This window comes from Ceratotherium simum, chromosome Y, assembly GCF_057802395.1.
Source record: "Ceratotherium simum simum isolate JZ-2026a chromosome Y, ASM5780239v1, whole genome shotgun sequence".
Lineage (NCBI taxonomy): Eukaryota > Metazoa > Chordata > Mammalia > Perissodactyla > Rhinocerotidae > Ceratotherium > Ceratotherium simum.
The window spans coordinates 1008439-1124348 of NC_141941.1; the positions used below are offsets into that span (position 1 = coordinate 1008439).

A 115910-nucleotide genomic window follows, 5' to 3' on the forward strand; every position below is an offset into this window, starting at 1 on the left:
ACAATGTTATGACCTCAATAAAATAATTTTTACAAGTCCAGTGAGGCCAAAGTGTCCTGTTATTAGTAGCTTTCAACTTAAAAGAAGAAATGACGTCCCTGCTAGATGGTACAGTCCTATTTGCTGCTCCATCCCTGGAAATTCTGTTACAAGTTTTAACGTTTAATTTATAACAGTAATCTTTTCGAATTCTGTAACATAGTTACGTGTGGAGTTCAATTTTAAAAACACCCTAACTGCCCCCCCACGCAAAATCATCTTGCTACATAGTCAGTGTTTTTATACATTGTATCTAAAACCTATAAAGATTGTACCCACTTAACAAATTTTGCCTCTATGATCTCCTATGAATGCACGGATTTGACAGGATTTTTTTGTCGTCAGCAAGAGGTTTAAGGTTTTTAAAGAGCTTTGTTGAGGTATAATAGACGTAGGATTAACTGCGCGTGGTTAAAATGTGACGTGTGACGAGTTTGGGCTCATGTAGACACCCGGGAAACCATCACCACAGTCGGGATGGTGAACACCTCCATCACCCAGTGAATTTGGGGCGCCCCTGTGGAGCCCCCACATTCCCCCATCCCCAGGCAACCTTATCATTTTTTAAGCATCAGCTAACTTATCAAAAGTCATGTGTTCCGCATCCACACTTGCCAGAAGAAAAAACTATTTTTTTGCATTTTTATGAGTTATTTTCTCTTTTGCCACACGCAGCATAACTAATCATGAAGACAACGAGAGTTGCTGTTGGTACAATGACTAGGAATCTGCTGATCACATTGCAAGGGTTTTTTTTCCGTTTTTGGACACGAATCGTGTGGTATTTCCAGGTGTCTTTGTAAATTCTGATGATACTGGGTCTCACCTGCGAGAATATTATCAGAAATAGCACAGAGGTGTATCGTCTCCACAGGGCTTCGCACACCTAGTAACATGTATTTTAAATAATTAATAGTTGTTACAGTCATTATAGTAATTTAAATAATTAATAGTTAGAATCATTATAATGTTAAATAATTAATAATTATTAGAATTGTCACGATAATGTTAAATAAATAATAATTATTAGAATCATTATAATAATTTTAAATAATTAATACTTGTTAGAATCATTCTAGTAATTTTAAATAAATAAAAATTATTGGAATTATAATAATTTCAAATAATTAAGAAATATCAGAATCATTATAGTAATTTTAAATAACTAATAATTATTGGAATCATCTTAATAACTTTAAATAATAAGAATCATTATAAAAATTTTAAATAATCAGTATTGAAATTGTTATAATACGTTTAAATAATTAAAAATTATTATTAGAATCATTATACTAATTTTAAATAATTAATCATTATTAGAATCATTAAAATAATTTTAAATAATTAATCCTTATTGGAATCATTTTAATAATTTTTAAAAATTAATAAATATGAGAATCATGCTAATTTGGAATAATTAATAATTATGGGAATCATTTCAATAATTTTAAATAATTAATAATTATAGGAATCATTATAAAAATGTTAAATAATCATTATTGAAATTGTTATAATACTTTTAAATAATTAAAAATTATTAGAATCATTATGTTAATTTTCAATAATTAATAACTACTAGAATTATTATACTAATTTTTTTTTTTTTTTTTTTAATTTTTTGTTTATTGCAGTAACATTGGTTTATAACATTGTAAAAATTTCAGGTGTACATCATTGTACTTCTATTTCTGCATAGATTACATCATGTTCACCACCAAAATACTAATTACAACCCATCATTGGGTATACTAATTTTCAATAATTAATAACAATTAGAATCATTATACTAATTTTCAATAATTAACTACTAGAATCATTACACTAATTTTCCATAATGAACCATTTTGAGCATCATTATGCTAATTTTACATAAGTAATTCTAAGGTCCCGCACTTTCCCCTTTGTTTCTAGAAAGCAGATGAAAACAAAGTTGAAGCTGGATGATGGGGCAACACTTCCCTCCTTATGTCACTGCGGGCTCTCCCTGCGCGGCCTCTGACCTGGGGACAATTCTACGTTTCTGTGGTGTCATCTCTTCTAAGAATGTCGCAGCCGCCGTGGTTCCCCAAAATGCGTCACTTCACGAACGCCCTTTTGAGAAAAGTGCACCCTGAAAATTTATAGCCAACACCCCATTAGGGTGTCAACGCTTTTGCTGCCAGTGGGGAGACTGGGTCAGCTTTTCACTTTAAACGGGTCTGCAAAGGACGCCAACGTGAAGGTCAAGTCTGCACGATGTCCTGTGCCGGGACCTTAGATGAATTCTTACTAGTTGGGCTGCGGTCTTACCACCGAGGGTGCTTTCGTCACATCGACCGTCCCTGCCGTCCCAGACCTCTGTCCCTCTCGTCGTGTCCAAGGCATCAGCGAATTTTGTCAAGGGGACCCCTTCTCCTTGTCTCCATCCCAACCAACTGGTTCCAAGCCGCCATCGTGTCTTGTTTGTCCAACGGTGATGGACGGGTCTCAAGTCTTGTTTTTCCTCCAACCATGGCAGCCAGAGGGAATTTTGGGGACAGGAAACTGCGTTAGGGGACCCCTGTGCAGACTCTCGGTCATGCTCAGAATGACCACAGCCCGCAACTTCCACCGTGGTCCACGCTCTGGAGTTCTCAGTCTCATCTCCACCCCTCTGTTCTAGAACCCTCCAGATGTCACGCCCTGGGGTCATCCCTGCCTCTGTGCTTCTGCACCCAATGTCTCCTCTCCTCCAGAATCTTCCACGGGCTCCCTCACGTCACCAGCGTTGCCGGTCACACGTCCCGTCCCCGGCCCAACCTTCTCACAGCGTCCTAACGGAGCCACCGCCGTGCACCTGTGCTCCTTCTCATCCTCCGTTCCTGCCAGGTTCGTCTTATCTGAGCATTGCCACCCAACACGACAATTTTCCCCATTTTCATCACGCTTCACACCGTAATGTCAACCCCCTGAGAACAAGGGCTGTGTCACCCTTTTCTGCTTTTCTCCTCGATCGCCATTGCCTCGGACAACACCAGACACGGCGTAGATCTGCCGCCAATACGTGTGGAATTTATGAATAAACACGCTGACGGAGGGATGCAGGGCCCCGTCCTTCCTGCCCAACGCTGACCCAGCTCCACGGCCACCTGCGTGGAGGTCTGGCTTCCTGACTCTTGGGATCTCGCTGGAGAGGCCGCCATATGGAATCTGGAGTCATGAGGAGCTTGCCTTTCCAGCACAAAGCAAAGAGAGACCCCCCGGCACTCCCGGTCCCCTAGAAACCGCCCACTTTGTTCTGCATCCGAGAGTGAAAGAGGCACCCGCTCTCAAAATACACAGCTGGAGTCTAATGAATGCACGATGGCTGGGAATCACACGAAACGGTAACCTCGTGGACCCCGCAGTCCTCTGGTGCCCTCGGCCGAGCAATTCCAGAGCATACACATCACAAGAAGCGTATTTGTCGCCGTGAAGTCCCCCTCACTTGACGTCCGGAATCTCTCTCGTCTACACTGCGTGATACAGGCTGCAGGGGGGGGTGTTCTCACGGAAGAAGGAAGGTCGGGCTCCCACGCTGAGAAGGAGCCTTCCCATCCAAGGAGTAGCTGTGTGGGCCCGTCTTTAGCAAAGGATGCTCTGAAGGGCCTGCCTGCCGGCTCAGCGGAGCCTTGAGGACGTGCACTGGGGCGGGAATCGTTGATCACGTCTCGGAGAACCTGACAAGGAACCACCCACCACTGGGTGGAGAGGAGGGTGATCCGGCGTTGAGACGGGGGCAGGAAAGATCCAGAACGTGGGACAGAGGACCGAGACCCCAGTTACCCAGAGTGGGCAGAGAGATGCTGCTGCAGAAAGAGGAAGCCGAGATGTCGATAAAACGAGGATGACGGAGGGCCGACGGGGTTAGAACTCTTCCTGTGCGTCAAGACGATAACGCCGGCCCGGTCACGCGTCGGGGAGGAAGACGCGGCCGACAGAAGACGGGGCGTTTCTGGAGATGCTGACGTCGCGAGGAATCCTTTAAAAGGGAGAGAGACGGGGGACAGTCTGCACAGTCCAGAGAGAAGGGACAGCCTTATCAGGGCCTTGATTCCGCCAGCCGCCCCCAGGACGGGGAACCTCGGTTCTGGGCTGTCATCCAACAGAGGCGACCGCCACTGTGCACCCCGGAGCACCGGCCAGGCGAGACCAGGCTGGAAGGGTCCGAGAGAGATGCACGGAGCTGGCCGGCCGGTGGGTTGATTTTTTCTCCATCTTTGGGGCGCTTGGTTTGCATGACCCCGTGACGGCGCGTGTTAGTGAGGGAGAGAAGAACACTGCCAGCTGGGTGTCTCCCTCAGAGGTAGGGGAAGAGCGGGATTAGAATGAGTGCTGCCAGGGCCACGGGAAGAGCCGGACGTGGTTTTGGGGGGAGCCGTCCTCTTGCACTGCTTTGTGGAAGGAGAAGGACGTAGGACAGGGTGGACGTGGTCCGGGCGTCCGTTCTTCTCTGCTGTCTTATCTCTCCGGGAACTGCTTCCGTTTGGGCTTTTTCAGCATGAAAGGCGCCGAGGGCGAGTGAGGGACGCCTACGTGCCCGCGCTGGGTCCCCCGGGGCCGGGTGGGGACAAAGGCTCTGCTGGGCAGGTCTGCACGGGGTGCTGGGCAAGCCGCCTTTCCCCAGAAAGGCTGTGGGGTGTCTCCTGGGAAGGACAGAATCGACGCCTCGTTAACTGCATCCTGAGCCAGACGTGGCCGTGCCGTGCGGCCACGGGCGAGCCCCCCAACTCTCCCTCAGTCCCACATTTACACCTCAGATCTTTACATCTCTGACCTCAAATCGTGGCCGCGAAGGCGAGAGGGGAAAAGCAAGAGAAGGGGCCGCTGGTGCCCAACATAAACTTGCATTTTAAACACAGAAAACTTCCACTTTTGCTGGAAAACATCAGGTTCGCTCTGCGGCCGAGGGCTGGTATCTGGGTGGAGGCAAACGGCAGGCCAGACAGAGTTGCCTCATACCCCAAAGTGGCTGCTGCAGGCTGGCGTCTTCGTCACACGACCCTTCTTCTTGTCACTGGGGGCCTCACCCCTCCTGCCCCTCGGCCACCACTTACAAGAGGATCAGCTTAAAATCGTCGTGATGGCAGCTCTGGGGGTCTGAGTGGGTCCCTGCATATGCATCTCGGCAACCGGCATGTAGACCGGGGATGGCCGGGCACGGTGGGCCGGGGAAAGACAACAGGGCAGGAGCCTGGAAAATGTGTTTAATTCCCGTTTGCTGAAAGTTGTGGACGTAGATGTGGGTTAATTTTATGAGTCATTTGAAGGGGGGTTCAAGCAGGATTTAAAAGGGGATCTGATGTCGCCAGGTGACCCCCAAATTCTGAGGGGAATTTGCTGACTCGATAGGGCCCCAGGGGCCACCCCCGGGCCCCTCAGCATTTTGAGGGGGCTGGTTCCCCCGGGGGGAGGCTCCTGTGCAGCCGGACTCTGAGCTCTGACCTGCGGTGTCCCCTTTCCCGTGTAGGGCCAGCTGTGGGGCCAGGGCCCAGCGGCCCTGCTGGATGTCGTCAGCCTCCTGCTGCTCCTGAGCGCGGCGTGCTGCAGGGACCCCCACGCGGGTAGGTGTGGGCACGAGCTCTGATGTCGGGGTCTGCAGCGTGGGGGGACGGCCACCCCTGATGCCCGATGGGGACACGAGGTCCCCGGACCCAGAGCACGTCCCGCGGTCTCCCTGCAAGGGTCAGGGGTCCCCTCGCAAATCAGGTGGACGCGTCTCTCCTCCGGCAGAAGCGGGGACCCAGAGGGGTGGTCCCGCAGCTCGAGTCCCAGACCCCAGACCCAGCGGGGGTGTCACACCTTCTGCCCGTATGGGAGGAAAGTTGTGGAAAGCAACATTTCCCGCCAACCTGGAAAACCTCCCCGGGAAGGTGCCAGAGAAGGAAAACCTTATTAGCAGGATGACCCCCTAAAGGGGCTGCACGGGAGGAAAGAAATCCCCCCTCCTGACAGGGCTGAGGGGCACCGCTCATCCCCGTGGGTGGGTTTTCCGTCTGGAGCCTGAAGCCCGAGGGAGTGAGACCCCTGTCCTCCGCGGGGACCGGGGCTTGTTTGATGACCACCCTTCAGAGAGACGCTCCGGGGTCCTGCACTGTGACCCTGGCCAGAGGCGGATTTAGGGGTTTACGTGCATTTGAAAAGGGCAGAGAGAGAAGTTTCGGAAGCAAAGGTGGAGAGTGGGATTCTCTTCTGTTTTTTTTTTTTTTTTTTTCTTCTAACGGGGAGAATTAACCTCATTTTTAAATCAGCTCACAATGACCCACTTTGCATTCCCGCCTGCACTGTGCACGGGGTTCCGATTTCTCCACTTCCTCCCCCAAAATTATTGTCTGGACCTTTAAGTTCAGATTGTAGCCGACCTCACGGGGGTGCAGGGGCACCTGCTGGTGGCTGAGATGTTTCATTTTCCTAACGACTGGGGTGCGGAGCGTCTTTTCAGGTGCTGGTAAACGGCACTGAATCGTTCCCGTTAAAAAAATGTTAATTTTGCGTTATGGGGATTTGGCCTCGGTAAAGAAATAGTCGGGGTGGGGGGGGGTCCCCCGACTCTGGCTAAGTGTTCGTTTTTTAATTACAGCACCGGAGAATATGTCTCCCGTTATAAACATGAAGCTCGATGCGAGGAAAAAAATGTTGACCTGGAATTACAGGAGAAACGTGACTGAGGAAGAATGCAGAATAGACACCCCGCCCAACCTTGCCACCAGTACCAGCCCACAGGTGAGTGCTCGTGGCTCGTGCCTCGGGGCTCTGCTCCTTGTGAATTTCCGTGTAAAACGCCTCTTGAGTAGCCGCCTTGCCCTAGATTCCCACTCGCATCACTGTTATTGGGGAGGAAAAAGGATGTCCTCTATCTTCTCAGGTTCAGTGACGGGGGCCTGCAAATTAAAGTGAGAAAAGACAGACAAACAAGAGGGAAGCAAAAAGTTTATTAACACGTGTCTCATGCACGTCCACGAGTGTTGAGCATCTCAAAGGGATGGTTGAAATGTGAGCTTACATAACATCTTAACAAGAGAACAACGAATTTGTACAGAAGTGACAAGACAAAGGAAAAAGACTTTGAGTTTTTAGGGGTGGCCAATCGTGGGATGATAAATATATGAGGGTTCCATTATTAACGGAAGACGAGGGTTAATTTTAGCAAGATTTGCTGTGTGGATTCCCCTGGTGCCGTCTCCAGGTTGAGACTTCTGGCATTGTCTCTGGACATTAACTCCTGGACAGGGGGACACTTTACAAGTCTACGTCCTGCCTTCAGGCAGGTGGAGGAGGGCAGAGACGTTTTCTTGTGTAGGTTTTTCTCAATTGCCTTCAGCTCAAATCATCCTTATGCCAGAGCGGTAGATTTTGCAGTGACATATTCTGCGCCCTTCACACCTTACGTATAAGAAAACGTGAACAGAATGATGTTTTATGGCCCAAAAAGAGAGGTGGCAGGAAGGAGGACCTCCACGTAGGGGGTCATGGAGACCCGTCTGGGGGCGTCGTTATCATCTACACTTTGAAAATTTTAAAATTATGAAAAAAATAGGAGTATGTTCTTTATCTGCTTGAAACCTTAATATCCACGTCTTAGAGAATAATGGGTTTCAGGAGGTCCCACTGGTCGCCTGCAAAGCTGGCTCCTTTCTGTTCTTGGAGTGAGGGGTGTCCGTGTCCACTCGGGAGCCCCTTTTCCTTCCTAAGTCCACTGGACAGGAACGGGTAAATGAAATGATTCCAGTATGGCACCAATGTGGCCCCAGATGGGCGCCCGTCATCCCTGGTCAGCTGTGAGTGGACACAGGAAGAGGATCCAATATGGCCCCAATATGTCCCCAAATGGACACCCGTCATCCCTCGTCAGCTGTGAGTGGACATATCCAGTGATTCCAATATGGCACATATATGGCCCCAATGGACGCCCTTCATCCCTGGTCAGCTGTGAGTGGACACAGAAAGAAATTCCAATATGGCCCAATGTGGCCCCAAATGGACGCCCTTCATCCCTCGTCAGCTGTGAGTGGACACAGGAAGAGGATCCAATATGGCACCAATGTGGCCCCCAATGGAGGCCCTTCATGCCTGGTCAGCCGTGAGTGGACATATGAAGTGATTCCAATATGGCCCAATGTGGCCCCCAATGGACGCCCTTCGTGCCTGGTCAGCTGTGAGTGGACACAGGGAGAGATTCCAATATGGCCCCAGTGCCTCCCTTCTGTCCCAAGTCCACTGGACAGAAATGGGCCAAAGCAGCCATCCAATATGGCGCTGTTTTGATGCTTGGGAACACTTTAGAATCTTTTTGTGCAGTTTCCTGTCAAAAATGATGCTTTTGGAATTTTTGCTGGAAATACGTTAGATGCAGAAATGGACTAGAAATTTGATAGTCTTCAGCCTTTTCCTGAGAATCCTGGGTCCCTCTGCCTTTTTCAGGCTGATTCTGTCTCCCCGTAAATTGTCGTCGCTTCCTTTGTGTCTTCGTAATTTCTGGGTATTTTTCAGCTCTCTCTTGCTATTGAACTTGCGTTTTTTTTTTCAATTTTATCTTCCTTGGCTGTCGGTGCAGGAATTTCTGATCTTTGCGTCTAGCGGTTTCCCGTAATCTCTCTAAATTTGAACATTTGCGGGGATCACCTCTCCGGCACAGAATTTACATATTTTTGAAAGCTTTTTTTTTGGCGGGTGTGACATCTTTTCAGATTATCAATATTTTCCTCATTGACCTCATTGATGTGTTATCATATTATTGCATTTTCTTACAGCGTTCTACCATCACTGAAACAAAGTCTAGACAATCTTAGTAGATTTTTAAAAAATAACGTTGAATTTGGTTCATGGGTACGACTTCTTGGGTTTTACTATCTTTTTAAGCAGAATTGTCCCTTTTTCTGGAAGCCATCTCGACGGTCTGACCTCGGCGTTCTGCTGGCGACGTAAAATCGAGTCCATTAGCATTTTCTGTGGACGACGGCGCGTGGCTGTGTGTTTTCTTCTGTTTCCCGAATCTCCGGTCGTGGGTGCATTTCCTTCCTCCTGCTCTGGGATTGATTTTGAGGGTTTTCTCCTAGAAAAAAAAAATAAGCCAGTTCTTTGGAAAAGGAGGGTCTCTAATTTGTTTAATTGAATGACTGGCCGAGTAGTCCCTCCTTGGGGCTTCCCAGTAAAAGGATGTAACAGCCGAGCCTCCTTCTGGGGCCCTGATTCCCGCCTTCTCCGCAGACTTAATTAGGGGAAACACTCACTCTGTTGTTTAAGTTGCTGGCCTTCCTTTCCTCTCCCGAGTGGCAGACTTTTGGGGACCCAGAAAGCGCGGCTGTGACGTTTTCGCTTGGGGTGTGATTTGGGTTTTCCGTGAGCCCGGATTCGGGAGGGGTACCCGCCAACGCAGAGGGAAGCCAGCTTCGAGGTGCCCGGGTTTTCTTCATCCTCAAGGCTGTCATTTTTGTCCCTTTGTCACCAGCCCCCGTGGAGGGTCGGCTGGGGACGAGGACAGAGGCGCCGGGTGCCCTGTCCTGCCACCGCGGACTTGAGCCTCGTGGGGAGTCCATCTCCCTGTCCTCCCGGGAGCCCGGCCGGCCTCTTGCTTTGGGGTCGTCCCCAGCGTCCCCTAAGCCACAGCTCCTGCGGGTTGTCACCTTGAGTGACATCTGAGCGTCGTTTTATTAATCGATGCATCGCACCCACTTGTCTCATTGGCGACACCCCCCCGTGCATCATTTTTCCTCCTTTTGTGCCTTCTCTGTGTCGACTGATGAAGAATTCCGGGCGCGTTTTCTCTGTGTCTCCGGCTACGGGATTCTTCCTTTTCTTTGTGGGTTTTTCCCGTGGATTTGGCCCACGCACGACGTTTTCCGAGGCTGCTCAGATTTCCACCAGTTTGTGACTTGAGGAAATCTGAAACCGTACACTTAGTGTCACCAGGGCGCTCCCCCCGACCGGTCACGGGGGGAGTGGATGCCACGTGGACCCCCGTGCGCGCGGCCGCCCTCCGCCCCGTCATCTGGGACCTCAGAGGCGGGATGTGCTCGTGCTGGTTTCGTTTTTTCACATAATATGGTTTTTTCTTGCGCGTCCTCAATTGTGTTTCCGTGTGTGGGGTCCGTAGGGGGCGCTTAGCTCGGGGCTGGGCTGGTGGCTGTCGATGTCTGTTTCTCTAATTCCTCATTTTGTCCCAATCCAAGTAGGGTTTTCGGGAAAGATGCTAAGGGGAAATATAATTACAAGTAAAATCTCCCGTGGAGGCGTGAGCAGGCGTGAAGCTCGGACACGGCTACGCCCCGGAGGGACCTTGAGGCCGTGATGCTCAGGGAGGGAACCAGACACAAGAGGACGCACAGCGTGTGACCCCGTTTACGTGAAACGTCCAGAACAGGCGAATCCACAGGCAGAAAGTGGATTATGGGTGCCCGGGGCTGGGGAGTGACCGCTGGTGGATGCGGGGTCTGCATTCGGGGGGATGGACTGTGCTGGAAATGGAGGTAATAATTGCACAATATTTTGAATGTGCCCAATGCGCCTGACTCGTGCCCTTAAAAAAGGGTAGAAGGGTAAATCTTACATTATGTATATTTGACCGCAACACAAAAAAAGAGAAATTGAAAAAAATTTTTCTAAAACCCTAAAACAGAGAGCGCAATAAATAAATACGTGTTCGCATAAACAAATAGAACAAAGTCTCCTGCCGACCCAGAAACGTCCCCACGAAGGCAGAAGGGAAGGAGCACGTTTTATCATCGACAGGCAGGAAGCTAGAACGTGATGGGCGTCACAGGCAGCCGCTGTGAGACGCAGAGGCGGGAGGAATCGCCCTTTCTGTAGGGCCGGGCAGACGCAGCCCGTCACACACGTTCACTGTCTTGATCCCGAGGGAAAAGGAAGCTGCTCCCATCTTTTCGACGAGCGGGAGGTTCACTCTTGGAGCAAAACCCCCCCAGAGACGGGAGGCAGGACCCCCTTCCTGACGCTCCGGGGCCCCAGGAATCACGTTCCTGGGCTGCCAAACTGGTGGGACGCCCTTCAGCTTTTAAGGAGATTTGCACACATTTCAGGGAGACCAGGGAGCTACACAATTGTACGTTTTCTGAAGGGATGCTAAGGCGGGGGGGCACCAGGAAAACACTAATTTCTTCAGTTTAGATTTGTGTTCACCTTTTTGACGCCCCGTTGGGACGTTTCTCGAGCCCTCGCTACCTAAGAAGGGTCATTTCTCCTCATTTTGTCCCCAACACGCCCGGCTGCACTTAAACCTCTTTTGCCACATTTTCCCCCTAAAAACTGCGCCCCCGGGGCTGCCTCCTGTGGGGTGTTTCAAAGCCGTTACTCGGCCTGACTTTTCCGCAGATCACAGATTTCCCCTGCCTGGCTGTTTTCAGGAATCCTTTGTTATCCGTAAAATTGGTAATTTTCCCGAAATTCGCCTTTTTCGCACCATCTCTCCTTCCTGGTTGGAAAACTTACGTTTTCTTTCCTTTTAGGATCTCAAAGCAACTTTTTTTTTTTTTCTTCTGGAGAAAATCCTTTTCAGGGGAACGTGTTTCCATAGAAACGGAAGTGGAGCGCGTCCTACTTGTGTCTCCAGGAAAACCCTCGGTTCCTTCCGGAGGCGCAATCGGTTCCGGGACCCCCTGTTTGGGGCCCGTTTGCTCTAGTTTGAAGGACGGGGGACGCCCCAGCCCGGTGTGTGCGGGACGGAGCTGAGCGCCCGCGACGTTCCCGCTGTGGCCCCGGTTCTTCCACCTGGGCCGGAGCCTCCTCGGATCTCACGTGTCCCTCGCCGTCCCCGTCCCGGAACGTCCCCGACGACACTTGCCGGGGAACCGTCATTAAAAACACCCCGAAAGGCCACCCGACAAACGTGCGAGAGGAAGGGAACACTTTTATTAGCAAACGAGCAAGAAACCTGCGTGACTCAACCAAACGCCCAGCCCAGCGAGGACACACGAGGCTGTTTATGCAGAACTGGCTGGAGCAGGGGCTCGGCCACCGTCCCTTGCATCTGGCAGAGCCTCGGAGGCAGGCAGAGGACTGGGAAGGCTCCATACACTCTTGTGTGATGTGAAAGGGCCCTGCAAACTAAACAGACCGAAGACAGATGAACGGGAGAAACGGCATCCACGTTTTATATGACGTTAAAAATCTTACGGGGCCTACGGTGGGGGCTTCCTGGAGAGAAGAGAACCCCCCCCAAAGAGGCAGTTGGGACTGAGAGTTTATGTGCCCTTTTGAGTAAAGAGCAAGAAATCGTGGAGACCTGGGAAGACAGAGGAAAGACGGGGCTTGGTTTCCAAGAGCAGCAAGTTGTGGGAAATTAAAGGTGTGAGGGCAAGCGTGAGCAGATAAGGGTGATCTCACCAGGTTTATCCGTGCGGTTCCGTCTGGACGCCGACTCTCCGGCCTCTTCGTGGTCATAACACGGCCCCAGAGGGGGGACCCGGGGCCGGGGTCGTTTCCCGGGAGGTTCTGCGCTCAGTCAGAGGAGGGAAGGAGGACGACATGGGGGAAATTGCGGGGTTATAATCGAGTCCTGGCGCCGGTGGGCCGACGGCCACGGGGGTTATCCTGAGCCTGGGGATGGTGGTAGAGACGGGGGTCTGGTTCCCGGAAGCCGGCTTGTGTGTAGGCTGCCCCTCTGGGCTGGTCCGTGGAGACGGCGGGTCGGTTTTCGGGGCAGACACTCCCGGGTCCCGGGGGAAGCACCCCTCAGCTGTGGGCCCGGCCGGAGGCCTGTGCATTTGTTCGTCGCACACGTCGTGGAGACTCGACCTGCGCAGCCCGGAGGTGAGGGGTCGAGGGTGAGCTCTGCGGTGGGGACAGTGAGCGAATGAAGATGCTCCATTCGGCTCGTCCCTCGTGGTGCAGATGGGGCTGCTGTCGACCGAATGTTTGTGTCCCCCAAATTCAGATGTCAGAACTGAACCCCCAGTATGATGGTGGGGGTTGGGGGGGACCTTTGGGAGGTGATCAGGTCATGAGCCCTCCTGTGTTCTGTGCCAGGGGCCTGCAAATTAAACTGGTGCCAGGGGCCTGCAAATTAAACTGGCAAAAGACAGATTAATGGGGTCAGTACCTTTATAAAGGAGACCCCGGGATGTTCCCTCGCCCCGTCCCCCACGTGACGACACCGTCTATGAACCGGGAAGCGGGTCGTCTCCAGACACAGAATGAACTGGAACCTTGATCTCGGACGTCCAGCCTCCAGGACTGAGAGAAATAAATGCCTGTTGTCCGTAACCCCCTGAAATGACTAAATAGGCGCATTCTGCCCTTCTCTCCGGCTGCGCCTTCTGGGCCCCTCCCCTTCGGGGCCCTGCCCCCTCGCTCCTGTGCCACTTTCCCGGGTATTTCAGAGTGGTCAGCCGGAAGAGGCAGAACCAGGCCCAGCCGTCCAGCCCAGGGCTCCTTCTCCAACGCCGACGTTCACACGCCTCCCATGGGGGTCTCAGTAAAAGCAGGTGCCGGTTCAGAGGGTCTGGGCTGCCAAAGAGAAATTGGCAAGAAAGTCTTTATTTGAGACAATTGCAATAGGGCAGAGGCTTGAACTCGGGCCTGAATTCAACAGGGGCAGCTGGGGCCTTACAGCCAGCGGGGAGGGTGAAGGAGTCGGGTGCAAAACCCCGGAGAGGACTGCGTTAGGTATTGCATGGAAGGAAAATGTTTTTCCTCTACACTGTTATGTTCAGTGATAGAGCCCTGCAAATTAAACTGACCAGAGACAGATTAACCAGAGAAAAGGGATATAATTTGTGTTTGATGTTAAATTTTGCACATACAGGGAGGACTTCCTGGAGAAATAAAGACCCAAAGAAGCAGCTAGGACCACTTTGGGTACTTAAACACGATTTTGGGGGACTTATTGACCATTTGTAACAAAGCAAGATATGTTTGTAGAGAAGTGAGAAGACAAAAGAAAGGAAGTTTAGGGTTTTAGGGGCTGCCAGCTGGGGGAAGGTGAACATTCAGGGAAACCAACGGAAGATAAGGGTTTGTTATAAGGATTCCTCGAGGTGCTGGTTCCAGGCTGATGACTCTAGAATTTTCTCCGGTGATAAGATTCATTCTGCCCTTCCTGGTACACGAGAGCAGAGAGGGGGCGTCTTCATAAAGGGAAATTTCTGCCCCAGTTTTGGGCAGATATGAGGAGGGCACTGGGCTCGTGCGCATGTCTGCTGTTTCCCCATCCCCTCCCCGCCCCAGTGTCCTCTTTTGGGGTCACGTCATCTGATCCCAAGTAGAATCGAGGTGGGCGGACTCTCCATAAGCGGATCAGGAGGATCCTTTGCCAAAACTGGGTTCTCCAGCCCCAGGGCGAGCGGAGAGCTCGGAGGAGCGCAGGATGAGTTTGATCAAGGTGGGGTCCTCGCCAGCGACCCCCTCGGGGGGCTGTCACGGGGTTGAATGGGGTCCGAGGGAGCCCCACACGCAGGTGATTTGTTCTTGATTGTGCGTCTGCCAGGTCAGCGAGGACGGCACCCACTTCTGCGAGTTCCCCAACTCCGTGCTGCACCGGGGGGCCAACCTGACCCTGAACGTGACCTCCGAGGGGGTCGCGTTCCTGGAGGTCCTGGCCTTCGAGAACCCAGGTGAGGTCCCCTCCCCTGCCCACCTCGAGCGCCGTCGGCGTCGCCGGGGTCCCGGGGGCCGTGGCCCAGGGGGTGAGCGCGGGGGTCGTCTCCCCAGGCAGGGAAGGTTCCGGGGCCATGAACTTCTCCTGCCTCATCTACGACCTGTGCTTCCTGAACTGCAGCTGGACGCCCGGCCCGGCCGCCCCGGCCGACGTCCACTACCGCCTGTACTGGTGGGCCTCCAGGTGAGCCCGCGGGGCCTCCCTCACCTGTCGGGATCCTCACGGCACAGGGGCAGCTGGTCCCACGGGCCAGGGACGTCTCCGCGGGGACCCAGGGCGTCTCTGAAATGTCCCCAAAATCCAGAAAGAAGGGGCCCCTCGTCCAGCTCCCGGGAGGACGGTTGGAATCCAGCCGCCTCCCAACCCCAAACCCTCCTCCGTCCTAAAAAGACGAGGGAATCACCAGCGTTTTCTCGAGAGCACGCGTGGGATGGGCTGTCCCCACCCGGCTCCACAAAAGGCGGGATTCCTCCCCATTTTCGCCGTCTCGGGGAACGCCGGTTTTGTGCTGATTCGACGATAAAATTCCCTCCTTTCTCTGCTCCGTTTCCAGAGGGTTTTCTGGTTACGGGGAGGTTTTGTTTTCGATGAGGCCTCCCCAGTGGGGGACGCGCCCCGGGCTTCACCCCCTCTGGACGTTACAGGCACGACGGAGAGGCGGAATGCGCCCACTACGTGGTTGACGCCACGGGTACACGCGTGGGCTGCCACTTGGATGACCTCGGGGAACCCGTGCAGAGAGATTATTTCTTCTTGGTGAACGGGACCAGCAACGAAACGGCCATCCGCTTCCTGGACTTCACGCCGTTTAACGCCGTCCGGATGGGTAAGAGGGTTGCGCACCGGGCTCAGGAATGTAAGGGAAGAGAAAACTTTTCCCCTACCCTCTTGGGTTCTGTGACTGGGGCTTGTGAATTAAACTCACAGAGGCTTAATGGACAGCAGAAAAGTGCACAAATTTAATCTTCATTTTTAAGCTTTATATGCCTGGGGGTTTCCTCCATAGAAAAGAAATGAAAACTCTCAAAGAAGAGCTTTGACTTAGGGACTTATACACCATTTGAGCAAAGAGCAAAAAAATTGTGAAGTGACTAGATTAAAGAAAGGGGGTTTGAGCTTGTAGAGACGCTGAATACAGGGGAAACTCATGGAAGATAAGGGTTATTTTATGCAGATTCGTCTTGGTGCTGACTCCCCATCCTCTTCACGGCCAGAGAAGTGGTTCAGAGAAATCCTCATTTTTCAGAAGTTCCTGCTTTTAGTCAGAAAATGGAAGATCGAGGAAGGTTTCCTTCTGCACCTGTGGATTCTCAATCGCCTCCAACGTGAAATAACCCGCACGCCAAAGTGTCACATTTGGGGGTGACCTTTGATCCCCGGCAGGAACACAAGACGGTGCCTCGGTGCGACGCTGGGGGCATTTTAAACAGTAAAATCACCGAAAATAAAAGCACAAAAGTGGGGAAAAAACGACCCTCGACAGACCAGGTCAGGGCGCTTGTTTGCGGACTGAGAGCTGAAACCAGGAGCAGAAATGGCCTCGCTCAACCTCAGCCGGCGACGCGGACGTCGGGCGACACGATTTTGGCCGTTCTGCACACGTTTGCGAACGCCCTCGACGCTCCACCATCCGGGGGCTGCAAACCCGCCTTAGGAAGGAGGCGAACTTGCACATAGGGGGTCTGCGCACGACGGAGGTGGCTGCGCGTCCTGGGAGCGCAGGCATGTCTCCCGGCTGACCTGTGTCCGGCCCCGGGGCAGGGGACGGGCCAGCTGCCCGGACAGGGGTTTTGTTCACGGCGGGACCCTTCATCCTCCGGGGACCCTCCGTCCCGATCCTGGGTGACCGTGTCTCACAACCTCGTTGGCATCCCGGGGTCCACCGGCGGGGTTTCCGGAAGCCGTCCTTCTGGCAGAAGGACATTAGGATCTAGGCTGACCGCCTGGGCCGGGCACTTGGGTGACTTCAGGATGACGAGATGTGACCGCGTCTTGTGGGGTCCCCGTAGATCCGGGCTGAAGCCCCCCGCATTGCAGGGTGTCCCCGAGGAGGGGAGGGATGGAGGACCAGGATGTTCCCATCCGCTGGCACGTCTGCCTCGGGCACCAGGAATTCTGCACCACGGGGTCCGCGGGCGGGTCCCCGGCCGGCCGGGGTCCCGCGCCCCATGGAGGGGACGTCCCCCAGGGCACGCTCGGCCGGCCTGAGGCCCCGCTTCCCGGGCCGGTGGCTTTTCCTCCTTCACGCACAAAAGGAAACTGACTTTACCGCCCAGACGCATCCCTCGAGGGGTCCCCCCATCGCCTCCCCCGAGGGGCAGGTGTCTTTGTCACTCGCCGCAGCGTCTGCGTCTTTTTTCTTAGAAAAGTACAACCCGCCGGCGAACGTGACCATCGACTTCAACGGGTCGCATCACGTTGTGCGGTGGGACGACCCCAGGACGAGATTTGGGGTCCCGAGTCACATGCTGTGCTACCAACTGGACTTCCAGAGACAGGTGAGCGCCCCACGCGCCCCACGACGTCCCCCGGTCCCTATTGCCTTTCCCGGGTCTGTTCCTCGGGGTGGGACGGGGGACGCCGTGCTGCCGAGCCCGCGGCCCCGGGAATCACACCTGCGTTTGACGCTAAGGGTTTCGCGGTTTCAGCTCTGATGTTTGGGTTTTTGATCCACTTGGGGATAATGTTCGTATTTGGGGTGCGGTAGGGATCCCGCGTGATCCTTTCCCACGTGGAAATCGGGTTTTCCCGGCTCCACTTGTGGAAAAGCCCGTTCTTCCCCCGCTGGGACGTCTCGGCGTCCTCGTCGGGAATTACTAGAGCATGAACGTCGGGTTCATTTCCGGGCTTTCCGTCCCACACCGTTGGCTCAGTGTCCGTCTCGACACCGTGTCCACGCTGTCTCGATGACCACAGCTTCCCAGCAGGTTTTGAAACCGGAACGCGAGACGCGTGCGGCTCTTTTCCGCTGTTTCCAGACCGATTTGGGCGTTCGGGGGGCCGCGCGACTCAGTAGGGGTTTTTGCATTCACTTGTGCAATTCTGCAAAAACAAGGAAAAAGCAAAGGTCATTGGGATTTTGGTGGAAATTGATCGAATCTGTGCATCAAGTTGCCGATTTTTGCCGTCTTAGTGTCTGAAGGCTTCTGATCGCCGAGCACGGGGTGTCTTTCCAATTTCTTAAGGTTTTTACGTCTCTTTCAGCTACATTTTCTCGTTTTCAGGGGACAAACTCTGCGCTTCTTTTGGTAAACGTGTTCCTAAGAATTTTAGTCTTTTTGCTGCTGTTGCCGTCGGGCTCGTTTTCGGAATTTCGTGTTTAGGTCGCCATGGCCGGCCCCCCGTTAGTTTTTTTTCCTTTTTCCCTTTGAAATGGACTTTCTTTTTGAGAGCAATTTAGGGTCACAGCAAAGTGGAGGGGAAGGGGCGGAGACTCCCATACACGCCCGTCGTCCACATCCCCACCAGATGGCACATTTGTCACAAGGGACGAAGGTGCATTCGCACGTCATTGTCACCCAGACTCCACAGTCTCCATTGGGGTGCACTCCTGGTGATGGACGTTTTGCGGGTTCAGACAAATGTCTAAGGATGTGTATCCCCCCCATAGGATCCTGCAGCATCGTTTCACAGCCCTAAAATCTCTCCCTCTCCCAACCGCTGGAAACCACCGATCTTTTACATTTTTTACCGTCTCCGTTATTCACCTTTTCCAAAACGCCACAGAGTTGGAGTCATATAGGTTGCAGCCCCTTTTATTATTTTTTGAAATAAAATCCGAAAATGGGCAATCCCGGAAGTCCACTGGACCCTTCCCCGAATTTCCCACCCACCCACGTCCTCCCCACCCGTGTCTCCCCAGCCCTCACCCCGGTCAGGGTGACGGAACCTCGAGACCCTCAGATCTGGACTCGTCCCCCATCCCACCAGCCCCATGACGTCTCCGTTTCCCGGTGGCCTAGGACGTCGACCCACCCCCAAGCCCGAGCGAGGGGCGGATGTGAAAAAGGACCTCACGCCCTCATCCTTGTCCTCGTCACAGACTGTCCCCTGTGGCGGTCACCCCCGAGACCCAGCTGCGGGGATTCTGCCCCGGGCACCCCAGACCCCAGGGCCTTTGCATGTACCGCTGACTCTCCCTCCATCCCCAAGGGGTGGGTCCTTCTCCGTCTCCGGGCCCATTCTGACCCTGGTAGCCAAAATCCCACCCGCCCCACCAATCTCTCCATCGTATCTGTGTCGTCTTCTTCCCGACATTATCTGACATCATCGCTACCCGGAACGTTCCTGCCCATAGACTTTAACTCCTTGGCTTTAATTCCTCCCTCCAGGAGGCGTGCTCCCGCAGAGACGGACCCCGTCGTCAAACCTCTGCCCACAATAGGGCCCCGCAGAGAGCGGGGTCTCGATAACCACGTGCAGAGCGCACGGATGTTCACAATATCCGTGCCCGGCCCCCCAGCAGCCGGGACCCCGAGACGCAGCCCGTCCTTCCCACGGGACCCACCCCAAGCCCTGGGACCTGCGGCCCTAAAGCCCTGTGCGGATGGTCCACTTTCCTCCCACCACGTCTCTCAAGCCCCGGCTCCCGCCTGGCCCCTGGACCCACGCCCCCACGGCCATTGAGTACAATGGGGGGTTCTGGGAGGCTCGGCAGGTGACCCCGCGCCAGCCCGGGTGTGGACACTCAGAGACAGGGGCCCCTTAAAGCTGGAATTAGGTCCTGTTCCTCCACGGAAAACCCTTCCAGGGGTGCGTTCGGGGCTTAGGTTCAAGTCTGGGCCCTGGGTGTGGCCTCCGAGACCCTAAAAGGTGCAAGTCTGTCCCCCGGTGTCCCCCTCCCCAGGGTTCACGTGGGGGACCTCAGATAGGGGACGACACAGGTGAGGACACAGCTGATCCCACACAGGTAACCACACAGGGGACCTCAGACAGGGGACCACACAGGTGAGGACACAGCTGATCCCACACATACGGGTGACCTCAGAGGACACAGCTGATCCCACACAGGTAACCACACACAGGTGACCTCAGACAGGGGACCACACAGGTGAGCACACAGCTGATCCCACACAGGTAACCGCACAGGGGACCTCAGACAGGGGACGACACAGGTGAGGACACAGCTGATCCCACACATACGGGTGACCTCAGAGGACACAGCTGATCCCACACAGGGAACTGCACAGGTGACCTCAGACAGGGGACAACACAGGTGAGCACACAGCTGATCCCACACATACGGGTGACCTCAGAGGACACAGCTGATCCCACACAGGTAACCACACACAGGTGACCTCAGACAGGGGACGACACAAGTGAGGACACAGCTGATCCCACACAGGTAACCGCACAGGTCACCTCAGACAGGGGACGACACAGGTGAGCACACAGCTGATCCCACACATACGGGTGACCTCAGAGGACACAGCTGATCCCACACAGGTAACCACACACAGGGGACCTCAGACAGGGGACCACACAGGTGAGGACACAGCTGATCCCACACATACGGGTGACCTCAGAGGACACGGCTGATCCCACACAGGTAACCGCACACAGGGGACCTCAGACAGGGGACCACACAGGTGAGCACACAGCTGATCCCACACAGGTAACCACACAGGGGACCTCAGACAGGGGACCACACAGGTGAGGACACAGCTGATCCCACACATACGGGTGACCTCAGAGGACACAGCTGATCCCACACAGGTAACCACACACAGGTGACCTCAGACAGGGGACCACACAGGTGAGCACACAGCTGATCCCACACAGGTAACCGCACAGGGGACCTCAGACAGGGGACGACACAGGTGAGGACACAGCTGATCCCACACAGGTAACCGCACAGGGGACCTCAGACAGGGGACGACACACGTGAGCACACAGCTGATCCCACACATACGGGTGACCTCAGAGGACACAGCTGATCCCACACAGGTAACCGCACAGGGGACCTCAGACAGGGGACGACACAGGTGAGGACACAGCTGATCCCACACAGGGAACTGCACAGGTGACCTCAGACAGGGGACAACACAGGTGAGCACACAGCTGATCCCACACAGGTAACCGCACAGGTCACCTCAGACAGGGGACGACACAGGTGAGCACACAGCTGATCCCACACATACGGGTGACCTCAGAGGACACAGCTGATCCCACACAGGTAACCACACACAGGTGACCTCAGACAGGGGACCACACAGGTGAGCACACAGCTGATCCCACACAGGTAACCACACACAGGTGACCTCAGACAGGGGACCACACAGGTGAGCACACAGCTGATCCCACACAGGTAACCACACAGGGGACCTCAGACAGGGGACCACACAGGTGAGCACACAGCTGATCCCACACAGGTGACCACACGGGTGCCCTCAGACAGGGGACGACACAGGTGAGCACACAGCTGATCCCACACAGGTGACCACACAGGTGACCTCAGACAGGGGACGACACAGGTGAACACACCTTGGTGATGACTGAGGGTCTCTGAGACGTTTCCTCCTCACTAGACACTGGAAAGCTCACGGATGAGAACACGACGCTCCTGTTCCCTCTCTGTTCTCCTTCACTCACTAGCGTCCCCAGAGCACGTCCTCCAGCCAGAGGTGACTTCACAGGCAGGGAATTTCATGTTGGGGGGGAAAATCTTTTCCTCTACCCTCTTAGGTTGTGTGCCTGAGGGTATGCAAACTAAATCAACGAAAGACAGATTAACAGGGGAGAAAGAACCAAGTTTATTCATATGCATATGGGAGTTCACAAAGATGTGACTCCTTAAGTAGCTAGAGACTCATCTAACCAATTTAATAGGGGAAAGGGAAGAGAATAAATAAGACTTCTATGGGAAGAACAAATGGGTTTCTTTAGGAAAGATAAATGGGTTTCTAGGAGAACTAACAGGAGATAAATTTGTGACGATGTTTTTTAATGCAGGTCCAGGTGATCTTTTCTGGTTTCTTTCGTGGCCACGAGACTCCCCTGGAGCTGGAGTTTATGGTATTTTTGCTCTCAGCCAGCTTGCTGGGAGTGAGGTCTCCCTGAAGAGGGAATTTTTGGCTCTCCTCAGTCCCGGAAGTTTTCTGCTTTTAGGCAGAAAAGGGAAGCTTTGAGAAGCTTGTTTCTGCACCTGTGGAATCCCAGATATCTTCGGCTTAAAATAATCTCCATACTAACTTTGGGGTTTCCATTGGGTTCCCACATTTGCATATAATGCTGAAAACACAGCCCCTCACCGTGTTTCCTTTGCTGTTTCTTTACAGGGCAGCTCCCACAGGAGAGACCCCGTGAGTATCTCTGTCTTTCTCTGTGTGCGGGGCCCACAGACGCCCCAAGTGCAGCCCTGACCACGTAGCTGCTTAGATTTGGGATCGAGAAGCTGTGGTTTCTCGAAAGCCTCTGACTCGGGTCAGGTAGTCGGTCATCGTGCAGCCCGTGGTCCGAGCGACGTCCTTCTTCCAAATGCAGCCCCGTGGGAGGTGAATAGCGCCCCCGAAATTTCTGTCCCTTGGAGCCTCAGAACGGGACCTTATCAGGAAACAGGGTCTTTGCAGATGTGATTGAGTGAAGGATGGAGATGAGGGCGTCCTGGAGGAGGGTGGCCCTAAATCCAGAGACAGTGTCCTCATCAGAGACACAGGAGGACACACTGACACCTGTCAGGTGTTCTGACCCATCACCTGGGCGCCTGAGGGTCCCGCCTGCATTCAGAGGATGCTGAGGCCGCAGGTGGGATGCTGCCCCGTGGACCACGCTCGCCGTGGACCTGACAAGTGGAAAGAGGGTCTGGTGCAGCCCGGGCGTCGTGCGACCCGCATATGTGGCTCCTCACGGCCCGGGTGGGGGGCCGTCCCCGGTGGCCGGGGGACCTCTGCCGTGGCCCTGGGTTCCGTCTTCCGGGGCCGGCCCTGCAGCTCCCCGAGCCGGTCCCCATGTCCCCCTTCCCGGTCACTGCGGCCTCACACATCCCGGGCCCCCAGGGTGCACGGAGAGGTGGCCCTCACCCAGGAGGACACCTCGGACCTGTCCAGGAGGCCCCTGTGGTCACACAGGGCGGGAGCAGAAGGCAGCCGTCTGGTGCCCGATCAGGGGGTCCGGGGGTGTCAGATTCGGGGTCCGGCTGGGTCACCGCAAACCATGCCCCTCGGTCACTTCTGTATAAAATCAGGATAACGCAACCTGCTTACGAAGGGCGTGGGGGACGCTGGACACTGACCGAGACGCGGACGCGGCCCGGAGAGCCGTGACCCACGGGCGTGGAGCAGGGTCCACGTCCAGACGCAAAGCCCCTCGTGGTCCCCACTCCGGGCGTGAGAGACAGGCCAAAGGGGCAGGACCGAGGCCCCCGCCCGCCCGCTGGGTGTCCGGCCTCTGCGGAGCACGGACTCTGGGGCTCGGACCTGAAGTGACCGTCAGGCCCCCCGCCTGTTCCCCGCTCCCGGCTCAGCGTCTGTCACAGGGGCCGGTCCCAGAGGCCCCTCTCTTCTCTCCGAGGTGTTCCAGCTGGGAAGCGATGACAACCGGTACGTGCTGCCCGGCTCGGCGGTGACGGCGGGGGACACCCTCCGGGCGCGGGTGAAACACAAGTACGGGCACGTCTGGAGTGCATGGAGCCCGACGCTGGCTTTCAGTGAGCGCCCGGGGCGCCCCACTGCTGTCCCCACCGGCGGGTCCTCTGCCCACCCTCCTGGGGCCGGGAGGGGCTGTCCCCCGGTGACAAGTCTGCAGATGCAACAGTTCCCGTCCCCACAGAGGCGGTCCTGGCTGGAAAAGCCCGGGGGGCCCCTCATGCAGCCCCCCAACACGTCTGCCCCGTAGAAGTAGCAGAAAACCCACAAGGTTGGGACCCACCGGGGCCTCCATCCAGGGGTCCCTCGGGATCCATTCCGGGGCTGAGCTCTAAGTATGCGCCTGCTGGATGCTTAAAAGCCACACGGGCTGCGCCCCCACACACACCTGAGAGGAGCTGCTGTATCCCCGTGCGAGCCGGTTTCCCTCCAGGCAGCGGGTCCGCGGCTCGCAGAAGTGGTCCAAACCACAAGCTACACGAGTCGAGTCAGAGTTCCCAAGAGAAAGCCTCCTCTGCAATAATCAGAATGGAAAAACCTCTCTGACTCCCTTGACATTTCACAGTTACGCATTCATTGCCTTGGCTATGCAGTGTGGGGTTGAAAGTCAATATCCATTGAGAGGGACGGCATTGCATGGTGTGAGCTGTGTCCTCGTGGAAATGTATTTGTGGGGTCTTCTGTGGTGGCGGGACGAGGAGACAGGGACAGGAAGAGAGTGGGTGCAGGACCCCAGGAAGGATAGATTCCTCCCTGCCGATGCTCCCACCTCCGTCGGGTCCCTGTGTCTGGAAGTTCTCTCCTCCTCCGCCCCAGCTCTGCCTCCCCCTCCAGGGCCCTTGATAACGGGGCGGGTGTGGGGCTGATGTGTCCGTAACCGACCTCTCCGTCCGTCCTGACCCCCGGCCCCTCATCCCCAGCAGGCTCCCCAGAGCAGGATCCCACCGGCGCCCTCGTGGCCCTGGTGGGGCTGGTGGTGGGGACGGCAGCTTTGCTCGCCGTGGTCCTGATGTTCCTCTGTAGAAGGTAAGCCCCCAGAGCCCGGAGGCGGCGCAGGAGGCGAGACAGCAGTGGGAGCACGGCGCGTGACCCCGTTCCTAGGGGACGGCCGGAAAGGGAAGATCCGGGGCCGGGGAGCAGAATCAAGGCTGCCTGGGGCTGGGGGAGGAGATGGGGGACCACTCGTGGGGACAGGGTGTCACAGCCGCCATGTGCGGCCCCACAGCCGCACGGGTCCTCCGTCTGAAGAAGGTCGGAAGGACCGTCAGCTTCCCTGCCTGCCTTCCCGACGATACGCTTTTATTACTTTGTGCCTGGAACAAGGCTCTTTAAAATGAGGATTTTTGCAAGAAGATGCAAAGCCAGGAGTGTGTGCAGAGCGTCCGCCGGCGTCCGGACGGCGGGCTCTGAGGTCCCAGCCGGGCACGGCGCCCGGCAGCCCAGCGTCGTCCAGAGGATGCCCCGGGGTGCACGATTTGGGGTTCTCCCCCTGTGCACACCTGGGGGATTGTCCCTGGTCCCCCTGAAGCGCCTGGTTCAACGGGGACGTGATGGAGGCGTGCGCTGTGCTCGCATCCGCCACACGGGGGTGGCAGTCAGCGCCTCTGAGGCTCTCCCGGGCGGTTTCTCGGCGTGTGAGGCCCAGAGGGTGGCGGCCGGTCCAGGAGGTGGACGCGGGGTTGGTGCCCGTCAAACCCGGCTGCACACCCAGGGCTGTGTCCGCGCTGCCGGGCGGCCTCGTCACACACGTGCGTGATCTGGATGGCGGCAGATAAACGTCTGCCCAATTCCAGCAGCGTGTCGGAGCAAGGGGGTCCCCGAGACCCCGGCACAGAGCTGCGGGCGTGTGGATGGGGTGGGGGCGTCCGGCCTCCACTAGGGAATTCCCCCGGCCATTTGCTACGGAAAGACCAAAATCAGAGGGCTGGAGGGTCCTGCGAGTTTGGAGAGTCTGGGGGTGTTTCGAGAGTTTTCGGTGCTTAAAATTTCATGGGGGACTCGTGCACAGATTTGGGGCTCCCGGTGAGTCTCGGAGAAGTCCTGGGGTGCCTGAAGAGACCTGGGGCGTTGGGGGCCACCTGTAGGCATCTGGAGGGTGGGGGTGTCGGGAGGGTCCTGGGGCCCCTCCAGCCGCCCACCTGCTCCTGAGCCGAGAGCTGAGGCCTTGGGGAAGCCACAGGGCTGAGCACGGGGCATCCGGGTGCAGATCGGGGTGCGTCTGCGCACGGCCGGCGGTACCCGGGCCCCACACCAGCCCGGCCGCGCCGAGGAACACGGGTTTCCCCAGGAAGGGAAGGTGCCGGCTGCTCTGGACGGGCCGTCCAGGGTGCCAGCCCGCCGGCCCTTCCTACTCTCTCTTCTCTCCAGGTTCTCCCTGAGGCAGAAGCTGTTGCCCCCCATCCCACAGGTGAGGGTGGAAGGAGCCAGCACCCTGCTGCCCGACCTGGAGGTGAGCGCGCCCCAGCTTGGGCTCGGAGAACATGCAGCCCGGGGGTCTTTGCAGGAGTCCGTGGGCCGGGGCCCCCTCAGCTCCCCGACATCCGGCCGGCCCACCCAGGGCTGGACCCCGGTGTGCAGGCGAGGGGCGACGGGTGGGCTCGCTCTTGGGGGAGGGAGAGGGGACCACGGCCGGCCAGCTGTCTGCACCGCAGGCATCCGTCCGTCTGGGCACGCAGAAACCCGAAATACGCAGCCTGGGAAAGAATGGACTCTCGGAGTGAAGGACGGGCAGGGTGTGAGCTTCCTCTGGGCTGGGCAGCCCTGGGGGGTCCCTGGGTTTTGGGGTCTCCCTCTTAGGGGTCATCCTGGAAACCCTGATGGCCTCATCTAAGATCCTTAACTGGTTACATCTGCAAAGACCCTGTTTGCAAATAAGGTTGCCTCCTGGGGTTCCGGTGGGCGTGAATTTTTTGGGGGGCCGCCTGCCCATCATTGGTTGAGGGACCCTCCCTTCCCCTTCTGAGCCCCCACATGCTCCCGTGTGATGAAACAGGGACACCCCCAAATAGGAGCTCCAGTTCGGGGCTGGAAGCCGTTCCCTCGGCTCCCCTGGGCTCCCATGGAGGCCTGTCTGCCCCGGCAGCAGAGTTCAGGGTTCGTGGATAAAATTAGGGGGTGGTGACAGTTTGTGGGGGGTGCTTATGTCTCCATGTCCCACGGGGAGGCATTGCTGAGTGAACAGATGTAAGCAGACATGAGCCGGCCTTCCCGGGGTCCCCTCCAAAGCCCACACTTTACACCGGACAGGCGACCCCCAAATTCCTCCCAGGTCCCCCCTTTTCAAACGTGGGGTCCTGGAAATGCCATTTCCATGAGACCCAAGAGCAACCGGCAGGTGGATATTATTTTCCACCCTAATACCTCCCAGGTGGACGCTCCACCCCTCAGCCCTAGTCTCAATCTCAGGCTGGCCGGGGTCACCCCCTATTAAATCTGGGGGTGCCTCCCCAAGTTATGAAGCCACCACCCACCTGGGTCTTGGCAGCCACCACTGTCCAGGCTGGAGGAAGCTGCCATCGTCCAAGTGAGAATTCTCCACTCCGTTGTTCCTCAGGGTCACCTCTGAGTCCTGGGGGCTGGGGTGACCTCTGAGGGTCCTGGAGGGGTCAGAGGTGGACGGACGGGTGGGCATTGGAATCACACACAATGCGTCCTTTTGTGTCTGGTTCTGTCACTGTGCATCCTGTGTTCAAGGTCCATCCACATTGTAGCCATGCCAGTGCTTCTCTCCTGTTCATGGCTGCGTAATATTCCACTGCACAGATGGACCACATCTATTTATCCGTTCATCCACGGATGGGCATCCGGGTTGCTTCCACCTTCCAGCTGATGAGAATCATGTTATTCTTCACAGCGTCTTTCTCTATGGGAGAACCCGGGACTCGAGCGGGTGGTCTCGACTCAGCTCTGTCTTGTCTCTCTTAGATCGCCTGGGATGGGGGCGACCTGCCACCGGGCTCACAGGACCCCGAGGACGTCCTCATGGTGGAGGAAATTCGGTTGTTTGCGAGTGGACAAGCGGAAGTTGTGGGTTCAGCACGGCCCCCCGACGACGCGGAAAATGTCAGTTGTATGCGGCCCGTGACAGGTTTCTGATGACACCTGCAGCACCGCCGTCAACCTCCCGCCCCACGGCTTTTCTGTCCACTCGCCTCTGAGTCCACTGGGCCCCGTGGACCACGCTGAGCGCTGCACTCACTCCTCTCCCTGGGGACGCGACCAGAAACGGGGCGAGGGCGTCCGTGCCGGGTCCCCCCAGATTCCTCCCTCGCGGCACAAAGCTGGAAACGGAGCGACAGTTGATCGCAGGTCCCTGTTGTGCAGTTAGCAAACCTCACCGTGATGAAATATGGAGGCAGCCGGCCTCCAGAACAGTCCCGGACTGGGTTCCCTTTGGGGGGCAGGTGTGCCCCCCAAATTCCTGAAGGACGCCCCCCAAGCCGAAAACACAAGGTCGGAGGGTGTGCGAGGAAAAGGAGGACGCGGATTCCCGGTGGATAATTTGCACGTGTAATTTGCGCCTGTTGAGGTTCCTTGATTAATTTTCTCATTGTTTTTTTTCTTTTCTCCTTTTTTTCCGAGATATAATTGACATGTGACATGATATTAGTTTCATGTACAGCACGACGATTCGATCTTTGTCGATGTTGCACGTCGACCAGCACCGTGAGTCCAGTTAACCTCCGTCCCCACACACAGTTGCAAATTATCGTCTCCTGATGAGCACTTTTAAGGTCTACGCCCTTAGCAACTTGCAAAGGTGCGACACGGTGTTACGAACGGCAGCCACCACGCTGGTGCCTGGCGGCCCCGGGACTTGCTTTGTTTTGTAACCGGAAGTTTGTCCGTTTTGCCCGTCTTCACGCATTTTGGCCAGCCCGCAGCCCCCTGCCTCTGGCAACCGTCTGTTCTCTGTATCCACGAGTCTTCTTTTTATAGATTATTTTGTTGAGGTCACACTGGTTTATGACATTGTGTCATTTCAGGTGTGTGTTATTATATATCAGCTTCTGAATAGACTGCACCGTGCTCACCACCAATAGTCTAGTCTTTCTCCGTCATCGTGCATATGTGTCCCCTCTGGCTCTCCCATTGCCTTTATTTTTATTATTTTTATTTTTATCTTTGTTGGGTGAGGAGATTGTCCCTGAGGTAACATGTGTGCCATTGCATTTAAACGAGCTGTTTGCACGGCAGGGTCGGGGGGACGGGAGGCGGGCGTCCCCATCGGTGTGAAAAGTCGAGCAGAGCTTGGTGTCTGGATGGAGGCACCGCCCCACCTCCACGGGAGCCACGCCGTCCCGTGGCCGTTTCTCTGAGGGGCCGGACGCAGGACCCGCCATCAGCAACACGAGACACAGCAAAGAAAGCACAACGTGTAGACGGAGGAGCGTCGTGCACCAGCCGGACGTGAAACACCCCAGCTCCCTCCCGAAGGCTCCGTGTGGCCACGTGCACGCTGGCGGCCGAGAGCTGACCCGCCACACCCGAGCCGGCAGGCGGCAAAGGTGCAGACACCCCGCCCTTCGCGGAGCACCGCGTCTAATACCGAAGATAAGGGCAGAAGCAGCTGAATGCACCTTCACAGACTTGTTTTAAAACCAGGGTGTAGGCGAAGCGGGAGCTGTGGGAGGCGACGGAGGTTTGTCGCTGCACGCGGGGAGACAGACGCACGGCGGCCTCTCTGCAAAGTGGAGCAGTTACAGGGCAGCACGCGGGGTGAGTTCCGTGCGGGTGAAGGGGCGTGTGCGTGCACACGTGTGCCTACACGCCTAGACGTGGAATCCGGCACCGGGACGTCGGGGTGGTTATCTTCAAACTGTAGGACTTTGTCCCCCTTTTTTAGGTTTGTGTTTGATGCAAAAAAAAATGCCCCATTTTTACAGTGAAGATAAAGTGGTTAAGTTGGAAGAAAAACCAAGTGTGGGAGCCTGGGCTTCTGCAATATGGAGGGCTTTGCAGGAATTCTGTCACCTGGCAAGTGGCGGGGACGGGAAGGAGAGTGACCTGTGTGGGGTGCCGCCTCCTCGGCTCTGTTAGGGTTTGGGCGCCGGGTGGGCTCTGGGGGGGAACGGGAGGGAGCCCCCCTGCCCAGTCCACACACTTGTCCCAATGGGGCCCTGGAAGCTTCTGGAATGGCTTCCTTTCTGCACCCACTGGCCCCTACTTCCAGCCCTCCATCTGGCCGTCTACACTGGCGTCACCTTCCCGGAGCTGCAGCCTCTGCCGCCTCGAGTCCAGCTGACCGCCCACTGCCCCAGGTGGTCTGGGCTGGGGACCCCAGCCCGACACCAGCCCCAGAGGGCGTTTGGACAGGGGTCTGCTCCCCGTCTTACCCAGAGTGAGCCGTCTGGAAGCCCCAACCACAAAACACTTCTCCATGAAGCTGTAGTTACCACACAGCATTTAGTGACCACCCCATAAATGAGGGCACAGCCATGCGATGGAATATTATGCAGCTATAAAAAATGCACACGATTTATACTGTTCTCTGAGGTGAGAGATGGAGACCTGTGTCTGGGGTTATTGGAATCCACTGCAGATTCTGTTGAGGCTTCAGATAATCCTGGGGGTAGTCTCCACGTTTTCCCCAGAACTTTTCCCATGGAAGGAACACTCAGAACTTCCATCTCTCTTTCTCTGTCTCTCTTGGTAAAATATGTATATCATGACATTTACCATTAGTGGCATTTAGCACATTCACAATGCTGTGCAACCACCCCCTCTATCTGGTTCCAGCGCATTCTCATCACCCCAAAAGGAGACCCCATCCCCATGACCAGTCACTCTCCATCCCCCTCCCCCAGGACTTGACAACCAGTAATCCACTTCCTGTCTCAAGGAATTTACCTATTTTGGACGTTTCATATAACTGGAATCACACACTATGTGGCCTTTCGTGTCTGGCTTCTCTCAGTGAGCGTCACAGGATCGAGGTCCATCCACCTTGTAGCCATGTCAGAGCTGCTTCCCTTTTCATGGCTGAGTAATATTCCACTGTGTGGATGGACCACGTTCTGTTTATCCGTTCACCCATCTGTGGATGTTCGGATGGTTTCCACCTTCTCTCTCTGTCTCCATCTCTTGCTGTTTCTCTCTGTCTGTCTCTCTTTGTGTCTTTCTCTGTCTGTCTGTCTGTCTATGCCTCAAACAGAGCTTTAAGGATGAACAAAGAAATGGAGGAAAAGGATGACAAACAGCCCCCTGAGGTGGCCGACGTCAGCCACCCCCACGGCCCCAGACAAGTGACCGGGATGTCAGCTCATCTTTCGGCCGTCGGCCGCCCGGTCTGATTAGGGGGAACTGCCTCATCCGTGCAGAAGTCAGAACTGTGAAGGAAGATGCATTGCACAAGAGGTAGTGGCTGCTGATAAGGAAGATTTTAGTTTCAAAATGTCCATGTTTTCGGTTTGGGGCAGAAGCGAGATAAAGACGAGCTGAGAGTCAGCATCTTTCAAGGGAACGTGAAAAAGACAACGTTCCGCCCTGAGGGAGACGCCTTCGGTCGCCGCGGCCGGCGGAGCCCGTGAACCGAGACCCACCGTGTCGCAACCCTGACAGGCCGCCTGGTCAAGGCGCCCACAGCGATAACGGGGAAGGGGCCGGCGGGGCGTCGAGATTACGGGGAGGAGGCTGTGGGGACCTCTGTGCAGACAAGATAGGCTTCTCTTCAAAACAGCAGGTCCACAGGCTCCATGGGGGAGCCAGACCCGGGGAGCCTCTGATTTACAGGGATGGATTTCAATAAAAAATCAGAGAGCGGGAAGTCGGCCTGAGGCCGTGTCAGCTGCGGCAGGTTCCAGAACGGACGGGTCAACTGTGTGCACTGGGGGCATGGGGACTCCGGGGCCTGGCCGAGTCCTGCTTCCTGGGACTGGGGTCAGGTACCCAGGGCAGGAGGCTGCAGGCCAGAGGGGGCAGTGGGGAGAAATGGGAGAAGAAAAAGGGAGAGTTGTTATTATACGAGGTTCCTGGGGCGGCAGAAACAAATGACCCCAAACAGGGGGCTTAAACCACAGGAATGTATCCTCTCTCGTCCTGGAGCCCAGACATCTAAGACGAAGGGGTCGCAGGGCTGCGCTCCCCCTGGAGACTCCAGAGGAGGGTCCTTCCTGCCTCTTCCAGCTTCTGGGGCTCCAGGCGTCCCTGGGCTGGTGGCCACCTCCCTCCATCTCTGCCTCCGTCTCCACGTGGCTTCTCCTCTGCGTCTGTGTCTCCTCTTCTGTCTCTGATGAGGACACTGTCATTGGATTTAGGGCCACCCTCATCTAGGAGGAGCTCATCTCCATCCTTCTGCAGCTCACTGGGCTGGGGACGTGAATCCCCTCTGCCGTTTCCAGTCAGTGTGCTGGGGTGAACGGTGCCCCCAGTTCACGTCCATTGCAGCCTCAGAGTGGGACCTTATATGGAAACAGGGTCTTTGCAGAAGAGCACAGACCTGCGTCCCCGCAGCCTGAGGCCGCCCTGGGCCGACGGGTCCGCTGGTTTCCTGGAGGAAGCGGGGGGCTGGGAATCTTACAGCCAGAAGTGTCCTCCCCAGGGCCCCTGCAGGTGAGGGGGGCGGGCGGAGGGCGAGGCCAGATATGTTTTCACAGGGAAAGTTCACCAGGGAAGCCCTTCATCTCGGGGGAATCCCGCAGGCGATAATGGGGTCACGGGGACCAGGCCCGCCTGACCCTCCTGCCAGGAAGACCTCCGGGATTGCAGGGGTGGCATGACCTCAGAGCCCATGGGGTATCTGGGACCACACATGGAAAGGCAGGGCTGTGGGTCCTTCCTAGCCCCCAGGGCGGAGGCTGGAGTAGCTGGGACTTGCAGGATCGACTCGCTTGTCTCTGAGCTCCACAGATGTCACTGGCTGGGGCACATTTAAAGGGTACAGTGGGTGGGGAGCCTGACTGCATCCTGTTTAATCCATCCCAGGAAGTGCAGGGAGGATGTGCTGGGACCTCTGCAAACTGCAGTTGGGAAGGGTCATAGACACTGGTCAGTTCGGTAATGGCCCCCAACATATCCACACCCTAATCCCCAGGACTCGGGAGTGTGTGACCTGACATGGCAGAGGGGACTTTGCAGATGGATTAATTAAGGATCTCCAGATGGGGTCCTCCTGGATTAGGGTGGCCCCATCTGCCTAGGAGCCCACCCCTGAGAGCCATGCTGCCCCTGATCAAGGGTTTCGCTGTGAGGGGAAGGGTCTTGCCGGCCTCATCCTCCTCGCAGAGCTGGCCGTGTCCCCGAGAGAGCATGCCCTGTCCCAGGGGATTCTGGGTGCATGTGCAACATGGTGGAGGGAAATTCTGGGTCCGTCCCTCTGCCTGTCGTAAAGAGCATTCTCTGAAAAGTGAGGGGCCGAGGACCCCCATCTCTGCCCTCTGCCAAAACCCTTACGGATCAGCTGCGTCTCCCGGGGTGCGGCCCCACATCTGTGAATTAAGGACCAGTGAGAGGATTCAAGGAAATAAACACCCGGGAATAGGGGGCTCTCGCTGTGGGCTGGAAGTTAATAAGGGTCATGAATGGGGGCTTCACACAGCCCTTGGAGACAGGAGAGGCCACAGGAGCAAGTGGGGACAGGAACCCTACAGGGGACCTGGGAGGGTCCCAGAACCCAGCCAGGCAGAAAGCTCACGGGGGAGGACAGGGGTCTCCAGGGAAGACAGCACTGGGCATCTTTTGGAGAAGAAAGGAATCTCAGAGGCCAGAATCCCCGAGGGCATCGGGGTGCCCACCTCGAGCCCCGAGCCGGGGAGATGGGTTACGAGGGCCGGCTCTGAGGACGTGGTCTGTGCTCCCAGGACCGGGGTCTTAGGGGCCAGACCCTGCCTCCTCCCTCTGGGTAAAGGAGTGAAGGGCAGAGGGGAGGACCCTGCCCTCCTCCTGCAAGGGGGCCGAGGTGCCCCGGGTCAGGGAGTGGGGACCGATATCCACTGCAGGAAGCTGATGGGGGGCACTGGAGACCCCCAGAGAGGGTTGGGGTCAGGACCCTGTCCCCTCATCCATCACAGGGGACCCCCTCTCAGAGGCAGCTGCCCCCAAAACCCCCACACCCACCTCCGGACAGGAGGCGAGGTGGGAGGCAGAGGGGAGACGCCCCCAGGAGCCTCCCAGGCCGGACCACCGATGCAAATCTTCCTTCGACAAGATTCCTGGCAACCGTGACGCTGGACCGGACGTTACATTTCTGAGCTGAGATGAGGCAGCAACTTGGAAACATCTTGGCTCTGGGTGACCAGGCTCCCCAAGAAAGATGGAAAAGACTTGACAGTTGCCCACGGGGACCTGGGGCCACGGGGCTCCGTTCTGGCTCTCTCCTTAGAGATGATGATCACATGCGAAGCATCTCAGAGGCCCAGACGCTCCACGGCTGGGGTCACGGTGTGGACCGCCACCTCTGGACGCCACTGTCCGTCTCTGAACCCCACAGCAGCCCAGAGGCAACAGGGATGTGCAGAAGGGCTGGTGGCTTCTCTGGGGTCACTTGGCTACTGGGTGACCGAGAAGGGACCCAACCCATGGTCCCCGGCCATTCCACCTGCGTCTAACACTCTTCACTGGAGTTGGGAAAAAAATATCAGAACCAACCATGTTTGGATGACCTCCATCTATGCTGCAAATAATGTTTATTCTGTCGCTTCTGGGTTTCTCAATTTTAGGCGTTTACTGTTGATTCCGCTGTGGAAGATGTGGGTTCAGTTTCTTTCAACGCCGCCCACCACGTCCTGAAAAGTCCATCCCAAGGTGCACTCATGGCCTCCATCCTCCAACATAGTGCCGCCATATTGGTGGGTGGTTCAGTCTTGAGGATGTACCCAACGATTACCACGTAAACACTACTCACTGCTGCCAATTGGCTAAATTTCCTCCCGCCATGTTCAGACCCATTTGGCGGTCTACACTTTTCATCCTCTTGGAGAAATTTCTCGTAGTTTTTTGGATCTGCTCCAGAGCAGATCTGAGTCCAGAGCCATCTGGACCAGTTGCTGTCCGTGCCTGGGGTGGACAGCTGTCTCCCTGGGAACTGCTACCCATGTCCCCTCACTTCTCTATTGGGTGGATCCGTGGTCCTGTGTCTTCTTTTTTCTTGGTTTATAGTTTTTCACCCTTCGGGATCCTCCTGACAAAGGATGCTTGGTAGGTCAACATTTTGAGACCGTGCTCACCTGACCACGTCTGTGCTCAGGCAGAAAGTTTGTCCTGGCATAGAATTGTAAGGCATAAATCTTATTTATATTTTTTCCCAGATTTTTTTAAGGCCTTGTGTTGTAACATCCAAGGTTGATTTTCTCTCTGGAAGGTTCTAGAATCTTCTGCTTGTCCCTCACGTTCTGGAGGAGCGTGCTGACATGGCCTTCCTTCATCACGACGCCCAGTTCTCCATGACCCCCTCCATGGGGAACTCATGTCCTCCGGCACTGAGAAATGTTCTGAACTAATCAGCGAAGATTCCTCCATCTATCTTCTCTTTAGTTTTTTCTGCAACCCCTCTTACTTGAACATAGGGTGGGCCGGTCCTGTTCTATCATTTTCTTACTATCTGCATTTTCTGGGATGTTTTTCTTTTTTGATACTTTGTAGTTTTTCTCACCTTTATCTTTCAAAACATCAGTGGATTTTATTTGTAACATTTATTTGCAACATTGTCACAACCAAATTCTTGACTTCTTTTTGTTTTCTTAATATGCCTTTTCCCCCTCTGGTCCTGTTGTGCTTTTGTGAGTGTTAACAATTTTTGAAAAGCTTTCAACCCTGTGACTCGTGTCTTTCCTGTAACTTGATTCCCACCCTCCACCCCCATTTCTTTGTCTGTTTTGGGTTCAATTTTCCGACAGCTCGTAAATTTTGGTTGTTGGCTCTTGTTCAAGGACGAGGGACTGAACAGGTGGCGGGGAAGCTTGGACCGAGCGGGTGGGGCCTGGAGGCACATTCTGCAGAGAGGGCTTTCCCGTCTGCAGAGAGGGAGGCATTCTGGAAGTCAGTGGAGGAAGGGGGTCCCCGCATTTCCATGCAAATGTGCCTTAATCGCCTCCACTCCCCGAGACCCTGTCCAGAGACCCTCCAGAGACCAAACCTCAAGCCTCCTTTGGGGTTACAGGTGACACCAGCCGGGCTATGGGCGTGGGGTGGACCCGGGGGTATAGCCTTTGGGAAGCAGACGTGTGACCCATGGTCTGTAGATTGTCCCTCCCTCCTCCCCACCTCTGGATGCCCGGGGGCCTCTGAATTCCAGCCACTTATGCTGCAAACACTGGGGTACATCTCACCTGACCCCACGGCCAGTGAGGGCTCAGCTTTCTCTGGTCTGCTAGTCCATTACCGACCGTCCTTCGGTCTTCCAGCCCCCACGATGCTTTTCTGTTGTGGCCTCTTTTTGTTCTGGTCTTTTAGAGAAAAAAAGAAAGAAAGAAAGAGAGGGAAGCCAGACCCCCTCCCATTTGGTGGTGCCGGGGAGCCAGAGGAGGCCGTGTCTGCACCCCGCATCTTGATCTGACTCACCTCTCCACTTCTGGCCTCACCTCTCTTATCAGAGTCCTGAGTGGCGGGAGGAGCCGGGTGTGTTGTAATGGGGGGCAACCTCTCGGGTCATCTTGGTCTCCTTATCTCTCACAGCCCCCACTTCTGCCTGAGGAGCTGGTTCCTCCGATGGCATCTCTAGTTCCTCTTTGTCCCCTGAGGTCCCCTGCCCCTGCCTTCTGCCTCTCGCCCGTGCTCCGTGCTCTCCACACCTGGAGCTGTGCACCTGCCCTGTGGGGCATCACCCAGAGCTGGTTGGAATGCCCCCCCAGGCCTGTGCATCAGAATCCGCATCTCAACTCCACCTCCAGAGCATCGGGGTGCACGCTGCCGTGGAGAAGGGGCCAGCTCAGGCTCAGCTGGACGATGGTGGGCAGTCCTGTGGGTGGGGTCCACTCTGGACTCCTCATCATCCCTGATCCCATCCGTCCCCCACGTCCACCTAGACCACCCACAGCGCTGCTGTGGGTCCCAGACCGAGGGGTCTTTGCATTTCCAACACCACACATTTCGGAATTGCCTGAATTCTTGAGATGTGGAGGAGGGAGGTGGAGAAAGGGTCTGGTCCTTCCTTTGGGGGGAGAGCTGCTTTCGTCTCCAAGTGGGACTGGTCGGCCACCTAGATTCATGATCTGAGGACAGTGGGCGAATGTAGGAGTGTCCTGGGGCAGCCATAACAAAGGACCCCCAACCAGGGGCTTAAACCACAGGAATTCACCCTCCCCCAGTGCTGGAGACCAGACGTCTGAGATGAAGGGGTCACAAGGCTGCGCTCCCTCCACAGGCTCCAGGGGAGGGTCCTTCCTGCCTCTTCCAGCTTCTGGGGCTCCAGGCGTCCCTGGGCTGGTGGCCGCCTCCCTCCATCTCTGCCTCCGTCTCCACGTGGCTGCGTTCTCCTTGTGGGTCTCTAGGTCCCCCTGATCATCTTCTTATAAGAACCCTGGTCCTGCTGGACCCGTCAACCACCCACTTCCAGTGCGAGTCTGTCTTCTCTCAATCAAGGACGCCTTTGATGTCCCTGTTTCCGGATAAATTTGCCTGCTGAGATCGCAGGTGGACATACATCTGGGGGGATGAGGGGAGACACAATTCAACCCATAAAGGAGCCAGCCTCGGGGGAGAAGGCTGCAGGGAAGGGGGGGTGGGGCTTGAACTTGGGAGCGATGACCAGACGGACCGCAGAGGTGGCCGCTGTACATGAGGACCAGGGATGGCCAGGAGGGTCTGAGCGAGGGGACGTGATGGATTTCAGCTGCAAAGGAAACCAGGGGGCCCTTGGCACATGCCACACGAAGATGGGCCTTGACCCCGTAAGCCCTGAGCAGCTACGGAATTGGGGACACAGGGTCACCTTCCTGCCCGGGAGGGCGGCAGGGGTCTTTCCGTTGGGACCGCAGGAGGAAGACGGCCCGGGGGCCATTCACACTCCTGGGGTTAATTCACCGCCTCAGGAAATTGCCCAAGCAGGGTGAATGGTGAGCAGCGCTTAGGACGATGACAAAGAGGAACGGGCAGAGAAAAATGAGAATAGAAAAGCACACTTTTGAGAAAAAGCACGCTGGTTCCAGGGAGAGCCCGCAGCTGTTCCCGTTCTGCTGACCCCAAAGTTTAAGCCACAGACAGAAACAGACGGAGGGAGGGGGGGCGGGGGTCTCTGGCCGGGTCACATGCCCCACCCTCATTGGGTGGGATTTTCAGGGGTGGGGCCCCACCCGGAGACTATAAAAAAGCTGAATCAATCGGGAGAAAGGAAGCTTCGGTTTCTCTTTGGGGAGCCGTCCTCCAGCACAGCTGAGAAAATACGGGGGAAGGGGGAGCCCGGAGGAAGGACTTCCAGGACGGCTGGGCGAGCGCCAGGAGGGGGCTGCCTCCGTCCCCTGGACTTTGCTCTGCGTCCCAGGTAAGACCCCGCTCCGTCTCAGGGCAGGACGAGGGAGAGAAGGCAGGCGGCAGGGGCTGCAGCCCCGGGGGACCCCCAGCATCTGAATACGGCGGGTTCCCCTGAGATACGGGGTTCGTGGGCAACGCACCCCAGATTCAGCATGAGGATGCTGCGTATCTCGCTAAGAATTGTGACAGTGATGTAATCAGTGTTACAGGCTGAAATGGGAACGGGCTGCTGTGTTCAGTTAAAGAGATGTAGCAAGAAAATGTATTTTTGACACTTTTTCACCTTTTTTGAAGTGGCCACTGGAAAATGTAAACATGCAAATGAGGCTATAGGGCTGTTTCTGTTGGGGGGCGCTGGACCAGGCTGGGCAGTGGGCTTGTTCCTGACGTCCAGTGCAGCCTGCCTGGGAGCTGCTTGGGGGCTGGGTCCCCAGGGTCCGTGGTCCTCAAAGCCCTCGTGGGACTCAGTTGGCCATGAAGGGCTTGTGAAACAGACATCCTGCATGGCACCACGATTCACGGTCGCCAAGAGGTGGACACAGCCATCGGTGGATGAACGGACAGACAGAACATGGTCCCCCACGCAGTGGAATATTACTCAGCCATGAACAGGAGTGAAGCACTGACACGGCTACAACCTGGATGGACCTTGAACACGTGATGCTCAGTGAGAGAAACAAACACGAAAGGCCACAGAGTGTGTGATCCCATTTATATGAAATGTCCAGAATAGGGAAATTAGTGTTTGCCAGGGGCTGGGGGACGGAGATGGGGAGTCGCTGCTGATGGTGACAAGGTCTCCTTTTGGGGTGATGAGAATGTGCCAGAACCAGATAGAGGCGATGGTTGCACAACCCTGTGGATGTGCTAAATGCCGCCGAATCGTGCCTTTTAAAAGGGTGAGTTTTATGGGATGTGAATTTCACCTCGACAAAAATATTAATAAATAAACATTTAAAAACGCAGCTCCCTGGGCCTCCCCTCAAGATTGCTGCCCGGACTGAGGTCCTAAGCGATGATGTTGATGGGGGTGCCGAGGACTGCATTTGGGGCAGCCCCGTGACAGGGCACTCACCCCCTGGCTCCCCCAGGGTGGGGGCTCCAGACCCCTGACATTCACCTGGTCATGAGCGCCCACCCCGTCTGAGTCTCTGGCAGGACTTTTGATTCTTCGTGACCCGCTAGCCGCAGCATCCTCCACTGTCACTGGCGGAGAGACGGGCTCACGTCCCCTCCCCCGAGGCAGCAGGGTCCTGAGCCCCGTTCCCCCTTATCTGGCCCCTTATGCGCTGACCCCAGTCCCATGCTCACGTCTGGGGGCTGAGTTTTCTCCAGGCCGGCCCCTTCCCTTCATAATTTGGGGAACAGCCAGCTACGACGACGTGGTTAGTGCAATTTGGCTCTTTAAGGGATGTGAACATCTTCGAGAGGGGAAAGATGCCTTATGGGGTCAGCGTCACTACGCTGGACCCCCTCTGTGTATGTGGGGGCTTGACTCACCGGAGCAGACAGGAACCGATGCCCACTGCCCCCGGGACACAGTGGGGCTGCTGGACCTGTCTTCATTAAGTAAGGTGAGTCCCAGGCCATCTTGTCATGTATTTGTTTAAAATTCTGATCTTTTCCTCATCATGCATTTATCACTTTGAACTTTTGTAAATGTTGCGCTAAAATGTTATTTATCGTGACGATGGGTTGGGGGCACCCCCTTCAACTTTGTGCCCAATGCCTCGCTCTCCTCACCCTAGTCCCTGCATTACAAATGGATTATGAGATATCTGTCCCTGGATGGGTCCCGAGGGACAGGCAATTCTGGGTCTTCCCCATCCCCGTCTCCTGGACGGGGGTCTCTCGGCCTGCCCCCGGGCTCAGCGGGAAGCACTGTGCGTATCAGCATCTTCTGCCAGATTTGTGCAAAAGTTGGCACCTGTTGGAGACCATTCTCGGTCCCAGTGTTGAGACGCAAAATCTGGGAGCCTCAGGACTGGGTGGGGAGAGCAGGTGAGACCCCCGATGGAGTCCGGGTTGGGTCCCACGATGGGGGACAGGAAGGCCCAGAACGAGGTGGGGAGAGTCCGTGGCCCCGATCTTCCATCCCAGCCAAGTTTCTCCAGGTGGAGTGGCCTGGAGGGGGTGCATTTTGTGCACAGAGAGCCTGACCCCTGGTGAAGGGGGTGGCCCCCATGGCAGGCGAGGGTCTGAGGCTCTGCTGTGGGGTCGTCTACTTGTGTGGCAGCCACCAGTCGGCCCCCACGGCGCTCGCGACATTTACAAAAGAAGCATCAGGGTGGGGAGGAATGAGGGTCCACCAGGAGACCCTGATGCTGACGGCCGGGGTGGGTGCAGAAGACCGGCCAGCTGGGTGAGGGTCCGGGAGGGCCAGCCTGCATGGGGGCTTCATGGGGACCCTGGGAAACACTCCCGGCTGGGACGCTGGCACAGCCCAGCGTTCAGTTCCTGTAACTCGGTCCGTTCAGGAAATTTGGTCTGCGTCGATTTCAGACTTTTAATTAAACTTCCTTCCACGGCTTTGTGATCAAAGTGTTTCCTGGCACTCGGGTGGCGTGTGCTTTCCCGGTCTCTGGATGAGGCTGGAGCCAAGAGCGTGTTCAAACCCCGGGGCGGGGGCTGACATATACACACAGATGCACACACGTGCACACACACACAGGCAGGCACATGCACACAGACGTGCACAAGACACGTGCGCACGCACACACGTATTTGCACACACAGGCATATAAACACACAGGCATGCACACGTGTACACACATGGATATGCACACACGTACACACACGCATCTGTACATGTGTGCACACACAACCGCATGCACACATGCACACGCACGGGAGACTTTCCTCCTAGACGTCCTGGAATGTTGTTCCCTAAGGGCTCAACAGCCTCCCCGCCTCTCTCCTCCACCCCAGAACCACACCCCGAGGTAATGCTCTCTTCTCTTCCAGCACACGCCCTCCCTCCCCAGGGACCTGCCTTCTCCATGGCTTTCCTCTGGCTGGCCGTGTTTCTGATGCCCGTCTCCTGCCTGCTGCACACGGACCAGGGTAGGCACCCGGGGAAAGCCACGTGCGTGAGGTTTGCGGGTCTGTCGGGTGTTGTTTTTCAGATACACTGTTTACTGTGAGATGGCTGTAGATTCACACGCAGCCGTAACATGTAATTCAGGGAAGAGGATCATCTTGCAAAACTGATACAATGTCACAGCCGGAATCTTGAGGTTGATACTCTCAAGATGCCGGGTCTTTGGATGTAGCTTGGGCGCCAGGACCGATCGCTTGCCTTCACCCAGGATTATTATTCCGGTAGGAAATTGTGTTCCACCTGTATCATCCTATTCCTGGGTGGGGTCGTTGGAAAGCCCATGGTTATGAGCTGAATTGCGTCCCCACCAAATTCATATGTTGATGTCCTAACCTTCAGAACCTAGAGATGTGAGTTACTTGGAAATAGGGTCTTTGCAGATCTGATTAAGTTCAAACAAGTTGCTTTCTTGTTTTTAAGCCCATGCAAAATCCCATTAGAACCACAGAGCGCCAAGCTCTCTCTGTGCCAGGAAATGGCACTTCGGCCCTAAGCCAGGCAGCCTGGGACGTCGACGTCACTCATCTGCAGAAACCACTGTGTTTTCGGATGACCGCGCCTCGGCCAGCCAGAGCAGCCACCTGGATAGGCAGTGTGTTCCCTCCGTGACCAAGGACGGAGGCCACAGTCTGTGCCCAGTCAGAGAAAGGTTGCAGCCTTCGGGTCCCCTTCAGGATCCATCCAATGTCCTGGGCGTCTTTACGAGTCTTGCTTTCCCTGGGGGGATAAATGCGTAGTTCAAATCTCCTAAAGGAGACATTTTTTTTTAAACCCGAAAGGCAACATGTTTTGGGGGCAAGTCCATCCTGTTTTTCTCCCTTGCATGATGGAGATTGACAGACGGAGCCAATTAGGATTTCCTTGCTTTCCGTGAAGCTCGCAGCAGATTTAATCGTCATGACGATTTAATGAAAGATAATGAGATTCAATAGTAACACGGACTAATAAGGTGGAAAAGGATGACTAAGATCCCTGAGCGGTCCAGGCCCATTTCCGGCTGTCAGTGTCCGGCTGCCCTTGAGTGACAGCTGCGGCTGATGGACGTGGGGCAGAGAATATCCCAGGGGACGCCAGCCGGCTGCTTGAGGAGGGTCCCCGAGGTGGCAGGGACCCCGGGGAAGCTCTCGGCTCTGTGGGCACAGAGATTTGACATGAGAGGGTCCAACTGGATGATCTTCACGGCAGTCTAACCTCAGGTCCCACAATATGCAGGCGTGGACCGAGGTTCTGTAGCCCGCTCCCGAGCTACCCAGCCATCCCCAGGGTCTCAATGACTTGAGTTGCAGTAACAGTCTCGATATCTTGTAACCTTTTAGAAGTTCATTCTTTCCCCAAATCATAGTGGAATTCGGGTGTTTTGTGGGGTGGGGTGGGGTGGGGGGTGTATCAGTCTCCTGGGGCTGCTGTCTTTGTCAGCTCGGGCAGCCGTAACAAAATACCAGACTTAAATGACAGACATTTATTTCTCTCAGTCCTGGAGACCAGACGTCTGAGGTCAAGCGGTCGCAGGGCCGCGCTCCCTCCGGAGGCTCCAGGGGAGGGTCCTTCCTGCCTCTTCCAGCGTCTGGGGCTCCAGGCGTCCCTGGGCTGGTAGCCGCCTCCCTCCATCTCTGCCTCCGTCTCCACGTGGCTCCTCCTCTGTGTCTGTGTCTCCTCTTCTGTCTCTGATGACGATACTGTCACTGGATTTAGAGCCACCCTCTTCCAGGATGAGCTCATCTCCATCCTTCACTCAATCACGTCTGCAAAGAACTTGTTTGCAAACACGGTCCCATTCTGAGGTCCTGGGGGTTAGGGACCCAGCATGAATTTGAGGGGGACACAATTCAGCCCACACCCAACAACAAGAGACTCAGGAGGTCTGGGAGGGGCCCCCGTGCCCCAGGTCCCAGTATCAACTGGACTCCTCTCCCAGTGCCTGTCTTCGTCTGCCCTCCTGACCCAGGGCAGAGGATGCCGCCATGTTTGTGGTCACTTCAGGCCCGGGGGTGTTCTAGAATCACTGACCACAGGCAGGAAGTGAGTTGTTCGAGTCTTAAGGAGAAGTGGTTAGTCCTCCACCATTGAGTCTGAATTAGCTCAAGGATTGTCATAGATTTCTTTCCTCAGGGTAAGGAAGTTTTCTTCCATTCCCAGTTTCCTGTGTTTTTAATCCCAAATGGGTGTTAAATTTCTTTTCTGCTTCTGTCTCTTGATAAGATCATCAGTTTGCTGTTAATAGGGTGAATGGTATGGATGGTTAAGACAACCTTGCGTTCCTGGAATCAACCTCTCGGCTCAGGAGGTATTATTACTAGTTTTATTTATTGCTGGATTTTATTTCCCGATATTTCGTGAAGGAATTTTGTGTCTACGTTTATAAGGGATATTGGACTCTGGTTTACCTTTAACGTCTTTGTCTGATTTTGGTATCGGGATAACGCTGGACCCATAAAATGAGTCAGAAAATGTTTCCCTGCTTTTCTCTTCTGAAAGTTTGTGCACGTTGATACGATTTCTTCCTTAAATGTCTCATAGAATTCGCCAGCAAAGTTATATGTGCTTTCTTGATGGGAAGGCTTTTCCTTACATCTTCTATCCCTTTAGTATTTATTGGGCTATTCAGATTTTGTATTTCTCGCGTCAGTGTTGTTAATTTGTGTCTTTCAAGAAGTTTGTTCTTGTGCTCTGTTGTTGAATGCATTGGCATAAATTTGTTCAAACCGCCCCCTTATTAGTCTTTCAGAATCTACAGGATCTGTATCATTGTCCTTTCTTTCATTCCTAAAATTGGTCATTTTTCCCCTTTCTTTTTTTTCTTGATCAGCCCAGCTCGAGGTATTTGAATTATATTGTTTTTGCATAGAACCAGCTTTCGGTTTTCCTCACTATCTATATAGTTTTTCCATTTTCTTTTCCATTGATTTTTATTCTCTTTATTATTTTAGGGAAGCTTTTTTAGGTTTAATTTCTTTTAAGGTTACTTTCCTCTTCTTTCTCTAACTTGTTAATATGGAAAGTTAGATTACTGAATTTAAACTGTTCTTCTTTTCTGCCATAAACATGAAATCTTACGAATTTCCTTCTGAGCACTTCTATAGCTGCACCCCACTTTTTTTTGTTGTTTTCATTTTTCTTTAGTTCAAAACATTTTCTAAATTTCCTTGTGATTTCTTCTATGACCCATGTGGTAATTTAGAAATGTGTTGTTTCATTTGTATATGTTTGGTATTTTCCAGATTTTTTTTATTGATCTCAAATTTAATCCTATTGTAGTCAGAGAATATACTGTGAATGATTTAAATCTTTTAGAATGTACAAGGACTTCTTTCACATCCCAGTACGTGGTCTATTTTAATTAATCTTCCCTGTGCAACTGGTAAAAATATGCATTCTGCCCTTATGGACTATGCTGTTCCATCAATAAGGTCAAATTGATTGATATTTTTTATCAAGTCCTCTGTAGACTTACTGTTTTCTATTTATTCTATCTATTTGAGAGGGGGGTTATGCTTATGCCTTACGTGTTTTGAAGCTTTGTTATTAGGAGCATACATACTAGGATGAAGTGGCCATTTTATCATTTGGAAAGGTCCATTTTTATCCCTGGAAATACTCCTGGTCCTGAAGTTTATTTTGACTTGTATTAACATAGCAATTCCAGGTTTTATATGACTAGAGTTTCCATAAAATGTGCTTTTCTATTATTTTAAATTAAACTATATTTAAAGTACCTTTGTTGCAGACAGCATACTGTGGGGTACTTTTTTAATCGAGTCTGACAAATTTTTCTTTCCATTGGAGTGTTTAGACCATTTACATGTAATTATTAATATGGTTGGGTTTAATTCTACCATTTTGCTACTTGTTTGCTATTTTTCTCAGTTTTTCTTTGTTTTTTTTCCCCCTCTTTTCCTGACTTCTTTCCAATTAACTATTTGTTAGTGTTCAGTTTTTTTTCCTCCATTGGCTTTTTGGCTGTCCCTCTTTCTTTCACTGATTTTGTGGTTCCTTTGGGTTTAAAGTGTGCTCCATTAGTCGATCACATTCTATCTTCAAATGTTATTCTCCTTCACATTTGATGTAGGAACCTTGAAACGGTATACTTTTACTTCTCATGTCATCCTTCATGCTCTGTCACACATTTTACTTGTACACATCTTGTAAAGCCCACAATACACTGTGATTATTTTTATTTTAAACAATCACCTTGTTTAAATATTATAAATGAGGAAAAAGGTTTATATGTTTACCTACACATTTACTATTTTGGTGGACATTCCCTGTGTATTCCTGTTCACTTTCTTTTTGCATTTCTTTGTGCAGGTCTGAGTTTCCCTCTGGTGTTATTTTCCTTCAGCTGGAAGAGTCTCCATTAACATTTCTTATAGACCTGGTATTCCGGCAAGAAATTCTTTCAGTTTTTGTTAGCCTAAAAATGGCTTTACTTCACCCTCCATTTCTTGCTAGATATAAAATGCTAGGTCAGCAGGGGATTTTGTGATGGTTATTTTTCTTCCAGCATTTAGAGATGTCATTCTCCTTTCTTCTGTTTTCCACTATTTCTACTGAGAAATCAGCGATAATTCTTATCTTTGTTCTCTAATATGTACTGTGTCTTTTTTCCTCTGGTAGTCTTTGAGATTTTCTTTACGCCACTCTTTTTTTATGCAATTTGATTGTGATGTCTCTTGGAATTTGTTTGTTTTTTGTTGGTACGTGTCTGTCTGTGTGTCTCTGTGTGTGTATCTTGTGTAGGGCTTCTGAGCTTCCTGGATCCACGGGTTTATAATTGTATTAGGTTCGGAAAATTTTCAGCCACTATTGCTTCAAATATTTTTCTCACCCACTTGGGCCCCAGACAAGTATACGCTCACCCACTTTGTATTGTCACACAAGTCACTGAGGTTGTCATTTGTCAGCCTTTTTCCCTTGAGTCTCCATCTTTTTTCTCTTGGGTCTTCAGCGTGGACACTTTCTATTGCTGTGTCTTCAAGTTCACCGACCTTTTCTTCTTCAGGGTCTCATCTGATTTAAGCCCATGCAGGGAGTTTTTCGTTTCAGATGTTCTATGTTCTACCTCTAGAAGTTCTATTTGGTTCTTTCTTTTTTTGTATCTTCCATTCCTCACTGCACTGTGTTCATCTTTTCCTTTAAGTCCTTGAACATATTTACAACAGCTATTGTAACATCCTCATCTGTTAACTTCATCGTCTGTCATTTATGAGACTCTTTCTATGGACTGATGTTTCTTCCTGGGCACAGGAAGCACATTCCTGCTTCTCTGTATATCGAATAACTTTTCATTGGGTGCTGCATGTTGTAAATGATGGGTTGGTGACAGCCTGGTGTTTTGGTCTTCCTTTAAAGACGTTGAGTTTGTTTTGTTAGCCGATTATTTTATTGGCGGATCCTTGTTTTAAAGCTTTTTCAGGGTGAGTCTGGAGTAGCTTTAGCTGGCACTTGTTTCTCCCTGACACAAAGGCGTACTTTTCTGGGGTCTCTACTAACGCCTTTTGTATTTAGCAAGGAATCTCCACCCTGTCTGGTTGGGACTTGAATGTCTCCCACCTCCAAATTAACTCTCAGGATTGCTCAGCTCAGAGTGTCAAGTCATTTCTTCACAAGTAGTTTTCAGAGTCCTGCATTGCCTCTTATCCAACATCTGAAAGGAGTCGATTTATGTATTTTGCCCAGATTTGCAGTTGCTTATGATGAGAGATAAATGTGAGACTAGCTACTTTATCATGACTGGAAGAGTATTTCCCATCATCTATAGCTTTTAAAAGTGTCTCAGAATGGAGAACACTAGTTCTTCATTCTCTTCTTTCAGAACACTGGAGAACGGTGAGTGTGTTGCAGGAGACAATCTCGTGCATATTTGCATTGATTTTGTTGCATTTGTCTTTACAGATTTTCTTTTTCTCTTTTTTATTAAAATGTTTTATTTGTGAGCACAACCATAATTGGGTGGAGAATAACCACTCTGAAAGAGCATAGGTGGACTTTATTGAATAATTAATGACAAGAAACTCCCTTTTTATGTCATTTTACACTATATATATGTGTATATATATACATACGTATTTTTATTTATATAAATATAGTATTTATAAAAATAAAATGTAATATTTTTATTACTTATATAAGTGTAGTATTTAGAGAAATAACCTCAAATATGATAAAAGCATGCTAAAACTAATATTTACTAGAACATCACTCATATCTGTTTTAATGATATGTAGTGTTTTTTGGCAGAGGGGAATGTAAATTTTGAGGCATAATAATCCATTAAAAATGACATGTTCAACTTATAAGCAATTTCCCAGATGAGTTTTTTTAAGGAATAAATTAGGTTAGGAGAATATAATGCCAGAAACCCAGATATTCATAGGGTTCGGTCTTGCTCATCCAACTAGGTTATTGATCTTGATAACGCATCATGGGACTTACAGTTTGTAAACTGTATAAAAGTTTATAAACAGTCATTTTCTCTAAGTCCTCCAAATGAAGGGTCACAGACAAAACCTGAAAAAGCATCCGATGTACCTTTATAGCTTTGAGTTATTGGCACAATGTGATTGAGTAACACCTCCTACATTGTTAAGCGAGTCATTGACAAAATACATTGAGTCCTGCGATCTCCTTCCACGTCGACACTGTGGCACAGAAATATATGCTTTGGTTACATTTCAAAACTTAATCAAACGTATGTACTCTGGGAGATTTCCCAACAATATTAGGATTGCCCAAACAGTCTGTAAACTAGGTAAGAAAATGAATATCACCGCGTAATTATTGGGCCTCATATTTTATGAAGTACAGCAAAATATATATATATATTATTGCAATTTGCAAGCCATACCAAAATCCCAGTCTGGATAGGAGACTCTGAGCTGGATAGCCAAGCCAGAATTTGTTCTCAGCGAGAAAAACGTTCTGTGAGATACCTGGTCACGGAAGGTGAATTTTGCATGAACAGGGATGGCAGAGGGGGTCTGCTTTTCTGACTTGTTTTTTCTATCATTGAGCTCGTGAGATCAATAAGGCAGTATTGCTTCACGGCCTCTGCCAGCTCCTGGGGCTTTCTCGTCTGTGTAGAGCTCCACTTCCCAAGGATACAGGCCAACTCAGTGGGAGAAAGGCATTCCCATCGAGATACTGGTTTAAGTATCTTGAGTGTCTCCTGACTCTAACCCATAAACATTTCAGATGCAAACTCACCAATTAAGAACTTAAGGATGGAGCCGAGAAGTCGAAGATTGACCTGGGACCTCAATGGAAATGTTACTGAAATTAAGTGTGTTGAAAATCCAAATTATCCCATAAAGGTAAGCCATATTCGCTGTGTGTAGCGTGGTAGACATTTCCCTCTCTTTCAGTAATCTGACACCAGCAGAGTCCAAAGGTTAAGTCCGTCTCTGGCACCACAGAGACCCGGGTTCTGTAGAATGTGGGGTGACTTGATTGCAGGCAACCCCGTGGCTCAGGGTTCCTCATCTGTCAGACGCCTAAGATGGTACCCACATGAGACGATTGATGTGAAAATGGGCTGAGATACGGCAGGAAGACGACCAAGCCCGACCAAGAGGGCACGCTCAGAAATCACTGTTCCCCTCATCACCTGCCAACCCCCATCCGACTCCCCCGCTGTGTCCTTTCCTGGCTTCCGAGGTCTTGAGAACTGTGACAGATTGCATGGGCAAGCCGTGGTGGGAATCCAAACCACTTACAACTCAAAGTGCCTCATGAGGTAGAAGCATCCATCACTTCCTTCAGAATAAACTTGTTTCCTCAAATTACTCTTGATTTAACCCACCCCAAAACACAGCCCTGGATTGGTCTGCTAGAGCTGCCAGAATGAAGAATCCCAGACTGGGGTCTTAAACAACAGGAATTTATTCCTGGAGGCTGGAAGGCCAAGATCAATGGTTGGTTCCCCTGAGGCCTCTCTTCTTGGCGTGTAGATGCCGTCTTCTCCCCGTGTCCTCACAGGGTCGTCCCTCTGTGTGTCTGTGTCCTCATCTCCTCTTCTCATAAGGACACCAGTCCTATTGGATCAGGACCCACCCTCACGACCTCAGTTTACCTTCATCACCTCTTTAAAGACCCATCTCCAAATACAGCCCCATTGGAGGTTAGAATATCAACATACAAATTTCGGGGGACTCAATCCACTCCATGACAAACCCCAATGGGGTGTTCATGGAGCTTGGCAAGTTGACCCCACACTCTATCTGGAACAACAGTTGCTGAAGAAGAACCTAAGAGATTTAGATGAAGGCGGCTAGTGATCAGGGACTGACCCTCCCACATATCAAAATGGGCCGAGAAGCTTCAATCACCCTGTGGGTGAGTGTTGACATGAGAGTGGACAAATGAATTAAACGATAAATAGAGTAAAGATTATAGTTTAGAAACAGAAACAGGCATTTGGGGGAATTTTCTATGTCATTAAGATGAGATTTCAAATCAGTGGAGAGATGAGGGACTATTAATAAATGGTGCCAGTACAATATCCAGAAGGGACTAAAATTAAGTTGATGCCTACTTTACCCCATAAGCCAAGGGAAATTAAAAGCATTAAAGATCTAGATGTTTTTCTAACTGTTGAAGGAGTAGAAGAAAATACGCAGGACTCTTTCCAAATATCGGACTCTCTTGTGATTCCCTCGTCTGCCGCGTCCCCATGCTCACGAGGTGGGGGCCACAGCTAGCTCTCGTGAGGACAGGGACCACCCAGTTCTCAAGGTGGCTCCCCAGACACATCCCTTTCACCTTCTTGAACCCGATTCTGTTGCGGTATACCTCCACGTCTCTATATAACACGCTGGTGTCGCAAATTCTTGACTCTTTCAGTTTAGGCAAAATTTGTGGCTTTTCTCCTAAGGAACACGAGGCTTCGATCTCTGTTTCCTCTGCCTAACTCATCTCTCACGTGTTTCCCATCCTCCATTCGTTCTCCTTCTCCTCTCCCTCAATAAACACGTATTTATTTTCTTGTTTGTGATGCTAGTCACCACCGTGCCATGTGGTTAACTATGAATATTTTCCCCTTCCTGCACAAGTGTTTGTTTCTCCTGAATTTAACAATTTCCTTTTTGCGAATGGTCTTTATCTGTTTGCCCCATTTTTCTTATATCCATCACACTTTAACATCACACTCTGGGTCAAATGGCTACGTCGCCTTTGAAAACATTAAGGCATCCTGCAAAGTGTGTCCTAGGACCTTTGGGTCTCTTTCGCTTGGACTGGCGTCCTCCACCATGTCCATCCACGAAGGCCAGCGTCCTCGGGCTGACGGCTGGTCTCAGAGACAGTGCCCCGCAGAGCTAAGGCAGGAGGGGACAACATCATTTTGCCCCCATAGTTTGTCATTGTAAACTTTCTTTTAGATAAATTTTCAGAGCTGGATTCCTGGGACAAAAGATAGGGAATATGTGATGAGTCTTAACATGAATTATCTGAGAAAGCTTTATAGCAGCATCAAAAATGCACAAGAGTGCACATTTTCCCGAGCTTCAGACGCATTTCACAACCAGTCTGGGTGAATCTTTCGTAGATGTGGTTCACTCTACATGGCTCTCCTTTATTTCATGAAGACTCTGCCTACGAATCCGTCTGGGTCTTGGTGTTCTGTATTTATATTAATTTATTATATAATGCAGGTATGAAGCTAGAATATGTCATCATTTGGATCAACACTTTCCACTACGTTTTTCTTTAATCTTTGTTTCACAGAAGTTTTCACTTTTTTAAAACAATTTTTCCATCTTTTCCATTGCAATTCTTTTATCACTGTATTCTTAGAAAAAGCATCATCTCTCTCTATTAATACATAAATGGAATTATTTGTATACAACTTTTTCTATACTTTTTGTAAATTAATAAACTTCTTTTTTTTTTTTTTTGGTGAGGAAGATCAGCCCTGAGCTAACAACATGCCAATCCTCCTCGTTTTTTTGCTGAGGAAGACTGGCCCTGGGCTAACATCGTGCCCATCTTCCTCTACTTTATATGGGACACCGCCACAGCATGGCTTGACAAGCGGTGCATTGGTGCACGCCCGGGATCCGAACCGGCGAACCCCAGGCCACCGCAGCGGAGCATGCGCACTTAACTGCTTGCACCACCGGGCCGGCCACTAAACTTCGTTTTTTAGAGCAATTTAAAGTTTACAGCTAAATTGAGAGGAAGGTACAGCGATTTCCCACATACTCCTGCCCCCCTCCCCAACATGCACAGCCTCTCTCATTATAAACACCCCCACCAGGTGGTCCGTTTGTCACAGTTGATGAAACTACATGGACATGTCATCGTCACCCAGAGTCCGTAGTTTACATGAGGGTTCACTCTTGGCGTTGGACATTCTGTGGGTTTTGGCAAGTGCATAACCACATATTTCATACAGAAGAGTTTAACTGCCCTAAAAAAAATCCTGTGCTCTGCCTGTTCATCCCTCCCTCCTTCCTCCAACCCCTGGGAACCACTGATTTATTTACTGTTTCCAGCTTGTCTATATCCACAAAACAACTTGCTGGGATTTTGACAGGAATTGCATTGAATCTGTAGATCAACCTGGCAAGAACTACAGTTGGGTTTTTTAAAATTTATTTTATTGAGGTCATATCGGCTTATAACATTGTGTAATTTCAGATGTGCATCATTATATATCAGTTTCTGTGTAGACTGCATCGTGCTCACCACCAATAGTCTAGTTTTCATCCGTCACCATACACATGTGCCCCTTTACCCCTTTCACCCTCCAATCCCCTTCCCCTCTGGTAACCGGTAATCTGTTCTCCTTGTTCATGTGTAAGTTCATCTTCCACATATGACCGAAATCATGCGGGGTTTGTCTTTTTCTGTCTGGCTTATTTCACTTAGCATCATATCCTCAAGATGCATTGATGTTGTTGCAAATGGGGCGATTCTGTCTTTTTTATGGCTGAGTAGTATTCCATTGTATATACATATACCACATCTTCTTTATCCATTCATCCGTTGATGGGCACTTGAATTGCTTCCATGTCTTGGCTATTGTGAATAATGCTGCAATGAACATAGGGGTGCATAAGCCTCTTTGGATTGTCGATTTCATAGAACTGCAGTTTTTTAAAGAAACCTAAATATTATCAATATCTGACTAGGTCTGTTCTCTAAACAACTAATCAATGACCCTATCCATCTTAGGCAAAAAACAACCGCTATTGTGAGTTTCGTGCGCTTCCCTCATGCAAAGCAAAGAACTACACGGTCAACGTCACCAGCGGTCAGAGCTTCTCGACGTCGATTTTGTACCCCGAGCAAGGTGACGGAAAACGCTCTTTCTGGGTTTGCTTTGGTGTCAGTCATCCGTGCGTCTTCTCAGTATGAAAGTAATTACTTTTAACTCGGCCGGATCTGCAGGGACGCGCACCGAGTGAGAAATACACACACCGAGAGAGGCGTGTGCCGTGTGATTTTATTCCTGTGACCTTCTTGAGGTGATAAGTCCGTAGAAATGGAAGACAGATGGGTGGTTGGCAGGGCTGGGGGCGGGAGGGGAGTGGGTGAGGTTATAAAGGATGGGGGATCCACATGGGGGATGCAAATGTCCTGTATGTTGCATGTATGTGTGTCAACTTCCTGGTTAAGAGATGGTCCTACCGTTTTGCGAGGTGCCATCATTGGGGACATTCCATAAAGGGGACGTGGGATGTCTCTGTCTTATTTCTTGCAACGGTGTGTGAATTCACAAGGATCTCCATCATAACGTCGCCCTAGAAAGGGACTCCTTTTTCTTTCCCCTTCTTTGCAAGCCCAGAAGGGAAGCCTGGGGCAGCTGCCGAGAACCTGAAGTGCTGGGTTCACGACGTGGATTTCCTGACGTGCAGCTGGACGGTGGGCAGGGAGGCCCCCAGCGACGTCCAGTATCGCCTCTACGTGGAGGACCTGAAGTAAGTGTGGCCTCGGGCGCGGCCGGGCTCTCCCGGGCTCGGGGGAGAGCCCGGGTCACTCCTGGCCGTGCCTACTCGCTGCAGGACCCACGAGGAGTGGCAGTGTGCACGTTACAGAGCGGACGAGCGGGGGACACACACCTGGTGTCATTTCGATGACGTCTCCAGATTCTCTGACCATTTCTACCGGTTCTTGGTGAATGGCACCAGCCGAGGCTCCAGAATCCCCTGCTCTGAGATTTTTGAAGAATTATCGGAAATTGGTGAGTGACGACTGGGGACACTTCCCTCACGTTCCCAACCTTGGTTATGAGATGCTACTGCTGTCTCGGCTCGGCAGCTGTAACAAAATACCCGAGACGGGGCGGCTGCAACAACAGACACCCTCGTGACCTCGTCTAACCCCAGTCGCCCCCCAGAGGCCCCACCTCCTCACACCATCCCACTGGGGGTCAGGGCTTCCACATGTGAATTTGCGGGACCCGCGTATTTAGCTCGTAGCAGCTGCTCTGTGTTCAAGCCCCTAAGGAAGTCACCTCCTTGCATTTAGAGTATTTCCATCTCACACGTAGAGGATGGCCGCACAGCCCCCTTTGGGGCTGGACTCACCATGAGGCTGGGGGAGCCCCTCCCAGGGCCCTGTGTTCACATGACGATGGGATTTTATAACACAAAACCCTCTTAGAAAACTATGTTGGTATTATTTTCTGTAACTAGACCCTCCCCCCAAACTGTGACAGCTTCAAGCCCCACAAAACCAGGCCCAGCCCCAGCCGGTCCACATGGAGTAAGGAAGCTCATCGCTGACTACTGAATTGAGAGGCTGGTGCAGAGGAAAAGTGTGGGGCCTCTTGCTTAAAAAGCTTGAGGGGACTTCTCCTTGGTCCGTGGTCTCCACTCTTGAGCTGACCTGCTGTGTTTCATTTGCGTCCGTGTGAAGCTGAGATCCCTCAGACACGGGAGCTCACTGGAAGTACAGACCCACAGTTTGAGGGTCTGCCTGCGACTCAGTGCATGCTCCCACCTCGGCCGCCCCGGCTCCCACGCCCCGGCTCCCAGCAGGGGTGGGGGTGACAGCGGTCACCGGGGCAGTGGGTGTCCGAGAGCCCATGGGGAGGTGGCACCTCATGAGCTGAGGCTCCAGACCCCCAGTGCATGCCCCATTTTCCCATCAGGCTTCACAAAAGAAAACACAGAGGCAAAGACACTTGTTGTGGGTAGAACTGTGTCCCCCAAAATGATCTGTGCACATCCTGGCTCCTGTGACTGCAACCTTATGAGGAAGTGGAGTGTATACATATGTGATAGGTTGGGTCCTAATCCACTATGACAGCTGTCTTTATAAGAAGAAGAAAAGAGACAGTGAGGCAGACACACAGAGAGAGGACAAGGCCATGGGGAGATGGAGGCAGAGATCAGGGTTATGGGTCTACAGCCACCAAGGATGGCCAGAAGTGACCAGACACACAGAGAGAGGAGAAAGCCTTGGGGAGATAGAGGTAGAGACATGGGTGATGGGTCTACAGCCAAGGAGCACCAAGGATAGACAGTGGCCACCAGACACACAGAGAGAGGAGAAAGCCGTGGGCAGATGGAGGTAGAGACATGGGTAATGGGTCTACACCCACCAAGGATGGCCAATAGCCACCAGACACACAGAGCGGAGAAGGCCGTGGGCAGATACAGGTAGAGACATGGGTGATGGGTCTACAGCCAAGGAGCACTAAGGATGGCCAGGGGCCACCAGACACACAGAGAGAGGAGAAGGCCATGGGCAGATGGAGGTAGAGACATGGGTGATGGGTCTACAGTCAAGGAGCATGAAGGATGGCCAGTAGCCATCAGACACACAGAGAAGAGAAGGCCATGGGGACATGAAGGTAGAGACATGGGTGATGGGTCTACAGCCAAGGAGCATGAAGGATGGCCAGTGGCCACCAAACACACAGAAAGAGGAGAAGGCCCTGGGCAGATGGAGGTAGAGATGTGGGTGATGGGCCTACAGCCAAGGAGCACCAAGGATGGCCAGTGGCCACCAGACACACAGAGAGAGGAGAAGGCCATGGGCAGATGGAGGCAGAGACATGGGTGATGGGGCTACAGCCAAGGAGCATGAAGGATGGCCAGTGGCCACCAGACACACAGAGAGAGGAGAAGGCTGTGGGCAGATGGAGGCAGAGATGTAGGTCATGTGTCTCCAGCCAAGGATGGCCAGCATCCACCAGAAACTGGGGAAGAGGCATGGGACAGATTCTCTGTCAGAGCCTCCAGAAGAAGCCAACACTGCCCATCCTTCTGGTCTCTAGACCTGGGAGAGAATAAATTCCTATTGTTCAAGCTACCAGCTTGTGATACTTTGTTACCAGGGAGATTAATATGATATTATTAACAATTTCAAGATGGCGCCAGGGAAGCATTAACCCAAGTGTGGGGCCCTGTGCAAGGATATCCGTCACACACACCTCTGTGCGTGGACAGGCATGGAGGGGTGGGTTGATGAACAGTAGGACAGCTCTTGCCCATTGATACCGGGGACTTGGGTCCTGGGGTTGGTTAGTTCCAGCTGCTGCTGTAACAAATTAGCACAAACTGGGGGGCTTAAACTATAGGAATTCCTGCTCCCCCAGTTGTGGAGACCAGACATCTGAGATGAAGAGGTCGCAGGGCTGTGCTCCCTCCAGAGGCTTCAGGGGAGGGTCCTTCCTGCCCCTTCTAGCTTCTGGGGCTCCAGGCGTCCCTGGACTATTGGCCGCCTCCCTCCCATCTCTGCCTCCGTCTCCACATGGCTTCTCCTCTGTGTCTGTGTCTCCTCTTCTGTCTCTGATAAGGACACTGTCATTGGATTTGGGGTCACCCTCATCCAGGATGACCTCATCTCCTCCTTCACTTAATCACATCTGCAAAGACCCCATTTCCAAGTAAGGTCCCATTCACAGGAGTGACGTGGATGTGCCTTTTGGGGGCCACCCTTCGACCCACTGTAGGGCTCTTTAGAAGGAACCTACCCATTTCCTCCAGCCCTCACCATTCCTCGCACACAGAGACACTGGCTTCCAAGGGCCACACCTGCGACTCTACATGAGAGCATTAGATGGTGACTAGAGCCTTTGCAGCCCATGGGCAGGCCCGGATGTGCCACCATCAGGTGAAGCTGGAGGAGGCTGGTGGATACCCGCTCCCTAGCCCTAGGCTGGGGTGGTTCCCAGCAGGTGTGTCTGGGCTGTCTTGGGGCCTTCCCCACCAGGACTGATCCGGCTGCCTTTTGGGGCATCCCTCCCTTCCTAGTCTCCCCTCCCTGCCCCCAAGCAGGCCAGGGAGAACCTCAGATGCTGGGGCTCCTGCTGCAGACATGGCAACAGACGGCCAGGGCCTGGAGGGCTGCAGGGAGGAGGGAGGGGAGCCAGTTCTGAGAGTATTTCCTGGGGTGGAATTGCGGATTGGTTCTGCAGATGCTGCGAGACAGACGGAGGGACTGAAGGTGGATCTCAAGCTGGAATTTGGGGAGGCTGGGTGCAGGATGAGGGCACTGATGGAGACAAGATGGGAGAGAGGAGGAGGGAGGGGAGGAGGAGGAAGTGAGGGAGGAGGGGAGGAGGGAGAGGGGAGGGACGGAGAAGGATAAGAGGCGGAGAGGGAGGAGGGGAGGAGGGGACGGAGGAGGAGGGGGAGGAGGGGACTGGAGAGGAGGAGGAGGGGATGGTGGAGGAGAAGGAGGAGGGGACGGGAGAGGAGGAGGAGAGGGAGGAGGGGACGGAGGAGGAGAGGGAGGAGGGGACGGTGGAGGAGAGGGAGGAGGGGGAGGAGGGGGAGGAGGGGACGGTGGATGAGAGGGAGGGGCCAGGGCACCCACACCTGGGAATCACCCCACAGGGAGCTTGGACTTCCTGCAGGGTCCAGGTGAGACTCCGAGCAGGCAGGTGGGGACAGGGCTGGGCTCCTGGTGGGGTCAGGCCTGCCAGTGCATGTGGGGACGTGGTCCCACAGAAACCTGATGGAGCCTGGGCGGCAGGGGAGGGGGACCCGAGGGAGGGGCAGGGCAGAGCCCTGGGGAAGCACAGGGAAGGGGGGCAGGAGGGTCCTGGGAGGAGCCAGCTCCAGCAGGCACGGGTCTAGGGAAGGAGAGAAGGCAGGCGGTCCGGACATCTAGAGCAGGCTGTGTCCCAGCCAAGGGGGGGGAGTCTGGGGCAGGGCAGAAGCCGCCCAGTGAAGTTTTCGTCTGAGGTGCTGGGAGTGGGATGGTCTGGGGCAGGGTGGGGAGCAGGTCGGGCTGCCCGGGGCTGAGCAGAGCGGGTCAGGTGGGAAGGAGGGAGGGCACAGTGCACACAGCAGACTTTCTCTGTCTGCTGGAGAAACACTGAATGAGGGGCACTGGAACTGGCAAGAGGGGAAAGAACAAGCATTGTTCTGGGGGGTGTCAGCTACACAGACCTGCAAAACCTTTCCAGAAGGGTCTCAGGGGGGCAAGTCTCACCCGATGCTGGTGTCTGAGAGCTAATCCCAAGGCTGAATCAGGCTAACCATCCCAACGTATCTTTTTTATTAATTGAAGTCATATTGGCTTATAACGTTGTATAATTTCAGACGTACACTGTTATATATCAGTTTCTGTGTAGTCTGCATCGTGCTCACCACCAATAGTCTAGTTTTTATCCATCACCATATAAATGTGCCCCTTTCCCCCTTTCCCCCAACCCCCTCAGGCCCCTTCCCCTCTGGCAACCACCAATCCATTCTCTCCACCCATGTGTTTGTTTATCTTCCACATATGAGTGAAATCATACCACATTTGTCTTTCTCTGTTTTCATTTATTTCACTTAACATCATACTCTCAAGGTCCATCCATGTTGTCACAAATGGCACGATTTTGTCTTTTTTATGGCTGAGTAGTATTCCATTGTATATATACCACATCTTCTTTATCCATTCATCAGTGGATGGGCACTTGGGTTGCTTCCACGTCTTGACTATTGTGAATAATGCTGCAGTGAACACAGGGGTGCATAAGTCTCTTTGGATTGTTGATTTCAAGTTCTTTGGATAAATACCCAGAATTGAGATAGCTGGATGGTACGGTGTTTCTATTTTAGTTTTTTGAGGAATCTCCATACCATTTTCCATAGTGGCTGCACCAGTTTGCACTCCCACCAGCAGTGAATGAGGGTTCCCTTCTCTCCACATCCTCTCCAACACCTGTTATTTCTTGTCTTGTTAATTGTACCCATGCTGACGGGTGTGAGGGGATATCTCATTGTAGTTTTGATTTGCATTTCCCTAATAATTAGTGATGTTGTACATCTTTTCATGTGCCCGCATCCCAACATAATTTTGTCATGCGTGTCTGTTGATATTTTCACTATTCTTCAACCTTTGAATGACATTTTCCTGCCTTTTTCCCCTTGAATTTGTAGGAGGCCTATTTTAAGAGTATGTCCAGAAAACTGATTTTGACTTGCTTTGCTCATACGAGTGTCTTTTTTCCTCGCCTAGAGAGATTAAGCCCACCCAACGTCACGGGATGGTGTAATAAAACCTACGCTCTCATGGAGTGGAGAACATCAAGCCACTTCACTCGAAGATTTAACTACGAACTTCAAATACAAATGGTAAATGCTTCTCCCAGCTGGCGTCCCTGCTCTAGAATCTGTACTCTTTTGGCGGCTTTTGGGTAGAAAAGACACAAAAAATATGAAGCATAAAAACATTTAGCTTTAGCAAAACTAAAAATACCCGTGTTCGAAATACGCAGCTAAAATCGAGAAGGCAGATGACAGAAGGGAAGACACGTACATACGTGTCTGTTGAAGGACTTATGTTCGAGTAGATAAGGGAGTCTCACAAGTCAATGCTAAGATGACAGGCAACCCTATAAAAAATGGGCAAAAGGTTTAAACAGACACTCGCCCAGAGGAGATATATTAATGACCCATAAGGAGGTGAGAAGATGCTCCCCCATCATTAGTCATCAGAGACGATAATGTCATCAAATCCAAAACGCAACGAGAGACTACTTCACGTCTGTTTTGTTGTTAGTGTCGGAAATGGATCTGACTCCCAGCGCCCCTGTGGGCAGCCGAGGGAACCCTGCCCAGTCTTTTCGCGCCACCCTCTCCCCTTCCGGCCTCTATCAGACAACGCTCTGCTGCTATTCATGGGGTTTTCGTGGCCAGTGTTTTGGAAGTGGGTGCCGGGTCCTTCTTCCTGGTCTGTCTTAGTCTGGAAGCCCCACTGAACCCTGTCCACCACGGGTGACCTGCTGGTATTGGAAATCCCCGTGGCATAGCTTTCAGCATCCCAGCAACACACAGCTGCAACAGTGTGATGACCGACAGACGGGTGGTGTGGTCCCCTGGCTGGGAAACGAACCTGGGCTGTGGGGGTGACCACTAGACCCCGAGGGCTGGCTTCACACCCAATACATTGCCTAAATTGAGAAAAGCTGACCAGACCAAGCACGGGTGAGGCTGAGTGGACGGGAACCCCCGTATGCTGCTGCTGGGAATTTAAATCGGTATAGCTGCTTTGGAAAACTCTTTGAAAGTATCTTACTGAGTCAGCAATTCCCTTGCTAGGTCTGGACCCAGGACAATATAAGGCCACCAAATATTTATTTACTATGTTATGTATCTATGTAATACATTTATTTACTATTGACATTCAAGTATGTTTAGATTATACTTGGTTTTTCTGTAAACCTAAAACTACTCCGAAAAAACTAAAGTCTGTACATTAAAAGAAAATGACCAAGTATTTTTGAGCTAATTGGAATTCTAAACTCCATTATTTACTTAGACTTATTTATGTACTGATACTCAATTCTTCTATGAACCTAAAACTACTGAAAAAAATCTATTAATTAGAAAAAGACCAAGTATTTTGGACTTAATCAGTATTTTATATCAGTTATTTACTTATATATTTATTTTTTTACCTATTGGTGTATATTTATTATTTATACTCAGTTGCTGATTATTTTATACTCAATTTCTCTATAAACCTAAAGTGCTCAAAACAATTAAAGTCTATAGGGGCCTGGCCCGGTGGCATAGTGGTTAAGTTCGCGTGCTCCACTTTGGCGGCCCAGGGTTCACAGGTTCAGATCTCAGGCACGGACCTATGCACCACTTATCAAGCCATGCTGTGGCGGCGTCCCATATAAAGTGGAGGAAGATGGGCATGGATGTTAGCCCAGGGCCAGTCTTCCTCAGCAAAAAGAGGAGGCAAGAAAAAAAAAATTAAAGGCTATAAATTAAAAGAAAGTGACCAAATATTTTTGAGCTAATTGCTATTTTATATTTAATTATTTATTTTTATTTATTCATTATGTCTATTTATATATTTATGTATTATTTATACTCAGTTACTGCTTTTGCTCATTTTTTTTTTTTTTTTGTGAGGAAGACCAGCCCTGAGCTAACATCTGCCAGTCCTCCACTTTTTGCTGAGGAAGACTGGCCCTGGGCTAACATCCGTGCCCATCTTCCTCCTCTTTATATGGGATACCACCACAGCATGGCTTGCCAAGTGGTGCATCGGTGCGCGCCCGGGATCCGAACCCACGAACCCCGGGCTACCGCAGCAGAGCACGCACACCCCACTGCTTGCACCACCGGGCCGGCCCCTTTTGCTCATTTTTTTACGTAAACCGAAACTACTCAAAAAATCAAGTCTATTTATTTTTAAAAAAACAATTATTTTTAGGATAATTGGTATTTTACACTCAATTATTTACTTATTATTTTTCTTTCCTTATTCCTGTATTATCTTTATTTATTATTTATACTAAACTGGTGATTATGCTCAATATTTCTGTAAACCTAAAACTTGTCAAAAAAAATAAAGTCTATTAATTTTCTATGAAAAGAAAGACTGGGTATTTTTTAGTTAATCAACATTTTATATGCAATTATCAATTTATACTTATTATTTTTATTTATTTTTGCACTATATTTATTTTCATACTCAATTACTGATTATTTTATACTCGATTCTTCTGTGAACCTGAAACTGCTCAAACAAGCTGTATTCACTAAAAAAAAGGCCACCTGTTTTTGAGCAAATCAGCATTTTATAGTGTTGGTGTTTTGTGGCTGAATACCACCCAAACTCCTTTCTCCCCTACATGATTGGAGGGTGCAGCCATTGCTGCAGCCAGAGGCAGAGTCGTAGCCCAGCTTCAAGTCAGCCTACAGCTCCCTGCACTGTCACCCATCCATTCCACCACAGGCACACCCCAGAAGCAGCCTGGGGAGACAGTGCGTCTTGTTGGTCAATGGACACTCACGAGGCCCCCACCCCCGTTGCTGCAGTCACACAGGAAAGGCTGTTTCTTAAGGCGCTCTTTACCACTAAGCTCACCGTTTGACATGCCATCACTGCCCAGGGCATCCCGAAGTCCTGCTGCTTCACTGGGCCACCTGGAGAAAAACGGTGGGGGGGGGGCTTTCTTAGGGGGCAGGATTAGGCACCCACTGCTTCTTGTTTTTGTCTTGCAGGGCACAGATCCTGCCTACACAACACAGGTGAGCGCCCCCGTCCTCCCTGAATATGGCATCGGCAAGTGCAAGTTGGCTATTTTTATTACTGCCCATCCAGCAGCGCCCACATGCCAGACTCTGCATGTGGGTGTCACACACCCGTACATCAATCTCACAAAGTCAGTATTGAGGGAAGAGGAAGCAGCGACTCTGACATGAAGCTCCCAAGCAGATAGACCCAGAGGCTACTGCCTGCTTGGTGCTGCCCAAGGAGGTTCAGCCACGCACCCCAAACTCGTTAGGCTGGGCCAGGCACCCAAATTTGGTGGGGGAGTCACCAAAACCGTGCGTTGTGACCAGCAGAGGCAAATATTTCCACATAGGTGGTCCATGCATTGGACAGGCATCTCATAACCGCCGGCAATGGACCCCACTCACTCTCTCTCCATCTCTGCCTCTCTCTCTCTCCCCTCTTCCCTCTCTCTCTGTCCTCTCTTAATCTCTCTCTCCCACTCTCCATCTCTCTCTTTTCATCCTTTCTTTCTCTCTTTCCCTCTCTCCTCTCCTATGCTCTCTCACTGCCTCCGTCCCCACGCGGCTTCTCCTCTGTGTCTGTGTCTCCTCTTCTGTCTCTGATGAGGACACTGTCATTGGATTTAGGGCCACCCTCCTTCAGGATGACCTCCTCTCCATCCTTCACTTAATCATGTCTGCAAAGACTCTGTTTCCAAATAAGGTCTCCTTCCTGGATTCCAGGGGACATATGTTTTTTGAGGGGACACCACTCAACACCCTATAGGGCTCCATTTACTACACAACACCCCACAGATGGCACTACTGATGTTGGCCTCACTGGTGGTGGCCACGGATTATTTACTGTCTAGTGATTACAAAGAACATTTTTGTTCGGGCAACAAGAGCCTGGGCTGAGACAGGAAGGGGGCTCCAGGGCCCGGGCCCCTCTGAGCACTGGGTGTCTTCCCGCTGGTCCTCACAGGGGCTGCTCAGGCTCTCTCTGGGGGGCCTGTATTAGCTCCCTGGGGCAGCCGTGACAAGAACCCAGACTCAATGTCTTAAAACCACAGGAATTCCTCCTCCCCCAGTCCTGGAGAACAGAAGTCTGAGATAAGGTGTCACAGGGCCGCGCTCCCTCTGGAGGCTCCAGGGGGGGTCTTCCTGCCTCTTCCAGGGTCTGGGGCTCCTTGGCTTGCGGTCGGATCCCTCCCGTATGCACACGACCTTATTCCTCTGTGCCTGTCTGTCTCCAGATTTGCCTTACTTATAAGGACACCAGTCACACTGGATGAGGCCCACTGTATCCCATCTGACATCGTCTTAACTAATGACATCTGCATCGACCTATTTCTGAATAAGGCCCCTTTCTAAGACACTGAGGGCTCCCACATAGGAGTGTGGGGGGGACCCACTCAACCCCTTATAGGGCCCCATTCTTCTCTCCCCACCAACTGGGAATGGTCTTTTCCTCTTTGTTTGCTTTTAAATGACAGGTCCTGAAAAAAAACTTCTTTGTGCTAAGCAATCCCGGAACCTACACCGTGCAGATAAGAACCCAGAGTTTCTTCACCAAAATCCTAAGCGAGTGGAGTGACCCCAAACGCTTTGGTGAGTGGCGCCTTTCATTTCGCCTGGTGTGTGTGTGTGTTGAACGCTCTATCTGCTTCTGTGTCCCCAAAGAGGGCTCTGAAGAAAGCAGGTGACCCTGCACCTTGAGTTCATGCCATGGGAGGGCAGAGGCTGGAGGGAACAAGACTGTCCCACCAGGAGCCGCCCGGGCCTCAGTGCTGGGCAATGGGGTCCATCTCTTCTATCCAGTCACCCTGGGTGTGGGCTCCATGCCTGATTAGAAGGATTTCCCCAGGATAAGGGCTGCCGTTTCTCCCTGAGCTGTTCTGAAGCCAGGTGACCGGGACCCTCCTCCCAGGCTCCAGGAATGTCACATTTTGGAGGTGGCACAGCAGGAAACTTGGTCACCGGGCTGAGGCCATGTGCGTGAGTGTCCCAGGGCGGCTGTAACACCAGACCACACGCTGGGGGCTTAAACCACAGGAATTCACCCTCTACCCCTGAGGTCAAGGGGTCGCACGGCTGCGCTCCCTCCACAGCCTCCAGGGGAGGGTCCTTCCTGCCTCTTCCAGCGTCTGGGGCTCCAGGCGTCCCTGGGCTGGTGGCCGCCTCCCTCCCGTCTCTGCCTCCGTCTCCACGTGGCTTCTCCTCTGTGTCTGTGTCTCCTCTTCTGTCTCTGATGAGGACACTGTCAGTGGATTTAGGGCCACCCTCCTCCAGGATGCCCTCCTCTCCATCCTTCACTTAATCACATCTGCAAAGACCCTCTGTTATGGACTGAATGTGTCCCCCCAAAATTCACATGTTGGAGTCCTGACCCCCAGGACCTCAGAATGGGGCTGTATGTGGAGATGGGTCTTTAAAGAGGCGATGAAGGTAAAATGAGGTCAATAGGACTGGTGTCCTTATGAAAAGAGGAGATGAGGACACAGACACGCACAGAAGGACGACCATGTGAGGACACAGGGAGAAGGTGGCGTCTACACGCCAAGGAGAGAGGGCTCAGGAGGAACCAGCCCTGTGACACCTGGATCTCAGAGTCCAGCCTCCAGGACTGGGAGACGATAAATGTCTGTGGTTTAAGCCACCCATTTGTGGTCCTTGGTTACGGCAGCCCCAGGACACTCATACACTCTCTTTCCAAATAAGGCATCAGGGGTCAGGACGTGGACACGACTTTTGGGAGGACACCCTTGGTTCCCTGTTCTGCATGTGGGGCCACCCGCCCTCACTGAAGGGATCGCCAGGGCAGGAGGAAGCTTGCTCTGCAGGCCTGTCGAGTTGCCAACTCCACGATCCCTCCACTTCCATCCGAGGGCCCCTCCCTGACCTGCAGCCATCGCTCTGAGACCAGTCCCCACATGACATCACCACGCTGCCTCCAGCACTTTTCTTCTTTTGCACGTGGAGGAGATGGTGGCCCCAGCCAGAGAGAAGGGGTGGTGGCCGGTGGGGGACTACAGTCAGATTTGACAGGAAGGACTGGAGGGAGACTGTCTCTTGCCAGGTTAGGGAACAGACGGGGCCAGACGAAACGTATGGGGGTGCCCGAAACTCAGCCATCAAGATAAATAGTTGGATGCAACATCTTAAAAAATCCAAATTAATGCAAAAAAAAAAATGCACGATTAATAAAATGCCAAAATTTGCCTTCTCCTAGTCCCAGCCCTGCTGACTTATGTCATACCAAGACCCCCCACTCTCACCCCGTGCACGTGGTGGGAAGGAAGTAGGAAACACGGCCCCCAGTGTGGTCATGAGCATCCTTCTCTGGGTGATGGAGCTCGAATTTTGAATGCATTGAGGTGAAAATGATCAATGCATGTTGATGTGACTCAACTGATCTGTTGAGACAGCTGCAAATACTTGGGTGACTGGAGAGGTGGGGACGGCTGGAAGGAAGAGTGAGGGCAGGCGAGGAGCCCCCAGGACAGACACACAAGTACCCATGGAAAGGCCAAGGCAGGCGCCATGTTGGATCTCGTGCTTGAGTCCCACAGAGTTGGGTGGATTCGTGTAATTCTGGGGCAGATGAGCAGTGTGTCTGGGTCACGGCCACACGGTACTGTGTGCAAGCCCCCTGGGCTGCATACCAGAACCCTCACTCCAGCCAAGTTCCATGAATCCTTCAGATGAATGGACGGCCCCTTTGTGCAGACACAACCAGTGGGATGTGTAGGTTCATCTGCCATTGGTATTACAGAAGACACAAGAGGAGGGGACATATCTGCGCTGACCCCTGTGTTATTTAGGGTTCTCTGGAGAAACAGAACCAACAGGATGTGTGCATATATCTCTATCTATGTATCCATCATCTATCTGTCTATTCATCTATCTATCTATCTATCTGTCCATCATCTATCTATCCATCCATCACATCTATCTATCCATCATCTATCTATCTACCATGTATCTATCCATCTGTCTATCCATCCATCATATCCATCTATCTATCTATCTATCTATCTATCTATCTATCTATCTATCTATCTACCTACCTACCTACCTACCTACCTATATCATCTATCATCTCTCTCTCTCTCTATCTATCCATCCATCCATCATATCTATCCATCCATCATATCTATCATCTATCTATCTCTATTTATCATCTATCTATCATCTGTCTGTCTATCTATCTATCCATCATCTATCTATCATCTGTCTGTCTATCTATCTATCCATCCATCATATCATCTATCTATCTATCTATCTATCTATCTATCTATCTATCTATCTATCATCTATTCATCCATCGTATCAGTCTATCTATCTATCTATCCATCCATCCATCCATCATATCTATCATCTATCTCTATTTATCATCTATTATCTGTGTCTGTCTATCTATCTATCTATCTATCTATCTATCTATATTTATCTATCCTCTCTCTATCTAACCATCTATCTATATCTATCTATTATCTATCTATCTATCTATCTATCTATCATATATTTATCTATCTCTATCATTTATCTGTCATCTAACTAGTTACCTCTCTACCTACCTACCTATCTATCTAGAGACAGAGACAGGGAGAGAGATTTGCTTTAAAGAATTGGTTCACGCAATTGTGGAGGCCGGCACGTCCAAAACCTACAGGGTAGACCAGGCAGCTGGAGACCCAGGGAGGAGCTGACGTTGCAGCTCGAGTCCCAAGGCCACCCAGAGGAAGAATTCCCTCTTCCTCAGGGAATCTCAGTCTTTTCTCTTGAGGCCTTCAACTGATTAGATGAGGCCCACCCACACTACAGAGGGCAATCTGCTTTATTCAAAGACTACTGATTTAAATATTAATCTTATCTAAAAAAAACCTTCATATTAACATCTAGACTCATGGGTAAGCAAATATCTGGGTACCGTGGTTGAGACAAGTTGGCACACAAAATTATAGAGAGATAGATAAATTACTTGTGCTGCCGTAACAAAATACCATAGACTGGGTGGCTTAAACAACAGAAATTCGTTAGCTCCCAGATCTGGAGGCTGTAAGTCCGAGATCAAGGTGAGGGCAGGGCTGTTCCTTCTGGAGGCTCTGAGGCAGCGTCTGTTCCAGGCCCCTCTCCCGGCTGCTGGGGGCTGCAGGCCCTGTGAGTCAAAGCTGGGTTACTTGTTACTTGCGTGACCCACAGTTCTCCTGGCCCCCTGGAGGCCCGTGGGCTCTTGTGATTCCTGCAGGCCTGGTCTGCGGTGCGCCAAACCCAGATCCATTCCCCGCAGACCCTGGAGAGAGAGATCACAGAGAAAGGTCCGAGGGGCAAGTAGGAGACTTTCTCCAGGTAGAGCAGCTGTATAGCCAGCTCCCTGCAATGTGCCTTTTGGGTTTCACCTGCCCTCTGGCTGGCCTGGGGGTCTGGGGCAGGGGTGGGTGGAGACATGAGGTCCCCTTTGCCTTCTCCCCTCCTTCCCTCTGGGACTGGCTTCCTGGCCATCGGGCTAATCTCACCTACATCTCACCTACGGCTTGCAGAGCAGATGCCTTCAGAACCACGTGCATTTTCTCAGGCTCCTCCGACACCTGGGTATCCTCTTCCTGTCCGTGCTGCATGCACCTCCTGGACTCAGTTTCCCCTCTGTTCCCCTGTCCTGCCTGCTAAGCTCTGCACCCCTGCCCAAGCTGTTCCAGCCAGCTGCCTGTCTTGCTCCGTGGCAAAGAGCCCACTATTGCCAAAAATCTGTCATTAAAACAAATCGTTTAATGCGATAGTTTTTGTTTTTGTTTTTGTTTTTAAATCAAAGTTAATGCAAAAAATCCACGATGGGCATAATATCCCTCTCCGCGCAGACCAGGGCGCGGAGCTGGAGCGAGGCGGTTGTTCTGCAGGACAGACCCGCCACGCCTCCAGCCGGCCCGGCGGACCATTCGCGGCGAGGGGAAGCCGGGCTCTTTGAAAACACTCTCGGGGCTGGGTGTCCCGCGCACTGGCAAGACCAGAGGGCGACGGGTCAACGCCAAGTGTCCCTCGGTGGTCAGTCGGGGGGCAAAGGGCTTCTGGCGAGGGCTCTCCCCGTGGGAGCGGCTCCCGCAGGGTCCCGGTGAGCAGGTGGCCGCCGTCCCCACAGTGGACGGTGCTCCGCGTGCGGCCGCCTCCCCATCCCGGGCCCCTGGGGCAGCGGCCGCGGATGCGCTATCCCTGGACCCCCAGGACCGGCCCGACGCGTCCCCTCCGCCCCCCTTCCCTAGTGTGTGACCCGGAGAAGGAGGGCGCGGGCCTCCGCGTCTGGCTGACCGCTTCGCTGACCGCGCTGGGCACGCTGCTGGCTCTCGGGCTCCTGCTCCTCCTCTGCAGAAGGTGAGCGCCCCGCGGCCCCGGGTTCGCGGGGTGGTTTTCTGGGGCGCGCTCCACCCTGGGGGTCCCTCGCGGCCGGACGCTACCCCTTCGCCCCCGATCGCGCGCCCCCGGGTCTCAACCGCCCGGGCGCGCGCGCCCGCCTCTCCCGGGCCTCCAGGCGCCCCAGGGGTCTTTCTGAAACATGATCCTAGTTTCCACCATCTGGTTCCTGCTGCTCAAGGGACACCAGGACGCCCGGTCCCCAATGCAGCATCCCGGGGGCCCCTCCCTCCCTTCCTCCCTCCCCAGACCCCCAGCACACGACGGGGGGCTGCAGCGAGGGTCACCTGCTCGTCCCCACATGTCCCCACTTTTTGCTCCGTCACACCTTATCCAGACTCCCCCCTCCCCAACATCCGTCAGGACGTGCCCCTGGGACCCTTCCCCACCCAGCGGGCAGCAGGCCAGCCGATAGCGTTATCATGGCCTGTCCCAGCCGACCACAACTCCTGCTGCTGGGGGTCCCTTCCACATGCCCGGGGGGGTTCAGCCTGATGGGTGAGCCCGGCACAGGCCCTGTCCTGGCCTGGGGATCTTTGTCCCAGTGCTCACCTGGTGGCCCTCGACTCTGGTTCAACCGTGGCTCTCTCTTGGCTTCACCCCACCCTTCCAGCCCCTTCAGGCAGAGCCGCCCTGCGGAGGGGCTTGGTTTTAGGCGTGGGTGGGCCAGCTGCCAGCGGGTAGGGTACAAGCCCCTGGCATGGGGTCGTTGCCATGGTGATAGGAGCTGGAGGCCGCCTCCATCTTTCCAGGGTCTCTGGCAGGGGTGGGGCGAGGTGCAGGCGACTGAGAAGCAGTCTTAGCTTCTGCTAACACGGTGATGAGCCACTCGTGCGTGTCCTGGCCGTGGGGGCCGGGAACGAGAGCCCCCCGCCAGGAGGGTCGGGTCCTAACTCCATCCCGGCCTCGCTGTGGCCCCTCTGCGGACGCTGCATCTCCCCTACGGGGGCTGGCTGGTCCTGGTTTCCCAGCGTGAATGTCTCTTCCCCCAGGTACTCGGTGACGCAGAAGCTGTTCCCCCCTATCCCCCGCATGAAGGACCACATCACCGACCACCTGCAGAACAAGCTAGTACGGGGTGGCTGCTGCCAGGGCGCGGGTCTGGGGACGAGGCGGCCGCAGCCCGGCCCAAGCAGCAGGACGCTCTCCTGTGGGCCCCAGTGGGCGGCGCGCACGGGAGGAACCGGGAGCCTGGCCTGTGAGCAGGGGTGGTCCCCCGAGGAGGTCCCCCGGGGGTTGGGGCCACGAGCCCCCGTGAGCCGCGCAGTGTCCAGGCCAGGCAGGTTCTGGACGGGCCGGGCTGAACTCCCCCTCTCTCACAGATGGTCTGGGAGGCCGGCAAAGCCAGCCGGGAGGAGTGTCCGGTGGCCGAGGTGCAGGTTCTAGGGGAAACGTGAAGCCGGAGGCCAGGCCTTGTTCTCGGGGGCGACCAGGCGCAGTTGGACGAATGGACGTTGTGACCGGAGAGAAGGGGGACCCCAGTGCAGCGTGCGCAGAGTTGCCACTACGAAGAAAGACAAAACCCTGTATCGTGCTCACTTCCTAAATAAAAAGCTTTTTCACTCACTCCTGGGCCCGGAGGTGGGATCTGGCCGTGACCCCTCTGTCTGGCCTCCTGAGATAGGCTGCACCCAGGGCCCCACTAACACTTAACTGGACTTGCCCCTTCGCGAGCGCTGTCTTTGATGGTCCCATGTGTTTTCTTGCGTGTTCTCTTCGTCAGCACCTTAAATGCCTCACGTAACGGGGATGCGGCTCACAGCGCTCGTGAGCTCCGTGTGCGACCCCGGGAAGCGCACACAGGAGACGGGGCGCTGGGGCAGCAGTAAGGGGGCGTCCCAGCCATGGGACCCCACGTCGGGGGAGGCCAGCACGAGGAAGCCGCAGAGCGTCAGGAGATGGAGATGGTGGAAGGCGGGGAACCCCGCTGTCTGCTGCCCCCGGCAGGGCATGAGAGCTTCAGGGCCCACGGCGTAAACTCCTGCCGCTGAGGCCCCCCACCCCGCGGAGCCGCTGGAAGACGGCCACCCGCCAACACCCAGCCATAAACCCAGGAGGAAGGACGCTCACGTCACACCACCCGCCACTTGGGGACCTGGTCTCCAGGAGGCGGGCTCCCCTGGAAACGCTGTCTGGCGTGTTGAGTCGTGAAGTGACCTCTGGCTGTTTGGCTTGCTTCCATCCTTAGAGTTCCAGGTTCTTACAGGCAGGAAATCAGCCTGAGTTGCATTTTCCGATTTTGCCTACTTTGCTGAACAGCGAGAAGGTGATGACGTGCAGAATGCCCCACGGGACCCAGGGTACCAGCTGACGGGATTCCAGCGAAGTGCTAATTAAACGGGGCCGTAATTATCTAACTGAATGGGCCGTTCCCCACCAGGCTAGAAGGAACAGGGTGAGGCCATGTCCTCATTCTCAATCCGGCACAGCTCCCGGGAGGACACGGAGGGTGTCCAGGTTCAAAGCTAGTCCACCCTGAACGCCGGGGCTCCCTGACAAGGTTCCTCCGTGGAGGCAGGCAGGGGCCCTGTGGGGGTGACGGTGGACAGTCCTGTCCTGTCTTGTTACCCCACGGAAGCCACATCTTGGGCCAAGCTTGCTTCAATTTCTCCATCTCTAATGTAACCGTCTTGTTCCACAGACATGAAGGTTTGTAGGCACCGAGGTTTTGGAATCAGAAAGAACAAGATCTGCCTTCTTGGACCAGGATTTCTGACGCCCAGGAGAGCAGGGCCGGCCTTCCCACCCCAGTTCACCCAGCCCAGAGGCAGACGATACCAGGATCCAAGTTCAGCCCGGGGGAGACTGCAGTTTTTTTTTGTTTCCTGCACTGAACATAAGTGTTTGTGCAGAGATGGCTCCATGGGGTGGACGCTGAGCTGCCTGGGGGCTGGGCAACGGGCTCCCCCATGCAGGCATACACACGGGGCAGTGAATGCTCATGAGAGGCCAGGGCAGGCGTGGGCCACGGACGCACAGCAGCTGCCACCCCTGGGGACTCCTTGGTGGCTTAATGCTCGAATGGTGGATGGAGAAGACCCCAGGAGCTCAGGGCAGAAGAGGACTTCAGAAAGGAGAGGCCTGTCAGCAAACAGGCCTCCCCACAGAGAAGCTCCGAGACCCCAGGGTCCTGGCTTCTGTTTGTCCCTTCTTCCATCCACAGGCGGCCTGGGGGACAGACCAGGCTGCAGACGGGCAGCCAGGGCCCCGGTTTCAATCCTGCCGCTTCCCAGCTGGAGATCACCCTGACCCCTTGGGCCGCCAACCCCACGAGGCCGCTTGGTTCAGACAGACCACCACACAGGGTCTCTGTGCCCGATTTTATTGTTTTGCAGCGGAATGCCCAACACAGAACGTAATCGGAAATACTCGGCTGTGCAAAAGATAGTGCTTAAGTACAAATGGGAGACATGATTCCTTTTTAAATAAATACTTAAACACAGGCGGGCCCTACCTGGACTCTACGGCCGTGTCTCCGAGCTGCCTGGCCGTGGACCCACGAAGACGGCATGATTCCCCTCCCCCCCGCAATCGAGACACGGAATCCCGGCGCCAGTGGTCACGATCACAAGGACCCTGTCTAGAGCCTTCCCCGGCCCCTATGCGGGATCGGGCTGGGACAAGGATAGTGGAATTTCTCGAAGATCAATGGTCCGTAACAGTTAGGAATTCTGAGGTGCGGTTGGTCCCGGGTCCGGCACGGCGAGGCCTAGATGACCTTCTTCAGCTCGTCGTACAGGACCAGCACGAAGGCGCCCCCCATGCCCCTGAGCACGTTGGACCAGGCGCCCTTGAAGAAAGCCTTGCCGCCCTCGTCCTTGAAGATCTTGCGCCAGCAGTCGACGGTCCCCTTGTACATGATGTCGGCTGCAGGAAGAGGGGTGGGGGTCAGCGGGAGGTTCCTCAGGAAACGGGCACGAGACCAACCACGAAAGACACGGTAGGGAGGCTAATCCCCGGATGCCACCATCCGGGCAACTTGGAGTCAGGACCGCGGGAAAGGAGGCTCTGGACACCCAGTGCCCCTGCTCACGGCCCCACTGGGCCTACTGCTGGGGGGTGGGGATGAAACACACAGAACTCCTCCACAGAACCCCACCTCCAACCCCTGGTCCACTCAGGGCCCGTGGACGCCCCGGAGACAGTTAAGGGAGGCAGACCCAGGACGTGGGCGTGAACAAGTCTGCAGGCAAGGCCAGAAAAGAGGCTGTTGGAACCGGATCCAGTGTTGCCTGGACATGGGTCACTGCCATCGACCAGAGCCTGCTGTTAAGCCAGGCCACCTTGAGAAACTCCTTATCCGATGGCCCCAGAATCCCACAGGCTAAGGCCACGAGACCCTTCGAGAACGTCTCTGACCTCCCGCTGCCCAGCCCCCTCCCAGCCCCTAGAAAAGATACCTCCTTTGCGCCCCGATTGCATCATCATCCGTCGCCGTACGGTGTCGAAGGGGTAGGAGACCACGCCCGCCACAGCCGTCACCGTCTGGGCGATCATCCAGCTCACCACGATGTGGGTATTCTTGGGATCGGGGAGCATGCCTGCAGGGTCACCACCAGCATTAGGCCCCACAGCTGCACTCTGCCGCCCCCTGGCTCCACACGGAGCTCCCGAGACCAGGCGACATTGGAGAGGTCACAGTGGGGTCAGCTACAGGGGGAAGCCGCCTGCAAGCTCCAGTGGGACCGGCCCAGGGGCCAGCAGAGCACCTGGGAGTGGCCTCTCCAGAGCAGCGGATGCACGAGGCTCGGACAGTGGACATGCCACACCTGAGGCCGTTCTGCTGTAGAGGTGCCAGCAGGCCTGGGCCCTCACTGACGGGGGGGGGGGCTTACTTTCACGGGTGAACTGTGCCCCCTCAAAAAATCACAGTGAATTGCCAACCCCCAAGATCTCAGAACAAAACTGTGTCTGAATACAGGGTTTTCTACAGAAATAATCAGGACAAAATGAGATGATTTGGCAGAACCCTATTTCAATAAGACTCACATCCTTACAAGAAGGCAAAATTAAGACATACAGACATCGGGCCGGCCCCATGGCTTAGCGGTTAAGTGCGTGCGCTCCGCTACTGGCAGCCCGGGTTCGGATCCCGGGCGCGCACCAACGCACCGCTTCTCCGGCCATGCTGAGGCTGCGTCCCACATACAGCAACTAGAAGGCTATGCAGCTATGACATACAACTATCTACCGGGGCTTTGGGGGAAAAAATAAATAAATAAATAAATAAATAAAATTAATAAAATAAAAAAATAAAAAAAAAGACATACAGACATCAACAATGTACACGCACAGGGGGATGACCACGTGAATACACAGAAAGAAAACGGGTGTCTACGCGCCAAGGAGAGAGGCCTCAGGAGAAACCAACCCTGCCCACGTCTGGGTCTCAGATTCCAGCCTCCAGAACGGGGAGAACATGAGTGTCAGCTGCTGAAGCCCCCCCGGCCAGCGGCGCCGTGTCAGCAGCCAGGGAGAACCCACTTACCCTTGGCCGTGTCGTACACGCCAAAGTAGGCAGCCCGGTAGATGATGATGCCCTGCACAGAGACGTTGAAGCCCTGGTACAGGCCCCGGACGCCGTCAGACTTGGTGATCTTCACCAGACAGTCCCCCAGGCCTTTGAACTCCCGCTCCGTGGCCGACTTCCCCACGTCGGCCGCCAGGCGGGTCCGGGCGAAATCCAGGGGGTAGACGAAGCAGAGAGAGGTGGCTCCGGCCGCCCCCCCGGAGGCCAGGTTGCCGGCGAAATACCTCCAGAACTGAGTGTGCTTGTCCACGCCGCCCAGGAAGATCTGCTTGTACTTGTCCTTGAAGGCGAAGTTGAGGGCTTGCGTGGGGAAGTAGCGGATGACGTTGGCCAGGTTGCCCCTCCAGAAGGACAGGATGCCCTGCTCCCGGGGGATGCGCACGATGCAGTCCACGATGCCCTTGTACTGCTTGTCAGCCGCGATCTGCTTACTGGCGTGCTGCACCTGAGGGGCGATGGGGGCGGGTCACACGGGGGCCTTTCTCTAACACCCACCACCACCCCCACTGAAGATGTCGGCTCCAAACACTAGCTCCTGCACGCGGACTTCGAGTTGCCCAGAGACCTCACATCTGGAAACACCCTTCTTTTAACTCGGTAACTGTTTGTCGCTGCAACAGTGTTGCCAACGGACATGGCAACATTGTCGCTATCAGCGCGATCCATTTTCTAAGGCAACAATGTTGCCACCAGAACGATCCATTTGTAAGGCAACAATGTTGCCATCAGAGCGATCCATTTTCTAAGGCAACAATGATGCCACCAGAACGATCCATTTTGTAAGGCAACAATGTTGCCATCAGAACCATACATTTCTAAGGCAACAATGTTGCCAGCAGAACGATCCATTTGTAAGGCGACAATGTTGCCATCAAAGCGATCTATTTTCTAAGGCAGCAATGATGCCACCAGAACGATCCATTTGTAAGGCGACAATGTTGCCATCAGAGCGATCCATTTTCTAAGGCAACAATGATGCCACCAGAACGATCCATTTTGTAAGGCAACAATGTTGCCATCAGAACCATACATTTCTAAGGCAACAATGTTGCCACCAGAACGATCCATTTGTAAGGCGACAATGTTGCCATCAAAGCGATCTATTTTCTAAGGCAGCAATGATGCCACCAGAACGATCCATTTGTAAGGCGACAATGTTGCCATCAGAGCGATCCATTTTCTAAGGCAACAATGATGCCACCAGAACGATCCATTTGTAAGGCGACAATGTTGCCATCAAAGCGATCTATTTTCTAAGGCAGCAATGATGCCACCAGAACGATCCATTTGTAAGGCGACAATGTTGCCATCAGAGCGATCCATTTTCTAAGGCAACAATGATGCCACCAGAACGATCCATTTGTAAGGCGACAATGTTGCCATCAAAGCGATCTATTTTCTAAGGCAGCAATGATGCCACCAGAACGATCCATTTGTAAGGCGACAATGTTGCCATCAGAGCGATCCATTTTCTAAGGCAACAATGATGCCACCAGAACGATCCATTTTGTAAGGCAACAATGTTGCCATCAGAACCATACATTTCTAAGGCAACAAATGTTGCCACCAGAACGATACATTTGCAGCAACTTGCAACATTTCTAACAACACACAATGACAGTTTATTCTTGTTCTGAACACGGAGTATAAAAGGGGGAGGAAGAACCGATATCCAACGCCAAAGTGCGTTAGCAGGAACCCCGTGGCGCGCCCAAAGTCACCGCCCCCGCCTCCACCGCGGAGTCTGTTCACGCGGCCAGCAGGCGCGCATGCGCCCTTCGGACAGCGCCGCAGCATCCCGGCAAGCCAGACTCCAAGCGCACGCGCAGGCGTCCACGACGCGGAGAGCGCGTGCGCGCCCGCGGCTCCACCCCCGCCCATGCGGCAGCGCCCACGTGACGCGCGCCCGGCCCGCCCCCGGAAGCCGGAGGCGCGCGGACAAAGCGGCGCGCCGTCCCACTTCCGGTGCCCGGCCGCCCGCCGGACCGGTGCCCGTGGCCCGCCCGGCCGGCTTCCCCCGCGCCCGGGCCCTGGCCCCCGCGTCCGCAGGCCGCCCGCACCTGCAGCAGCAGCTTGACCCGCTCGATCGGGGCCACGGCCGTCTTGGAGATGGCGGCGGCGATGCCTCCCGCCAGGAAGTCCTTGGCGAAGGAGAGGGCCTGTTCCGTCATGGTGGCGGGGCGCGCGGCGCAGCGGGCGGAGAGCGGACGGGGACACGGAGAGCCGAGGGTAGGCGCCGCTGGCTCAGCCCTGCCGCCGCCGGGACCGAAAGGACGGGGCGGCCAGCGCGCAGCCGCTAAGGTGCCGACGCCCCGCCCCCGCCCCCGCCCGCCGCGCCCATTGGCTGCGCCGCGCGCCGACGCCCCTCCCCTTCCCGGATCCCGCGCCCCCGCAGGCTGCCGGGAGCCGCGCCGCGCCCCGCCCCGCGCACCCGCGCTCCGTGACCATTGGCCGTGGTGCCGACTACGCCCCGCCTCTTCCGCGCTCCGCGCCGCGAGGCATGTCGGGAGCCGGGCCCCGCCCATGCGCCCTGTGGGTCGGGGGCTTGGCGGACGCCGTGACCTTGTCAAGGTCAAGCCGGGCCCGCGCGAGGGCGACAGATGGCGGCGGTGGGTAGGGGAGGCCGGCGGACCACCGGGCTCGCCTCGCAGACCCCCGGACCTCGGCCGTGACCCCCGGGCTGGCCCCGCGGACCCCCGAGCCCTGGCCGTGACCTCCGGGCTGGCCCCGCCGACCCCCGATCCCTGGCCGTGACCTCCGGTTTCGCCCTGCTGACCCCCGGACCTCGGCCGTGACCCCCGGGCTGGCCCCGCCGACCCCCGAGCCCTGGCCATGACCTCCGGTTTCGCCCCGCTGAGCCCGGATCCCGGGCTGGCCCCGCGGACCCCCGAGCCCTGGTCGTGACCTCCGCGTTCGCCCCGCTGACCCCCGGACCCCGGCCGTGACCTCCGGTTTCGCCCCGCTGAGCCCGGATCCCGGGCTTGCCCCGCCGACCCCCGAGCCCTGGTCGTGACCTCCGCGTTCGCCCCGCTGACCCCCGGACCCCGGCCGTGACCCGCAGGGCCAGAGCAGGGGGCCGAGCCCCCCGCCCCCCGGACCCTCGACCCCCAGGCCGCCCCGACCCCCTACACTCGCTCCCCCCGAGACGTGCCCCCGCGGCCCGGTTCTCCAGGGCGTGCTCGCCCCCTGCCCGGGAGACCCCGGCCCCTCTTCCTATCCGTCCGCGGGGCCTGCGCGAGCCCCCCGGGACGACCCCAGCTCCCGCGGGGGCCCCGGAACCCTGACCCCATGACGGGACTCCGGGTGGCGCTCCGGGCGCTGCGACGAGGGGGCTCCGGGAGGGGCAGGAGGGCGTGTGCTGCCCGGCACATGCTCACACTCACACGCATGCACTCACGCTTATGCTCGTGCATACACGCCACGCGTGCGCACGCTCACTCCCGCGCACATGCACACACCTTCATGCACACGTGTACACCCCTCACACGTGCACACAAGTTCATGTACACACATGCATTTGCACACATGCTCGTGCACACGCAGACATGCACAGGGACGCTCCCGAGGCCGAGGTGTTTTGAAATGTTGCAAACTTTTTAGTGAATTGTAACTAAGTGATACAAGTGGTAACCGTCACGGACTGAACACGGTGTAAGGACCGCCAAATAGCTTTTCAGTAGCAACTGCGGAGCCAGAATCTCGTTTCTTTTCTCCCGCTCTGTTTGTCTCTGTCTTCTTCCCTCCCTTTCTCATTTTTCTCCCTGCCCCTTTTGCTTCTTTTTGGTCTCCTGCGTCCCCACCAGCAGGTAAAACCCCCCTGGCACTGGGTGCACGGGTGGGTGGAGGCCTGGGAAGCACCCAGAAGAGCCTCGGGCACTCGGAGCCGGTGATTTCCCCAGTCCCCTGTGTCCTTGACCATGGCTTCCTGCGTCTGGTCTTGACCTCCAGGGAGAGGCAGGGGACGGGCAGTGCCTGGGGCTGCCCAGGTGCAGAGGGTGGTCCAGCTGTGGGGGGGAGGAGTGTCAGCGTCTGGCCCTGGGGGCATTGCTGTGGGGAGGGCCTTGGAGGTTCTGGCATGTTCTTGAGGCTTCACCGGGACAGGGGGGCAGAGAAAGTCCCTGGAGGTCCACGCCCGCAGCCCCCGTGGGGCTCTGGAGTGGAGGACAGAGGGCGGCCATGGGGTCTGGGGGGACGGGATGTCTGCTCAGGGGGCCGTGTCTCAGAGGAGAAAAGCATCTCTTGTTCATTTGTTCCCGGGATCAGCTCGCTGGGCTGGGAGGGACCCCAGTGATGGGGAGGGACCCTGGCGAGGCTTGTCACGGCTAGCGGGGGCCAGCCAGCTGAAGCTGCTCCTTCAGGATCCAGCTGGTTGGCATCTGCTCAGGCCGGGGCTGCGGGTGAGGCCCTGGAACCAGTGCTTCTGTCTCAGACCCTGTGTCACGGGACACTGGAACATTCCTCCCGTGCTGGTGGGGCCGTTAACTCAGTGACCCGCTCCCCTGCCCCAGGCGTGGGAACGTCCCCTCCCCGAGCTCCGCCTGCATTCCTGGCCGCCACCCCACCGCTCAGCCCAGTGTGACGTGTGTTGGTTCCTCTGAGCGCCCGGGGGTCCCTGGCCACCTGTGCCTGGCCCCCAGACGGTGCTGGGGGAATGCTTCTCGAATGAACAAGTGAATGAGTGAATGAATGAACGTGGTCTCTTCCCGTCATCGCTGACTGGGGCTCAGAATGTGTTCTTCTGTAGAAAGTGGGCATTAGACACAGACACCGTGTGTGTGTGTGTGTGTGTGTGTGTGTGTGTGTGTGTGTGTGTGTGTGTGTGTGTGTGTGTGTGTGAGACTGTGAGAGTCATGGCCCCCCTGTCCCACTAGGGCTGACCCGGGAGGGCGGCGGGGCTGTGCATGCCGGAAACCGAGAGCTCCATGTACCTGGGAGGGGAGAGCCCAGGTAGACTGCGCACCTGGGCCTGGAAAGGGAGAGGTGGGGTGAGTGGGAAGCGGAGGCGGGGAGCGTCTCCTCCAAGGGTTTAAGTTCCAAGACCCCAGCAGTGGGGAGACAAGACCCAGCTCTCGGTGGCGTCCCCTAAGGGCTCTGACGGAGTGAGATGAGCTGTGGCCGGGCCACCAGGTGATCTGATTGAATCTGCACCCTAGAGCATCTGAGAAGCGGCTGGGTGATTGAAAGACACGGGGGAGGCAACTTAGAAGATTCAGGGTTTCAGCTGACGGCTGGAGGTGAGTCATCGAGGTGAGGAGGGATTTGGGGGGCACGTGCTGTGAGCTGGGCCCTGGGAGTCTGTCCTAGTCGACAGGCAGTTCCTTCCAGCCCTGCGTTGTGTGACGTGGTCTAGTGGGGGGTCATGAGGCTGCACAGGGAGAGCGAAAGATGGGGACCCACGGGGGACAGGGGAGGGGCGGGGCGCTGTGGACTCAGCTGTGGTCCTGACAGTCTCTTGTCGCAGCTCCTTCCCCCATCCCCGCCCCCCGATATTCCAGCCAGTAATGCATTCAGACTGTGCGGTATGCAGTGTGTGCTGAAATATTTTTGGAATGAATGAATGAATGAATTCTGCCTGGAGGGCGGGGGTCCGGTCAGGTTGCCCAGCCCAGAATTCCAACCTTGAAATCTTGTCTCCTAAAGAATAAACACCTGTGTGTGGGCCCACACACACACACACACACACACACACACACACTCTCACTTTCCCACAATTTCCTAGAAGCACTGTTTTTGGGTGTTAGTTCTAATAAATGCAAACACGGGTCGTGGAGGACTCATATTTTCTCACTTCTTTGCAAGTCTAGCAGAGACAGGGAGAGTGGGCAGTCTGGGGACCCCACGGACCCTCCGTCGGCTTTCACGTGTCATCGGGCCCTCACTGTCAGGCCCGGGGGTCTCCCTCGGGTGGGTGGGTCCTTGGTTCAAGGGCACAGTTGTGGGTGTGCGACCTCGGGGTCAGCCACTCCTGGGGTGCGGGGGTCTGGGCTGACTGCACAGCCACGCTGCCCCCAGCTCATCCGGCTCCCTGCGTCCAGGGCTGGGGGGGCTCGGGTGCCGCGGGCAGGGGAGCTGGCACCTCTGGTTAGAGGCACAAACCGGGTGACCTTGAGATGGACGCTTGGTTGCTTCTGAGAAACCTGGTGACCTTGAGACAGCTCCGGGCACCCCGAGGGCTGCAGAGCAGGTGTGCGATGCGCCCTGGACCCCAGTCGCTGTTCCCACCGGGGACGCCCCAGGTTTCTGCTCAGCCTGGCTGAACACAGGGACCACAGGGGCACCCGAAGGACTCGGCCTGTTCCCCCGGGAAAGGAAGGAGGCTGACTGCGGTGGCCAAGGTGCCCGGGTCATTGTCACCCAGCACAGCAGCCGTGCACCAGCCCGGGGAGGCGGGGCGGGGCCGGTGAGGCGCTCGGCTCTCCTGGCCACTCGCTCTGCAGGTCCACCTAGGAGACAGGGACAGAGGGGCCGTGAGCGTCTCTGCTTTGCTCTCTGGAGAGCCACAGGCGCCACACCGGATGGCTCAGCCCCTGCGTGATCCATGCTGCACGTCCTGCCTCCCGGGGAGACACATTTGTGCTTTTTAAAAAAAATTTGAAGTCCATCCAAAATTATATGTGTTATAGTATAATTATATAGTTTGTAATAGTATAAAAATCATAATAGTACTTATAAAACTAGATGTAAAATTATATGTAAAGTATAATGTGTAATTTATAATGGTATTTCTACAATTATAATAGTATGTAAATTACAAATATATATCCCTATACATTTATATATAAAACATACGTCATTTATATGTTCTATTTATTTAAAATGTATTACACAGAGAAAATTTATATAAATGCCTCTGTATTTGTAAGTTAGGTACCTGTCTAAGAACCTATGGTGGTCTTAGCTGCCCCCATCTGACAGTCGGTTGTTTTTTCCTAATAATTTCCTTTGTACAGAATTTATTTTAGAAATCATAGTTCTGACAATAATGTTTTCTAATAATAATTATGTTTGTAAATAACCTGTAAGTTGCTGCATACTTCCTATGACCTAATATACAGAGTTACCTGCACAAGCTTGCTCCTTTAAGAAAACAGGTAAGTTGCTGAATTGTGAGACAGACCTGCGTCTCCACTGGTATGCTGGGGACGTTTGCGGTGAACAGCCGTCTCGCCCGGATCCCACGTGAGCTGCCAGCGTGAGAGGTGGGCTGAAGCGTCTGGCGGGAGGCGGGGAGGCAGGGGTGAGGGTCCACGCTGCCCGCCCTGTCTCCCAGCCTTCCCGTCTCTCTGGGGGCTTCTAGACGCGTCCTCTCACCTCTGACACCTGCTCTGGTTGGGTTTGTCCCCGAGACTCACGGCTACCGTGGACCCGCCCTCCCCGGCCCGCGTGGATCCCGTGGCCATCCCCCGAGGCAGCGCCCCATTTTCAGACCCCACAAACGAGCTCGGAGATGGGGGCTTCTGGCGTCTTTAATCTGCTCTGACCCCCCACGTTCAGGCATCTCTGCAGTGAAGGCGTCCCCTCAGGGGCCGAGTGGGGACAGCCTCCTGGGGGGACGGCCGCGTGCCCAGGAGCACGTGCAGCTGGTCCCCCGCCCGCGTCTCCGCCACGTCCCGGAAGCCGTGTCGCTGCAGCAGGCGCCGGTACTCGGCCAGGCTCCTCTGTGCGCGCGGGGGCCACACCAGCCCGTCCAGGGCCCGCCGCAGGCCGTTCCGCGCCGCCCGCCTCGCCTCGTCCACCGTCGCGTTCTCCGGGCCCTCCTCGTCCCACACCGTGTCCACCAGCAGGAGGCCACCGCCTAAGGGCAGAAGCAGAGCACGCTAGAGGCAGCGTCCCCGGGGACAGGACGGCCAGCACTTAGAGGGGGACGGGAGGGCAGAATTATGGGGGAGAGGCTGAAGGCAGTGCCCGCCACCCTGGGGAGCCAGAGAGCCAGAGACAGAGAGAGACAGAGATGGAGATGGAGAGAGAGAGAGACAGGGAGACAGAAAAAGAGAGACAGACAGAAAAGGAGAGACAGAGATGGACAGAGAGAGAGACAAGGAGAAACAGAGACAGAGATAGAGAAGGAGAGAGACAGAGAAGGCAAGACAGAGACAGAGGTGGAGATAGAGACAGAGAGAGGGAGACAGAGAGATGGACAGAGAGAAACAGAGAAGGAGAGAGAGACAGAGACAGAGATATAAAGAGACAGAGAAGGAGACAGAGACAGAGAGACACAGAATCACAGGACAGAGCCTGGGGTGCCTGGTCCAGGCCAGGGACCGGCCGGGGCTCCACGAAAGGAATTCACTGTGGAAACACGTGAGGAATTCTGATCACGGGACACAGCCGCAGCCCCGCCGCCTGCTGGATGCCCTCAGGGCCTCCCCTTCTGTGGGAATCAGTTGAGTGACCTCCGGGGCGGAGGGCGGAGCTGCCCATAGGGGGTCAGAACAGCTGGCTCCTTGGTGGGGAACATCCTCGTGAGGATGGAGAACAGAAAGTGTGACTGTGTGTGTGCACACGAGGTTATCTCCATGGGCTCCAAAAGCCCTATTTTACATAAAGAGGCCACTTTCCCTTCTCCCCTGCGACCCCCCGGCCCCCCGGGTGCAGGTGACCTGAGCCCAGCTGTGGGGGAGGGAAGCCGGGGTTCCCGGGGTCTCCCCATTTCTGTGGGGCAACTTCTCCTCCTGGACCAGCTGCAGGCTGACACTCGGCAGGACTCCTCGAAATGTGACAGTGGGTCTAGCCAGCAGGTCAGAGGTCCAAGGCTGCGCCCCCAACCCTTCACAGTATAAAGGTCGCTTAGAACCAACTCTCCCGACGTGACCCGACTGTCTCCCGAGGTCGGTGGGGATTTGGCTCTCGAGGCCCCGACCCCGCCTACCCCCAGGACGCCACAATGTCATTCCTTCCCGGGGCGGGAGCAGCCCTAGCTTCCGGTTTCTGGGTTTCTGTCTTCATTTCCCTCCAGCATGTCTCCAGGACGTCCCTAAGAAACGGGGACGTGCAGGCACGTTTCTGAGGCCATAAATGTCGACGGGCATTTTCCATCCACAGACGGGACGGGTGATTTGGGAACCCGTGGAAATCCCTGTTCCCTGTGTGGGCAGTGTGGCTCTGCGGCCCTCGAGCTCCGTGGCTGGTTCTGAGGACCCCCGTGCGTTTCTGGGGCCGATTGCTGGCGCGGGACTTGGTTTCCACCCTCCTGAAGGGGAGGCTCGTTCCTGGGCCCTGGGGTCCGGAAACATTGGCTCTGTGCTGGCTACAGGCTGACGTGTACCTGTGCCCACTCTGGGCGGGTCTGTGGCTGCCCTGCTCCCTGGTTCCCGTGTGTCCTGTGAGTCCCGGGTGACCACGCTCGTCCCCTGGGAGAACAGGGGCTCAGGGGCTGCTGCACCTCTTGGGTCCAGGAGAACCCCTTGTCGGCAAAGGGGACCCCCTCTATGTTCTCCAGTCCAGTACCAAACGGTCCCTTTGCCCCCCACGGGGCCCTGCACCTGAGCCAGGAGCCTTGGGTAACCCAGACATGCCCTGCCCAGCTTGCAGGGGGTCAGACCCCTGTGGGAGGGGCTTGGTGTGGGGGCTGGTGTGATGGTGAGTTGTACAGATCATCTTGGCTGGGCCACGGTCCCCAGATGTGTGTTCAGGCGTTCTTCTGGGTGTGTCTGTGAGTGTGTTTTTAGATGAGATTAACGTGGAAATGGGTAGAGTCTGAGTAGAGCAGATGGCCCTCCATAATGTGGGTGGGCCTCACCCAATCAGTTGACGGCCTCGAGAGGAAAAAGACCTGTAGCTCCTCAAGGAAGAGGGAACTATGCCTCCAGACGGCCTCAGACTCCAGCTGTGACAGCTCTTCCCTGGGTCTGCAGCCGGGACTTGTCAGCCTCCCCAGTCGCATGAGCCAACTCCTTATAATAAACCTCTCTCTGTATACATATATATACACACGTCCTGTGAGTCTGTTGTAGGCAGAGTCCTGAGCAGTACAGGTGGGTTGGGGTAACACGGGCCTCTGTGTCCAGGCCCTCGCCTTGTCCTGTCTGCTCGCCCCAAGCCTCTCAGGCTGACGGGGCATCCACGCCTGAGGACCCCCGTCGGCCCTGACCACGTGGAGACAGCCCGGGGACCACAGAGCAGCTGGGGGGAAATCAGAGGAGGAGAAGGGAGAGCCTGCGCCCACTGGGGCCCCGGGAGAGACATGGCCGGGGGTCGTCCAGGAGGAGGTGTGCGGACGGGAGCCCCCAAACCTCGTCGCAGGCTCTGGGGACCCAGGTGACCCTCGAAACCACAGGTCGGGGTCCAGACACCAAGAAGTTCAGAAACTGTGGCACCAGCTAGGAATCAAGTCCGTCTTCAAGGAGACGGGAAACACAGCACCAGAGTGTGGAGGGGGCGACTCACTGTCTTGGTAAAATTTACTCCTTTTTTGTTTAAATGAAAACTGTCTTCTAAAAGCGGAAACTAGATGCCGTGGCCTCACCTGGTTTGCAGCTGCCCGAGATGCGGCTCAGCAACTCGTGGACCTTGTCGTCCTCCCAGTCGCTGAGGATTCTGGACAGAACGTAGAGGTCGGCGTCCGGGAGGCTCTCTGTGAAGAAGTCACCTGGTTTGAAAAGAAGATGGAATAAATCGTCAGGGCACAAGAACGGGTCCTCCAGCTGATGGAAGAGGGGCTGCGCCGGTCTCTGGGATGCTGAAGCAGAGACCCCGCTTGTCGTGGGGAGAACTGTGACCCCCAAAAAGACATATTCAAGTGGTGACCCTTGGGAACCAGGAATGGGGCCTTATTAGGAAACAGGGTCTTTGCAGATGTGATTGAGTGAAGGACGGAGATGAGGGCGTCCCGGAGGAGGGTGGCCCTAAATCCAATGACAGTGTCCTCATCAGAGACAGAAGAGGAGAGACACAGACACAGAGGAGAAGCCACATGGAGACGGAGGCAGAGATGGAGGGAGGCGGCCACCAGCCCAGGGACGCCTGGAGCCCCAGAAGCTGGAAGAGGCGGGAAGGACCCTCCCCTGGAGCCTGTGGAGGGAGCGCGGCCCTGCGACCCCTTCATCTCAGACGTCTGGTCTCCAGGACGCACCCTGTGACTGCATTTCACCTTCACGTCTCCAGATACGGTCGCGCTGGGGTCAGGGCTCCAACATATGAATTTGGGGGGACACGGTTCAGTCCCCAGCAGGACAGCTGCCCTTGTTTTTTAAAACTAGAGAAACAGGAGGGGTCCCGGGGCTGGAGGTCGGGACTCCCAGCACATCTGCCCACAGGCCAGGCCACGGTGGTGACCGGGTGCAGGATGGTAAGAGTGTCCTTCAATCCGTCCCGTGCTCATGGCTGCCACCTGGCAGTTCTTCTTCGTGTCTGACCCACGGCCTTCCCGCTGTGGCTTCTGTGGCCTCACTCGGTCTGTCAGTGGCGCACACACACGGACACACACCGCTGCCCACGTGGACACACACCCCTGTCCGCTCTATATAAGACACAAACACGGCCAGACACACGTGACGCCTGGCAGAGACGGACGCGTGGTCACCTGGCAGGAACCTGATCTGCTCCGTCTGCCGTCCCTCGGGCTGGAAACACGCCACATGCTCGAGGACCTCGGGGAGGTCAAACACGGTCACCTGGAGACGCGGGTACTCCCGGGCCAGCGCGTGGGCCAGGGCGCCCGTGCACCCTGCAGGACACAAACACAGATGTTGGGGCCCGAGCCTCCCAGCGCTGGCAAAACCGTTGGCGAGTCCCCAGAGCTGAACTTTGTTCAAGGACATGGCATTGGGGCCAGTGCTGGGGAATAAGCCAGCCGGTGTCGTACGCAGGCTGCAGCCTCCCAGAGTCAGGACCTCACAAGCTGGGGCTGGCCCAGGGCGGGTGAGCGGGGGGTGCGTGCAGACTCACTGGGGAATCCTGAGAGCCAAGCAGTGGGGAGAGGTGTGCTCTTCCCTTCTCCTTGGTGCTGCAGAAATGCAGGTGCGATGGCTGGCACCACAGCAGCCACTCTGGCCACCAGGAGAAGGCTGTGCAGAGAGGATGGGGAAATGCAAGGTGACGGCTCAGGAGTCCTCTCAGGACCCTGATCCCACTACATCTCTTGGGCAGGCATCTGCTCCTCTGTCTGCTGTCTTGGGGTAAGAACTGAGCCAGGCTGGGGTGGAGGATGAGTGGGGCATAAGCAGACCTGCCGAGAGGGGGATAGAGGGTTCCGTGGTTCTCTCCCCAACTCGGCAGCCCCCAGGAAGGGCCATCCCCAGGACCTCCTAGCCGTTGGGAGTATCTGGTGGAGCCCCCACACCCGCCCTGGCCAAATTTGGGCCCTTCGTGCAGAGATGAACCCGTTTTGCAAGTGTTATTAGCAGGTGAGGCGCCCGTGACTGAATTCAAGAAAAGAAACACTCAGAGCCTCTTGCACCCGGCTCCCGGCGGGGGCTACGCACCTCCCAGGTGGCAGGCGGAGGTGAACCAGGACAGGTCGAAGGCCGTGGCCACTTGGCGTGCGGTCAGCTTGGCAAGGCCGTGTGTGGCCCGCAGGAGCCCCAGCGTCGCCTCCTTGCTCTGGTCACGGGAGTTCTAAGACAGAAGGGGTGTGAGAGACCCACACCGGGGCCCCGTGTGCCTGCACCCGGGCCACAGTGACACCCGGCATGTCCGAGGATGGGGAGCTCGCGGGCTTGGTGGGCTATCCTGCCGTCCCCCCAGAGCGGTCAGCGGGCCGTTCCTCTGCCCCCTCGGCCGCGAGGCTGTGAGGAGTCTCCCCCTCCTCCGCCACCCCACAGGCTGTCTCCAGGTCTCTGCCTGTTCTCTGCTTCTCTGTCTCTCCCTCTCTGTGTCTCTACGTCCGTGTCTCTGTCTCTGTGTCTCTCTCTCTTTCGTCTCTGTCTCTGTGATGGTCTGAATGCCTGTGTCCCCCAGATTCTTATCTGGAAGCATAGCCCCCAGAGGGGTGGTATCAGGAGGGGGGCCTTTGGGAGGTGATGAGGTCGTGAGGGCGGACCCCCATGATGGGATCAGTGCCTTATAAGAGTCCCCAGAGACCCCCTCGCCCCGTCCAGCACGTGGGGATGCCGTCTGGGAACCACGGGGAGTCCTCGCCAGACACTGGATCCTCCCGAGCCTGGACCTCAGATGCCCAGCCTGCTGGACAGAACAAGTGTCTCCCATTTACAAGCCACCAGGTCTGCGGGATGTGGTCATGGAGCCCCGCAGACTAAGACTCTGTCTCTAGTTCATGTCTCTCTGTCTCTGACCTCTGTCCCTCTCTGTCTCTGATCTCTCGCTCCCTGTCTTTGACTCTGCCTCTCTCTGTCTCGGTGACTCTGTCTCTCTGTCTCCCTGTGTCTCTGTCTATGTCTGTCTCTTTCTGTCTCTGTCTTCCTGTCTCTGTCTTTCTCTGTCTCCGTCTGTGTATCTCTCTCTGTCACCCTGTGTCTCTGTCCCTCTCCGTCTCTGTATGTCTCTGTGTCTCTGTCTCTCTGTTTTCCTGTCTCTGTCTCTGTCTATGCCTCCTGGTGTCTGTCTCACTGTCTCTCTCTGTCTGTCTCTCTCTCACTCTGTATCCTTGTGTCTCTGTCTCTCTGTCTCTGTCTCTCTGTCTCCCTGTCTCTGTGTGTCTGTCTGTCTCTCTCTCTGTCTCCCTGTCTCTGTCTCTGTGACTCTGTCTCTCTCTGTATTCCTGTGTCTCTGTCCCTCTCTGTCTGTTTGTCTCTGTGTCTCTATGTCTCTATTTCTGTCTCTCTCTGTCTCTGCTCTGATCTCTGTCTCCTTGTCTCTGTCTCTCTGTCTCTCTCTCCATCTCCCTGTGTCTATCTCTCTCTGTCTCTGATCTCTGTCTCCCTGTCTCTATCTCTCTGTCTCCCTGTCTCTGTCTCTGTGTCTCTGTCTCCCTGTCTCTGTCCTTCTATGTCTGTCTCTCTCTGTCTCCCTGTCTGTGTCCCTCTATGTGTGTCTCTCTCTCTGTCTCTGTCTTTCTATGTCTGTCTCTCTCTGTCTCCCTGTGTCTCTGTCTCTGTCTGCCTGTCTCTGTCCCTCTGTTTGTCTCTGTCTCTGTCTCTGTCCCTCTATGTGTGTCTCTCTCTCTGTCTCCTTGTGTCTCTGTCTCCCTGTCTCTGTCTCTCTCTCTGTGTCTCCCAGTGTCTCTGTCTCCCTGTCTCTGTCCCTCTATGTGTGTGTCTCTCTCTGTCTCCTTGTGTCTCTGTCTCCCTGTCTCTGTCCCTCTATGTGTGTCTCTCTCTCTGTCTCCTTGTGTCTCTGTCTCCCTGTCTCTGTCTCTCTCTCTGTGTCTCCCAGTGTCTCTGTCTCTCTGTCTCCCTGTCTCTGTCTCTCTCTGTCTCTGTCTCCCTGTCTCTGTCCCTCTATGTCTGTCTCTGTTTCTGTCTCTCTATGTCTCTGTCTCTCTCTCTGTCTCCCTGTCTCTGTCTCTCTCTGTGTCTCGTAGTGTCTCTGTCTCTTTCTGTCTCCCTGTCTCTCTCTGTCTCCCTGTCTCTCTGTCTCCCTGTGTCTCTCTCTCTCTCTCTATCTCCATCTCTGCCTCCCCCCACTTGACCTGAGCCCCACGCTCCACCGTGCTCACATCCACCTGAGGCACAGAGCTGACTTGTTGCCTTATGTGCGCTCTGCCCTCAGCACACGTGGCCGGGGAACGAGGCAGCAGCCAGCTGTGCACCCCCGAAGCCCCTGTGGGGCCCCGCCCTGCAGACCCCACCCGCCGTCTGCACAGGCCCAACGGGACCCACAGCGTGTCCACCCCAAAGACCCCCGCTGGAGAGGGCGCAGGGGAGACACTGCCGGACGAGCCGTGCACACGTGGGTCGAGTGGGCAGCGGTCTAGGGCGACCCTGTGTGGGAGCCACCGGGCATCAATTCAACGCAGCCTGCCGGACCCCGGCCCGCAGGAATCCTCATTCAAGCTCTGCCCCCTAAAACGCCCTGGCGCCTCCTAACGTCACCGGAGCTGTGACCAGCCAGCCGTCCCCTGCCGTCCCTCCGGCCTCCGGCCCATGCTGGATTCCTGGGCTCAAGACGGCAGACGCCCACTGCTTTTCTAAGAGGTTCCCGTCACCCCGCAGGCTGGAGACGGTCCGTCCCCGGGTCCCTTAGCGACACACACGTGTCATGAACGGGAAGGGTACCTGAGACAGGTGTGTGGCCTTGTCCCCCAGAGACGTGTGGCCGGGGCCTGGTCCTGCTAGGATGGCGCGCTCCAGGTGTGAGAAGAGATTCCAGGTGTGGTCGTTGTGGTGCATGACAAGGCCGTGCAGGGAGTACTCCGCGTCCGACACCAGGTGCCGGCTGGCCAAGTCTGTGTTGCTGTAAGCTGAAGGGACGGGGCACCGTGGGGTGTCCGGCCAGGGATCCCCGGGCTGACCCCACAGCAGGGGAGGGACGCAGCTGCTCGGCGCCGTGGAGATGGGAACACACTCATCGTCCCCAAACGGGCTCATCGTCCCAGAGGCAGTTCCCCCAAGACCCCTGGGATGGCCACTCGGCCAGACCACAGCCCCCAGTCGCTCAAGCAGATGCCAGGCTAGGTGTTGCTGTGCACGTGTTTAGTAGACGTGGTTGGCATCTGCCGACTTTAAGTAAAGGAGACGACCCTCAGGATGAGGGTGGGCCTCATCTAATCAGTTGAAGGTCTTAAAAGCAGAGATGGGATTTTGCTGGGGAAGAAGGAATTCTGCTTCAAGGGGGCAGGGTCAGCCTCAACTGAGTTTTCAGACTGCAGGCTTCAGTCGTCCGGCCCCACGACTGCATAGCCAGTTCCTTGCCGTGAATGTCCTAGTCTATATCCCCTGAGTCCTGTTTCTCTGGAGAGCCCTGACTGGGAGAGGGCCTTCCTTTCCCCCTGAACTTCACACCAAGGCCGGCTGTCCACAGAACCAGGCCCCCGGGAGCCCTTTTGGGACACCCCCACCTGCAGAGTCAGAGGTGGGGGAAGAGGCGATGGTGGCCCCACACAACTGTGGTCCCTGGATGTGAAACACGGCACTGTGCCCATTTTAAGGATTAAGTGCCCTTACTGTGGAGGCCCACTGAAAAGCAGGCATGTGCCATACAGACATAGGAACTGCCTATCGGATTCAGGCGGAGAACCGTGCCTGGCTTCTGCCAAAATGAGCCCTGAGATGCTCCCAGGGCACCGGGGATTCTACGTCTGGACGTCAGAGCCTTTCTCCTCGGTCAGTCACTGTGTTCAGTAGAGGAGAATCTTATTCAAGTGCTCTGGCTCGGGAGGAAGTGCTGCTGTTTACGCTGCAGATACTAAGGATGTATTCCTATGCCTTTTGTGTGAAGGGCAGGTCATGGGCCTCCACCAGCACCCACTTTCCTCCTTATCCCAGAAGCAGAGAGGCCTCTCCTGCCCCCCTGAGCATCCCAAGCTACTCAGGGACCAGGCGTAGTGCCCTCTGCTCGCGACCACGCGCCAGGGTTCCGTTCAGTTCAGCAACGCAGGGTGTCACCCGTCCTTCCATCCCTCATCTCTCTGTGTGTCTATCACCTATCTATCTATCTATCTACCTACCTACCTAGCATCTATTTATCTATCTACATATCTATCTATCTACCTATCATCTATGTATCTATCACCTATCTCTCTACCTATCTACCTATCTATCATCTCTCTATCTACATATCTATCTATCTACCTACCTATCATCTATGTATCTATCATCTATCTCTCTACCTATCTACCTATCTATCTACCTATTTATCAATCTATCTATCTCTCTACCTATCTATCTATCTACATACCTATCTATCATCTATCTACATATCTATCTATGTATCTATCATCTATCTCTCTATCCACCTATCTACCTATCATCCATCTATCTACATATCTATTTATCTATTTACCTACCTATCTATCTACCTGTCTCTCTATCTAGCTATCTATCTATCCATCTATCGATCTATCATCTATCTACCTATCTATCTACCTTTCTATCTATCTATCTATCTATCTACATATCTATCTATCTACCTACCTATCTATCTATCTATCTACATATCTATCTATCTACCTATCTATCATCTATGTATCTATCACCTATCTCTCTACCTACCTACCTACCTATCTATCATCTATCTATCTATCTACATATCTCTCTATGTCTCTATCATCTATCTCTCTATCCACCTATCTACCTATCATCCATCTATCTACATATCTATTTATCTATTTACCTACCTATCTATCTACCTATCTCTCTATCTAGCTATCTATCTATCGATCTATCATCTATCTATCTACCTATCTATCTACCTTTCTATCTATCTATCTATCTACATATCTATCTATCTACCTACCTATCTATCTATCTATCTACATATCTATCTATCTACCTATCTATCATCTATGTATCTATCACCTATCTCTCTACCTACCTACCTACCTATCTATCATCTATCTATCTCTCTATCTACATATCTGTCTATCTACCTATCTATCTACCTACCTACCTCTCTATCATCCATCACCCATCTACCATCTATCCATCCATCCATCCATCTATCCTATCTATTCATCTATCCATCTATCTACAATATCTATATTTATCTATAAGTATCATTTATCTATCATCTGTCTATCTATCTATCCATCATCTATATATCTATCCACCAATCTATCTACATAGGTATCATCCATGCACCCACATTGCCTGCGCATACATCCATCTACGTGTATCTTCCATCATCTATCTGTCTACTATCTGTCCACCCATCCTCTGGCTATTTATCATCTATTATCTATCATCCTTCTATCATCTATCTATCATCCATCCACCCACCTACCCACCCTTTCATCCATCTATATTGTCCGGCATCTATCTACGCACTCATCATTGTCTGTCTATCATCTGTCTATTATCAATCTATATCTATCTATGTATCCATGAATTCATCGCTTCATCTCGTGCCTCCACCTCGTGCCTCCACCTCGTGCCTCCATCTTGTCCCTCCATCTGGTCCCTCTATCTCATCCGTCCATCTCCTGCCCCCACCTGGTACCTCCATCTCGTCCCTCCATCTCTTTCCTCCATCTGCCTATCTACATAAATAAGTCAGCAGAAGCGCACATCCACGTTGTGCGCACACATCTCCTATTGGTTCTGTCTCTGGTCAACCCGGCCTGACACAGCCCATCCGACATCAGAGCCCGCACGACAGCGCTCTCCTAACACTGACACAGTGGCCTCTGCTCCTTTCTCTCATCCATCCTCTGCTTGTCACACGCTGTGCACAGACGACCCCGAAGGCAGAGGGACGGAGGTCGGGCCCTCCCCGCCTTGGCCCGGAGGCCGCCTTCACCCGGTGACTCGCTTCCACCCGCAAAGACTGGCTTCCACCCGCAAAGACTCTCGGCAAGACGCCCAGCAGTCCTGACCTCTGCGTGTCTTCTCCAGTAACCCCAGGGCCACACACACATCCAGCAGCTGTGCCACTCCACCCCGAGGGGCGCCGAATCTCGAGGCTATCTCCGAGGCCCTCAGGGGGGTTTCGTCCTTGAGTAAATCAAACACCTTCAGCTTGCACGCCGTGAATAGGGCCTGTCCGAAAAACAACGACAATGAGCCTGATGAGTGACTTATGGAGTACGTGTCACTCTCGTGACTCGGAAGATGGAGGTCAGACCGTCAGAGGTTTCTAACTCGTCAGCTGGACCTTCTTCTCCGGGGAGCAGGGGCTTTAGGTCCACGTGGTACAAGGTTGGCGCAAGGTGACACCAAATCAGGGAATACCAAGCACACACATGGTCCCACGGGAGGAACACTGTGGTCCTGCTGCTGCCACGGGCTGGACGGTGTCCCCCCGAGGTTCATATGCTGAAGCTCTGACCCCCAGAACCTCAGAATGGGGTGAATTTGGAGACAGAGGTCCATCCCCAGGTGCACAGATTCTCTGTGCTTCTCCAGACCACAGGGGACACCAATGACCCTCATCCACGTGGCCACCGGCTAACACAAAAGCCTCCTGTGACAACGGGGGCACCATGGGAAAGAGCCCAGTTGTGACGAGCATGGAGAACACCAGGATCCACCTGGCAGGTGGAGGGTGCTCTCAGACTCCACACGGCCCCTCGACTTGGTCGGCACACGTTGGTCGGCACGGCCTTGGGAGATCTTTGTCTTATGACCCAGGTAATAGGTGGGCACATGGACACGTAAGTAGGTGGGTAGATAGATAGATAGATAGATAGATAGATAGATAGATAGATATGTAGATACACAGATAGTTAAATGGATAGATAAATAAATGGAACGGATGATAGAAAGATAGATACATAAGCAGATAGATAGATAGTGATAGATAAGCAGATGGAATGAAAGATAGATACATAGATAGATACATAGATAGATGATAGATGGGTAGATAAATAGATAATAGATAGATGGAATGGATGATAGATAGGTAGGTAGGTAGGTAGGTAGATAGATAGATAGATAGATGGATAGAATGGATGCTAGATAGATAGGTTGGTAGATAGGTAGATAGATAGATAGATAGATAGATAGATAGATAGATAGATAGATAGATAGATAGATAGATAGATGGAATGGATGATAGGTAGATAGGTGGATGGATGGATGGATGGATGGATGGATATGTAGGTAGGTAGGTAGGTAAGTAGGTAGGTAGGTAGGTAGATAGATAGATAGATAGATAGATAGATAGATAGATAGATGGAATGGATGATAGGTAGATAGGTGGATGGATGGATGGATGGATGGATGGATATGTAGGTAGGTAGGTAGGTAAGTAGGTAGGTAGGTAGGTAGGTAGATAGATAGATAGATAGATAGATAGATAGATAGATAGATGGAATGGATGATAGGTAGATAGGTGGATGGATGGATGGATGGATGGATATGTAGGTAGGTAGGTAGGTAGGTAGAAGATAGCTAGCTAGTTAGCTAGCTAGATAGATAGATGGATAGAATGGATGCTAGATAGATAGGTTGGTAGGCAGGTAGGTAGATAGAAGATAGATAGATAGAAGATAGATAGATAGATAGACAGATAGATAGATAGACAGATAGACAGATGGAATGGATGATAGATAGATAGATGATGGATAGATAGATGATAGATATAGATAAGACGATAGACAGACAGATGATGGAAGATCAATAGATGACGCTGGACCCACTCTATAGCTCAATGGTGTGACACACTGCAGGAGCACTGTTTTCATTATTATTTTCAGGTAATTTAGAGAATTTGAGGTACAACACAGCACAACCACCTTTCTTTCTTAACCACGAGAGATTCTCTCCTGATGAGCAGGTAACAGGGAGGTGACTGGGGGTGGAGCAGGGAGGGGGTGGTCCCCCGTCCCACAGCCTCAGCCCCTGCGTTCAGCGTCCCAGCTCCCCGCCAGCTCCCACCCGGGCCAGGTCACCACACAGGACAGACAGCAGAGGCTGCCGCCATGGGCGCCTGCTGCCTCCAGGGAGCATCCAGCTGGGCCTGCTGCTTCCCACTCTGCCAGGGGCACCGTCTGGCCAGGACACAGCCCCGAGGCCACAGGAGGACAAGGACGCTGACTCTGTCTGCCCTCTGAGAAGCTGGTGACCTGATGCCATAGTCCACCTGCCGCCCAGGCCCCAAGGCTGCCACACAGTCAGAGTTCCGGCCTCGCCTCACTGGGGCCTGGGAACGGGACCTTATTAGGAAACAGGGTCTTTGCAGATGTGATTAAGTGAAGGATGGAGAGGAGGGCGTCCTGGGGGAGGGTGGCCCTAAATCCAATGACAGTGTCCTCATCAGAGACAGAAGAGGAGACACAGACACAGAGGAGAAGCCACATGGAGACAGAGGCTGAGACGGGAGGGAGGCGGCCACCAGCCCACGGATGCCTGGAGCCCCAGAAGCTGGAAGAGGCAGGAAGGACCCTTCCCTGGAGTCTCTGGAGGGAGCGTGGCCCTGCAACCCCTTCATCTCAGACGTCTGGTCTCCAGGCTGGGGGAGGGTGAATTCCTGTGGTTTAAGCCCCTGGTTTGGGGTCATGCATTACGGCCGCCCCAGGACACCTTGTTCAGGTACCTTTGACGCCTTGAAGCCATCGATGAGCTCGAGAAGGCCAGTGGGGAACGGGGGCGGGCCATCCCACGTCCTGTTGGAAGCCGCCTCCTGTGCACCCTCAGCCTGTGTTCGTTCTCCGCCGGCCTCCGCCCGGCCGCCGCAAGCCTCTTGGCTCTGAGCCCCGTCTGAGCCTCCGCCTTCCGCGTCGCTCAGGCTGTCGCGGGTGTCGAGGGCCGGGAGGGGGTCGTGTGTGAGCTGCTGCGGACCCTCGCGGGGTGGGGGGTAGTACAGCCTCGTCAGCTCCCTGCAGAAGCGGTTCAGCGGGAAGCCCACGACGTTGAGGAAGTCCCCGTGCGCGGACTCCACCAGCATGCCGCCCAGCGCCTGGATCCCGTAGCCGCCAGCCTTGTCCCTGAGGGCACAGGAAGGGCCACACGGGGCGGGGAGGACACACGGTAAGAGACCACGGGAGACATCCAGGGTTCTCGGGCCAAAGGCACAGCCGCTGCGACCCTGTCATTCCAGTCGGACGCGGGGACTGGAGGGGACCCCAAGATCTGCACCCCGGGGGCTTCATACGGAGGGTTGGGCTCCGGGCTAAAGTCGGACGTGAGCCTTCAGACCTGACCACCGGCCATCGTACAGGTGCACGTGGTGGCCCGGGGGGCTGCCCTCCACCCCAGCCCAGTGTCCGGCCCGTGGACCACAGTCTCAGGGGGTCACAGCCAAGGACCCAGGACCCCCGGCCATGCTGCTCTGCAGCCCTGCATCCCTGCCCAGGCGCCCCATTCGGAGGCCTCTTTACGGGGGTCCTCGGCCCAGGTGTTCCCCGGGCGCCCCTGCTGAGACCTCCTTACAGGGGAACAGGGGTCCCGGAAGACCCTCGTCCAGTGACTGAGCACCCAGCACATTTCCATCCAAGCCCTTTCCCCTCCTCCCCAGACCCGGGTCCCTAAAGCCGCAGGAGGCTTTGGTCTGGAGGCCCCCTCGGCAGCAAGATGACCCCCACGTCTGTGACATCCATCCGGCCCCGTCTGGCAATGTCCCACAGGGGACCACGGAACGGGGGGATCTAGCACCTTCTATCCACCTCTTACAGCAACAGCAACTGATGAAGGGCTCGCTGATTTCTCTCACTGGGTTTATTGTCCCCATCAGCCACCCAACACCATCCTCACCTCAGCACTGCCCCGCTGAGCCCGGACCCCACTGCCCTCACCATCCCGTCACCTGGGCCCCTGCACTGCCCCGCTGAGCCCGGACCCCGCTGTCCTCACCATCCTGTCACCTCGGCCCCTGCACTGCCCTGCTGAGTCCAGCCCTCTCATTGTAAATGGGACAATCACCCTCCTATTGTGAACTAAATGTGTGTGTCCCCATAAATTCATATGTGGAAGCCCTGACGCCCAGTGGGATGGGATTGTTATATGGGATGTGTGGGAGTTGATTGGGGTTGGATGGGGTCATGAGGGTGGGTTCATTTGTCACAGCCGCCTCAGGAAATCACCCGACCCTGAGGGCACCCTTCTCCCCGACTTCGCCCTGCGCTGGCCCGAGACTGGCTTTAACCAGCAGAACGCCCGCTCCGACCTTCGGCCTCAGGAGCCTGGGGCATCTGTGCTCCCCTTCCCGCTGCCGCTGGCGCCCGGCCCCTCGTGTGGACCCCGATGGAGCCACTTCATGAGGAAACACAGCAGGCCGGTCCCCAAGCCACCATCAGACACAGGAGGGGGGCCACCAGCCGGCCCCCAGGAGCAGGCCCAGCACAGCTGGACAGTGGGCCGCCCAGCCCAGCCCCAGCAGCTGAGCCCATGTCCCCAGCTTGAGGACGATTGCTGCCTGGGGCCGGTACAGTTTGCGGTGACCTCTGAGGTCCAGAGAGAGAGCTGCTGTCGAAGCAGAGTCACCCCCTGCCCCCACGCCAGCTCCCCAAACGTGCCACCATCACAGGAGCGGGCATGGCGCCCCGGGGGGGCCGCCAGCGGTTTATGATCATCCGGGGACCCTCAGAAGCATGTTTAAGCCAGGCACTTCCGGAAGACAGGGGCGTGGAGCGGACCCTCTGGAGCTCAGGCTGTACAGCCGGGCCGAGGGACCTCCGCCCAGGACGCGGGACGCCGCCTCCCGCCAGGCACTCACGTGGGCTCCCCGCTGTCGATGTATTCCCGCAGCAGCTCCTCCGACAGCTCCGAGAACCTCACCCTCGTCTCCTCATAGAATTCCGTGACCTCGGTGTGCAGCCGGCCGTCTGGAAGGTGGGAAGCCCGAGGTGAGGACCCTTGGCCAGGGCGCGGCCTCAGGGTCCCCAGGTTTGTGTCTCTGCATTTGGGGGAGTTTCCTGACCTTTGTGTGCAATTCAGAGATTGGTTAGCGGGGGGGGGGGGGTAAGAGTTCATTTTCGACAAGGGAGAAAGAGAGAGAAAAGAAGAGAAAACAAGCAAATAAAATCAGCAGGAGGAGACAAAGCCTGCGGGCCCGGCTGAGATGGCGCCTTTGGTTTGCTGGGGTCAACACAAGATCTTTGCCTGTGGGGTTGGAAAAGCCCCACGCACAGAACAGCAACCATGCACAAGAGCCGCTTGAGAGAGTCGCCCTCACCAGCTGTCCTGCAGTGATGGTGACCCCCAAATTCATGTCCCTCGGGACCTGGGAATGAGACCTTACTTGGAAACAGGGTCTTTGCAGATGTGATTAAGTGAAGGTTGCAGATGAGGGCGTCCTGGGGGAGGGTGGCCCTAAATCCAATGACAGTGTCCTCATCAGAGACAGAAGAGGAGACACAGACACAGAGGAAAAGCCACGTGGAGACGGAGGCCGAGACGGGAGGGAGGCGGCCACCAGCCCAGGGACGCCTGGAGCCCCAGAAGCTGGAAGAGGCAGGAAGGACCCTCCCCTGAACCCTCCGGAGGGAGCACGGCCCTGCGACTCCTTCATCTCACACCTCTGGTCTCCAGGACTGGGGGAGGGTGAATTCCTGGGGTTTTAAGCCTTGTCGTTTGTGCTCATTTGTACAGCCGTCCCAGGACACTCACGCCCCAGCCCAGCATTAGGAGGGTCTGAGCCAACAGCAAAGATATGAAAGAGAAGCGAGAGCTGAAGGGTCCCTGGGAATCTCAGTCTCCAGCAACTGCTTTCTGCCTGAAGGGCCCCAGGCTGAAGTCCAAGATGGCCCGAGAGGGTCAAGGTGCCCCAATCGCTGACCACATGCCCTGGGGCCGCCCATCGGGGGATGCAGTCAGGGGGCCCAGGGCCAGGAGCTCAAACTCCACGTCAGGGTCCTTCCCCGGACCTAAAGTCTCTGCAAAGCAGCCGTTCAAGTTACTCCTCACGGATTTCGCGCGTCTTTTAAGAACTTTGCCGTGACGTAATTTAGAGACGCCAACGTGGGCGAACCTCGTCAGCCTCCAGGACCAAAGGGTCTCAGGAAACATTGCACGGGTCACTGATGGGTTTTAGGACTGGACACCCACGTGTCCGCCATCCAGACACCGTCCCCCAGCACCGCCTCCCTCGGGCGCCCAGAGGTGACCCCACGACTTCCAGGACAGACCCCGACTTCCCCGGGCATGACAGGAGGAAAGGGCTCCTTGGGAGCGACACCCGGCTCCCTCTGTGAGCCCAGGTCACCGAGAACGCCCGGCTCCCCCGGGTGACCCCGACCCAGGCAGGATGTGGAGTTGCCGAGGTACCTGTGCTGCAGCAGTGGACGATGGCCACGCCCGTGAACACGCTGTGCTCGGTCCCATTCAACCTGCAAGACACGCCCAGCGCCACGTGGTCAGGCGGGGGCCGTGGGCTGAAGCGCCTCTGATGCCCCACGGTACGGCTGGAGTCCTCGCACCCTGTCCGCTCGCCGGCCTCTGCCGCCATCGTCCCAGCCACCGGGTCCCCAAGGAAACCTTCCTAGAGTGACCAGTGCAGGTCGATGCCAGTGTGGTCACCGCTCTTAGAGCAGAAGGGAGCGCGGGGGCCGTCTCTTATGGGACTCGAGGTCCCCGTCATGGGGGAGCACAGGTATCCTGACGGGGAGGCCGGCCATGTGGGGACCGGGCAGCTGTCAGCCGGCTCTTTCTCGGGGTCCGTTTGCTGTCTGGGGCCGGAGCGAGATGCCGGCCGACAGACACAGTGCAGAGGACGGAAGTGAGACCGTGCAGATGTGTGAGGGTGTGGCCCGCCCAGGGTCAGGGATCCAGGACAATTCCTCCCGAGGACAGGCAGGGAGGGACAGTGCCCACCTCCCCGTGGCCGGAGCGGAAGCTCAGATGCACTGGGCTCCTGGGGAAAGCCGGTCAGAGGGGCGTGGGGAGCCAAGAAGGATGGGAGGGGCCAGAGGGGCAGGCTGATGGACACCTGGCCCCCGCGGGAGCCCCAGAGGGTGAAATCAGCACAGCGTACGTCCACGGGTGCCGGCCCGTCCTCTGAGCTGACCCGGAGGGGGGTTGCGGCCCGTCCACCCGGCCCCGCAGCTCTGTCTGCCATATCCCAGGAGGCAGGTGGTGGGCACCCACCTGGAGAGCATGCTGTAGGCGTCCTGTTTGTCAACCGGCTTCTCCAGGATCAGCCCGCCCACCGTCTGCGAGAGAAGCGAGAGGGAGAGGGTCTCTCCAGGCCTTAAGCCGGGGGCATAAAAGCCGCCCCGTCCACTCTTTAGACCCGTGGTTTTTTTTTTTTTAATTTGAGGTGAGAGTCACATGACATAAAATGCACCATTTTAAAGTAAACGGTTCTGTGGCATTTTGTGCATTCACAACATTGTGCAACCACCGCTTCTATCTACTTCCAGAACTTTCTCATCATCCTGAAACACTGGGTACCCATTAAGCAGTTCCCCCCCCCAATCCCCGCTGGCAACCACTAATCCACTTTCTCTCTATGGATTTGCCTGTTCTGGACATTTCGTGTAAATAGAATCACACGCTGTGTGGGCTTTTGTGTCTGGTTCTCTCATTGAGCATCGTGTGTTGAAGGTCCATCCACGTTGTAGCCCTGTCAGTGCTTCACTCCTTTTCCTGACTGTGTAATATTCCACCGTGTGGATGGACCCCATTCTGTTTATCCACTCATCCATCGATGGACATTGGAGCTGTTCTGACCTTTGAGCTATTGTGAACAGTGCTGCTACGAATGTGCGTGTACAAGATTTTGTTTGAACACCTGTTTTCAATTCTTTTGGGTATATACCTAAGAGTAGATACTAGGGCTGCCATAACGGAGGACCACAGACTGGGGGCTTAAACAACAGACATTTATTTCTCCCAGTTCTGGAGGCTGGACTCTGAGACCCAGGTGTGGGCAGGGCTGGTTCCTCCTGAGGCCTCTCTCCTTGGTGTGTAGACGCCGTCTTCTCCCCGTGTCCTCACATGGTCGTCCCTCTGTGCGTGTCCGTGTCCTCATCTCCTCTTCTCATAAGGACACCAGTCCTGTTGGATCAGGACCCACCCTCATGACCTCATTTTACCTTCATCACCTCTTTAAAGACCCATCTCCAAATACAGCCCCGTTCTGAGGTCCTAGGGGTCAGGGCTCCAACATGTGAATTTGGGGACACAGCTCAGCCCACAGCACTGGAACTGCTGAGTCCTACAGTAATTCTATGGTTAGCCTTTTGAGGAGCCTGCATTGCTCACTTCTTAACTTCCATGTAGAGATGCCCTGAACCGTTAAGCAGACAGTGTCTGGTTCTCGCCCACATGCATGCAGGTCCCATCGACCTGGGCTACATGGGAACAGACGGCACGTGAGGGCGACGTGGACCCCGGGACGGCCCCATCCAGTGTTTTCCGAGCCCGGACTGTTTCAGCGTTCACACTGCCGGCCCCTTGTCTGGAGACTGTCCGTGGCACGCTGGCATCGAGGCCCAGCATTGCTGGCTTCAGGTCACCATCAGGCCAGCTGGAAGGTGGACAGAGGGCCGTCACCAGTGTGGCAGAGCCGCGGTGAGGACCAATCTGCGCGACCTCCCATCGCAGAGCACAAGGCTCTGTGGACAAAACCCCCGTCTCAGGTAGAACTGTGTCCCCCAAAAGATATGTCCAGGCCCTAACCCCCCACCTGGTGAACAGGATGTTACCTGGCAATGTCGTCTTTGCAGATGTAATGGAATTTAAGGTGAGGTCGTACTGCAGTCAGGTGGGCCCTAATCCATTATGACTGGTGTCCTTTAAGAAGAGGACAATTGGGACACAGACACACAGAGGGACGACCATGTGAAAACTGGAGGGATGCCCACAAGCCAAGGGATGCTGAGAATGGTCCGCAGGCCTCCAGAAGCTGGGAGACGCCTGGGACGGATTCTCCCCTGGGGCCTCCAGAAGGGGCGAGCTCCGCCCACACCTTGACCTCAGTCACCAAGGACACGGAGACGGAACCCGAGGCTGGGAAGTGGACTCACCACGATGGTGTCCGCTCCGATGACAATGTCGGGGGTCCGGAGGTCTTTCTGCAAGAAATCCAAACTCAGATTTAGAAATGGCATGCCTGCGTGTCTTATGCAGACATTTTCGTGGTACGACGGGCGTGAAACAGCATCACTGGTACAAAGCCAGTCTTATTTCAGAAAGCAAGACCTGGATGTCCTCAATGAGCCAGGCAGGGACACAAGTGTCACCCCAAGACGCTCATCTGACATCTGTATACCACCTTGATCTTTGGGCGCACCGTAATACTAACATTTCCATTGCCAAAAATCAAATAATCAATATTCATTTTTTTACACCAATAGTTATGTTATAATTATAGCATTAACTAGAATACATTTACTATATTAATTTCAGTAGGATATTATTTTTGTTGTTAGTGCCGTCGAGTGGATTCTGACTCCTGGTGACCCTGTGGACAGCAGAGGGAACCCTGCCCGGTCTTTTTGCACCGTCTTCTCCCATTCCAGTGCCCTATCAGACAATACTCTGCTGCTATTCACCGGTTTTCATGGTCAATGTTTTTGGAAGTGGGTGGCAGGTACTTCCTCCTGGTCTGTCTTAGTCTGGAAGCTCCACTGAAACCTGCCCACCATGGTGACCCTGCCGGTATCTGAAATCCCGGTGGCACAGCTTTCAACATCACAGCAACGTGCAGCCACCACAGTGTGACAATGACAGATGTGGGTGTGGCTCCCTGACCAGGAAACAAACCCTGACCATGAGAGTGAGAGCACTGAATCTTGACCACTAGACCACCAGGGCTGGTGTGAGATATTATTGTAATACACGGTAATCGATAAGCTACATTAATTCTATATCATAAGTGACACTATTATAGTAATAACAGTAGTATATTACGTAGTAACACCTAGTGATAAATAAGTTGCATTAATTCTATATCATAAATGATACTGCTATATCAATTATAATAGTATATTACATAGTCATAAAGGAGCTGTATTCTTTATTGTAATGATACTGTTACATTAATTGTCATAGTGTTACATTGTAACAGAGTAATAGACACACGTTGTTACATAAAGGACACCATTAAAGGGCTACAATAGCACACTACACAGGAACACTCAGCAACAGGTAAGCTACAGCAATTGCACATTGTAAACGGCATTTATTTATAACACGGATGTTTGAAACCTGGACGCGCCCTCACAGCGAGAGGACCTGCGGGCAGCAGAGGCGGGGCCTTGCCTGGTGCATCCTGCAGGCCACCTCCAGGGCCTTCTGCTTGGCTGTTTCGACGGCATACGCGTGAGGGGTGGGGAACGAGGCTTTCTGGAGGTTCTCTTTGAACCTGGAAGGGACCACCTCGAACCTGAGACCCTGGAACGGGAGAAAAGGAAGGCTGGAGGGTTTACCGGAAGAACTCGAGGACGTGGAACAGAATGGGCACGGTTTACAGGAACTGTGGCCTTCCCGACGGGCACGCCCCCTTCCGGCCGTCCATCTATTCATGGGACCTTTACCAATAGCCAGCTCCTGGTGGGGCAGGGGGTGGCGGGTCCTGGCGGGAAGACACTGGCACAGCAGCAGCCACACAACACCAGCAGGGTGGTGTTGACTGGGGTGCTGGGGTCCACAGCTCTGGGGGTGGAAGGGCTCTCAGGGTGTCCCAAGGGCCAGCGCTCCCCTCCCCAGTGGTGGTCAAATATACTGCCCACACAAAACACAAAAAAATGCTACAAACACTGGCTGCCTAAGGGGGAGCTGCGTTTCACTTGGTCCTTGACACCATGAGCAGCTAGGACAGCCCTGGGGAGGTGGTCACAGTCGGGTGACATCCCAGAGTCCACTGGGGACAGGAATGTCGGCCTGTCCACAGAGGTGAAACTCCCTATCACCACAGGTACCCCTACAGGGCACACACCTGGCTCTGACTTCCCTTGTTCACCTCTCTAAGGGGTGCCCCTCAGTCGTGTACCTCAAGAACCCCCACGTCCCCTGGACCACTCTGTGAGCCTCCATCCATTCAGTGCCCCCAGCCCTGCCCCTGGAGGTACAGAGAGCACCCCTCACTCGGTACCCACCCCTCCCCTCCACCCATGTCCAGACTGGGCCTCCTCCGCTCCCCTATCTCCACCCAGTCCACAGGCCAGAAACTAGAGCAACTGAGACAGCACAGCCCCCCCCAGACAGCACGGCCCCCCCGAGACAGCACAGCCCCCCCGCCAGACAGCACAGCTCCCACCAGACAGCACAGAACCCCAGACAGCACAGCCCCCCCAGACAGCACAGCCACCACCAGACAGCACAGCCCCCACCACACAGCCCCCAAGACAGCACAGAACCCCAGACAGCACAGCCCCGCCAGACAGCACAGACCCCCAGACACACAGCACAGCCCCCAGACAGCACAGAACCCCAGACAGCACAGCCACCCCAGACAGCACAGACCCCCAGACAGACAGCACATCACACACCAGACAGCACAGAACCCCAGACAGCACAGAACCCCAGACAGCACAGACCCCCAGACAGACAGCACATCACACACCAGACAGCACAGACCCCCAAACAACACAGCCCCCACCAGACAGCACAGAACCCCGGACAGCACAGAACCCCAGACAGCACAGCCCCGCCAGACAGCACAGACCCCCAGACACACAGCACAGCCCCCAGACAGCACAGAACCCCAGAGCGCACAGCCACCCCAGACAGCACAGACCCCCAGACAGACAGCACATCACACACCAGACAGCACAGAACCCCAGACAGCACAGCCCCGCCAGACAGCACAGACCCCCAGACACACAGCACAGCCCCCAGACAGCACAGAACCCCAGAGCGCACAGCCACCCCAGACAGCACAGACCCCCAGACAGACAGCACATCACACACCAGACAGCACAGACCCCCAAACAACACAGCCCCCACCAGACAGCACAGAACCCCGGACAGCACAGCCCCCCAAGACAGCACAGCCCCCACCAGACAGCACAGACCCCCAGACAACACAGCCCCCACCAGACAGCACGGCCCCCACAAGACAGCACAGAACCCCAGACAGCACAGCCCCCAGACAGCACAGCCCCCACCAGACAGCATAGAACCCCAGACAGCACAGAACCCCAGACAGCACAGAACCCCAGACAGCACAGCCCCGCCAGACAGCACAGACCCCTAGACAGACAGCACATCACACACCAGACAGAAAAGAACCCCAGCCAACACAGACCCCACCAGACAGCACAGACCCCCAAACAACACAGCCCCCACCAGACAGCATGGCCCCCACAAGACAGCACAGGACCCCAGATAGCACAGCCCCCAGACTGCACAGCCCCGCCAGACAGCACAGACCCCCCCAGACAGCACAGCCACCTACCATGCACAGTCCCCTCCCCTCTGCCCCTGTCCCTTCTGCCAGTAGCAGCTCTAGGCAGGACCCCGCTCAGGCACACAGACTGGCCTTGGCTGGGCCGCCCTGCACACCGCAGCCAGCAGGTCACTGGGTCACTAGGGCCTGGCCCACCGATCACATAGACTCCTCCTTCCCCGGCCCACAGCCCTGGACCCCCATCACTAGGGTCTCCCATCCTCTCTAGGATTTTGCCTGCATACCCTGGCCCTGATCACTGAGCCCTGGTCACTAGACCCGCACCCACACACCCCGGCCCTCGTCACTGAGCCCTGGTCACTAGGCCCGCGCCCACACACCCGGGCCCTCGTCACTGAGCCCTGGTCACTAGGCCCGCGCCCACACACCCCGGCCCTCGTCACTGAGCCCTGGTCACTAGGCCCGCGCCCACACACCCGGGCCCTCGTCACTGAGCCCTGGTCACTAGGCCCGCGCCCACACACCCGGGCCCTCGTCTCTGAGCCCTGGTCACTAGGCCCGCCCCCACACACCCCGGCCTTCGTCTCGGAGCCCTGGTCACTAGGCCCGCGCCCACACACCCCGGCCCTCGTCTCTGAGCCCTGGTCACTAGGCCCGTGCTCACACACCCCGGCCCTTGTCACTGAGCCCTGGTCACTAAGCCCTTGGGCACTGGGCCCTGGGGCATGCACCTTGGCCCCCAGTCTCTGGCCCTCCTGGTAACCAGGCTCCCAAGTTACTGGGCCCCATTCTCACTGGACCCCCTCATCACTGGGCCTCTGGGCACTGGGCCTACTGGTCACTAGGACCCCTGGCCATGGCACCCCCGGGTCTCAGGGCCCCCTGTCAATGGGACTCCCGGTCACTGGCCCCCCTGTCACGGGCCCCCTGGTCACTGGGCCCCTGGTCACTAGGTACCCCTGGGACACTAGGCCACCCGGTCACTAGGCCCTCCTGGATTCTAGGCCACAAAGGTCACTAGGTCCCCCTGGTCACTGGACCCCAGAGGTCACTAGGCCCTCAGGTCACAATGTCCCCTAGTCACTACGCCCTCCAGGTCACTATGTCGCCTGCACACTAGACCCCTAGATCACAATGACCCCCAGTCAACAGACCCTCCAGGTCAATAGGCCCTGGTCACTTGGTGCTCCAGACATTAGTCCCCCCAGGTCACAATGTCCACGGTCACTAGGTCCTCCAGGTCAAAAAGTTCACGGTCACTAGGCCCACTAGGTGAAGAGACCCCCTGTCAGTAGGTACCCCAGACACTAGATCCCCAGGTCACAACATCCATGGTCACTAGGCCCTTCAGGTGAATAGACCCCGAGTCACTAGGTCCCCTGGACACTAGGCCCCAGCATATCACAAGGTTCATGGTCACTAGGCCCTCCAGGTCAATAGGCCCCCTAGACACTAGGCCCCCTGGACACTAGCCCTCCCAGATCACAATGTCCCACGGTCACTAAGCCCTCCAGGTCACTATGTCCCCGGGTCACTACATCCCCTGGACACAAGGCCGCACATGTCACACGGTCCACAATCACTAGGCCCTCCAGGTCACTAGGTCCCCTGCACTCTAGGCCCCTCATGTCACAAGGTACCCCAGACTCTAGGCCCTCCAGGTCTATAGGTTCCCCAGTCAACTGGTCCCCTGGACACTAGGCCCTCCAGGTCACTAGGCCCCCTGGGCACTAAGGTCCTCCAGATCACTAGGTATCCTGCAGACTAGGGACCCTGGGTCACAAGGTTCACAATCACTAGGCCCTCCAGGTCAATAGGCCCTCCAGGTCACTAGATCCCTGGACACTGGACCTCCCGGTCACAATGTCCTACAGTCACTAGGCCCACCAGGTCAATAAGACCCCAGGTCACTAGGTTCCCTGGATAACAGGTCCCCCAGGTCACAATGACCCCCCAGTCACTAGGCCCTCTAGGTGAATAGGCCCCTGGTTAATAGATACCCTGGACACCAGGCCCTCCAGGTCACAATGTCCCCCAGTCAATAGACCCTCCAGGTCAATAGGCCCCCTAGACACTAGGCCCCCTGGACACTAGGTCGCCCAGGTCACTAGGTCCCCCAGTCACCAGGCCCTTCAGGTCACAGGCTTGTGGTCATTAGGCTCCCTGGACACTAGGATTCCAGGTAACCAGGCCCGCTGGACACTAGACCCCCCAAGTCACTAGATCCCCCAGTCACTAGGCCCTCTAGGTCCTTAGGCTCACCAGATGACTAGGCCACCTGGACACTAAGTCGCTGGTCACTAGGGAACCTGGACACTAGGCCCCACACGTCACTGGTTCCCTGAGTCATGAAGACTCTGGGTCACCTGGCCTCCTGGACACTGGGCCCCCCAGTCACTAGGACCCTTGGACACTAGGCCCCCAGCTCACAAGATCTCCCAGTCACTAGGCCCTACAGGTCAATAGGCTCCCAGGTCACTGGGTTCCCTGGACACTAGCCCCCGTGGACTCTAGGGCCCCTGGACACTAGGCCCCAGGTCATTAGGCCCTGCAGACCATGGACATTAGGCTCCCTGATCACTAGGCCCCTTGGTCTCTAGGCCCCCTGGACACTAGGGACCCCTGGACTCTAGGCCCCTGGACACTAGTCCCCTGGTCACTAGGCCCCCCACCCCGTCACTATGCCCTCTGGAGACTAAGCCCCCTGGGTCACTAGGCCCTGCAGACACTCATCACCAGGCCCCGCTGCAGACCCGGCCTTGGCCCGTCCCAGACGCTCACCGTTTGGCTGAGGATCTCCCGGCGGCGGGGGGAGGCGCTGGCCAGCACCACCCACTGGTGCTGCAGCTTCCGGATCACCGGGCAGAGCACCATGGCGCCGCCGGGCCCTCGCTCCGCTCCCCGCACCACAGACGCGCCGGCACCGCCGCCCCGGAGCTCCGCCCCGCGCCGCACGAGGCCCGCCCAGGCCCCGCCCCGCGCCGCACGAGGCCCCGCCCAGGAACCGCCCCGTTCCGCACGAGGCCCCGCCCCGCCCCGCACGAGGCCCCGCCCAGGCCCCGCCCAGGAACCGCCCTGCTCCGCACGAGGCCCCGCCCAGGAACCGCCCTGCTCCGCACGAGGCCCCGCCCAGGAACCGCCCCTCTCTGGCGAGGCCCCGCCCCGCGCCGCACGAGGCCCCCCCAGGCCCCGCCCATCACCCCGCCCGAATGAAGCCCCGCCCCCGCCGCTCGCCCCGCCCCCGCCGCGCCGCGGGGACTGAGGCTGGGCGCGCGCTGGGGATGCTGACTCGGATCCCGGCTGGGGTCGTGGGCGGGGCCAGGGCCCCAGAACCCGGACGCCCCCCGGCTCCCGTGGGCGCTGTGAGTGTGGGAGGGCGGAGGTGAGAGTCCCCGCGGGCGCTGTGAGGGTGGATGCGGCTCCCCGCGGGCGCGGTGGGGTGCGCGGAGATGGGGTGGTCGCCACCGGCGCGGTGGGGGCGGAGATGGGCTATCCGCGGGCGCGGTAGGACGGAGACGGGGGTCCCCGCGCGGGCGGTGAGGGGTGGAAATAGGGGTCACGGATGCTGTAGGGGGACGGAGGTGGGGGTCCCTGCGGGTGCCGTCGGGCGACGGAGATGGGGGTCCGCGCGGGTAAGGCAGGTGGGCGGAGGTGAAGGGCGTTCCCGCGGGCGCGGTGGAGACGAATAGGGTTCTGTAGGCTCTGTAGGGGAGCGGAGATGGGGGGTCCCGGCGGGCGTGATGGGCGGGAATAGGGTTCCCTGTGAGCTCTGTAGGGGAGCAGAGATGGGGGTCCCCGCGGGCTCTGTAGGGGAGCGGAGATGGGGGGTCCCGGCGGGCGTGATGGGCGGGAATAGGGTTCCCTGTGAGCTCTGTAGGGGAGCGGAGATGGGGGTCCCCGCGGGCTCTGTAGGGGAGCGGAGATGGGGGGTCCCGGCGGGCGTGATGGGCGGGAATAGGGTTCCCTGTGAGCTCTGTAGGGGAGCAGAGATGGGGGTCCCCGCGGGCTCTGTAGGGGAGCGGAGATGGGGGTCCCCGAGGGCGCGGTGGAGGGGAATAGGGTTCCCTGTGGGCTCTGTAGGGGAGCGCAGATGGGGGGCTCCCGCGGGCTCTGTAGAGGAGCAGAGAGGAGGGGTCCCCGCGGGCGCGATGGGGGGGAATAGGGTCCCCTGTGCTGTGTAGGGGAATGGAGATGGGGGGTCCCCGCGGTCGCGGTAAGAGTCATGGAGACTGAAGCTCACTGGGGGCGTGGTTGGGGACTCAGAGACGGGGCCCCCGTGGGCGCGCTGTGGCGAGACATGGGGGGTCCCCGCGGTCGAGGTGAGTCACGGAGAATGAAGCTCACTGGGGGCGTGGTTGGAGACTTGGAGACGGGGCCCCCCGTGGGCGCGGTGGGGGCGGAGATGGGGAGGTCCCGGCGGGCGCGCTGTGGGGGGACATGGGGGTCCCCGCGGTCGCGGTGAGTCATGGAGAAGGAAGCTCTGGGGACGTGTTTGGGGGCTCTGAGACGGGGCCCCCGTGGGCGCGGTGGGGGCGGAGATGGGGAGGTCCCGGCGGGCGCGCTGTGGGGACATGGGGTCCCGCGGTCGCGGTGAGTCATGGAGAAGGAAGCTCTGGGGACGTGTTTGGGGGCTCTGAGACGGGGCCCCCGTGGGCGCGGTGGGGGCGGAGATGGGGAGGTCCCGGCGGGCGCGCTGTGAGGGGACATGGGGGTCCCCGCGGTCGCGGTGAGTCATGGAGAAGGAAGCTCTGGGGACGTGTTTGGGGGCTCTGAGACGGGGCCCCCGTGGGCGCGGTGGGGGCGGAGATGGGGAGGTCCCGGCGGGCGCGCTGTGAGGGGACATGGGGGTCCCCGCGGTCGCGGTGAGTCATGGAGAATGAAGCTCACTGGGGGAGTGGTTGGAGACTCGGAGACGGGGCCCCCCGTGGGCGCGGTGGGGGCGGAGATGGGGAGGTCCCGGCGGGCGCGCTGTGGGGGGACATGGGGGTCCCCGCGGTCGCGGTGAGTCATGGAGAAGGAAGCTCTGGGGACGTGTTTGGGGGCTCCGAGACGGGGCCCCCGTGGGCGCGGTGGGGGCGGAGATGGGGAGGTCCCGGCGGGCGCGCTGTGGGGGGACATGGGGGTCCCCGCGGTCGCGGTGAGTCATGGAGAATGAAGCTCACTGGGGGCGTGGTTGGGCGCTGGGAGACGGGGCCCCCGTGGGCGCGGTGGGGGCGGAGATGGGGAGGTCCCGGCGGGCGCGCTGTGGGGGGACATGGGGGTCCCCGCGGTCGCGGTGAGTCATGGAGAATGAAGCTCACTGGGGGCGTGGTTGGGCGCTGGGAGACGGGGCCCCCGTGGGCGTGGTGGGGGCAGAGATTCAGAGAGAAAAAGAGAGATGGAGACAAGATAAACAGCAGACACACAGAATCTCTCACGCTAAGACAGGCTTCTCAGCCTCGGCGATGGTGACATCTGGGGACACATCCTGCATTTTGTGGAGGCTGCCCTGCGCGTCCCGGGATGTTTAGCAGCATTTCCGTCTTCTGACCACTAGATGGCGGTCAGTACTTGCCCTCCAAGATGTGACGCCAGAACTGTCTCCAGAATCCGTGTCCCCTGAGGACAGAAGTGGTCTTGCTTGAGAACCACAGTCATAGACGAGAGATAGATGATAGATAGATAGATAGATAGATAGATAGATAGATAGATAGATAGACAGATAGATGATAGATGAAAGATAGAGATGATAGATGAAAGAAGGATAGATGATAGATAGATAGAAGATAGGTAGATGATAGATGATAGATGGATAGATGGATATGATTGATAGATAGATGATAGATGAAATAGATAGATGGATGATACATAGATAAATGATAGGTATGATTGATAGATAAATAGATGATAGATGAAAGATGGATAGATAGATGATTATATATAGAAGATAGATAGGTAGATGATAGATGATAGATGGATAGATGGATATGATTGATAGATAGATGATAGATGAAATAGATAGATGGATGATACATAGATAGATAGATAGAGAGATAGAGAGATAGAGAGATAGAGAGACAGATGATAGAGAGATGTTAAATAGAGGAAAGACATATAGATAGAGATGATAGAGAGAGAGATGAAAGAAACATAGATAGATAGATGATAGATACATACATGATAGAAAGATGATAGATAAATTGATGATAGATAGGTAGATGATAGATAGATGATAGATGGATAGGTAGATAGATGGATATGATTGATACATGACAGATAGATGAAATAGATTGATAGATGACAGATGGATAGATAGATATGATTGATAGATAAATAGATGATAGGTGAAAGATATAGATAGATGATGATAGATGGATGGATAGATAGAGGGATAGAGGATTATATATAGATGATAGATAGATAGATAGATAGATGATAGATAGATAGATATGATAGATAGATATCAATCTCTCATGCTAGGTCAGGGTTTCTCAGCCTCAGCACTACTGACATCTGGGGCTAGACCGTTCTCTGATGTGGTGGTGTCCTGTGCCCTGTGGGGTGTGGAGCAGCATCCCTGGTCTCCACCCAACAGGTGCCAGGAGCACCCTCTCTCATTGTGACAATGAAAAATGTCCCCAGACTAATACACGTATATGAATAGAAACATATGTGTGTATGTATATGTACATGTGTCTGTGTATGTGCGGTATATATGTATATGTACATTAATGTGCCATCCTATTACATGTTTGGGTGGCATTGTTACCTCCTTTTGTTTCTCTTAGCCATCTGTACTGGGAGACCCCCACAAGGCTTGGGACAGTCCTTCAAACCAGGTTTGGATGCCTGCAGACCGGGCAGTGATGCAGATACGGGACTTAGAGGCAGTGATGGTCTCGCTGGCTCCCTCGTGCAGTGGGGGCCGTGGTGGAGGCTGCGGGCCAGGAGCCAGCTCCCCGACCCCCTGAGCCCCTGAGCCATCAGCCTCGGAGCAGATCTCGAAGCCCCTTTTGTCCACTCCTGCTCTCCCCCGACAGAGGGGCTGTGAACCCGGAGGGCAGGACTCAGGTGTTCGGACTCCTCCACCATCCCATCCCTGTCCATCCAGCCCCCAGCCCCCCACAGCAACACCCCCAGAGGGGTGACCGCCCACCAGCCAGTCTCTCAACAGCTGGTTCCAATTTGCCGTCCAGCCTCACCCGGGACAGCCTGCCCCAAAACATCCCACGTAATTCAGGACTCATTTCCTGATTGGTTGAGGTTTGCATTTCCCTCAAATGTTAGAAATAATCCTTATAATAATAGTTTCTAAGTCGAGCCATCACCCTTAAAGCTCAATTATAAAGTCTTTATAGTTGAATCATCTCCTCCTGGTCACGCCAACCAACATTTGGCTGGAAAGGTCAAGATGAAGGTGTTAAGGACCGATTTTTGCTTTGCACACCAGAAATGGTGTCCAGCCAGCCTTCTGCCAGCTCTGTCTGAGGGCAGGCTGCTCATTTCTCCGCTGCCACCGATGGTGTCCCTTAATTGTTATCGGGAAGAAGGAAACAGGAGGTATTTCAAAGGCAAACTTGGAAAACATTTATTGAAGGATCAACACCTTTGAGAATCCATCCCTCTGACCTTGTAGCATAAATTCTCGGAAAGCGTTCGATTGGGTCCACTCCCCCCAGGTCTCCAGAGCAAGCCCCAAAGACTCCTATTTAGTTCTACTCACGAGCCAATCGTTTATTTTAAAAAAATATAGAGATGGTTGATTTTGCAATAGTTTTAGATTTACATGGGGGTTGCAAAAATAGCAGAGCATCCATGTCCGGGTCACATCTTCCCCATCATGTTAGCATCCTGCATCACGTGGCCCATGGGTCCCAAGCAAGAACCAACATCAGTCCATCGCCGTGAAAGTTAAGTGTCTCCAGGCTGTGTTTGAATCTCACCAGTTTTCCCAACACTCTTCCAGGATCCGCTTATCCAGGATCTCGTGTTCCTTACAAGTTCCAGCCTCTTTCGTTCTCAGAGTCGCAGACGAGGAGGGGACAGGTTGATGGGCATTTCGATCTGCTGTTTACATACAGTCTAGGAAGCGCTGCGTGACCATGAGGGATTTCGACGGCACTCGCGAATCCCATTGTCATTACGGAATCCCGCAGATTTCCAGAGACAGATCAGAAATGTTTTAAAAACTGAAGTCCCAAGTTGAAGCTTTTAAACAGTTGAACCTGAATTGCTTCTACTTTGCTCCAATAACTATGACATGGTCAAGTCTGGGTAAATCTTGGACGCTTTTACTTGGCTGTGTCCTCCAGAGAGAGTGAAAATTTGATAGTGAAGACGCGTTTGTGGCATGACGTGATAGGAGTAGGGTTTTTGGGGCCCTGGCTATTTCATGTCAAATTTTGATCTGATCCTTTTTGGAGATGGAGGGCAAAATCTGGCTAACGTAGGGCTATTTTGAGCCTGTCTATAGGTTTTCACATAAAAACCACCGGAATGATTATGGGAGTGAGATTCCTGGTGAATGACAGACAGAGGTGGTGACCGAGCCACTGGAGCAGGAAGGAAAGCATAGGAATTGATGCTACACTGCGGATGAGCCCCAAAAACGTCGTGGTGGGAAAAAGCCAGCAGACACAGTGCCCCACGTGTCCTGTGAGTCCACTTACGTCACATGAAGAGAAGACACAAATCTCTAGACAGCAGAGCGTGGTGCCTGGGGCTGGACATGTCAAAGGGGTACCGGGCATCTTTTGGGGGTGATGGAAATATTCTAAAGCTGCATCGGGGTGATTCTACAGCATATCTGCAAATGTACGGGAAGTCGTTGACCTGTACACTTAGAATGGGTGAACTTTGTAGTATGTAAATGATGCCTCAGAGAAGCTAGGGGGATGGACCTTGAGGACAGGCTGCTGAGTGACATAAGCCGGTCACAAAAGGACGAATGCTGTGTGATTCTACTTTTAGGAGGGACCGAGAGGAGTCAGGTTCACAGAGACAGAAAGCTGGATGGTGGGGGCCAGGGGCTGGGGGAGGGGACGGGGAGATGTTTAGTGGGGACAGAGATTCAGTTTTACGAGATGAAGCATTCTGGAGATGGCTGGGGGGATGACTGCACAAGACCATGAATGAATTGGATGCCACTGAACTGTGCACTCAAAAATGGTTAAGATGGTAAATTTTATGTTGTGTGTATTTTACCATAATAAAAAAAATTAGAAGAAAAAGAAAGAATAGCTGGGTCGAGAGCATTTGCTTCTTCCCTAGTCAGCCTTTCTGAAAGGAGACAGTGTCCAGCATTCAATGATACAGTTTGCAGAAATCAAATATCTTCATGTGACATTTCCCAGGATACCATGTCTCTTTTAGTATATTTTCAGATATGCTCCATGTAAAGAGAAAGATACAATGTAACCTGTTCCCTTCATCAACTTCAACCATTATTGGGGATCGGCATTCTGCTCTTTTTCTTTCATCCAGTCCTCCCAAATATGCCTGCCCGCACACGTGCATGTGTGCGCACACATGTACAGCTATGCGGATGTGTGTTGTGCATGTGTGTACATGTTTGTGTGCATACGTGTGCTATATGCATGTGTGTATACACGTCTGTGCGTATATATGCATCCATGCACGTGTGCGTGCACATATGCACACATGTATGTGTGCATGTATGCATATATGCGCATGTGTGTATGTGTGCGTGTATGCTTGTATTTGCTCTGCTATTGTAAGGTGAACAGCAAACATCATATCATTCCACACATGACTATTTACATACATACCTTTAACAGATTGGCGTTTCTTTTTAACAAAGCCACAGTCCCGTCTTCCCAACCATCAAATCTTTGATGTCACCCCGCCTCCCGTATCCATGTTCCACCACCTAAACACATGCCGTGTGCTCAGAAGCACCCCAATTCTGCCACCGATTGAGAGTCTTGTCACTGAAGTTCCAGGGTCCTGCGGGAGGATAACATGTCAGTTCCAGCGTGCAATGGGAGGTGTCTTTGGAATGCATCGTCTCAGAAGTCAGAGGGAGAAACACTCGCCCTCCGTCCTGGGGACAATTAGGAATGTCACCGAGGGTCTTGCTTCTCCGAGGGCCCCCTCTCTCCACATCCTGCCAAGAGCTGAAGGACAGTATCTTTTTTTATGTGTCTGTAATACAAATGTATTATACCTTTACTTGATGCTCAACAGGAGGACAGATTAAGTTTCTGGGGAAAACACATGCATACAACCTTACTAAATTGCTGATAGCAGACCGAGGCCAGCCCTGGAGTCTCACGTTATAGGACAGACCCATACAGGAGGGCCGACTGTCGCCTGCAGGAGCAAATTCTGGATTGAAATTCCCGGTGATGCCAAAGACCCTGGTGGGCCCCCCGTAACGTCAGCAGAATCGGGGACCCCTCTACGCAGAGCTCATGGGGGCGCCAGCCACCCTTGATGGACACCCCAATAATAGCAATGCTGGTGACCCACGCCAGCACCTTCTGGAACCCGAGGGCTGTGGGATCTGACCCCCCAGGGAGGAAGATGTTGTGTAGACGGCGGAGTTCCACACACGGAGGTGTGAGGCTTCTTCACAGAGGGGAGGAAGGCATCCTGTGAAGGCGGTTTGAGGTTTTTCACAGCTTTTCTGCATCAGATGCGGGAGGCCCACGCCCAGGACTGGGGGGGCCAGCGTCTCGCGGGCTCAGCGTTTCCCGCTGTGGATGCTGCTGCCTCGACAACGCTTTCTAGGGTTCGGCTTCGGGACAGTTGGGAAGAGCAGAGGATGCGACGGCTTCCGTGCAGAATCCGGTCCCCAACACCGGCCTTTTTTGCATCACCTCCGCCCGCCGGTTGAAGTCCTTTCTCAGGTCGGGCTCAGGGTGTCATTCCGGAAGCCTCCATTTGGTGGCTCTCAGCTCCCTGCAAACACGGGGACGTTCAGTTCGATTCTAGGACCGTGCACAGTGAGGGGACTGGAGACCCCGGAGGAAAGGACGGGGTCCACAGCACGGAATAGGGAGCAAGGCCCTGCGTGCTCCACCATGTCCCTGCTCAGAGCAGCCGTCGGTGGGAGGGGCCCTGCCCGGTCCTCGGCTGCAGAGGGTGCTCAGCTCTGAGGACCCGGGAGCCTGCAACTGGGAGCACCAGGTGGGATTCATGTCCTCTCTGTGCCCTACACCTGGAGGAGCTCCATCTTCGGGGCTCCAAAGATAACTGCATTTGCTCATCCCCTTGCACACCCGTTCCAGAATTAAAATCGGGATGAAGGTGTGAAAGCCATCGATTCTGGAAATCTCTGGTGTCTGTATGTCAGCTGGCGTCACAGCCACGGAATTTTGGCACAGCTTAAATGTGTGTGCAAGTGTCCTGGGGCGGCTGTAACAAATTCCCACAAACTGAGGGGCTTAAAACCACAGAAATTCATCCTCCCCCAGTCCTGGACACCAGACGTCTGAGATGAAGGTGTCACAGGGCCGCGCTCCCTCCACAGGCTCCAGGGGAGGGTCCTTCCTGCCTCTTCCAGCTTCTGGGGCTCCAGGTGTCCCTGGGCTGGTGGCCGCCTCCTTCCATCTCTGCCTCCATCTCCACGTGGCTTCTCCTCTGTGTCTGTGTCTCCTCTTCTGTCTCTGATGAGGACACTGTCACTGGATTTAGGGCCACCCTCATGCAGCAGGTCCCAGCCTGAGGTTCTGGGTGGACATGGATTTTGGGGGACACTCTTCACTCCGGTACCAATGTGTGCTTTTCTTCCCAAGCAATGATGGCGGGAAGCAGGCCCTCCCAGAGGCCCCGAATTACAGCTCACAATCTCCATCTCGGACCCACAGTGGGGAGGCCGCCTGCCCTGCGGCCATCTCACCCTGGAGGTCCCCGAGCCCCCCCACTCTGGGCCCCGCCCAGCTCTTGCCTTGCAGACCGCAGGCCGTCCTCTTCCAAAGGGGCCGTGAACCCAACGCCGTGTGTCCCCTTGTGATGTGCAAAGTGTCAGAAACTTTGCTGTTCCAGGCGAATCCTCGGTTCCCAGGACTCCGCTGTCTTGGCCTCCTGGACGCTCCAGGGATGGGGGCCCCTCATCTTCCCGGAGCAGCAAGGCATTGGGGCTGTGACAGGTGCGTGCCGGGTGTGGGAA

The 115910-nt window shown here is 54.9% G+C and overlaps 3 protein-coding genes across 4 annotated transcripts; 1 reads left to right on the forward strand and 2 right to left on the reverse strand.

Annotated features, from left to right (window-relative positions):
- Positions 1 to 6626: 6626 nt before the first annotated feature.
- Positions 6627 to 69129, forward strand: LOC147911595 (interleukin-3 receptor subunit alpha-like). Its single transcript, XM_087427931.1, has 20 exons — positions 6627 to 6759; positions 14477 to 14603; positions 14701 to 14830; positions 15292 to 15473; positions 17012 to 17145; positions 21925 to 21948; positions 23156 to 23291; positions 24153 to 24255; positions 25597 to 25682; positions 40597 to 40695; positions 47924 to 48042; positions 51905 to 52017; positions 52513 to 52650; positions 52735 to 52913; positions 58139 to 58254; positions 61144 to 61170; positions 62634 to 62748; positions 67395 to 67503; positions 68535 to 68613; positions 68865 to 69129. The coding sequence occupies exons 1-20, from the start codon at positions 6628 to 6630 to the stop codon at positions 68937 to 68939; spliced, it is 2223 nt and encodes a 740-aa protein (XP_087284057.1). The 5' UTR covers position 6627; the 3' UTR covers positions 68940 to 69129.
- A 1719-nt stretch (positions 69130 to 70848) lies between these two features.
- LOC147911596 (ADP/ATP translocase 3) lies at positions 70849 to 75343 on the reverse strand. Its single transcript, XM_087427932.1, has 4 exons — positions 75133 to 75343; positions 73031 to 73517; positions 71943 to 72083; positions 70849 to 71409 (listed from the first exon to the last, which is right to left on the reverse strand). Exons 1-4 carry the CDS (start codon positions 75241 to 75243, stop codon positions 71252 to 71254), a joined length of 897 nt encoding a protein of 298 aa, XP_087284058.1. The 5' UTR covers positions 75244 to 75343; the 3' UTR covers positions 70849 to 71251.
- A 4479-nt stretch (positions 75344 to 79822) lies between these two features.
- Positions 79823 to 106734, reverse strand: LOC101407658 (acetylserotonin O-methyltransferase like). 2 transcript variants are annotated; one of them, XM_014795515.2, is made up of 13 exons: positions 106580 to 106734; positions 101710 to 101841; positions 100473 to 100520; positions 98590 to 98654; positions 97771 to 97832; positions 96221 to 96329; positions 94103 to 94493; positions 91443 to 91605; positions 88186 to 88370; positions 85495 to 85627; positions 84594 to 84737; positions 83538 to 83660; positions 79831 to 80867 (listed from the first exon to the last, which is right to left on the reverse strand). In XM_014795515.2, exons 1-13 carry the CDS (start codon positions 106670 to 106672, stop codon positions 80563 to 80565), a joined length of 1953 nt encoding a protein of 650 aa, XP_014651001.2. In that variant the 5' UTR covers positions 106673 to 106734; the 3' UTR covers positions 79831 to 80562. The 2 variants fall into 2 exon arrangements, with proteins under 2 accessions (XP_087284056.1, XP_014651001.2); XM_087427930.1 differs by lacking the exons at positions 100473 to 100520; positions 101710 to 101841; positions 106580 to 106734 and adding exons at positions 99709 to 99973; positions 100152 to 100216 and having other exon boundaries at positions 79823 to 80867.
- Between the last annotated feature and the right edge of the window lie 9176 nt (positions 106735 to 115910).

Excerpts from the sequence above, each read along its gene's own strand:
- LOC147911595 (XM_087427931.1), top strand. The coding sequence starts at position 6,628 with ATGTCTCCCGTTATAAACATGAAGCTCGATGCGAGGAAAAAAATGTTG. Across the intron at positions 21,949-23,155 it reads GCTCCCACAGGAGAGACCCC|GTGTTCCAGCTGGGAAGCGA; the intron begins GTGAGTATCTCT and ends CTTCTCTCCGAG. Across the intron at positions 40,696-47,923 it reads CCTGCTGCACACGGACCAGG|ATGCAAACTCACCAATTAAG; the intron begins GTAGGCACCCGG and ends TAAACATTTCAG.
- LOC147911596 (XM_087427932.1), bottom strand. The coding sequence starts at position 75,243 with ATGACGGAACAGGCCCTCTCCTTCGCCAAGGACTTCCTGGCGGGAGGC. Across the intron at positions 72,084-73,030 it reads CGTGTACGACACGGCCAAGG|GCATGCTCCCCGATCCCAAG; the intron begins GTAAGTGGGTTC and ends GTGACCCTGCAG. Across the intron at positions 71,410-71,942 it reads GCAATCGGGGCGCAAAGGAG|CCGACATCATGTACAAGGGG; the intron begins GTATCTTTTCTA and ends CTCTTCCTGCAG.
- LOC101407658 (XM_014795515.2), bottom strand. The coding sequence starts at position 106,672 with ATGGTGCTCTGCCCGGTGATCCGGAAGCTGCAGCACCAGTGGGTGGTG. Across the intron at positions 96,330-97,770 it reads CGTCCACTGCTGCAGCACAG|ACGGCCGGCTGCACACCGAG; the intron begins GTACCTCGGCAA and ends CCCACCTTCCAG. Across the intron at positions 85,628-88,185 it reads AGGCCACACACCTGTCTCAG|AACTCCCGTGACCAGAGCAA; the intron begins GTACCCTTCCCG and ends CTTCTGTCTTAG.